We start from the raw sequence: 144,179 nt of genomic DNA, 5'->3' as shown, positions 1-144,179 counted from the left end.
AATGATCGAATGTTCAGCAAAAAAAAAAAATTGAATTTCTCGAATCATTCGAGTTTTTGGGCAAAACCTTCTGAAAAAAACTCAAACATCAAGCAGGTTGTTAACCTCTTCAAATAGTTTAAGGGACCTCTGTCATTGACTTCTACAGAACCTCAACAGGTTTTGGGTGGTGTATTTGGGATTCAAGCTATTTCCAGGGTCGGGGTATAATAATAATAATAATAACTCCATCGATTGAAGTTGGTTTTTTCTTAACCCCCCCAAAAAAAAATCAACTTGAGCCCTTTAATTTAGTTATATAGGGGATAATATATTACCTTATTGTAAAATATAAGAATATTAGAAGCTGCCAAAGGAGTTCCATAACCACATAAAAGCAGAAGTTCAGGCCCCAGTGCCAGTGGCATAACTACCTGGGGAGCAACCGGACCCGCACCCCTTTGGGGCCCACTGGAGTTGCAATAAGCATATCACGGATGGCAGGGTAGGGGAATTTTTCTGAGGCCTCGGGTTTGAAGGGCTGTGCAAGATGCCCGGGCCCCAACACAGCTTCTTACACCACTGCACAGTGTGTAACATTTCCTTTTCACAACAGTAAGGGAAAAAAGGTGCCCCAGAACATAATGTAAATAGCTCACCTAGTAGATGATATGGTCCAGACCCCCAGCTTTAGGGAGCGGCAAACCAGAATATACGACAAGAAAAACAGGGCTATCTGTGGAGGAATCCACAGGGCCAGTATTAGTTTAAAATTACGTTATTAATCAAAGTTAAAATATATTTGCATCTCCAGAAGCCCTACGCTTTTCGTACCCACAGGGGTACTCAATCATGGGCTGTCATTTTCTTTTGCCCATGTCTTGGAGCTGAGTTGGAGTTTATTAAATATTTATCCTGCCTGTGATTATCAAGTATTAGGCTGAGCATCTAATAGTATTTCATAAATATGTTAAGTGCAGAATGAGGCATATATGAGTGATAAGGGGCTGTATTTATTAAAAATAACAGCAGGTGGCAAGGTAGGTCATTTGTTTTTGTTTCAGGGCCCGTCTGCATAAACTTTCTACTAGTGCAGATGGTCTGGATGGAAATGCATAACTCTTTGCAGATGAGACAAAGATCAGCTACATGGCAAACATTCCAGGAGACATTTGTAAAATGGTCAGTGATTTTAACAAATAAAGGAAACTAGGTCTGGAGTATAGGAAATGTGAAACATAATCTACATGTATACAAATAGAAAGGAAAGAGGTATCAGTGTAATACTATATTATAAAAGAGTGTTCAACAATGCCTTAGATGGAACTAACAGACTAGATACACATCACCTCATTATTCAATATTAGAGGGAAGGGGCAGGGTGCAAAAAACAAATGCAAAGTTCCATTTATTTGCACTCCATACTTGCCCTGTCCATAAATTTTTATTTCTGTATGCCAGCTGCATAAAGATAGGACATGGGTGGCACATGGGTGTCCCCTGTAACGTCTCTAGCTTTTGTACCAATTAGAACACGCAAGCCAAAAGCCAAGATACAAGGTGCTAGCTGATAAGTGCACAGCACTATGATCTCTGAATTTTTAATTGATGCAGATTGCACTGATGGAAGGGCACCCTAATTAATGAGCCCCACTAAATTAAACAGCCTTTGAGGCATGTCAGTCATTTGAACAAACTACACAGGAACCCTGAGAAACTTCAAACTGTTAATGGAAACATATTAACTTACAGGAACAGATTAGATGTAAAAATAAAGAGAGGTATAGTTTACATGAAAGGATGGATTCAGTGGAAAAGAAGCTTATTGCACACACTGACAAACTTCCATTTACTCTTAAATTGTCTCAGGAGACATAATCAGAGAAAAAAAAGATGTGTGGATCTAAAGGATTAAGTACCAGATGTGTCCAAGGCTACCAAGTCTGTGGGACACAATCTGGCAAAGGTGTGATGAGTTGTCAATGTCCTCCTTAGTAAGGACTTTTTAACAGCTGTACTCTAGCTGTCATTGAGAACATCCAGAATACCAAGGAACTGTGCTGTCACATATCTAGCTGTGGGATATGTAAATTAACACTTCAGCTTGGGGTATGTTTATCTGAAGTAACTAAGAATACCATCTGCATTTTCCATACCATGAAAAAAATGGGAAAAACTTGATAGATATCTGGGTTATTAGTAAACCGTACCTATTTAAATATATTCCTTGAGTCTTGGGGGGCAGATGTATTCAACACTCTAATTTGACTTTTAGCGTGGTTTGACTTTCTTGTGAAACTCACATTTTAGAGATGAATACCCAAAAATACTTGAATATAAACAGGTGGCATCTAAAACCTGGTGAGTTTATGGAGATGTCAAATGGAGTTGACAACAAAATTCAAGCTTTTTTCAATTCTTTACAAATTATGCGATTTTTTCATGTTTTTACAGATTCAAGTTTTTTTATCGATATGCACGCATTTGCGATTTTCAGATTTTCAAGTTTTTTCAAATTTTAAATAAACCCTATATAACTCAAATTCAAAAATTCGATTTTTGATGTCTTGCCTATTTGTATTTTTTCAATAGTTCAGGATCTCAGTATTTATGGTAGAATTTTCTGTAATATGGCAGAGATGCTGTGTTTATAGTTGTCTGATGCTGATTTTCTGGTTGGTGGTGCAGCACATAATCAATATCTTACTGAGTCACCTTCAATAATACATTTTTTAAAAATACATTTTAAGGTAGCCAAATGGTGATGAATGAACAATGCTGGCTTGTAAGTAGGAGTACAGCAAAACCATAGCTTTTAGATTTGGGTGAAAAGGAAATTTTTCACAATAGTTTTTCTTGGGATCTGGAATTTTCCAAGCACCATGCTTCAAGGCTACCAAAATATTATTATCATTAATTTATGCATGTCAGTTACTATCATATACAAAGTATGGAATTATTATTACAGAGGAAAAGCAAGTCAGGACTAAATAGGGCTCAGTGGTAAATGGCATTGTCTTATTTTTGAAATTTCTGGATATTATATCCCATACTCATACATACTCCTTTATACTCATGGTCGTTGCCTTTTTGTAATGGATGAGATTGATGCATATGGATTGTGACAGAGCTTTATATATACTCTCTGTATGCTATGCACCAATTATTGCACCATAATTCTGGTATAAAATATTTTACACATACATCTAAAAAAAACTGTGAAGCTTCAATAATGTTTGATTTCATTTTCAATTCTTCTTCAATCTATACCAAAATGTAACATTGCAAAAGGAGAAAACTGCAGGTCATCAGTTTCCCTCTTCCTAACTAAAAGGATAACTATCATGGGAATTTCATTTTAATATGTTGTTGCAACTAATAAACAGAGAAGCTGTATAATGTAATGAAAAAATCTCAACCTAGCATAAGGGAAATGTAATTTGCTGCAGGTACTGCTTGGGTCTGCATTTCCATGTTGTGGGAGTTAGAGATAACCATATATCTCTGCAACATGTTATCTGTTTACATAATGTATGGGCATCCAACAATATACTTTCATAGATCAGAAAGCAACCAACAGAATAGCTCAAAGAAGAGCAGGCACAAACTGGTAGCTTTGAATCTGTTTCATGCAGGCTGCTCTAGAATTATGCTGAGATGAGTGAGAGTAATAAGCAAAACTGCGCTGACATTGTCATAGTTGTAGAATGTTTTATTAAATTACAAATAAATCTTTGTAACTTGTCTTGACAGCACTGCAGTTTGTGAAAGTAGCATTTTACACTTTATTTAATTACTTATTTGTCATGTATATTGGAATACTGTTATTAAAGTGATACTGACCATACGTTGCCCTTACTTATGTGACTAAGAACATATTTAGTCACTGGATTTAGCCAGTTTGGAAAATGCACATACATACATACTTACTTAATAGTATCTAAACATACTGGCAGGTGCCAGTAAAGGAGGTAAACTTGAAGGGAGACAATTAGTGATGGTCATTGTATTCTGTTTGCAACCTGCACCTATCTCATTAGCTTGTATTTCCAGGAACAACCAATTCACTTTTGCAAAGTATATATATTTAGAATATATCCCATGATAAATGGACTCGTAACCTGGGTTACATACATTTTTCAAATGAGAGCTTGATTTTTGGACAATTCTATATTTATTTTTAACAAAATTATATCGGTTAGCTGAGGCGACTACAATATGAAAAATGTTAAATTCTAAAAATAAACTTAGCACATGAAATGAAAGCATTTTAAATTCAGTTCTCAAAAATGCTGAATTTCTGTTCTTCGGTGGAGGAAACCTGGCAATAAGAATCATTAGGAAGCTTTTAATGGACAAGGGCACAAGCATTAATACTCAAAGCTAAGGGATCAAGTTCTGTATTTGGCTCATGAGACAAATCTATGATCATTGTGTCAGCGGATAACATTAAAGAACCTTATACTGTGTGACGTTTATTTAGATAGAACTGTTTCTATTCATAAGCCATAATGACGTTGAACAATTTAATCATCAACAGGAGAATACTGTTCATTTTCTACATTGATATTGTTTCTCCAAAAAAATGCCACCTTTAGAGCTATAAGCATTTCTAGTGTATATGATAGTATACAGGTTTTATTATAGAGTCTATATATATATATATATATATATATGTAGGGATGTGAAAATCTTAAACACCCTTACACTTTACAGACAGGCACATTCCTAGTAATATGGGGACCTTGTGCTTATGTAACCCCTGTACTTCACACAGTGTACACCAGATGGCACTGTGCCAGAGTATAAAAGGTTTAGGAACCATGTGTTCTGGGTCCATTGCTTTAGCCCAACCAAGCAGGCTGGAAGGGAATGGGTAGTGTCTACCCTAGGCGCCTTGGCCCTAGTAATTAGACAGCTATACTGAATTATAGATCACTCTAGGAGTGATAGAGAGGTTATTTAGTTGAGCAGCTCAAGGCTCCGCCGAGGAGATTAGAGGGATTAAGATCCCAGGGTATTACTAACCCGGAGTAAGGAACCAAGTGTTGAGATAGGGATGGTAGGAATTCCCCTAGTCTGCCACTGGAAGATATCCTGAAAACTGGGCAATACCCATCACATGCTGTCAACTTACTCTCTGCTGTATATTCCCTAGCCTGTGGGGATTCAGCCTATACATGCTGTGAGTATATGCTTCCATTATGCTGCTGTGTATATTCTATGCTCCATTGTGGATCAATGTGCTGAATGATCTATGTGCTATTGTTCAATAAATACAGTTCTATGTTCAAACGTTAAAGAACTACTGGCGTCCATCATTGTAATATCGCACCTGTTACAGTTACACTACACCCTGCCTCCACCGCGTTGCGAAGGCTTACCCCTGAGAAAGAGAGCTCATATGTGGTATCTGCCCACAAAGGAAAGTGCTACATATATATATATATATATGTATATATAGTATATGTGTGTACCCAAATACTAAACTAGAGACATTTTTTTATAAATAAACATTTACTATATGCTTATTTTCATTTATACACGAGTGAGCATTGTAATGTTGCTGTGACAACTGTGTAGCAGAAACCAAAGAGAAACTTTCCCTTCAATAAAGCTGGAACACCCTACAGGTACAGGTTTCTACCAGTGCCCTTGTTGTACTCTGGATTTTCAGCAGCGGCACCTGTAGGAGTCCACCCTCACTAAGCAGACCAGACAGTGAAAGCTAAGCACATGGACAGTGAGTGGAATGCAGCATTCAAGGGGTTTAGCAAAGTTGAAGTCAGGTCCAGGCAGAGGTCAGGACAGGTAGTAGTCAGCAGAGTAATAAACAAAACAGGTGTTTAGTGGCTGGTGATAGAAGTAGCGACAGAAATACTAACAAGGTTTCAGTGGGGTTGCACAAAAACATTCTGGCTTGGGTGCTATAAAAAGGAATTGGGGCTATTAACACATTTATTGACATCAAAGTGCAAAGGTGAAGCTCAGTTAAGAAAACGTCCTAAGAAAACTAGAAAGGTCAGATTTAAAAAAAATCTGCAGGTAAGTGATATAGCGTCACCTCAAAAAAAAAAAAGAGATGTCTTATTAACATTAGACAAGATGCAAACATCTAAATGTGTTCTTTTTCTCAAGGTGCTGTCAATGTCAGCATTATGTCCCTCCTAAATGTCTTCACCCACTGTTTAGCTCAAGTGTTATATAGACCTGTTGAATTAGGGTTTTTAAGCTGATGTCACATGGATGTTAATTTGCATGGCCTCCAATTTTATGCACCAGTGCAGCTTGCAAGGGCAACCCTGGTCCCTTGCACCCATAGCACTGATCACTACATTTTGCACCACAACAATAAAGGTATGATGGTGCACCTGTTATAACACTAGATGCTTGTATGGAAATTTAAGGCTGCAAATCAGGATTGTGTTGTTCTAGAGAGAGTATCTGTAACATGGGCACTAAATATGTTTAATATAATATGTTGATATCAACCTTATAATAACTGAAGAAGTAGATAAAACTCCCAAGCATGAAAACATCTTTACAGTAGCTGCAATTCTCCAGCTTACATCTACTAGTATAAAGTGAGTTGAGAAATTCACTTCATAAGTAATTTATATAGAATTTAAGAGCCTCCTCTCCATCACGCATTGAAGTGTAACCACTAGTATCTGCACAATGTTAAATGTACAGGCTAACCAAAACTGTTGCCTCGATAATGGCACTTTGTATAACTCATTTATCGGTTGGAATTACATTTTGCAGATGCTGATGGGTTCTGCGTAATGGAGTGGAGATACTTATATGAATGAACTTTCCTCTGGTGCGGAATCATCCAGCAGTTTGTCATTTCTCTTTCAATAATGTCAGTTTATCAAATGATAAAATGAAGAGCTCCAGGGATTAACAGCAATATGTGCACTTGTGTTTGATTAGCAAAAGAGGCAGGATGGAGCTAATGGTTTAGTGCAACTATACAAAAGCATGATTGGATGCAAGTACCTTTAATGAGTAACATTAATAACAATAACATCTACATCCACTTGGACATGACCACACTTACGGCTACATTTGTAAATTACCATGACATGCCAGTGGCTTTAACAAATCTCCATACTCAGTATACGTTAACTACTTTATTGACTAATGCAATTCTGAGTGAATTTTAACTTCATTTTCAAGAATACCCTTTTTACTTATAATAGAAGCTTAATGAGATCAAAGTACATTATGACTGAATATCAACTATCTGAGCAAGATTTTGTGGTCTTAATGGCAATCTTGGGAAGGATAAAATCTAAAAGGAAAACTAGATTGATAGATAGACAAATATACATATATATATTATACAATAAGAAACAACAAATCAGTGCTTTTACGTGGTAATTGAAGTACTTTTTAAGTTAAATAGTGTTTATAGCTTCCTTATTGTCCTCCCCTCTGGATGCGCCCCATATGACATAATTTCCTGGGGCCCCTGGGCTGCACCCACCGCAAGCCCCACCTACAGGTCCGCCCTCCCCACCCCCACAGGTCCGCCCCCCACCACACAGTAAAAAAACAAAAAATATATTGGTGGCTAGGGTTCCCACATATTAATAAAAAATAAAAAGATATTGGTGGTCAGGGACCCCCATAAAAAACATTTGTGGCCAGGGCTCCCCCATTAAAAAATATTGGTGGCTAGGACCCCACATGAGAAAAATAATTTTCATTATGAGAAAATTGGTGGCCAGGGCCCCTTAAACGTCCATGCCATCCCAAAGTCAGCAGCTCTCAGAAAAATGGGGGGCCCGGCTAATCAAGTAAGTGTGGCATGGTCGGGCCCCCCTTACCCTACAACTCTCCCCCCTGCCCCCCCCCCGATGGCTGCCCTGATCCCATGTGAAAGTGTTTGTATCTGATTAAATTGCCCATAGCTCAGTGCCAAAAGAGGATGTACCCAAAAAGCTCACTCAGTGAGTTAGCCTACTCACTAGACCTAGTTGAATGCATGAATCCATGTATTAGGATCTTCTGTTCATTAGATCAGTGGCCCTGGTGGGGACTGTGTGTTGAGCTTGCATACAACTAGGTCTAGTGAGTAGACTCACAATCGCATTTGGCACCCTATATCCAGAACCCAAGCTAAGCTCCCTGGTCTGGGCTCTCACTTCTGCCTCTAACCGCCACCTTTCACCTCGGGAGGAGCCCTCGGCTAATCGGATGCTGCCAGGTCTTATTTAAGAGAGGAGCAAAGCTAATGGTTCTGGACAAGAAAGGGGCACGATTGTTTCACCAGGATACTGGAAGGAAGAACACCACCAGGAACAGACAGGTCAGGCCAGCACAAGCAGAGAATCATCAGATAGGCCGGAATCAGAGATAGGAGAACGTAGAATAGTCAGTGGACAGGCTAGGATCAGGATTGGAGAGTTCATAATAGTCGAGTAGGCAAGCAAGGGTCAATACACAGAAGATCAAATAGGATTCACAAAGAATATACACCCAGGAACTTTACTAACAGAACCTAACAAACAGGCAATGTGCAGTAAACTGAATTCCCTTTAAATACTATTTGAATTTCGCGCCATTGCGCGTGACGTCATCACGTTGGCGCATAAACACGGAAGCGCACCATGGGAGAACCGGCACTGAAAAGGAAAGGCAGCATGCGGCAGCGTCCCCGCCGGAGACATGGTGGGGGACCCCGCCGCCCACTAGACCACCAGGGTGAGTCCTTACACTCACTCACTGAGTGACCTGTTTGGTTACATCCACTTTTGGCACAGAGTTCTGAGCACTATAATTGGAGACAAGCACTTTCACATGGGATCTTTTCCTTGAGTGGATATACTACATTCTATGCAATTTTATCTTCGTGAGCTTCCTTTCTAATGTTTACAATATAGAAATGTGTGTCTAAAATATTATTTAGTAGTCTGCAATTTTAAGGATGAGTGAAAATTTTTGCATTTCACCATAAAAAACACCCATAGACACTAATGTATAGTAAACAAAGAAAAATGTTGAAAATAAACCACCCATTAAATTCAATGTTTTTGGTGGATTTTCTGCCGTTTCGCAAATTTTTGGAGAAGCAGAACAGGTCAGATTTACTCATCACTCTGAATATGTAGATCTCTGTTTTCTTGGGCTTTAAATATGCAGGACAATTACTCTGTGGGCTTCCTTAGCAGGTACTTTATTTTCAGGATTGTGTTTTTTTGTTATGAGACTTAGCCTGAGGTCAGCAAAAAGATGTGCATTTGTTTAATTTTGCTTGCATGAACCTCTGGCATCCTCTATCTTTAGTATTATACAACAGCATGAGTGTGTAGCTACATAAGACCTTAACCTTCCTCTTCCACTTAGCGAAGGCCCATCTTGAGGATAGAGCCCACTGTGACCTATGTTCTACTGTTTGGGAAGGCCTGTTTTTATCCAAGATAGAGTTACACTCACACCTAGTTTCAATTAATTTCAAAGGTGTCAGTTGGGTTGAGGTCAAAGCTTAGGGTTGTTTTCCTGCTGAAACAGAAACTGACCTTACCCTAAGCATTACCATAAAGTAGGAAGCATGAAAATGTCATCATATGATGCAGCAGCACCTTGGTCAGCAAAGATAGATTGTACTTAAAAATCAGATTCCACGGATTAGAAGAGAAGGGTTGTCCACAGACTTTTGCCATATAGTGTACATACTATAGATAGAGACTATAATGATCATGCTCAAAATATTGGTGGGCAACAAAGCAGTTGATAGGGTGATCCAAACTGAGTGTGAGAATTAGGATGCAGTTACAGTATTCTAAATACTCTAGCAATGGCTGTTGGTGAGGATTATGATAATGCCTTATTTGATCACTAACACTTCTAAGAGATAATGAAGACCTAAACAAATTTTGTACTGTAAATGGGAAGTCAAAACGCTTCTTGTGGTTTATTAACCAGGGTAGCTGAGCTACGTATGCAACTGATTTGAAGTGGAAAACCCTGTCTTTTCGGATGTACAGTGTAAAGGTGCTTGACAAACCTTGGAAACAAAAAGAAGACAAATAAATCTCTAATTAGTCATATGTATGACTGTCTAATTGGAGTAATGAAGTAATAATTAATATAAATATTATATTAAATATTATACAATATTATTTATAAATAATAGAAATGTATTATGCCCTGAAGCTGCTAAAAGCCCAAATCGAAAAATACTCCTGTTGAGGTCATGTAGAAGTGAACGCAGAGATCACTTGAACCATTTGGAGATGTTTTTTGCCTTCATGATTTTCGGGGTCTTTTACAGTGGTTTTAGCTCAAAAAATCGATCAATTTGAGGTATTTAAGGTTTTTTAGCTGATAACTCGATGAAAACAAGGTATTCAAGTTTTTCCCCCGATTGCATTCAATTGAGTTTTTTACATTCTGATTTTTTAATAAATCTGCAACCTTTTGAGTTGTGAGTTTATTCGAGGTAGAAAAAACTTCACAAACCTCACAAATTAGACTTTTAATAAATAACCCACTAAGACAAGTGTCTGTGTGGTGTTATTAGCATCTGAATATGAACAAATGTAATAAACAGGTTGTAAACTATTCACTAAAATCATATTTCCTTAGAAATACATAGGGGAGTGCATTAAAATAGAATCAGCAAGTGTTCCTTAGGATTCAATTACTCACAAATATGCATTTGGAAAGGAAACAAATAGAAGTGTGGAGATATCAAAGAGAAAACTACTGAAATTATTACAAACTAATCCCTAGCTGTAGAAGTCAGGACACCCAGGGCTGTGGTCTCTAGTACATCTTCCCTCTGTCTCAACTAGGAAGGCTACATTACCTATAAAAAGAACTCCACAAACAAACTCTGGGTACTGATTGAATTTTTCAAGATTTGATAATATTCTTGGACGAGATTAGTCGTCCAGCAAGAAATCGGTTCTTCAGGCGACAAGGAAACTTTGGGTGACTTCAGAAAGCCAAAGCAATCCGAGTGCCATCACACCAATGATTTACATTCTACACAACGGGAAGGGAGTTCAGGGAGATTAGTCGCCCGAAGAAGAAACAATTTGTCGCTGGGCAACTAATCTCCCGAAATAGCAGCGTGTGTCTCTGCCCTTAAAGCAAAATAAACAATTTAAAAAGGTCTGGCTAAAGCTCAACCATATAAAAAGAGATTTTAACATTTTAGAAAATGTCTGACATGAGTTTCATCAGAGCTTTATTAAAGGCAAAAAAAAACCCTGATGTAAAAACTAGTAAATTAGGATATAGATTATAACACAATACAACTGGATATCTCCATTTCAACAAGATTGTTATTAATTCTGATAAAATGTCAATGATCATTCCCCAGACTAATGGCTTATTGGAGTCATAGATACATTAGGCAGAGACAGCTTTCTCCAGATGCCCATCAAGTGCTGTTCTAATACTTCTCAATAGCTCTAGGATTTCCAATCACTTTTTCTCCATTATATATTCACTACACAGCAGACGGGGCATTGTTAAAAGCCATTGATTTAGTTGCTGCTGTTTATTTCTATTTTAACATGCTGTCTTTCAGTCTGCAGGAGATATATACAGTGTGTATATATATATATATATATATATATATATATATATATATATATATATATATATATATATATATATATATATATATATAGATATATATGTTTATACATATGTGTTATTATACTAATCCATATAAGATATAGCTAGGAAATTATAATCTATTTACTTGATCAAAAAGAGTTTGTGGAATAAAATTGTTTTTATTCCTTTATAATGTCACAATGTCACAATAATGTCACAATGGTGTAGAACTTTTTCAGACACTGCAGACAAAACAGTTTGAGAGAATAGGCCTCTTCCATTATTCAATTTATGGCATCCAATAAAGTAATTATTCATTTGTAAAATCCTTCTTTTCACTTGTGAAGATCTTCACTGTGATCTTTCATGCATATCTCTTTTCTTGTGTATCCATATGACCCTGTACTGTCCTGGTGCAGGGAGCGAAACATTTGTAGTACCTTTTAACACAAAAAACTACTATGCTGTAGTATTTTATTTATGTATGTATTTAATTTATCTCATTTTAAGTAACTTATTTTATAAGTGTCCAGAGATGGGGGAAAAAAGTAATCTTTCTATACAATACTATAAAGATGTAATAGTAAAAAATAATTTTAATTATATACTTTATTTATATAGCTCTAACATGTTAAGCAGAGTTTTAAAAGGATTGGTAGTGATTCGCATCAGTCTCTTCCCCTACAAAGCAGGAGTCAATTATTCTTCCTGTGTGTTTTGAAGTGTATAAGAAACTGAAGTTCATGGAGGAAACCCACACAGACACAGAAAGCAGCTTCATCTAAGGACGATTTACGTTCCTTTTTTATTTTTAACAGTTTCTGAGATATTAGCAGTTTTTAGACAGCTTTATAGTGCTAGGCAGGCTTTAGGTTAACAGCTCTCATTGAAGGCCAAGAATGTAAGCAAATTTTCTGTGTATTTTCCATATTCAGTTAACCTCAGGGATGCTGATTCTCAGTTTTATACAAAAGCCTGGTATTATAATTGGGGGGGGGGGCTATTTAAGATCGCTTGTTTTTTTGAGTAACCTTTAAGGCAACTCTATGTAATGAAACTCACTCTGTACTTCCACAAACAGGCTTTTAGCTGCCAAAGTTTTTCTTTATTCCAAAAGCCTGTTTGGGGAAAATTACAGGAAAAATCACAAGTAATCTTAAATAGGCCCCTAAATGGAATATGTCTTTAAAACTTTTAAAAAATAAAAATGAATACAAATCCAATGAATTCAGTAAGTTTACATAAATGGTTTGATTTTAGATCCCCTTTAACTGCAAATATATTAGAAACTGCTACAAATAAAACTAATACAAATACATTTCTAAAAAAAAAACCTCTAGATATTCTAGATATCTAGCACTAAAATGTGCTTTTATTTTCTTTGTTATTTGATAGTAAAACCTCCTCATATGTCTTTCTTTCATTTTTGACTGCTTGATTTTATATATTAGATTTACAAAATACATTCTTATGGAATTTTAATTTACGTTATGCATGAATGCTTGCAATTAATATAACAAAAAACACTTTGTTACAGTTAAGGAAGGTAAAACTAGTATTTTTTTACTTCTTGAAATATTTCCTTAGAACATATAATTGTTTTTTCTATTTGAAGTTATTTAGCGGATAATGTATCCCCTACTGTAAATTATAAAGATATTAAAGGAGTTGCACAAGCATATAAAGACACAAGGCCGCGGGAGTCAAGGCTTGGACCGTGTTGGTATGGCCTTCAGTGGGCATATTGTGGGTTGTAGGGATGGGCTCCAGAGGGGCCACCTAAGCCACCAGTTCAATTCCCTTTTCCTGTCTTAATTCATGTGCTATCCACACAGATAGGAGCTTTACCTAGAGCTGAACCCAAACAAATCCCATTGGTTTATACAAAAGTGTTGATTTTATAAACATATGACTGCTATCATTTATGGCAATATAGTCCAATGGGGAAAGTCATCCTTGGTCCAGCCTATCCAAACAGTTAATATATATATACTGATGTAGTACAATTAGAATAATAAAAGCAAACCTCTCAGCTGGAGGGGCAAATATTGTTCATTATTATTATTACTATGACTCACACTCGAACAGTGGGCTTCAAGGAAACACTCAAATGTCGTTTTTTAAGGAGAACTAATGAAAAAAATGTATTTCTGAATGCTCCACTGTCCAGAGTGCTGGGAGCTGTGGTTCAACAATAAAAACAGGAAGGCCGCAGGTTACCCATGAGTAATGTTGAGAGAGAAAAAGAAAGACTTATGAACAGTATAGACATTCAATTCAAGCCAAAAGGCATTAAATGACAGCAAAATGAAACATGTTTGGTCTAATCACAAACCATCTGAAGATATGCTTGATATATTTCTTGTTATGTCTCCCTTCGCTAGAATATTTATTTTTAATCTATTCCTCCCAGAGATGCTTCTTTGTGTTATCTTTCTCTTCCAAAGCAGCTCCTGATTTTCTTGTAATTAAAACCCACATGCAGAGTAAGCAGGATTGATTTTCACATAATTTAGTTATTAGATTTTTTTTTCTCCTCAGTTGTTACATTTTTTGCCGGTTACTAAGGTTACATTATTGCTTTAATTTGACCTTAATGTTTTCTTTTGTGTAAGATATTTAATACCCTGGACAGCAGGCATGTTGGGTGATTAACAGCTACCACCGCAAGAAGATAGCTGAAGCTTATAAAACCTAAACATGGAGGAAAACCTAATTCCTCCTGCAGCAAATGGCCAGACCTGATGAATGGTGAAACTCACATAAAATGCGCAGCAGTTAAAATATTAATGCAAACAGAGCGCGCAAGGGAAATGACTACAACTCCCACATGTGTGAAAGAGATTAAGATCTAGTCAGAATATTAATGGCATTCATGCTTCACTTTCACTTTAAAAATGAGCAGGACAAGGGATAGATTGGGCCCTAGAAGTGAGGTTTTAGGGTTGGGCAGAAAGGCCATTTGCTCCAGCCTCTAGTATCTGCGTGACCCTTTGGAATGGATTAAAAAGTCATTAGGTAGTCTTTAGGGGCTGCAGCCCTCCAGCTATTTTGGAACTGCAACTATCAGAATCTCTCTAACCCCCAGCAACTGTGGCTCATTTAGGAATCCAACTCTTACAGATGAGCGATTTTAGCTGCGCTCCCCTGCGTTCTGGTTTCATGCATTGAGCCACAGGGGAGCACAGGAGTAGATACACTGAATTCTTTTGAATGTGGCTGTACTCACACAGACGCATGTAAATGCCAAACGCAAGTTGGGATGCAGTATGTTGCATTTTACCTGCGTTCGGCACTTACATGCATCTGTGTGAGAACAGCCACATTGAAAAGAATTCAGTGTGTCTACTCCTGCGCTCCTCTGCGGCTGAACGCATGAAACTGGAAAGCAGGGGAGCGTAGGAGTAGACGCTCGTCTGTAAGAGCCCTGAAAGAACAATGGTACTTGCAAAGTCATGCTGTAGCACACTATGGGGCAGATTTACTAAGGGTCGAAGTGAATTTGAGGGAATTTTCGAAATAAAAAAATTGGAAATTCGAAGTAATTTTTTGGATACTTCGACCATCAAATAGGATACTACGACTTCGAATTTACTTCGACTTCGATGCGAAGTAAAAATCGTTTGAATATTCAACCATTCGATAATCAAAGTACTGTCTCTTTAAAAAAAAACTTCGACTTCAATACTTCACCAAATTAAACCTGCCAAAGTGCTATGTTAGCCTACGGGGACCTTCTACAACCGTTTTCTAAGTCTTTAGAGGTCAAAGGAAAATCCTTCGATAGATCGATAAAATCGTTTGAATAGTTCAAACGATGCCACATTTGATCAAAAAACTCGAAGTTTTTTAATTCGATGGTCGAATTTCGAAGTTTTTTGTACTTCGAAATTCGACCCTTGATAAATCTGCCCCTATATGTGCAAAGTGAATTGTACACATATCCAAACAACTTGCTTTGAACACCAGTGTTCATCCATCCAACATTCTTCAATGAATTGCACACAACTGCACACATGGATACAAGGGGACCCTGCAATTTCTGGCAGCCTGATTTTTTTGGAGGAAACTCAAAGGTTAATTTAGCAGGTTGTGATCTATAGCTGCAACTGATTTGCTCCAAGTAAGCCAGAATTTCATGCGTTGCTTTCTGTTGGATAGAAGTGTATTTATCGAATGGCGAACTTTAACTTTCACCCATAGATAAATAAGCTTCTAAAAGTCCCATAGTAATGAATAGAAAGTTGATGAGTTTTTCTGTGGTGAGCTTTAATTTCACACTTTGAGAAATCTGCTCCATGTTTAGTATATTGCATACATTTAGAAGTAAAAGGATGCATTTATTCTTAGCAAACTCATCATCAGTGTTAATGGCAGATTTAGTGATGGGGAAAATACTGTAAGAAGGAGGAAGCATAAGAAGCATTTTCTTGCCAGCCTACCCCAACACATGGTGCTACAAAGGCATCAAGACCATATTAGAGGAAGACCATGCTTGTTCATATTTATCCTTTTAAAAAAGCCCAGCACACCAGCCCAAACTATTCGTAGCTATTTAACCTGGCTTTTTCTTTTTGGCTCCTCATCTAGTGGTACCCTGCTGGAAACTGCAAGGAGGACTGCCTAATCCAAAGGCCTTCTCAAGCCACCCAGCTCTCACAGGTTATTCAACCTGTCTTATTCTCTTTGGTTCTGTCCCTAGTGGTAGTTTGTTGGAAATAGATCAAGGAATGCTAGATTAAGAGATCATTTATATATGCGCACATATATAAATATAAAAAACTCCCATCCATGATTTTAACTTATTTATTCAACAAAATAACTCAAATAAGTAGGGTCAGGAAAAAACTAGACAAAATTGATTGAATTTGTCAGATTTCGCGCCGAAAGCACTTGATTTTTTTTGGTTATCCCATGAAAACCCCAGGGTCTAAATTATTGGATGGAACTCAGCGCAGATCACATTATCTTCATATCGTAAAAGGGACATCTCCAATTGACGTATACAGTTCTAAGATGGCGGTTTTTCAGATTCAGACTTTTTGCTGTTTTGGGGTTTAATAAATATTGAAAATTCAAGGTTTTTTTTCTTCTAAAAATTCCAGTTTTTGCCCAAAAAACCTAGACTGGAAATTAATGTCCTTAGAATATTAATATGGATGAGTGCATTTGCTCAGTAAGTTCCCTTTAAAGAATACACTAGTGTTTAAGAAAAGTACCAGCACGAACATTAAATTATTTCCAGCAATGTTATTAAAGTAGCTTGGAATGAACTAAGTATCTTTTCATAAACTTAATTTAATTTGACATAATAATCTTTAAAAAAAGAGGGAAGGAGACAATTTTCTGTCAGTATATAATTATAATTCACTAGGTATTCAAAGCAACTGAAGTAAAACATGACTCACCTCTTTATGTTTAGCACTGTGCCTCATCCTTTATAACATGATCCTACTGCTAAAAAACTGACTTGAGATTACTGTTATTGGGAGCATGGGATGACCTTTAGCTTTCATATTATATAATCTAGACTTTGACATGGGGCGTTCATATTATTGTAACCTAGTCTTTGATATGGGGTCATGTAAATCTGTTATGTTATAGAACATATGGCATACATGTAATAATATTTCACTTGAACTCTTTGTGAGTAGCATATTAAAAGTTACAAAGTGCTTTTAAGGAGCCGCAGCACCATACAATGCACAAAAGTGCAATATAAATAAGAGTACCATATATATAAAAGTACACACACGAGGACAAGTCAGATAAATACAATAAATACAGTTAGGTCCATAAATATTTTGGCAGAGACAACTTTTTTCTAATTATTGGTTCTGTACATTACCACAAGGAATTTTAAATGAAACAACTCAGATGCAGTTGAACTGCAGAGTTTCAGATTTAATTTAGTGGGTTGAACAAAAAGATTGGATAAAAATGTGAGGAACTAAAGCCTTTTTTTAACACAATCACTTCATGGGCTCAAAAGCAATTGGACCATTGACTCAAAGGCAGGTGTGGGCAATTCCTTTGATATGTCATTATCAATGAAGCAGATAAAAGCCCTGGAGTTGATTTGAGGAGGGGTGCTTGTATGTGGAAGATTTTGCTGTGCACAGACAACATGCGGTCAAAGGAGCTCTCCATGCAGGTGAAACAAGCCATCATTAAGCTGCAAAAACAGAAAAAACCCATCTGAGAAATTGCTACAATATTAGGAGTGGCAACATCTACAGTTTGGTACATCCTCAGAAAGAAAGAAAGCACTGGTGAACTCAGCAACGCAAAAAGACCTAGAAGAAGACAACAGTGGTGGATGATCGCAGATTAATGGTGAAGAGAAACCCCTTCACAACAGCCAAACAAGTGAACAACACTCTCCATGAGGTAGGCATATCGATATCCAAGTCTACCATAAAGAGAAGACTGCATGAAAGTAAATACAGATGGTGCATCAAAAATAGAAAGGCTGGATTGGACTTTGCTAAAACATCTAAAAAAGCCAGCACAGTTCTGGCAAAAAGTTATTTGGAAAGATGAAACCAAGATCAACGTCTACCAGAATGATGGCAAGAACAAAGTATGGAGAAGGCGTGGAACAACTCATAATCCAAGGCATACCACATCATCTATAAAACATGGCGGAGGCAGTGTGATTGCTTGGGCGCACATGGCTGCCAGTGGCACTGGGACACTAGCGTTTATCCATGATGTAACACAGGACAGAAGGAGCCGAAAATGTTGAGGTGTTCAGAGACATACGGTCTGCTCAAATCCAGCTAAATGCAGTCAAATTGATTGGGAAGCGTTCCATAATACAGATGGAAAATGACCCAAAACATACAGTCAAAGCAACCCAGGAGTTTATTAAAGCAAAGTAGTGGAATATTCTTGAATGGACAAGTCAGTCACCTGATCTGAACCCAATTGAGCATGCACTTCATTTGTTGAAGACTAAACTTCTAACAGAAAGGCCTGCAAACTAACAGCAACTGAAAACCACTGCAGTAAAGGCTTGGCAGAGAATTAAAAATGAGGAAACCCAGAATCTGGTGATGTCCATGAGTTCAAGACTTCAGGCTGTCATTGCCAGCAAAGGGTTTTCAACCAAGTATTAGAAATTAACATTTTATTTCAGTTTTTTTATTTGTCCAATTGCTTTTGAGCCCCTGAAATGATTGTGTTAAAAAAGGCTTTAATTCCTCACATTTTTATGCAATCTTTTTGTTCAACCCACTGAATTAAAGCTGAAAGTCTGCAGTTCAACTGCATCTGAGTTGTTTCATTTAAAATTCATTGTGGTAATGTACTTAACCAAAATTAGAAAAAAGTTGTCTCTGTCCAAAGATTTATGGACCTAACAGTATACACGGTACACAGAGCTTATATAAGGACACTAAGGAGCTTAGGCGCTCTTTTGTAAGAGACACAGTAAGAGGGAGGTCATTGCCCTGTAGAGCTTACAATCTAAGTGCTACCTGCTGGTTGGTTGTTATTAGTTACTATAACTGGTTTACAACATGTCTTATAAAATGTCTTACCACTTAAATGTAAATTAATCTATTTAAATATATTTTGTTGTCTGTCAGTTCTGATGCATTTGCATATTAAACCTTGATTTTTTTTCTGGTCAAGGTTTTTAGGGGGAAAACACGAATTTTTTGTGGAAAAAAAACCCCCAGAATTTTTTGAGATTTATCCCACAGCTGCAAAAAAAACCCAAAAATATGCAGTCTCAAATCTGGCAAAGTCATGTAGAAGTCAATGGCAGATGTCCCTCAAGTTGTTTCTTGACATGGTGATCTGTGCTGGATAATCTGAAAATTCTGGGTTTTTCGGCCTGTAATCCCAAAAAGTCAACTATTCAAGAAAAATTAATGATAAAAATCATGGCATGAGATAAAATCCTGGAATAGAGTTTAGTCGGAATTGTTTTCAGGAAAAAATTAGATGAATTCGAGTTTTAGTATATCAGCCCCTTATTTTGTTTCAAAAAATCCCTTGCATTAAATACTTATGTATTAATGTGAATTTATCACCTTTAGCTATGTGCTGAAGTTCTTCCCAAATCTAGAAGTTAATGTGGTCCCTAATCCATTTGACCTGTTTTAAAAGAGGAAATAAATAAAAGTTAGTTTCTCCCTCTACAGTCTAGCTCACCTTCCCAGTTCTGTCTTCATCTTCTAACTCCTACTTACCAATGTATGGCTCAAGGTTCCTTCAGTCTAATGGAACACATGTGGAGAAATGCCAGTGTTGTCTGATACTGCCTCTGCCTCCTGTGGTTCATTTTACTCACATCCACCTTTTACTGCACACACAGAGAGGATTTTGGCCTGCTAATGCCCAGGTGTGGATATTCAGGACAAATTTTCTCTGTGTGTACAGTGACAGAGGGGGTTCACAAAAAAACCCCAGCATCTCCAGTTTGAGGGGTGCCTTCACCAGAGAGGTGGTTATTCGCTGTAGGGGAAGAGTATACGTATGTGTAGGGACAATACAATAAGGGCATTTTGCCCTTTATTGTTCATTGAAGTCAAGTTACATAGTTACATAGTTAAATAGTTAAATCGGGGTGAAAAAAAACAAAGTCCATCACGTTCAACTCCTCCAAATGAAAACCCAGCATCCATACACACATCCCTCCCTACTTTCACATAAATTATATATACCCATAACTATACTTACTATAGAGTTTAGTATCACAATAGCCTTTGATATTATGTCTGTCCAAAAAAATCATCCAAGCCATTCTTAAAGGTATTAACTGAATCAGCCATCACAACATTACCCGGCAGTGCATTCCACAACCTCACTGTCCTGACTGTGAAGAACCACCTACGTTGCTTTAAATGAAAGTTGTTTTCTTTTTGTCTGAAGGGGTGGCCTCTGGTACGGTGATCCACTTTATGGGTAAAAAGGTCCCCTGCTATTTGTCGTTAATGTTCTCTAATGTACTTGTAAAGTGTAATCATGTCCCCTCGCAAGCGCCTTTTTTCCAGAGAAAAAAACCCCAACCATGACAGTCGACCATCATAATTTAAGTCTTCCGTCCCTCTAACCAGTTTAGTTGCACTTAGTCTCTGCACTCTCTCCAGCTCATTTATATCCCTCTTAAGGACTGGAGTCCAAAACTGCACTGCATACTCCAGAAGAGGCCTTACTAGGGAGCTATAAAGAGGCATAATTATGTTTTCATCCCTTGAGTTAATGCCCTTTTTTATGCAAGACAGAACTTTATTTGCTTTAGTAGACACAGAATGACACTGCCCAGAATTTGACAACTTGTTATCTACAAAAAACCCTAGATACTTCTAATTTAAGTGCCATTTAGTGTATAACTTGCATTTATTTTATTTGGGCTAATTCACAAAAATGCAAAGTTGTTTCCTGGATGGCAAACGCTGGCGATAGATTTTGCCTAGTGACACTTCGTTAGTCCTCTTATGCTTAGGTCAATTTGAATAGGGCAGGTACATTAAAGTTGTATGGACGTCTTTATTAGAGATGTTGGTGCAAATGCTTGAAGTGGCCACTTTTTACAAATGTCCAAGGAACCTGAATAAAGACAAAAAAGATCCTCTAATGCCCTACACATGAGCCCACATTAAAACGAATGTTCCATGTAAATGTGTTGGCAAAATGTTAACTCAAAAAAGTTTAATAGTTAGGACTTTTGCAGGCAATCTCGCTTAAAAAAGGACAAGTCGCCAGCGTTTTTACAACTTTAATGCATTTCAGGCAAACAGGATATGATGTAACTGATATAAGACTAAGGAAGATGTAGCCTCATTTGGTCTGAGGTGGCAAAGTCTACTCTTGTGAAAGAGGTAGTGTTCAGTAAAATTCATACTTTACTGAATTTGCTGAGTATTGACTGCTCGCCAAAGCGAAAAGTCGCCTGGCAATAGAGTGTGAATGAATGCTAACGACAGTCCCGCTCGCTAGCGAATTGTCTTCTGCACCTGTTAATATATTAGCGATGTCCCTGCGGATGGGATTTCTGGTGAAATGTCACTAGCATTAGCCACTTCGCCCTTTAGTAAATCTGCCCCTTTGTGCTTAATGCCCCATAAATAGTCCACCAAAATAAGTTTTGTGAAAATGCCCATAGTTTTTTTAGGCAATAAAATACTTTTCTTACTATGATAGGTAGGCACTCCTATTCATTAATAGTTTGCATCTTCTTTTTAAATACCAATTCTATTTTTACAGATTTTACCTTTGCAACACTAACTTTAACCACAAAGAACGTAAATAGAAAATTCAGAAAACATGAGCAAAGGTAAATAAGTCTGAAGAACAATATATAAATAAGCTGGATAAATGCATGACTTATTGTAAACAGCAGCAACATTTGTTGTCCATTGCTTCTCAAAGATGCATTCATTAAATCTGAACAGATGCTTAAAATGGTCAGTGCAAGCAAATGATTATGTTTGATGTTTAATGCTTACTAAAATAAATTGAACCTTTTAGTCTTTAAAGTTCCTATTATGAAGAAATAGTAAGGCTAATTATATACTACTTTTAAATATAGCATTATTAATTTGTTTTAGTAATTTTTGTAATTTGTTTAGAGTTACATTAAATATAAAATTCTGCATCAGAATTGATTAACAATCAGTCCAGTACAATTAAATTCTATGACAACTTGAGTTTCTTTTGATGATTTGTAATAATCCTTACACTTATTTCTCAAAGGAAGCCCAGAACACATTGCGCATGTGCAGTGTCACTGACACTCAAAAAATGACACAAATATATCCAAGATCGGGTGTTGTTGTGGACAAATTGATACAGATCAATCTTTTTGTGAAAGACCTGCTGAACCTCTGGCCAGGAACAGTAATTTCACTATAAAAAGGCTAGGGATGCACAGAATGCAGCCAAATCCTTTGTGAAAGATTCAGCTGAATAGCGAACCGTATCCAACCCCTAATTTACATATGTAAATTAGGAGAACGAGGAGGAATGCTACCTGTGTCCACAGAATTTGGTTAAACCATTTTTGATTTCCTTGTTTGTGTGATAAAAACTCACGTGATTTTTTTTGGATTCGGTTCAACAAGGTTCCAATTCGGCCGAATTCGAATTCTGCTGAAAAAGGCCAAATCTTGGCTGAAGCCTGAATTTGATGCATCCCTAAAAAAGGCAAGATTCTTTTTGAAGACTTGATTTTACTTAAATGGCCTGTCACCACTATAAAGAACTATTCAGATGGATTCAGTTTGACTACCTGTTTTGCCACTCTTGCACACCATCTGCCATAGGGAAGTCAGTTTGGGCAGTTCCCTTTGACCTTATATTGTAGTACATGACAGTATTTGGCTTTCTCTTGGTCACGTTAACTGTGGTTGGTAGACTGGTTGACTAGAATAGCAGCATATGGTTGCTCTTAATAGATCCCTTTCAGGGCTCATATTTTGTTGGGTAGGGCCTTTTAACTAACCAGAGTCTTTTTCATTCCTGAATTTGGCCATTTGGCACACAGCATACTACACATAGCAATATGTCACAGCATACGTTTTAATGGAAAAAGTTCTATACAAATATATCTACTAGGTAGGTAAACAATGCTGAACTTAGGAAAATTGTTCTGTTATTACAACCTACAGGAATGAGCAATATCATCAGTGTTAGTGATGTTAGATCTTGGAATGGAAAAGATCTGGAAAACACTGATAGGAAACATGTACCAATTATTTTTATGCAGTGAGGCACAGCATGTAAATAATAGATTAACACATGTTCTCCAGATTATCAGAAAGAAGGCAAAGAATCAGCTAATTCAGAAAATAAACAATTCTTTTGCCCTGAAGGATTCAGAAATGTATTCTTATAGTGACAAAAGACAAATGTAATTGTTTAAGAAAGTGGATTATGCCTTTGATTTTATTTAGGGACCTAAAAGTTCAGCATTAAAGGTCTGACATGTGGTTTGTGTTGGGGTCATGTCAATATCATTTGTTCCAGGCCTTATGTCTTTACTTGTATTCCTAATACCTGTGAGTTGCACAGTAGGGCAAAAGTTGAGGAGCTTTGTAACTCTTTGTAAAACGGGTCTTTATTCAATGTCTGATTTTATTAGGTACTCTGGATTACTTGTATAACACAGAAAACAAAGTACAATATCTGTTTCAATGTATGATTAAAGGGCAATTATTTTGAAAATAGAAATGATGATGATGAAAAGCTAATGGTCTTGCTTGAGGGTAGCAACCTATCATGTTTTTCAGCTTTAAATATGATTACATTATTTTAAAGATGAAACCAGTTTTCAGTACATGGGATGATTTGTCACCCTGACATTTTGTGCTTTACACTTTTTAAAATATTGGTTGTGTAGGAATTGTAATTACATTCCCAGTCCTTCCCTTGCTATGTTGTCCTTGACATTACCCCATTACATGACAACGCACTAGCAAATGCATTCACAACACTAGACAATCTAATAAACAACACTCACAAACAAATGCAACCTCCTTTAAAACCACCACATGGATATGGGCATTACTGGTCTCTATAAATGTAATTCACTTCTACACATGAACAGCTATTTGATGAAGACAATTTGCAATCAGTGTTCATTTGGTTTTTCAATTATTTTACTTCTGTCAGCAGCTCTGCCATTTTGGAATTTTAGCTGCGACCTGGTTGCTAGTACCCAATTTAACCAACAACGAGCAAGTGTTTCAATGAGAGACTGGAGGATTAATTGTAGTGTCGCCATAGAAAAATAATTAATAAAATGTAACAATAAAATTGTAGTCTCACAAAGGCATGTTGTGGGTTGGGGTCGGTGACCCCTATCTGAAAGCTGAAAAGAGGCAGAACAGAGGGAATAATTAACAACCTACCTGCACACCCTTCATATAAACGTGTGTACAAATATTAGAGTTCATAAAAACTTAAACTGAGAACATTTGAGTGCAGAGTTACCATACACCATGGAGTATAGTTCTCAGCATTGATACTCTCTTTCAAAAGGGTAGTTTTCAGTCAAAACTCAAATTTTCTGGTTAAAAAAGAAAAAAGGGTTTGTAAAAAAAAAACCTAAGATTTTTCAAGAAATAGCTGGAAATAGTTTGAATCCGAAAATACTCCAACTAAAACCTGTCGAGGTTATGTAGAAGTCAATGGCAGAGGTCCCTTGAACCATTTGAAGATGTTAATAGCCTTCATAATGTTCGAGTTTAATTTTTGTGGGTTTTGCTTGAAATTTAAGTTTTTCACGCATAAAACACAATTCATTTGAGTTTTCGGGTTGTTCACCTCAAATTCACTGATTCTAGCTTTGTTCCATTAAAGTTTTTTCTCAAATCGGACATTATTCACGTTGTGAGTTCCTATGAGTTATAATAAAAACCTCACAAACCTCTAAAACTCGTCCTTGATAAATAGCCCCCTAAGTTATGACAAACTGATTAAATGATAACACAAATGTTTTTTCATACACAATACCCTGTGTGTACTACAATTTGATGCATGCACATGTTGACTCAGGCTGAATAATAAGACTTAGTAGGAACATTGACTCCATTAGATTTCCATATGGTGAGCTAGGATGCTAAGCATGCCACAGTCTGATGTTGCTTGCTTCAGAGAGAAGCAAGAATGCTAGAGTAGGAATAGCCCACTTTTCATATACCTATAGTTGGGTATTGACAAGGGGCATGCGGGTAGGCCCAGGATATTACAGGCAACACACAGCCTGAACCCAAAGTATTATGGAACAAGCTATTGCACAGTCTAGGCAATTACACCTCCTGTCAGAGATAAGGGTTATCACCATGGCATTTCCTCAGTAACAAAATGAAAGCTTCTTGTGTAGCGTGCAGTCAGGCCGAACCCCTTTTGGAATTTTTATTTTTTACTGTGGCTTTAACTTCTGAACAAATGTAATCAATGTGGCCTTCAATTGCAGTTAGTGGTTGTCTAGATTGTAACACTAGCCACCCAACCGTTCTGCATATAGCAGAAATGGAGAGATATAAATTATTGTTTTGTATACAAACCCTGCATTATATCTGCCACATCCCCAAAATTCAAACATTAGTGCAACATTCTTTTGAATTTGGACAACATATACTGTAACTGATGTATTGCATGTCATCAGTTTAGATATTTTTAAAAACTATTTATTTTAAATTATATTTTCCTTAATTATCTCTCAATTATTTATTTATTCTGCTGCTCACATCATTAACAATTGTCAGGACATATAGATCTGCCAATAGTGATTACTGTTGGGAAATTGCATCCCTTTTCAGAGTTAAACTATAAAGACATGGGTAAACTTTAGGCCTAGCAGTCAATTCATGGATCTCTGTTTATGACACATCTGTTTCTTATGCTTTTTATGTTGTCTTGACCTGAGAAGATGTTGCAAATTTCCTGCTCTAATGATTGGTTTTAGAATTTTACTGAATGACCTAGTACTAGCCTATAAATTCCTATTTATTGTTATGTTGACAAAAACTATTCATAATTCTTCCAAAATAACTCAGTGACCAAATATATTTTACATTTCCATATCTGAATATGCACAACAAAAGAGAGTCTCTTAAAGGAAAACTTGCAATCATTTAGGGGTTATTTATCAAAGTCCGATTTTTTGCTACAAACTCCGAAAAAATCGGGTTTTTATGCTTATTTATTATTACATTTTCCCGAAAATTTGCTTTGCAGGTAAATATCTGATTTTCAAGATTTTTTCGGATTTTTCACCCGAAAACTCCAATTTCTTATGCTTTTTTTGCCCAAAAACTCTGAAAACTTCGGGGTATTGCACGAAACCCAGCATACATCAAAAAATCATTGGGACTTCTCCCATTGACTTATATGCAACCTTGACAAGTCTGAGATTTCTGATTCGGACTTTTCCATCCTCTGGGTTTAATAAATTCCGAAAAAAATTCATGATTTTTTTATAAGTCCGATTTTATACTAAAAAAAAAAAATCTAGATTTTTTCGTAAATTTTGCCTTTGGAGTATAGTAAATAACCCCCTTATTATATATATATATATATATATATATATATATATATATATATATATATATATATATATATATATATATATATATATATATAGAAAGGCTATATGGCTCATTTACCTTTAGTAGATGCATTTATAGAAGAAAAAATGAAGCCAAAAATGATATAAGCAGGCATTACACGGCACTTGCTACTACCTACCCTATAGTACTGTGGTCTTGTGCTTTTTCATGTGCAGCATGATTAGATGCAACAAAGACCTGTAATGACAGCCTGGCTTGAATCACTTGTTCCTATGAAATGGTGCGCTAGTAAGGGTAGCGTATAAATTGGCAACAATTTTCCACCCACGTACCACCCCTTAAATGCCAGGCACATCTTGCATGTGCTTGTGCGCTATTCATTACTAGGCACAATTCTTTATATTTTTAACGAATGATGGATCTTGGGACCAGTGTCGGACTGCGACAGGGGCCCACCAGAAAACCTTAGACCATGGGCCCACTTTCCAAATTATTATTCCTCCTCTCCTCTTTATTCTCCTAGTCTTTTATATCTACTTACTATACTCTATTCTTCCATTATAAAGCCTCTTTTTCTCAAAAAGAAATAGGGAATGACCATGAAATAGGTTAAATATTTAGAAGCAAGAGGCCCACTGACAGTCCAACACTGCTTGGGACATATATTTTGTTTAATTGTAAAATACTTTGAGCCTTTGGAATCAGCTACAGGGATCTCTTTTTGAAAACCCAATACACAGGAAGCTCCAAATTACAGAAAGGCCATTTGCCATTGAGTATATTTTAACCAAATAATTATATTTTTTTTCAATGTTATCCTTTTTCCATGCGGGCAGGCACCACTCCGGAATACCAAAAGTAAATCAGTCAGTAGAATCCAGGAGTCTAAATTATTTTTTTGAAGTAGTACAAAAAGTCTTTATTTACATTATGTTTAAAGGATTTTAAACTACTTTAAACATAATGTAAATAAAGACTTTTTGTACTACTTCGAAAAAAATTATTTAGACTCCTGGATTCTACTGACTGATTTAATTTTGGTGTTCCGGAGTGGTGCCTGCCCGCTAATAGAAGTTTCTGTGTGTTGCTCCCCTTTGCTGAAGGTCTGGGGCATGAGCACCCGGACCCACCGTGGAAAGCGTTAAGCTTGTCCTTTTACTCAGAATATTCATGCATCCAATGCTTTTCATTTCATTTTGTGTTATAAGGACTCTATGTAAATAGCAAAACAATCCTACTGGGTTCATTTCATGTTTAAATATTTTTCAGTAAGATTAAGGCATAAATTTGCATGTGGATACAAATTATGGTGAATAACCCCTTATCCGGAAACCCCAGTCTCCAAGAAATCTGGATAATGGATGCAATACATGTACAAAGAGATTCTAATAATATACTGTAATACAATGTAAGAAAATGGTGCATGTTGACATAAATACTGTGCTTTGCACCAGTTTTATGCACTTTGCTATAGTAGATATATAGAGTTTTATTGTAAAAATTAATTTTTCAGAGCTCCAGACAGACAAAAGTAAAAATAATATTTGCTGTGTTAGGTCAAGCATTAGCTAATATCTTTGGGATTTTCTGAGAGATCAGAGGTAATATCTCAGGGAAGATCTTTTAGATAATCTTTGCCTGCCAAAAGACTTAAGAGGTTTGTTACTAATTGCACCACAGTTGCTGGTCTGCAAAATTCCCCACAGTGAGTTGCAAGAAAAATGCCATTGATTAAGTCAACCTGCGCTCCTTGCAATTCTGTATAGTTATGCTCAACACCGCTACCTACCTCCTATTCTGAATCAAGTGCACCTATTGACTTAGGCAACTGTCCATTGAAAGGTACAGCACAGAGATGGCAAAATAATTTGGTACACATATCACTCTCACACCGAGTGCCAGACATTATGGCAAACTTTCCACAATTGTGTGTGATTAATGTCGAAGTGTAAATGTAACTGTGAATTTTAATACAATGTCTGCAACTGCATCAGCCATATATCCACCTTTACTGTACTGTTGCTTTTCCAGGAACAAACTAAATTCTGCCCATTGACTCTATGGCTAGGATAACGCATTTACTGATAGGATAATAAAATATAGGGCACTTTCAGGACCTTTCAAGAGCTTGTAAATAGCCTAAAATATGGCACCAAATAGCCCACAAGTTATTCACTTGAACAGCAATCACGTGTAGGGATTGGGGAATTTTTTCGCCTTGTTTCGCCAGCACTTGTGATAGTCAGGCATTACTGCAGTCAAATGAAGCAGTTTTCTTTATCAAGCAACTCTCTTTTAAATACATTTTGGTAATAAGGACATCAGGAAGTCCCTTGCTTCTGTATTATGGAGTTCAAGTATTCTTTGTTTATTCTTTTAAACAATCTTCCTTTTAAATAAACAGAATGTGATTTTTGTTGATATGAAACAAGAGGAAAATTGATTAAAAATAGAAGTTAATCCAATACAGATATAAAGACGGAGCAAAGTAAGCTGTGTTTCATTTAGAACGAATTATCCTACAGTATATGTCTAGTGTTCACTGCAATCCCTTGTCTCTCATCAGAAATATGTAACAGTAAACCACCCAGATCCAAATCATCTGGAGATTAATACAAGGATAATGTTTTCTTCGTGAAAGACATCGTTTTTAAAGACTTGAGAATGCTGAGGGGAAAAAAAGCAAAATGACATCATTGAAATACGAAATGGGGCCAAGGTTTTTAGGCTACAAAATGAAACAAGATAAAAGTATTTGTAAAAATACACACCAAAGAATGCAATCCAGACCATTCTGCTTGTGTTGGACACAAAATGCAATGCCCTTTACAATTACCTTGAAAGGCGGTAAGAATCAAAGTTTCAATCACAGCAAGCATCGTATATTCTCTGTACTTTGCTTTGTGCTCATTGTGATCTGATAATAATAATCTTTAACTTTGCAGTAAAGTGTTTGGGATAAATGCCCTATAAAAATCCTCCACTACTTTTTTATTATTTTGCCTTTAAAGGGATGTCAGGCCATGCAAGAAGATGGTTGTGATCTCCAGCTGCATTGAGTGAAGAAAGAGCCACAGTACAAGCAATATTTAGTTTAAAATAAATGGCTCAGGATTTTCTTTACAAAACTTTCTGAAATGATTGTGTGTGTCAAAAGAAGATATAATCAATACAAACACTTTTTTTGTGAAGTCTTGAGCACTTCTGAATAAGTTAGTTTGTGGTTTGGTCTTCTTATATTCCATGTCTTTCACGGTTCCAAGGGACCATTAAAACTCGTAGGAAAGAAAAAAATTTAGAGGCACATTTATCGAGGGTCGAATTTCGAATTCATGTGAGTTTTTTAACACTCCTATAAACTCCCATAAACTTGAAATTTGACCAATCGAAAATGATTAATAAAATCGAATTTTCTCAGATCGCACGAATTGAATCAACCTGAAAACTCAAATCGAAAAAAACTTGATTTAATTTTTTTTCTCCAAAAAAACACGAATGTTAGGAAGGCTGCAAACATCACCATAATGATCCCTGGACCTCACCCATTGACTTATACAGCAATTTGGCAGGTTGAAGGTGGTGAATAGGCGATTTCGAGTTCTTAAAGGAAAGTTCAACCTGTTCTGAAAAAAAACCCTTACCTCCGACCCCAGGTAGATCGCCGTTCCTCCTCCCCCCAGGATAACTACCCCCCCCGGGGAGATGCCCCATACTCCATACTTACCCCTCGCCGCAGATTCTTCGGGCGAAGTTCCACGCGTCCATCTTCTGTGTCCTTTGTAAGCTGACTGCGAGATCAGTATTTCTGCGTATGCACAGTTGGAGCAGTTTGCCGGTTTGCGCAACCGACTCGCAGTCATCTTACCGAGGACGCAGAAGATGGACGCATGGAACTTCGCTGGAAGAATCTGCAGAGGGTGAATAAAAGGGCCTAGCTTACAAGCAATTTTTAAAAACTCCATCATGGTCTTCCTTTACCTCATTCTTATTACTACAAGGAATGTGTTTGTGCAATCTATACAATAAATTAGGGGTATCATATTTATCCAGATTATAGAGACAAACACATCATTATGAATGCTATTTTAATATATTTAAAAAACTCTGTCCCTTTGCAAAGAGTCAGATATGTAGATCAGTTGATATCCCAGCAGTGCATAGAAGTGGCCATCAGCAAAGACATATGTTTTTTCAAAGCATTAGATGGGTCCTAAGTGCAAGTTTCTGGTAAGAGAATGCTGGAAATGTTCTAGCCCCAGGGCCTCTAAAGCTGAAACAAATTAGACTAGCAAACATATCAATAGCTAAAACCCAAAAGTCACTTAGAGGCTACTCATATTTAAACCAACAGTCACATGAAAAAAAAATCATGCCAATGGAGTTCATGATATAGGCTCCAGGATTTCATCAAACGTCTAATAGCAAGATCATAATTGATCTAAGGACTACTAAATTAAAATGTCTGTGTTAATCTACTAAGTAGGGTGTGTTATGTGGGCAACAACTCAAAATTATTTTGTTCAAATATAGTCTTGCCTACAAGCTCCAGTCCAAGGCCACACGCATCCTGAGATCAGCTGGAAGTAATGCTCCTGGAAAGGAAAGTTACATTATATAGGAAAGTGTCTATTATAGAGGACATCTTTGGTAAGCTGGTAACCAATAGAATACACAAATCAGAAGTTACTCCTCGTGACTTGAAAAAAACTGGATTTAATGCCACAAGACCTCAAATGTCTGAAGGCACCGATTGAATCTGGGGGGTAAGGACTGCATTTGGCTGTTTGGCACAAGCAGTGTAATGATGTTAGTATTAGGGATACACCGAATCCAGGATTCGGTTCGGGATTTGGCCTTTTTCAGAAGGATTCGGCCGAATCCTTCTGCCCGGCCAAACCGAATCCTAATTAGCATATGCAAAATAGGGACGGGGAGGGAAATCGGATGACTTTTTGTCACAAACCAAGGAAGTAAAAAATGTTTTCCCATTCCCACCCCTAATTTGCATATGCAAATTAGGATCTGGATACGGTCCAAAATAGTGGATTTGGTGCATCCTTAGTTGGTATGGTTTCGACTGTGTAGATGGTGCAGAAATAATATGTCATTGTGACTCAAAACAGCCCTAATGCTGCAGTAGAAGATCATCCATTAGAACATAAAAAATGGTTCATCATGTGGAACACCTTATAAAACTACAGTTTGTTCCATCTTTAGTTATTGTTAACCCGTTTATGTTACGTAAGTTTGGTAGCATACAGATGAAGCCACTTGGATTTGTGAGATAAATGCGTCATGACTCATGGTTAATTGAAGAAACTGCGTTATCTAAAGTCATCTTAACTCATTTAATGCATTTAACCTTTCCATTAGCATACCAAAGCACCATTGTGAACAATGGTGAATGCTTTAATTAGATGGGATGTTGTGACGCAGTTTTCTGTGTTAAATGAGATAAATGGGATATCTGTGTTTAGTTATTCTGTGTCAAACAGACAAACCAAAGTGGCTGCATCTGTATGGGTAAATTGAAGAAGTGCTTAGAGGAACACTCTTGGTATGTTTAAATTCATTTTATATTTGTGTTTAGCTCTTCAGACTTTTTGGATTCAATCCAACTTCTGCAGTTCATCATTTGCATAAGGCCCACTTTAGCTCATGCAAAGGTTACAGATAAATTAAATCATTATTATATACTAGTTAAGAAGGCATCCATAACAGGACATAGCCTTTAACCCCAAATTTAACCCTAATTGACATTCAGCCTGAGCGTCAGACCCAGTGCTTTGGGCCAAATAGGAGGATAACACCCACTTTACAGAGTAAATGTTACATGGTTCACTAAGGAGTTCTCAACTTTGTCTACATATTTAAAAAGAGCAATACGACTTAAGTACTAAAAGACCAGAAGGGACCTATTTATCATGATCATACCGCCCAACTGTTTTTCGCAGGACAGTCCTGATTTTGACAGCTCAACCAGCAGTCCTGGATTGTTACTGAAATATCCCAACTTTCTCTTTGATCTCTTGTACTGAACAGCTAGAAAAAGATACAAAGTTTCTAAATCAATTGGCTTTTGGCAGAGAGCCCAGATCAGATACTTAGATACTTTTGTAACACTGTAAGATAAGACAGGAGATTTTCAAGGTTCTCAGCTCCATTATAATGACTGAAATAATAGAGCTGGCTTTCCTCATTGTCCTACTTTGGAGGAAGAATTATTGTGTCACAACAACATGTACAGTATGAAGAGAAAAAAAACAGTCTTTTTTTTTTATTCCCATGAGTGGATGGAAGACTAAAAATAATATGTGCAACATGTTAAGCCAAGTCCTGTGTCTTGTGTTCAAAGACCAAAGCTGGTGACCCCCAGACCAGATGTATCTAACACATTTTCATAACCTCCCAGTCTGCTCACAGGCTCCATTGTTTGTGATCAGAATTTTAATACAACCTGACCCTCAAACGTGTTATATATCAGATTATTGCCCCACAAAATAAAATATTTGAACAGCTAAACTATAAGGGGCAGATATTTCCAACAAACCATTTGGCTGAGGTATTCTGGTTAGAAGAAATCATAGTGAATATTTCAAGTTTCATGATAATATAGAAACCTAGAAATGCATACATAATGTTGAAGCAATATATTTTTAGATTTAGAAGCAGCAGGTAAATAGCTTGGGGGCCTTAGTCATCCAACTAGCCATACTGCAGATGTTATCATAATGAGACTGTCTGTATCTGAAATGCACACTAAACAATCATTAACAATTATTGTAGAAATTTTAATTAACCCTGAAACCGCAGACAGTTTGTTTGGGCACCAATGTTGACACTGTGTGATATTTGTTTAAAAAGTTTCTGAAACAGTTAAGAACTAGTTTGCCAACTTAATTGACAAAGGAAATTAAGTTTAGGGCTATTTGACAGGAAAAAGGGGAAAGGTCAAAAGTAATGTTGGAAACAATTAGGATGGAACGGAATAGTAGAAGGTTTAGACTTAACTAATGTGGTAGAAACAACTATAAGAATTTAAACAAGCATTCCAAAACAGTATTATGTTGGATATATATGGAGAAACAATGTGGGGGTGGGCATTTTTTGTTGACCGACAACTACTCTAGTATGAATGTTACCATTATATTTATATATACTGAAATGTACTGCAATATGAAAAATACTAAATTCATCTTCATATTGCCAGAACTTATGGACCACAGATAGACCATGGAACTTCTTCCTCCATAGCATTTCTAAAAATGCACTTTTTTCATATCAACAATCAAACTTTTACTCTCACCTTTCGGTCCAGATATTTACTCTATAAGTGACTTGTGATACTCAAGAATGTCTCATCTGACTGCCCAGTAAATTTTATTTTCAAAATAAAATGACAATAAATTATTTCTTATATTATTCTTTCACTCCTCCCACATTTATTCTACCTGATTATTAGATGTTGTAGAAGACTTATATTTCTATCAAAATTATTTTTCTTTAACAGCACCCTACCTGGAACTGCCTGCTACTGTATTTATTCATCTTCATTATTCCACACATTCAGAATACTCAAGTGAACTATGCTGCCTGCTCTTCTTTTAAACTGAAACCTGCTGTCACAAATTAGCAAATCCCAAATGTTCAATCCTTCTTTTAGTACTGGGTAGTTTCTATTGCTAACTATACCCAGTTGCTAAAATTTGACAGACTTTTATTGGCCTTGCTATGGTTTGTTATCCAAAATGCTCTCATATTTAAGACCTCAAAATCTGCACTGATGAATTATTATTCTGAATATTATTTTATACAAAAGTTTAATTAGCATAAGGCTAATATCGTGGCCTGTATTCTCCACTTGTCAGCCTGTGTGCATGCACATGGAGTGGATTTCTGCTCGGAAAAGTATTTACGCAGTGAAATTCACTCTAGGGGGCAGATTCCCTAAAGGCGAAGTAACTAACGCTAGTGAAAATTCGCCAGCATGACGCAATTCAGTCTATACGCAAATTTACTAACAGAAGCAGGCGTAACTACGCTAGTGGAAGAGACAGACGCTAGCGATCATTCGCACTCTATCGCCAGACATATCTCTGCAGATTTACTAAGATGCGCATTTTACTGAACGTTACCTCTTTCGCCAGACTTTCGCCACCAGCGAAGTGCAATGGAGTGCATAGGACATTTTTCTAAGTTCCAAAAAACGCTGGTGTCCAGGCCTGGACTGAGAGTCAAAATAGGCCCAGTCATTCCAAGTACACAGAGGCCCAAACAGCTCCCTATCAGCCCAAACTGCCCCCTAACAGCCCACTACATGGTAACTTTCTATGGAACAATACAGCAGCCCATCAGGCATTTGCCAGAACCCACAGGTTGCCAGTCCGGGCCTGCTGGCGTCTTTTCCTTTTTTCTGATTTATAGCCTGCAAAGGTCCGTAAAATTATTTTGGGGTAACGGGTTCCCCCCTCCATTTTCTAATATATGGAACACTATACAGTGGGCTCATGTGTAGGGCATTATAACAACTCTACTTTATTTATTAAGGTTCCCTGGACATGTGTAATGTAATGTATTTGCTGCAACATATACGTCATGTAACTTAATCATTTCCCGCCGTATGCAAATTAGGCAACGCTAGCGCATCTTTGCTTTGATTGCTGAAGTAACGCTATAGAAAATTCGCCAGTGTTCGGCACCCTGGACGCAACCTTAGTGAATTAGCGTTGTCCTAGCAAATTTACGCCTGATGAAGTGTAGCGATGGCTGCAATGCCGTCGCTGGCAAATTTTCGCCGTTTAGGGATTTTGCCCCTTGCAGATACAGAAAGCAGTGATTGGTATCAGATTGGCTGTTTTAAAAACACAGGAGGAGAAACAACCATGTGTAGCATTAGCCTTAATATTGCTTTGCAATACTACAGCTGTTAGCATGGTTCAACATATAATCATGGGTTAAAGAATGCTGGAAACTATAGCCCAGTATATTTAGGGAAGAATACATTTACAGTACATACCTGAGTATGTAACTAACCATTTTTAGAAAAGAAAAAGAAACCCCACCAATTGTTATGATTCTAAAATTGGCCAGAAATACTGCAACGTGATTTATTACACTTGTTTACTGACAACAATTCATAGAGAATTGTAATAGAATTAATAAAGTGCTAGTGCTGCTATAAATTCATCCATAATTAGAAAAATTCATGGATTTAAGTAAAGTGCTGTGCAATAAATTAGAATATTAGACCCCAAAGAAAAAAATCAATTAAAAATATATATAGAAAAATGACCAACTTTAGGTAGTGGGTTAGCAATTGAAGTCACAATCCATAAATTTAGATTACAGAAAATAGAAACAATAGATGGTGGAGTTGTCCCATGAACTAACTGCCTGATTTTTTCTAAAGCCTGGGACACCACAAAGATAAGGCAGGACAGGGTAACCGGGGCTGTGGCCTTGGTATTTAACTTGCCCTAAGTGTTATTAAGAGGCTAGGTATCCCTAAAAAGCCACAAACCGTCGGTCCCTTAGAAAGGAAGGAAGATTGTAAGAGGTTGTATAGAATAAAGAAGGATTAGACCCCGAGCTCTCTTGCCCCCACTTCCGTTGAAAAACCCAGCCCAAATATTTCCTATAGATCGATTTGGCAAAAATTCAATTTGACCACAAGGGGATCACTAAAAACGCCGACGTACGTTTCGCTGAATAGCTTTGTCAAGGCGAGAATGTAACTAACCAATTCTATATATGGCTTCCAAGCAAAAACATCATAAAAAGAAGAAACTGTGAATTGCTTTTTTGCTTAAATATTAGCATCATTCGTTTATACTAATTGTATGATTACAAAACTGCTTTAATTTATCAAAGAAGCGCTATTTCATGCAACTTACATGAAATTAGCTCCCACTTTGTTAAATCATATGAAAGTTGGAGTGTAGCTTTTTCAGAGTCAATTTGTGGGCAAAGTATTTCACTTCAGTCTGCCAGTCTAGCATTTTAAGTGCTAATGATGATGCCTTGAGATAACATAGTTATAGAATTTAAAACTGAACTGAGTCAGTTGGAGTTAATAATTGTTTTTCATGTGCTTTGGTTACTTTATTTGCAGCATAAAAAACCAAATTCATCACACCCTTTATACATCTATTTATTGAGGTTCCTTTTACTGGGAGGATACGTATTTCACAGGATAATATGTAATCTATTCCATGGTCATATTTGGCTACTTTTAGTCAATGCTAATAGATATGAAGCTTAGTATTTTTATTTCAACATAACCTGCAGCACTTTGCAGAGATTGTCCATATAAGGACCTTACACTCAAAGGTCATGCATCATTTTTTACAGAAGAAACCCTCACAGATAAAGGGAGAACATTAAAACTTCATGCAGATGGTAGATTTTCTGAAAATCAAATAAGATATCCTACATTTTTTAAATGTTCGTTTTATTGGTAGATTTTAAATAATATAATATATACAGGTATTGGGTGCATTATCTGGAAACCCGTTATCCAGAGAGTTCAGAATTACAGAAAGGCCGTCTCCCATAGACTCCATTATAATGAAATAATTCAGATTTTTAAAAATGATTTCCTATTTCCTTGTTGTAATGCTTGATCCCAACTAAAATATAATCAATCCTTATTGAAGGCAATACAATCTTATTGGATTTAATTAATGTTTAATTGATGTTTTAGTAGACTTAAGGTATGACGATCCAAATTACAGAAACGTCACATATTCAGAAAACCCCAGGTCCCAAGCATTCTGGATAACAGGTCACATACCTGTATATCCTGTATTTATGTGAGAGAAGGGAATCCCGCAAGGCAGTCACAATAACCACTCTAACTAATAACTAAAACATGACTTTACATAGATTTTAAGAATCAAATCTGCTTGAAGCATGCTGACTAAGTACTTAAACTTAAAGTCTAGTATTAGTGAATCTGAGGAATCTCTAATACAAAAGAGCCATTTATAATTTCTTATATTGTGCTGGTACTACTAATAGTGTGAATTACAGTAGAGTATGCATTATACACATTCCCATGTGGAATGAAATCTTATATTATTCTTTCATCTGTAATGAAAATGAAACGTGTTATGACTTTTGAGAAATACACATTGATAAATAGAAAGGACTGACCATATTTGTGTTCCATGGACTTGAAAGAAGGATCAGGTTCCAAAATATACTTATTACTTTTAACCTCTTGGAGCACAGTGCTCTGGTATGCATGTTCATTTGTACCTTGGTGCTGACAATTTCTCTGCAGTAATTTTAGATTTGTTCATCACTCAAGTACACAGAGACTGGAACTGGAATTGCCTGTATCTGATTACACACACTCTATATTGCCAAAATGGACAATGGAAATCCACATATAATTATTTTCATGTTTCATGGTCTAAATTAAAGATACTGTACATAAACAAATTGCTCCATGAAAATGTTCCTGGAGCTGCCAGTATACTCCAATGCATTAATTCATCTGTGCAGATGCATAATCCTGTAGATGTGCAAAATGTCAAAATACTGACCCCTACATATTGATCTATAAATGCAACTTTACTGACGTCTGCTGTTTTTCCAGCTTCTGAGCAAACAAAAAGAGAAGGGTGAACAGAAGTATTAACCAGATTAGGTAAGTACAAACAGCTGCATGATATGATAAGAATATGTAATAATAAATTATATTTAGAAAGAACGCTTAGCCAATAGTTTACTACTGAACAATATTGCTTTGTCAATTCAAATGTTAATTTTTAGTTTTTCAGATTTTTTTTATTTCTATGTATGTTATATTTCCCTTTCAGTGAATCCTTGGGCAGTGGGAAAAAAGATGACTTTATTGTATGTGCCAGTGTGCTGTGCATACGACAAAATTCTTACTGGAGAAGTCACCCAGCAGGTCTTTAAAAAAGTGCTATGCACAATTAAAATGAAATGCAATTATTATCATATAATGGCCAACTGGTGTAGGATATTTCTTTGCAAGTAAGTTGGCCAGGGGGTTATGTAATCAGCCTTTGATGTAGGATGTCATGCTGGAGAATCTGGTCCATGTGACCCTAGAAAAGTAACTTGGGTTGCATGATGTACAGAGACAATCCATTTGAAAGACAGCAATAATTAGAAGAAAAAGGCAAATAATTAAAAAACTATAAAAAAAGACAAAATGAAGACCAATTGAAAACCAATTGCTCAGAATCGGTTTTTTTATAACATACTAAAAGTTAACTTAAAGGGGACCCGTCACCCAAAAAAAATTATTCAAAATCCTATTTTATCACATTAGTCAAGCAAAATGCAGTTTAATTACACAATATAAATTATTTGAATCTTGTTTCCTTTAGTCTGGGAATTCATAATTATAGCAAGCAGGCAGGAACCATTTTGTGAACACTGTTATAGACAAGCCTTGCATCATCTCACAAACTTGTTTGTGCACCAAAATGGGGGATCGATGTCCATCCCCATGCACGGGCTACACAATTAAAAGGTGAAGAGAAAGGGGGAATGTGTGGAGAGCAGTGACACCTAGGAAGTGCTGAATGGAAAGTGAAAGCAATTGCATAGCGGAGGGGCTGACAATATTTGATTGACAGCTGAGATTTAAATGAGCTTACAACAGCTATGAATGCTTTAATAAAAAAACAGAAATTGGATTTCATGTTTAATTTGAAAAGGACTTTTATTATACAGATTTTTCTGTCTGGGTGACAGATCCACTTTAAAGGTAAACCACCCGTTTAATATCCTGGCATACTCTCATGCATGCCTTGATTGCTGTAAAAAAACCTACAAAGGTGACTATACATGAGCAAATTTCATTGTTGAACAACCAATTTTAAGATAGTCTCATAAAATCGGCTACTTGTTGTTGCTTGATGGGGTGCAAACAATTGTAAAATTTATGACCGTTCAGACCATCAGTGGGTGGGACGATCAGATTATCATTGTTAAATGTTCACTGTGCGTGTTTTTTTTTTTTTTTTTAGGCTTCCTGTTTCTGCTTCCGGTCAGACAGCCATTGGTTACATAGTTAAGCTGAATTGAAAAAAAAACAAAGTCCATCAAGTTCAACCCCTACAAATGCATATAACTGCATTTATACACTCACATAAAATGGGCTGTTCACCATTAAATTGTAACTTTTAGTAAAGATGTAGGATCTGCTATCCAGAAACCTATTATCTAGAAAGTTTTTCCAAATTACAGAAAGGCAATCTCCCTTAGACTCCATTATAAAGAAATAATTAACATTTTAAAAAACAATTTCCTTTTTCTCTATAATAATAAAACAGTACCTTGTACTTGATTCTAACTAAGATATAATTAATCCTTACTGAAAGCAAAACAATCATATCGGGTTTATGTTAATGTTTAAATAATTTTTTCGGTAGACAAAGTATGGAGATTCAAATTGCGGAAAGTTCTGTTACCCGGAAAATCCCAGATGACGAGCATTCTGGATTACTATTATGTAGAGAGTGATAGTTTGATTAAAATTGCAATCAGTTTTCATTTATTATTATTTGTGGTTGTTGAATTATATAGCTTTTTTATTTAGCAGATCTCCAGTTTGCAATTTGAGAAATGTTGTTGCTAGGGCCCAAATTACTCTCACAACCACACACTAATTTAAATAAGAGACTGGAATATAATTAGGACAGGGCCTGAATAGAAAGATGAGTAATAAAAACTAACAATAACAACACATTTGTAGCCTTACAGAGCATTTGTTTTTAGATGGGGTCAGTGACCCCCCACTTGAAAGCTAGACCAAGCTAAAAGAAGGCAAATAATTAAAAAAACTATAAATTAGAAAAAAAGAAAAATTATTATACTAAGCATACTAAGAGTTATCCTGCAGGTGAACCACCCCTTCAATACTTATACTAATTGTAGATTATAGTCAGGGCCTTATTGATATATAGGCTCCCAAGGCACTTATAGGCACTTCCGCAAGCTGGGGTGGCACCGGACCTAAATACAGTGCTGAGCCTTTGCTCAAGAAATCATCCAAGTCACTCTTAAAGGCATTAACTGAACCAGCCATCACAACATCACCCGGCAGTGCATTCCACAACCTCACTGTCCTCACTGTGAAGAACCACCTACACTGCTTTAAATGAAAGTTCTGCTCCTAATCTAAATGGGTGGCCTCTGAATGATGATATGTATGATCTTGCAACCAACACAAGAGAGTAACAACAACATTCTCCTCACATATTGTTTATCATTGATGGATGAATTGCCAAGTAGAATGATCGATTACCCAAAAGATTTTGCGGGGTGGTGGAAAAATCTGCCCATGTATGGGCAGAGGGGTGGTTCACCTTTAAATTATTTTTTATTATATTATAGAATGGCTATTTATAGCAACTTTTTCAATTGGCCTTCTTTTGTTCTTTTTTATAGTTTTTCAAATCTTTCCAGTTTTCAAATGGGCGTCAATGACCCCATCTAAAAAATGAATGCTCTACAAGGCTACAAATGTATTGGTATTGCTACTTTTCATTACTCATCTTTGTATTCAGGCCTTTTCTATTCATTATATCATCCTATTCACGTTCCAGTCACTTATTCAAATCAGTGCATGGTTGCTAGGATAATATGGACCCTAGCAACCAGAATGCTGAAAATGCAGAGTGGAGAACTGCTGAATAAAAATTTAAATAACTCAAAAATCACAATACAAAAATTGAAGTTATGTTTTCGTGGAGTTCCCCTTTAACTGTCATCTACCTCAAAATTGTATGGGGAACTCACATTACCTAGATGCCACGATTGAAGCAGAGTATTTACTAGTACCGTTGGAGCTGACTGCATACTGAGTATTGGCTTTTAAGTACAGTTTAATTGCACAGTGATTATATATATATACTGTGTATATATATATATATATATATATATATATATACAAAATACATATAGACAAATACAAGATTCCTCTGCACTCAACCCATTATCAATATATTTAAGACAGAGACATTTTGTGCATACTGCTACTGAAAAATGCCTTACCCTTTAAACAAAACAGGGATTGTTTGTCCATATATTGCAATATATTTAAGCTGGCCAACTACGTCAAAGTCATCCCATATCTGGCCAGTCCTATGCTCAATTTTCATCTGATTCATTAAGAATTCTATGGTTTAATTATACATTTTATAAAAGGGACGAATACGTTTTACCTGCAACTTACTAGCTGCTTTCAAAGTAAAACTCCCAAACTTGGCTGCCCTTTTATTAGACACCAGTGGGATCACCTGACTATAGTTGGAGAGGGTGGGAGCTACAACATGGAGCTGGTCACTGCTCCTGTAGAACTATAACAAACAAGGGAAAGTTGTGCTCACCACTAGTTTTTAAAACCATTAGGCAGGGGTGCAATGAGGGTGTGACCACAAACTACATATAGACAAATACAAGATTCCTCTGCACTCAACCCATTATCAATATATTTAAGACAGAGACATTTTGTGCATACTGCTACTGAAAAATGCCTTACCCTTTAAACAAAACAGGGATTGTTTGTCCATATATTGCAATATATTTAAGCTGGCCAACTACGTCAAAGTCATCCCATATCTGGCCAGTCCTATGCTCAATTTTCATCTGATTCATTAAGAATTCTATGGTTTAATTATACATTTTATAAAAGGGACGAATACGTTTTACCTGCAACTTACTAGCTGCTTTCAAAGTAAAACTCCCAAACTTGGGATATAATTATCTATATCCAACCTACAACCTTTATAAAGAACTCAACCTTTCAGGGAATATTTTGCAACAACATATCCAGAACTAAAAGCCGCATGTGATGATAAACACTAACATCACTCAGCTCCAATTTTGTTGGGGTACCTTGGTTGCTGCCTTCCGCTAGTTTTGGCACATCTGAAGTGCAGATTCCCCATGAACCAGTGCAGGAAAGTATAGGGCAGGTGAGAGAGGCACTTGCCTTGCAGCAATGCAACATTGGTAAGTGTTAGGGTTGTTTTTTCCATATAGGTATGATTAATAAATGTATACTCCAATTTGATCGATTAGTATTTGTGGTAATCCATTTGGGTCAAGTTCTGGTGGGGTTTAGCCTCCTATATTGCTATGGTGTTACGGAATATCAATCTGTTTACCCCAAAATCACAGGCTTAACCATCAGACCATTGACAGTGACATATTTAATATTATTGTAGACCTGCTCAGCAGTACAAAGCATATACCTAGAAGTTGTCACAGGTTTTGAGCTTCAGTCCAAGATCTGTTTACCCCAAAGTCCCTAAGTTACTGAGGAATTCCATGACCATATAAAACCACGAGGTCAAAGGAACTCAGAGGTGACTTCTAATAACCTCATATTTTGTAAAAGGGGTACTATTTATTATAGTACACAAGTTTTAGTGAGTCATGTGACTCACATCACTAAGCTCTGATTATAACCAATGATATCACTAAGCACCGTTTATAAGGATATAATTTACAGGATATTCATGGCTCTTGTGTATTATATGGCTATAAATTACACCATAGCAACTTATTTTTGGTGAAAAGATTTATTGGTGGCCACCTGGCTGGCAAGAGGAATGCTAATGTTATTAAGATAGAAAGATAGGAAGAACAGGATTCTTCCAGAAAATGTGACAAATTAAAGATCACTAAATTTCTTTTGTGCAATTGGTCATTCTTTAAAACCACTGTGCAAAATGTCCATGGATAAAAACCCTGAGAGATAAAAGGGGTCCTAAGGACCATACAAAAGGAAAGGGACAGGACCATGACAGGGCTCGGAAGTGGGATCTGGAAGGCATAGGTTACAAGGGATTGTGGGGGTTTTAGTACAGAACAGGATTAGCTAGAGGGAGTTCAATGGGAGTTAAATGGGCAGAGCATGTGGAGCTAGCGTCATAGCCCTGCCCCTGACATCACGGCCATGTTCGGGGTGCATCACTGTCCTGCCCTGCCTCGTCATGGCCCGCCCCCTGCCCAGATTCCACAGGGCAAAAAGGTGGCAACCCTACCTCATTGGCCTGGTGCCCCTGGCTAGAGCACACAACAAATTGTGGTGCACACAAAGAATTTTGTGTGAAAACTCTAAATTTTGTATTAAAGGAAAATTATACCCCCAAAATGAATACTTAAACAACAGATAGCTTATATCATAATAAATGGCACATACAAATCTTATCAAACTGGTATATATATATTTAAGTAAATATTGCCCTTTTACATCTCTTGCCTTGAACCACCATTCCGTTATAGTCTGTGTGCTGCCTCAGAGATCACCTGACCAGAAATACTACAACTCTAACAGGAAGAAGTGTGGAAGCAAAAGACAAAACTCTGTCTGTTAATTGGCTCATGTGACCTAACAAGTATGGTTTGTTGGTATGTTTGTGTGCACAGTAAATCGTACGATCCCAGGGGGCGGCCCTTATTTTTTAAAATGGCAATTTTCTATTTAGGATTACCCAATGGCACATACTACTAGAAAAGTATATTATTATGAAAATGGTTTATTTACATGAATCAGGGTTCTACATATGAGCTGTTTTATGCAATGTCTTTTTATAGAGACCTACATTGTTTGGGGGGTATACTTTTCCTTTCATTCTGATCTGAGCACACAGGTTTTAAAAACTGGAAGGAATAAGTGGAAAAAGGGATTATAGTATTCACTAAAACTAGTAAACAAGATGGATTTCTTAATTACTTAAACAGCTCTTAATCATTTAAGAAATAAAGTAAAAAGCATTCAGTAAGTGAATAGTAGTAATAGTCTGCTTCTATAAACTCGTTTTAAATGCAGCCCCTTTTCATAACACTCAACGCTTGAAACCTTTTATTTTTACATTTAGTAAGCACTAGACCTCATTTGTCTTTGTTTGGAATGAGAAAACAGACACACACACACACACACACACACACACACACACACATGAACAAGATGCCCTGAGAGAAAGTCTCTCAGTAAAGGAAGCGACGACCCCTGCAAGCTGCATATATTTGGGAAGAGCCAAATTCACAGCCAATAGGAAGCCGATATCCCCCTTCCTATGGTGGAGCGGCCCGTGCAGGAGCCTTGGAGCGCAGAAATGGAGTTCTTAGTCCAATCAAGGAGCCGAAGCGAGTGACTGTTCCACTCGTGCCCTGCAATGACCTAAATGCCCTTCTACCCATCTACCCCCACGGTCCCGTCATTTCATGGTCCCAATGAAGCCAGTTGTAAGACATTAAAAAGCCATAAACATGCTGGGCATGTACGTGCCAGACAGATTTTCCCTGAAGTCTTCCAAAGTCCAAGACGGGATGGGGCTGTATACGAGCAGGCGAGTCAAAAAGGTTTGTCCGATTGAAATTAAGCCGGTCGGGTGTAAAAACTTGAATAGGGGGGTTGAGCAGAGTTATCCGCTGGCAGGAGGCGAGAGCGGCAGTCTGTATACAGGAGACTGGGGTAGAGAGACACGGAATGGAAGATGCCACGTCTACACACAGCACAGAGCGGGGAGGCGCAGCTAGTAGCAGGGTCTAAGGGTCCTGACTTCAAAACCTACACATATAGCTTTTACAGGGGCACCCCGCGACCCTTTGCAATGGTCAAGCCCCTGCTCTGAGCTCGTGCTATGGTATCTATGTGTTTTTAAAGACAGTGCCTGTGTTACCTATAACTTATCGCTTATTTATTACTTGAAAACACTTTTCTGTGTGGCTTAGACATATGCTTTTATTCAGTTCTGGCATTAAAGATTGGTATATCATTGTTATGCCAGCTCTAGTTATTATATTGTGGGTATATTTGTGTTTATCAATGTGTGGGAGCCGATATCCTCTACAGTAATAATACCCTGAAGCTTTATTATATTATCAGCTGTTGGTTAAAATGCATTCATAATCACATAGCTGCCTTTTCATTTTCAGAACAAAGGCGGGCCGCAAGCAAGAACATTTATTGGCAAAATAGGTTAACATAAATGCATCGGTTATGTAATAAAAGGTGCAAACTTTGCTATAGGTCTAGTCACCTATAGCAACCAATCGGAAGGAAGCATTTAGTGGTCCCTTGTTTAAAAGCAAAGGTGTTATTGGTTGCTTTGGGGTACTGCACCTTCTCGAAATGTGTGAGTTATCAGGGGCGATTCTAGCCCTTATGCCGCCTGAGACGGCCTTCTTTTGCCGCCCCCGAACCTCCCCACGGCACTCACGTTTACAGCGCCGGAGAGGGCAGGGGCAGTCCACTTCGCTAAGTGCAGAGAGCACAATTGCACTCTCTGCACTAGAAGAGCCAAATTTCTGGGTTGAAAACTGGAAATTTGGCTCTTCGTTACCAGGAGCAGCATTTTTGCCGCCCCTGGCAACCAGGGGGTCGCTGCCGCCTGAGGCCAGTAGCTCAACTCGCCTCACTGGTGGAGCGCCCCTGTGTGTTATTATATATGGGGATAGTCTACAAGTATTGTGTCTTGATAATTATCCAGATATAGAACAAGCTTTTTTTTTTTTGTTGACATCGCAAAGCATGTCACATTATTTATATGACATGGTGAGTTGAGTTCCACAGTATACATTAGGGAAAGGTAGGGAAATCACGTGACTTCGTAACAAAAGAAGTTTTTTTTGCCACTTTTTCCTTTCCTGCCCATATGCAAATTAGAATTCGGACTCGGTTCAGTATTCGGGCGAATCTTTCACCAAGTATTCGGGGATTCAGCCGAATCGCAAATAGTGGATTCAGTGCATCCCTATATATATATATATATATATATATATTATATCTATATATATATATATATATCTCTATCATGCAGGCAGAGCACACACCATTAGCCAAGAATAGAACCTGGGTGCCAGTCCAAATATAAATAGATACCAAGGTGAGTTGACAGCACTACAAGGAAGTTTTGAGGCAGAGGTTTCAGCAAACAAAATGTAGGTTTATTGGTTCCAACGTTTCAGCTCCACACTGGAACTTCCATCAGGGAAAGTGAAAGACTTTCCCTGATGCAAGTTCCAGTGTTGAACTGAAACATATACACACTAAAAGCTAGCATACAAACTATCCATAATCACTTACTATCTCATAGAACATTTCAGTGACCACTGGAAAGTGCAAAATTTGACCAATTTGACCACTGAAAAAAACATGTGTAACAATTATATCAATCAATGACACTGCAGAGCTGTGTGACAGGAAGGTGGGTAGTCACAGCTATGTAAAGGGATTGGTTTAAACTCCAACCTCCCCAAATTAATTAATGGAACTATGTATATGAACTACTTATAGAGTAAGATCAATTGTGTATATTGGGATCTATTACTGAATTATATAAGCATCTTCTACATGAATGACTAGTTATTGGGCCCACAGCAAAATCATTGGGCCCCTAAACGTTGGTAACAAGAAATTTTCCATGAATATATATCGCAGCTGCTTATCAGTCCCATAGGTCCCCCAATAGTTCCCCTGCCCCCCATCATTTGCAGGGCCTGTTTCCTCTATAGTTACACCCCTGCTTTTCAGTACAATAATTGGTGGGCTTGTATCATAGTAACTGGTGGAAAAAAATACATCCATCAAGATCAAACCTTTTGTCCTAGCAAAACCTGCCATTTTTGTAGTGGACAAAATAGGGGCATGGCCAAAAATGTTGGTACTGTGAACTTTTCTTCATGGGGTTCCTCATATAACCAGTACGGGCCACAAAATTTCTGGTGATGGCCTTGTTTATAATGGGAAGCAGATTGCTGGAGTGTAACTGTTGCTGGAGTGTAACTGTAGTATTATGTTTGCAACCATATCTGGAGATCCAAAAAGCATCAGTAGTTTGCATTAAAGCATTCAAATAGTAAAGCATTTAAATGTTTTAATGCAGATTCTGCGTTTGTACTGCAGGTAGATTCTGGCCAGAGTTTGGCTTTCAAAGTACAGACCCTGTGGTCTTCACATATAAAATATATTACATATGGGCCTAATTGGATACAGTATGCACCCTAAGGTCTCCAGATTTCAAGAGAATTATTAACAGACAGTAACAATAAGGCCTAGGAGCTTTAGATAGGCCTGAGGTGGAGAAAATGTATTTTTGTCTCATGCAGTTAGAAGGAGCTGGCATACCATAGGACATTGGCCAGTCATTCTTTTGGCACTGGGATTTCTGCAAACTCAGAAGTCCTCTGGCAGTTCGATTTAGCACTTTTTTACCCTTGAATGGCCCTGGGCCAGTGGATACGTAATGAAAAAGTCAGCTTTTTGCTAAAAATTTGGCTTTCACTCTGCACATTCACTTTCACACATGCACACCTGCCGGGAAGAAGCAGAAAAAGATTGCTTTGTGGTGTTTGCTCAGGTGCAGTTTTCTGCTAACAGGAGCACTAGCCTATGGTATCAGGTAAGTAACATTTGGCACCCCCATTGATTTCAACTGTAAAGTGATAATCTGTCCATAGTGCTTTTACTCAATTGCCTACTAATTAAGCCATTATTTTTTTTTCAGATGCATGCTTAACTATAGATTATGGTTTATTTCCAATGATGTTGGCATTCCAGTATATGCTGGTTTTGACCAAAATGGGTTTCATTTCTTTCTCTTCTAGGGGGAGAAGTTTGGTCCTTTTGCTGGAGAAAAGCGGATTCCCAATGAGGTGGATGAAGACATAGACAACAGATTAATGTGGGAGGTAAGAACAATATTATTACCTAGTATACTGTATTATTATATCAAGTTAGCATATATATTGCACATATATTAAAAAAAATTTTTAGAACATGGTAGAAAAAGGCCTCGATACAAGGCCAGTGAAGACCATGACCTGTGGTGTGTGGAATACATTCCACTTGGAGAAGACATCGGTCTTCTTATTATCTCCCACGTTATTGCTTTGTTGTACATGGAAAGGGTATGAAGGAGGTGTCAAATACTGCTTTTTCTTTGAGGATCTGGTTTAGCATAGTGCTAAATAGTACTTCCCATAATTTTGGAGCTTCTTCCATAGATTAGTGCGTATTTCATATAATTTCCTCTAGTAAGAAGGAAGCATACATGAACTCTTGTTCACATACTGTTAAAGTTGGAAAAAAATGAAAACATAGTCTGTGTCATTAGTCTCTCATTAGTGTCATTAGTTTCTCAATATGGGTGACTGATGGGGATAGTTTTCAGTGGCCTAACTGGTAGGAATGCACCAAATCCACTATTTTGGGATTCAGCTGAATCCAGAATCCTTTGTAAAAGATTTGGCCGAATACCGAACTGAATTAATTAATGTAAATTATCGGAGCAGGAAGGGCGAAAGAGAACTTTGCATGTTTTTTTGCTTCCTTTTTTAGTAACAAAAAGTCATGGGATGTTAAGGATTTGACTCTGAATCCTACTGAAAAAGGCAGAATCCTGACCAAGTACTGAACCGAATCCTGGATTTGGTGCATCTGTACTGGTTGTACTGGCAGTGAGTTGCCAGATATATGTTGAGCGTAATTGGGGTGTATAAAATCAGGTAGACCGTGTTCCCTTTTGTGTTATAACAATTTCTGGGGGGGGGGGGGTAATTATTGCAATTTTGTGGCAGTGTATGTGCAATGGACAAAAGTAATGAACTATGGTTGTGTCAATGGTTTTTTAATGGAGCGATTTCTTCATTATATGGATTCTTCCCCAAACTGTGATCTGCTTTGTAAATGGGAATTTTTGCAAATGAAAAAAAAAATCGTATTGTTGTTTAAAGGAGAAGGAAAGGCTGGAGACTTTTGGGGGTGCCAAACATTAGGCACCCCCAAGTGATTGTAGCGACTTACCAAAAACCCAGGGCCGGTGCTCCTATCAGGAGAAATCTGCACCGGCCCTGGGTTATAGGAGCGAGCACCACAGAGATATCTACTTCCGTCTTTGGGCAGCTGCGCATTTCCCCGGACTGACGCATGCGCTTTTGAACGAAAAAGCCGACTTTAAAGTTAAAGTTCGGCTTTTAGTTCTAATGCGCATGTGCAGCTGCGCGAAGACAGAAGTAGATCTCTCCATGGTGCTCGCTCCTATAACCCGGGGCCAGTGCAGATTTCTCCCGATGGGAGCACCGGCCCTGGGTTTTTGGTAAGTCGCTACAATCACTTGGGGGTGCCTAACGTTTGGCACCCCCAAGTGTCTCCAGCCTTTCCTTCTCCTTTAATGTTCCCTAATTATAATAAGTCTCTGGATCTTGAAATGCTACTTCCCTACGCAACTTTAATTAGGCACCAAAAGTAACCTCCACAATCCAATCCTCTGGTGCACCCCAGCTCATACAAGGCTGTAGCACATGTACCACATTGCACTGGCACCAAGAACAAGGTACACGGGTACCCTGCTTCTCTGAAGAAGAGGCTGGAGTGACTGAATGTCTAACATAATAGCCAGAACAGTACTTCCTGCTTTGCAGCTCTCTTGGTTTCCACTGATTGGTTACCAAGCAGTAACCAATCAGTGACTTGAGGGGGGGGCACATGGGTCATAATTGTTTGCTTCTGAATCTGAGCTGAATGCTGAGGATCAATTGCAAACTAACTGACAGTTATGTCCCATGTGGCCCCATGTGTCGCTGACTAACTCAGAGTACACTGTACTGTTCCTTTAAGAGGCGTAAGGTGGCAGGAGGCACAGTCTTGTTAGGGTTAGGACAAGGCTGAGCTGCACATATTGTCTCTGCTCTCTGCACCAGATTATAGATCCGATGCTCAGTGCAGAGAGCAGTAAGCCTGTAAGGGAGAAGGGCTCTCTAACTGATTGAGTTCATAAATGTAAAGTCTTGAAGGTGGGTCAAAATTGAGTGTTTATATATAAGGTGGCATAGGTCTAAAAAGTTCTGTGACTACTAGAATGAGACTTTACGACATTAGGGCACATGTTTTTTTTTATCCACAATACAGTGTATTTGCAGCCACCTATAATGTAATGTGTATCTCAAACTAAGTACAATTTCAAATGCTGATGCAAGTTGTTTTAATTGCATTAGTGTGAGTGAGAATTTCAATTGTGTTGAGGCAGTGTTTGTGCCACCAGTAATGGTGTTATCATGCAATTCATTAAGTGCAAGTCCGTTGTATACAGCTGATTCTGGATGATTTTTGAGTGTTGTGTTTAAAGGAGAACTGAACCCTAAAAATTAATATGGCCAACAATGCCATATTTTATATACAGTACTGCACTTATTGACACAGTCTAAAGTTTAGCATCTTAATAGCAGCAATGATCCAGGACTTCAAACTTGTCACAGGGGGTCAGTATGTTGGAGAATGTCTGTGACACTCACATGCTCAGTGGGCTCTGAGCAGCTCAAGCAGAAAATTAGGTTGGCCTGTAATATAAGTTGATTCTACCAGACTGATTATTAAATTCTGATGCTAGTTGCATTGGTGTCTCTGCTGCTTATTATATGTATTAATCACTAGCCCACCTTATATTTTGACATTTATATTCTATATATACCAGTGGTGTCCAAACTTTTTTGCAACGGGGGCCAGATTTGGTGAGGTGAAAATGTGTGGGGGCCGACCATACAGCATATGCACTTTAGATGCCTTATTGAAGAAGGTCAATTAATTGCACTAATAATTCATTGTGGATTATTGATTGACAATCATTTTGGCACAACACACTTTAGTATTAATGATTGAAGTCTAATGAATTATTTATTTATTTAAGCTCTGGCATTTTAGATACCTCAATTAATTGAAGGAGGTTTAATTAATTGCACTAATAATAACAACGACCAACACCTTATTAATCAATATTTTGACCACAAAATACATATAGACAAATACAAGAGTCCTCTGCACTCAACCCATTATCAATATATTTAAGACAGAGGCATTTTGTGCATACAGCTACCAAAAATGCGTTACCCTTTAAACAAAACAGGGATTGTTTGTCCATATATTGCAATATATTTAAACTGGCCAACTACGTCAAAGTCGTCTGATATCTTCTAGTCCTATGCTTAATTTTCATTTATAAAGATGGGGCAAATTTACACCTGGGCAGTTACCCATAGCAACCAATCAATCATTAGCTTGTTTTCATGTTGTTGCAGTGATTGGTTGCTGTGGGTTACTGCCCAGATGCAAATTTAAAAACAAATTGGAGGGCCATACCCATTCTGTGGTTGTCCATTTGCATAGCCATACCATAATCATAGCCTTAAAAATTGTCTGTAGACACTAATGATGTACCATACAAAATACTGTGTCTGTATGATTAAGTTTCTAGTTTGGATTCCCCATCTACCCTCAGTTCAATGTATGCACGACTAATACCATATTATGTATGTCACCAAAGTCAAACCTGCACATGATATCCATTCGTGGTTCCCTGTAGCCCCTGTTTCTATTCAGTCTTGGTTCCCTTCAGTCCCTGCTTCATCTCCAATGCAGAGATTATTCCATGTTGAAAATGCTTACTTTTTTTATGTGTTTTTTAACAGTGTTTTGGCACATGTATATATACGGTATTTAGGGGCCCATTTATTAAATCTCGAATTTATCTGGTCAAGGTTTTTAAGGGGAAAACTAAAATTTTTCGTATAAAAAAAAACTCAAATTTTTATTATACCCCAAAGCTGTTAAAAATCCAAATCCGAAAATACTCCTAGGTCATGTAGAAGTCAATGGCAGATGTCCCTGAAGTTGTTTCCTGACATTGTGATCTGCACTGGATAATCCGATGGTCAGGGGTTTTTGGCCGAAAAAGTTCGAGTTTTCTCAGTGAAAAATTTATAAAATTGAATTTTGAGAGTGTCAGTCGTACAATACAAATTGATGCTCGATTTTGTTGTCTAGTTTTGTCGCTCTGATTTTTTTCATAACATGTTTTCATTTAGTAATATGCAATGTTTAATCACAGCTATCTGAAAATCCTATCTTAATTTTCATTCTGATCTCCTTGCAAATTGATGTATGGCATTCGTAAAATAATTATAACCTTAAAGATTTACATACGTTTTTATGTGTACATTGTGCATTTAAAGAAAACAAGTTATAAATAATATAATATAAATAAGATACTTACAGTTCTAATTTAACTGCAAAAGTGTTGGACTTTGGTTTCAGCTGGAGTATATCATTAATCTGGCCTTGGGATTTGATAGAGACCACTAAGTAAAGTATACGGTCTTCAACCTGCCCAAGGGGTCCATAGACTGTTCTGTTTGTCCTTATGATTTTTATATTATCTATCTGGGCTGGAACATGTAGTATATGGACTTATTAAAGAAATTAAAATGTTATGCAAAAGTGCTATAGTTTATAAAAAAAAAAAAATTTACTTTTTTAATTTGTTTGGAGCAATATAAAATATTCTAAACCAAATTTGCTAAATTTATTTTTTGGTTGTTTCCCGGGATCTTTTTTTTTATTTTTTAATACAGAAAAGAAGGCTTACAATATATTAATAAGGTGACATGTATATGTTCCATTTCTTAAGCTTAGAATTGTAACCTGGTAAGAAAGAAAAACATTTCAAAAGAAAAAGAATGCTTTTCAGGTTATTATTATTACTTGGAAAGAAAGCATGCCCAACAAACTCTAGCCCACTAAATGTGGTTTGGGTTGTTCTTGCTGCTTGATACATTCAGGCTTTGAAGGTATTTCAATTTAGTTTATTGAAGCTAGATTATGGTCTTTTTTTATAATGATTGTAAAAGTTTCAATTACCACATTATCTAAACAAAATCTCAATAGTGACTTGCAGCTGTTCAACCAAAAACATTCTAGAAAAGGTAACATACACTTTTGCTTACAGAAAATTTGAGGCTGGAAAAATCTCAGGAGCCAGGTTGCTCTCAAATGTTTTTTATTGTGGTTGTGGTCAGCCTGTTAATAAATCTCTCCATCTCTGGCAATATCCACAATTTAAAAAATACTATACAATATGTTTCATCTAGTGCAGCCCTAAACTTTAGAAAGCAGGTTTTAAGGTAAATGAATGTTTTGCGTAATATATAATCTAGAGCCTGCGCAGATGAAGTCCTTAAACTGGCGTGTTTTTAAATGCTATAATGAGATGCCTTTATCCAGTTTTTAGTGATGACTAGGATATATACAAAAAGAATTTTAAAATCAAATTGGAAAAACGTTGTCACGGGAAGTTGTGGTAAAAACTTTCAGCAAAAAATTGTTGCATTCATTCTTACAAATTTCACTTTTTAAGAAAAAAAAACACAAGTTGAAAATTCTAGTTTAGAAAAAATATAATGTTGAATAAATACATTTGCCCTTAACTGTATAGGCAAAACAACTTTCTTTTTGCACAGGCTATTTAGCAAAAAATACTGTAAAATATCTGTAAAAATATCTTATCAGATACACCGGATACTGGAAGAATTATTTAATCCATAAATATAAAGTGTAGAAGAACACAAATCATTCTTTCAGTGCAGTGTTTGGCATAAGTGTAGGATTTCCAATTTATTTATGAAATTCAATTTTTAAAAGTTAAATATTTTGATATTTCAGGTCCGGGGAAACAAAGGAGAAGTGCTGTATGTTTTGGATGCAACAAATCCACGTCACTCCAATTGGTTACGATTTGTCCATGAAGCTCCTTCACAAGAGAAGAAGAACTTGGCAGCTATTCAGGTTACTTTACTGAATTTATTGATACTTTTTTTGAAAATGTTGTATAGTATTAATGTTTCCCTGGTGATATTTCATGGCAAAGACATTTGAGCACACAGATCTGATATCACATGCAGTTTGGTTGCACACAGAACATAGAGTGCAATTACAGTGTACAATTGACTCCTATACGGTAAGCTGTAGAAATGTTTACATGCAAAGATCTATTTAAGGACACCTGAACCTCATGTCTATTTCAGTAAGCCTAAACCACTTTTTTATTGCCTGCTGTATTATATTCAAGTTATATTACACAATTCCTGTGGTTTTAAGGGCCTACCAATGATGTCTTTGCCCTGGGCCCACTTGTATCTAAAAAAAAGGCCCTGATGTAAGGTTTTATTCTGGATATAAGTATTTATAAATATACAGATGCTAAATGCTTAAGGAGAAGGAAAGGCGCTCTCTATTTGGGGGTGCCAAAAGTTAGGCACCCCCCATTGATATTATATACTTACCTCATACCCTGAGCCGGTGCTCCTATCAGGAGCAAACTGCACCAGCCCGGGGTTCTTCCAGCGAGCAATCAGACTTCAGCTTCTTCTTTCTTCGCGTGGGTGCGCATGCGCAGTAGTGTGAAAAGCCGTACTTTAAAGAAGAGTTGGTTATTTCGTTCTACTGCGAATGCGTCTGCCCTGAGAAATTTGAAAAAAGAAGACGAAGAAAGCCGAGACCTCCTCACTGAAAGAAACGCCGGACTGGTGCAGTTTTCTCCTGATAGGAGCACCGGCCCTGGGTGTGAGGTAAGTATATATAATCACTCAAGGGTGCCTAACTTTTGGCATCCCCAATTGAATGTGCCATTCCTTGTCTTTTAAGTCTTTCATTGGACAATGAGAGATATGTAATTCTGGTCAACATTTAACTGTTCATTAATTAAAGCAGTATCTAGCTATCTTTCTTTCACTGGGAAGAAAGGCAGTTTTCTATATGTTTTTTTCTGTTTTGGCACTTTTCTAGCTGAGTTTGCACAATTATGCTGGTGATGTCAGGAGTTGCTGCTGAGAATAAATACTATAATCTACACTTGGTAACAAAGCTTGGAGGCAACATTGTACACATCTCTTTTAAAGGACTTCAGTAGCCTATTTCACTGGGGAGCTCCCAAAATGTTAGGCACCCCCTAGTTGAATAAAGATTTATCACAGGGCAGTGCTCCTTTTTGGATAAAACTGCACTAGCACATGTAAAAACTGTCAATGCACTGGCGTTTTCACCTTGGCTCCTAGTAGTCTTTAGCCCTGGTTATTGTTTGTGCATGTGCAGTAGAAAAGTATTACTCTACTTTTACTTTACTGAGCATGCATGATTGTAAACAGCCAGGCACTCCGTATTTAAAGATTAGATTGTTTTTCCACATGCCAGTGCAGTTTTCTCCAAACAGGAGTATGGGCACAGGAAAACATCAACTTTATTCACTAGGGGTAGGGATGCCTAATATTTTGGCAATCTTGTGTTTGTTCAGTAGTTGTTGGGGTGATAAACTGGTAGAAAGAATAAAAATCTGTCTCACAAGGATCTATTAATATGGCTTGTTATATCTAGGTAAAATGATGTGGACAGGCATGTTATCATTGCCATTGTACAATGAAATAAAAAAATTATTTTACACTATTAGCAAACACTTTTTACATATATCAGATATTAAACTCAAAACCTCAGGTCTGCTAGCAGGAATGTTAACCACTGCATTACTATGTCCCGGTCATGATTTTGTAAAATAAATCTACCTTTTCTTCAAAAGGTGAATCTACAGACTACTTTTATTTAAGTTATCACATTAGGGTCTGCAGCTGTCATGAAAATCCCACTTCATTGTATTATACATATTTTTCTATTTGAATGATTAAAACCCATTTCCCAAGCCAAATATGTACAAATTTGCCTAGTACACAGAAGAAGGAACTAATAGAATGACTAGTTAATATAAAACCATACATAATATAATATTATAGCACTGGAAACAGAGCCACTTGTGGTAACATTAAACCACTGATACTGTATTTGTCCATGATAAACCATTAATATTCTGTCTAAAAAATAATTCTGCAGAGATAAAGTATATGCTGTAAAGGTAAAGATTTTTATTTTTGTTGGATTTGTGTTCCTCTAACACTGAAAACCCAAGGGTATGAGGCAGCAATAAAATAAACTTGTAGAGAAAGTGGGACTCAGTGATAAGCTACTTATAGGAATTTATAACTGGTAGTATTGTTTGCTCAGTTCAGCAAATCTACTACAGACTTTCAAACTACAAAGGAAAGATTAACTCGTAATGGAATAATGTTTGTAAATCGTTATATTAATTTGTGTCAAGGTTACCCAGAGGACACAAATACACTCTCTACTTGGTACTGATATTTTTAAAGGATACCAACCGTGATTCAATAAAAACGCAAAACCTTGTTTTAGTACAATACATTTCAGAATCATTTTTTTTTTCATTTTTTTTTTAAATGAAAAAGTTTGCAGTTTTGCTGATCATTGACTAAGCTTTCAAAGTAGCAACTTCCTTTAAATATATAACATGCCTTATGGAACATGCCTTATGGAAACAGTAGTATTTCAGCAATGACATAAAGTTTATTGGATTAACAGAAAATAAATTAGACAGGTGCATAAATTTGGGCATCCCAACAGATATTACATCAATACGTAGTTGATCCTTCTTTTGCAAATGTAACAGCCTCTAGACGCCTCCTATAGCCTTTGATGAGTGTCTGGATTCTGGATGGCAGTATTATTGACCATTAAACATTTAGCATCACAAGTTCACATCACATTTGTACAAAAAGTGTCCATTCCCTTTGCTTTAAAAAAAAATGTTCTGCTTATTTTTTGGAATACTTTTAATTTTGGTGTAATTTTAGATTCTATTTTCTCTACACTGAGTTATAGCAAATTAGGCTAATGATGATGTAACTGTATCAGCACTGGAACTTAGACTAAAAATGTAAATAATAAATACAAGATAAAGAAATACATAAAATAATATAAATTATACAGTGAAATAAAAACTAAACATGTTAAGTCACAAGGTATACAATCTCTTCACAATGTTGAAATACAGTTATGGGATCTGTTATCTGGAAACTGGTTATCCAGAAAGCTCCAAATTATGGAATGGCAATCTCCCAAACATTTAGGCTTAGGAATTTAAGTTGATTTCCAATACCTTGTTATTAGCATTTTCACTGCACATATTAAATCTCAGATTTTAATGTCATGAAATTATTTGTGATGTCTGTAAATAGCTTCAAGTGGATGGTTTATTTTGTATAGTATATAATATTGTGTCTAAAATTGTATTCTGTCACTTCTAAAATATTTTCCTATTCACCTATGAATGCTTCTCTTAGTTCTGTTTTTCCGTTATCTCTAATCCTCGTTATTGCTGAACAAGTGTTGGTGCTGTGGAAGTGATAAGAACTAATTTATAACACCTTTTTAATTTTGAGCCATTTACACAGTGCTATCACAAAAGGAGTATAACAAATTAGAAAGAAATACTATACTATATTGTTAATCTGTAATTGTTCTCTCCTGGGCCTTTTGAGTGCTGGCTCTCAAACTAAACTACAGAAATCCTAGGCAAAACAATTTCCTTATTGTCTTCTGCTCTCCATATCCTGGGATGAATTAGTGACAGAAGAATCTCTGTAGTTTTTGGTGCCCATTGCTTTTTGATGGATGAGTTTAATGTTCTTCTGTGGAGCTTTGATATAACTCTGCTCTAATACAGAGTTAGCTGTGTTTGTCAGGTGAGGAAGTAGCTGGTTCACATACATGTTATAATATTATACCCATTGGTCGCAATGCTTTCCCTGCTTGTGTGCCCTTTAGTGCCAGCCCTAATTTTTCCACATTTAGTGGAATACCTATTTTTTGCGGTTTGTTTTAATATTTGCAATATCGAGTATGCTTTAATTATAGTTTACACTTGCTTCTGGGTTATTCACTTGTTCTCAGACTGCTTGAAGTCATATAATATGTAATGGTGAGTCCCTTTTTTTTTTTTTATTGCAATTACATAATTGCAATTTATGATTTTTTCCTTTTGTTTTTTAAGGCTGAAGCCAGAAGTTGTCCTTGTTCACAGTATAATTGGTTTCTTTAAATGCAAGTCATTCATTTGGGAGTATATAAGGCTCTCTGCTTGAGTGGCATTTAAATGTCAACATTTGTGTTGTGTTATTTCCAGTTTTTGGATCTGGTGTAGTAGTTTCTCTCGTTTGTTTCTTTCTATTTTTAAACATTTTAATTAACTCCCTTCTAACACTTTTGTGTACTTTTCACACTATGGAGGGGATGTTCCCTCAGTACATCTGTCTTGTGTTAACTTGCTTTGTTTATCATTCTGTATATTAACACAGTGTTATATGGGATTTGTTAGGCTGAGGGCATACAGAGCATTGGCTCTGCTGCTCTTAGCCTGTGTTTTTCTTGTAGGCTGAGGGGAGCGGATCCTTTGGTCCAAAAATGCCTGTTTTTCTCCACTCTGTGTGCCCTCTGCGTTTTCTGTTTTGAATCAATGTTTGTTTTATTATTATTAGAAAGAGACTTATACAGGGTAATTTACTTTAAGTAAGTCAGTGTGCAAAATGTTGCGATGCACCGATTCCAGGATTTGGTTCGGGATCCGCCCAAGATTCATCCTTTTTCATCAAGATCCAGATTTTCCCGAATCCATGTGCCTGGCTGGATCCAATCTGAATCCACATGACTTTTTGTCATACAAACAAGGAATTCAAAAATGTCTTAATCATGCGATGCGCATCATTTACATATGCAAATTAGGGTTCCGATTCGATTTGGTATTCTGCCAAATCTTTCACAAAGGATTCAGGATTTGGCCAAATCCCAAAACTGTGGAGTCTGTGCATCCCTAGCAACATGCACAAAAATGTCCTTTTTTGTACGCTTCCCTTCTTCTATGTTGGATTGGCACAGGTCTCTATGCTCTGTTATGGAGCACATATAGCTGCAGCTTCCCCCACAAATATAACACTGCTTGTATTTGGCAGCACTGTATTCATGAGAAGAGCAGACACATAGACATCCTAGCCCATAACTTGCACTTCATTCAGTAAGTGGCAGAGGCCACAGAACACTATGGGGACCTATGGCAGTAGGTGAAGACAAGGCTGGCCAGTGTCCATGATGCTGCAATTTCCCCAGGCATAAGTACTTCATGGATAAGCACTAAGGGGTTATCTCTTGCACACTTGGTGCTCTTACATTACTATCTGCCAGGGATATTGCTGTTCCTTTGACTTGATTTGTGGATGGCCAAGGAGTATTGATCAGTTGCCAGTGAACCAACCTATGTGCATTGTGCCTTTGATCACTTAAAGTCTGATTTAAAGTTCTGCCTTTTCATATGTATTTAGACTCTGGGTATTAATTTAGTACACTGTCAATGAAGGTTATGTTAAATAATAATCTCTACGATTCTGGCCTGGCGCCGCTTGCCCCTTCTTTTGGGCAGTGCAATTCTATAATTTTTGTAACCATTTGACTTTTATAAGTTTAAACAAATTCAGTAGATTACAGCCATTTCTGTGATCTGCAGAAATTAAAATAAAATAAACTCTAACTTGTAAAGAAAAAGAAAAAATTACACGCTCCTTCTTCAAGACCAGTATCTTCGAGAGGATGGTACTTGAGAAATGGTATTTGCAATTTATATTTCAGCGATCAGCGACACATTGGGGCACTCTTATCACACTGTATAATATTATGTGTTAGCCTTTCCTTGTTCTTTAAGTGGTTCAAAAACAAAAAGTTAAATGGCCTAAAATGGGCCAGTCGCAGTATTGTTCTCACAGATTTATCTCTGCCATAAAAAAATGGAAAATTTCAAATCAACTTCATATTTCAGTATCGAAAATTAAAGTATCACAGTGTCAATTCAATAACCCTATACATTAATAGCTAAAAAGTCTTTTTGTGCCCCTTGAGGTAAAATTGGCACACACTCCCAACAGAATTGGATACCCAAAATGTATGCTCCATAATAGGGAGGTTACATGACTCTTATTCTCATGGTAACACGTCTTCTCATTAGTTATGCATGAGGTAGTAGTGTCCATTTCGATTATTAACATTTTTGTGAACTAGTTGAGTTTCAGGCCCAGTTTTTGGGATATGATATTGATATTCCCCAGTGTCACATATGATCATTATAATATGGACATTCTGTGTTTTAAAGGTGTATGATCAAAATGATATCAAAGATAAGTGGCATCTGATAATCCAGTCCCCCAGATACTAAACCTCCAGACTAATGAATGTAGCATGGCCTTGTTTGTAAGCATAGGAACTCCTCGTAACCAGTATTTTATTTTTGAGATTGTAAACGCCCAAGAGGGTATATGGGTCTATTTCTGCGATCCATGTATTGTCCCATAACTCAACCCCTGCTTTTCTTGGTGCACCAGCCCTTTCTTCAATCATTAGTTCAAAGATAAACAAACTGTTAGCTTCCTATACAAACAATCTGCTCCTAGACCAGTCTTGTAGCAAGACAAATGTACCTACAGCTTTCGTACACAGCTCCCTGCTTGAATTTCTAATTCTGTGCACAGGTTAGCCTTTACAATACTAGAACTCTACAGATCTGGCATGACAATAGGGTATTTGTATATAATAATAAAGCACAAAATATAGACGTCTTTGAAAGATCTGTTAAACTTTCTTTAATGGCATTTTCTCCCTTTCACATTTGGTGCTTTCAGGAGGGGGAGAACATATTCTATCTAGCAGTTGATGACATAGAAACAGATACTGAATTACTAATTGGTTACTTGGATAGTGACATGGAAGAAGCTGAAGAAGAAAATACAGAGATTATTAATGTAGTCAGCAAAGAAGAGGATGACAACATAAAAGAAAGTCAGCAGCCATCTGAAAAAGGTGAGAATGCCAATGCTAATCCACGACAGTGCTACCTTTCCTGATTGTCTTTTGAATGAACGGAAATGTGAAATAGTATAACTGAAGAGCAAGTTGTAAGAGATTTAAGTTGTAGTCATACACCTGAAATGCAACTGTTTTATCTATCTCTGTGAAAATGTCCCTATAATCGGCTCACTGGTATGTGCGCCCTAGATTTATATTTACAGTAAACTCATTCAGAGCTTATCTGCTTTACCTTTTCTATCAAACCAATGCACAGATTTCACAGTTGAGGAGCATGTTTTACACCAAGTTAATGTGGTCTGTAGATGCTAATGTCAGTGTATACTGTTTTCTACCTCTACCAAACATGTCCCCACAGTTAGCACATTCTCACAGTTACTCATGAATAGACAAAGTCCCTAAAATACTGGCATACTGGACCTGATAAACATTTGTCTACAGCATATGACCCTAGTGGAAAGTTAATTTTGTCCCTTTCTGTAAACCTGATCCATTCCTGTTTAAACAATATTTATAATGCAAGAGAAAGTCTGACGAATACTGGGATTGTGTGCTAGTTGTGTAAAGTTATCCTTTTTTTTTTTGCATGCATGCATGCATGTCCATTAATATAACATGCTTTTAATTTATTTCTATTATTCCACCATTTAATCCTTTGGCTGTATTTTTGTCTCTTCTTACCTGTTTTGAAAATACATTCCTACAGAGTTTTTTTTTTTTTTTTTTTTAAATTATCAATTAACATTCTTTTACTCTTTACAGAATACGTAACATGTAAGGAGGACCATCGATGTCCTCATTGTGAATCAAGTTTTCCAAGTCAAGAGATTCTGGCAGAACATCTTCAGGCTCTGCATCAGAAGCCTGTTGAAGAGAAAGAATTTAAATGCAGAAACTGTGGCAAGAAATTCCCTGTGAAACAGGCTTTGCAGAGACAGTGTGTATCCAAAATGATGTCCATCATTTAAAATTTCATCTTTTTTTGTGATATTCCATGTACTTGATAGATGATAATCTTAATCCACATATTCTGTACAGGACAAGGCTGTAATAATACAAGTTACTTTGCCTATCTGTAGATTTAAAGATCCGCTGCAGTATAAACCTGCTGATGTGACTGATTTTTAGCTAGATATTGATCGGACAAGTTGTCGGAATACATGTATACAAAAGTTTATTTTACTCAAAGAATGTGAAGCAAACTACAATACATATTTTTTTATAATCCATAGTACATCTAGAAATAATAATGACAAGGTGGACTAGTAATACCATGAATGATACAGTACATTTGCATATTTCTGTATTATTTTAGCAGCCACTAATGCTTTTTGTTTCTGTTCCTTCAGTGTACTCCAGTGTACTGAGAACATTATCCACGGGGACTCTTCAAGCAGTTATCAGTGTTCGGTTTGCAATAGCTCCTTCAGCTCTTCGTTGAGGTTTTGTGTTTGAATTACTGAACAGCTGTCTTATTTCTGGCTATTTTTCTGCATGCCTGCTTCCACGTTTCATAGCCTTCTCTTTTGACACCTAACCAAGAAAAAGAAGCACTTTCTTCCCTTCTGTATAGGTAATTAATAAGCTAAATCCTTACTATGTTGCATGCTTCTGACTTATGTATTCTTTTAATTATTTCAGTAAAGTAACAAATTTATATACGTTTTGGAATGGTTCACATTGCATGAGCTTGCTACTTGTTTCTCATAAAATTGTGTTTTTAAGTAATTCCTCTATGTGTCTAGAGAGAGAGAGAGAGAGAGAGAGAGAGAGAGAGAGAGAGAATATCTCAGTTTTAGCAGGTCAGACTCACTAAATAATACTCTTATTTATTGAGTTTACCTCAAATGCAAAGTCTCAATTTAGTAGTGCTTGTACCCACATGATTGTTTCACTGTATCTAGTAAAATACACAAGAAATATTTGTGCATACTAAGCTCCGAGCATAGCATTGGCATTGGATAATGTATCTGCATCCTTTGTAACCCTATATTCAAGCTGGTCTAATGTTTACATGCATAATTTATTTCAAGATGAATTAACCTCCCCACCCTATGATTTGAAGTCTTAGCATCCCTTAAGAGGGTCCCCTGTCACCTCATCAACTGCACCACTGGTACTTGAATAATAAACACAGGGGTCCCTGGTGCCTTGTCTGTACATGCAAAGTTGCACAGCCAGGTTGACATACGGCATCTTTGCTGTATCTCATCTGATTTTAAGCTTCCTGGTAGCAATTAACACCCAGAAACCCAGAAGCATGCACTCTGCCAAGGAGTCTAAAACCACATATAGCACAGCTAAAGATGGCTGACACCAGCCTATGCATGTAGGGAAAAGGCACCAGGTAATACTTCAATTTTTCAAAGTCTTATTGGTTGGGGAATGGGGTTACTATGCAGGGTTCTAAGAATTGACCGTCACAGAAGTTTCTTATTTTAAATCGTAAACCACAAATAATTACTTGTTGAATTGCTTTTTTTACTGTTTTTCTAAAAATTAAAAACATTTTGAAAAAAAAATAAAAATGAAAAAAGACATTATGGCAGATTTATAAGATATCAAAATGGGAAATCAAACATCTCAGCAGTTTGTCATTTTTCCCCATTTATCAACACGTCAAGAAACTAATATCTTTGTGAATTCAGTAGAAGCATTCCACTGTTCTGAGCACTCAAACACCATTACGTTCTGTGAAGTGATGGTGCCTAGAAGCAGTGTTGAATAGTAACCAAATAATTAATCCCTGATGCAAATCACATGCAGGGAGTAGGAATTTCAGCAGTTAATTTTTTTGCACTGGAACAAATCGTTAGAACATTGATAAAATGGGCCCTATGATTTTGGAACTTTTGTGAAGGTGAAATGCCTCATTAGTTATCTTACAACAGTGCAACACGATTGGGCTGTATAGCGAACCTTGCAGGTGAACTTCCATAAATGACTAGAGCTCATACTAATGTAGGTATACTGTGATGTTTTTAGCAGGGAAGAATTATATTTTATTGTACTTTGTAACAAGGAAACAAAAGAATAGAATATATAAACAACACTTCTGAATACTAATCTGTATTAGGAGTAATGAATGCATGCCCTTTTTTACTACACCCCCGGTGCCACAGCATCCAAACAAACATTTATCACATTGTTTTCTTGTAGTATTCTGTTTCTTAATGCAGTTTTGTTTTGTTTAATATAGTCTGGAGCAGCACAAAGAGGCCTGCAAAGGAGATGCAAGGTTCATTTGCAAGGCTGATAGCTGTGGAAAGAGATTCAGAAGCAAAGATACACTGAAAAAACACAAAGAAAATGTCCATACAGGTGTGCAACATATATATTATCATCGGAAATGCACCAAAATAGCACCGTCAATTATTTATAGTATACTCTTGCTTAGTATCAAATTGTAGTTGACTAATAATTTCAGTTTTTAAACCCACAGTAGTCTCACAGTATGCAGTTTGGCCTGATTAAAATATATTCAAAAGCATGCCCAATATGTTGTTTTGAAATACAAGCTTATACTACACAGTATGTAAACTACAATTGCAGTGTGATTGCAGAAGATGCAGAGATTGTGTTAGAGGTATTTCAAGCCTCCCTGCCCATTGGCCCTTTAAGCATATTATAAAGGTGCACTGACAGATAAGACTTGCTGTAGAGGGCAACCAAAAACTTGCAGTCAAGAGATTCTTCAAGAAGAAATTAAATTCAGGTATCTTTCAGGCACGTTACAACCAACACAGCATTTAAACCATGCATGTTATATGGCTACTAGTCTTAAACATGTATCGTTATTCATCTTTTTCATAAATACAGCTGCATTACAAACTCTACACATAATCAATATTATCTCTCTATATCTATACATAGATTTTTTTTAGTTACCTAGTGGTTGCATGTAGAAAGCAGTTAGTAGAAAAGATGTGTAACAAAAATGGACATATCATATGTTTGGTAATTTCACTGTTCCTATTTAATAATAACATCTTAAAAAAAATTGCTCTACTCTACAAAACAGTATGCTAGATTGCTTATGTCAAACACAGTTTATTCGGTATTACAGCTTTTGAAGGCTTCAAATGTCACTAAGAATGCAAATATTGCAACTGAAAATGCAATATTGTATTTTAATTATGTTTAGATCCACTCCCGTTGGTATTTTCTTAACATTTCTTGTGATAACGGGTGTTGTTTAAAAGAGGGGAGTAGTCAACACTATCTTCCATTATTGGCCCTCCACATGTAGGCCAGAAAAAAATCCTTTCCTTGGTACAACAGAGGTTGGACAACACTGCATTAATTTATACGTTTCTTATCTTTGGTCATGCTGAGCAGAATCCCAGAGTTTGAGTAAAGTCAGCTGGTATAATTGATACAGTATTTTCTAATATTACACAGATGCTGCTGAAGAGATGTATCAACTAATGTAGCAAATTCTAACAGTTCAGAATCTGCACCTGGATTATTGAGCTCAGTGAGTTGCCAGACTGTAACACGAGAGACACAGGCTTTGCCTTTAAAACATTTTATTCCAGCGGAATTCACACACAAGCTTTCGGGGGAAAACCCCTTCCTCAGGTGCACCTGAGGAAGGGGTTTTCCCCCGAAAGCTTGTGTGTGAATTCCGCTGGAATAAAATGTTTTAAAGGCAAAGCCTGAGGATGGTGTGCTTCATATCCTATTATTCAAGATAAGGAATTTGGCTGACTTGGAGGCAGCTTGGGAGTGGATGCAACCTGAAACAGTAAGTGGTGTGCTGAAGAAAACATTGTTTTTTGGACACCAGAGACACAAACATTAAACTTTGAATTTCAATTTTGGAAAAATGGTAAAAAAATGGAAAGCAGTTGAAAAAACTTCTTTATTTATGGTAAACAATCTGAAAACCCCTGAACAAAGGGTTAGGAAGGCGAACAACCCCTTTAAATACAAAATTCAGAGTTTTCTAATTATACAGTTAACTCTACATTCTGAGCTATCATCATTACATTTGCCTTACCAATACTAGGACACAGTCATTGAAAAACTACCAAGGTATGATTAGAAGGTGGATCTATAGTGCTTCAGCTGTTATTGAACTTCACCCTTCCTTTGTCAGAAGGTTAGGTTAGGTTGGTTTTTTGCAATAATAGAAGGTCCACATGTTAGTCAACACTTACTTATGCCATCTTGTTCTAAATTGACCATCTTACTGTTCCTGTACCATACTTCAATCTTCTTGCCTACAACTGGGTAGTGCTCTATTTGGTGTGGGACCCTTGGCAGTTGCTGCCTGAAGAAAGCTCTGTACGGTATTTGTTTTTGGGACCGATGCTACATTAGGTTCGGCCCCAAATCACTACCATTTTGTCTAAACAGATGCATAATAATGATTAGTCTGATTTTTGTTTTCTTTCCTTACACGCAATGTACAGTAGAAAGTCCTCTGATCACTGCTCCTCGTTTCTCTTCATGTAGATTGCTACCTTTTTAAATGTGTCACAAAGGATTATTTGGCAAATACTTTAATAGCATTAGAAATCCTTAAAATGCTTGTGAAATGGCTTCATTAACTAAACATATGTTTTTTTGAAATCAAGTACTGACATCGTTTTTTTTAGCTAACTGTAAGCAAATGCAAATAATTAGAAGCAGCTGATCTTTGGCAGCTTTCCTTTCTGCACAAAATCATCAAGTGATTCACTGCAGCATTCCCTGGATCTAGGATTACTAAAATTCCCTTAAAAACATCCCTATGAAACATACATGTGAGGCATTCCATAGGGTACAACTAAATGCAATAAAACAAACCTTGGACTTGCAAAGGGTTCGTGCTTCAATCTGCCATTCATTTACCTCAAAATCACAAACCTGACCATATGACTAATAAGATTGCTCCTCTGAATGCATAGAATGACATAGTAAAGATATGGGAATGTCACTTTAAGGTTAGGTGGAATTGTGAAGCCTTTCACATTGTATTTCTAGAGTGATGTATGGTTTATTAAGGTTTGTGTTTTTGTTTTAGGAAACGCTAAGAAAAAGCTTATGTGCTCCGTGTGCAATAAGAAATGTTCCTCGTCACTCAATCTACAAGAGCATCGAAAGGTCAGTTAATGACAAGATGTTATGTACTTTCATTAATGTTTATATATAAGGGGCACATTTATTAAGGTTTGAGTTTTTTCCACGAAAATTTGAGTATTCGAGTTTTTCATCAAAACTCACATTTTCGGGTTAAAAAAACCAACTTGATCGATCGAGTTTTTAAAAAAACTAAAAAAAAAAACGTGAATGTTTGAGATTTATTATACCTCGACTCTAGAAATAGCTGGAATCCGCAAATACAGCACCTAAAACCTGAATAAGTCAATGGCAGAGGTCCCTGGAACCATTTAAAATGGTTTACAGCCTGCTTGATGAAAGATTGTTTTAGAGGGTTCGACCGATTCGAGTTTTTTTCCGCCGAAAACACGATCAGTTCTAGTTTTCAGGTTGCGTAACTCGAACTTGTGATTCTAGTTTTTTCTTAAGTAAGATACCATTCGAGTTTCAAGGACTTTTGAGTTTATTCGAGGTAAAAAAACCTCTTAACACTCAACCTTGATAAATAACCCCCTTAATATTGTATGTTTTTTATTTTGCTTAACTCAAGTTTTGCTGGACTAAAAATCACAGTGTACACCAACCTTTTATCAAAGCTTTAGGGTAAGTGGCACATGTTGCCTATTGTCAATTGATGGGAAAATTCAGATTTGGCATTTTCCCCCAATTCTCAAGCTCTTTTTTTACTTTAAAATGCAGGGAAATCTCAAATTAGAATGTCAGGACCAGTAAAATCAAAAAGGGATAATATTTTATTTAAATGTAAAGTTTGTTTCTGTTGATCAAGCGCACACAATTAAACTTAAATTCTTTTTATATGAGAGGAGGTTTCATTCTATAGTCATGTAGACAGCCATGAATGGTGTTTGAACTGTGTTTATCTTTCCATGGGCCAGATTCAATTTGATGAGAAAAGGTTATCTCCTAATTCAATTCCAGATTTCACTAGAGCCAGATGCAATTCAGTGAGAAAAGCCTCTCTCACGGTTTATCACATGAAAATTCAATTTCTCTCCTCAAATTGAATCTCGTCATTGAATCTGGCCCTATGTGAGAATTGTATTCAACACGACTCATATACTATGTAAACATGTGCATTTTGCCATATCCAATGTATATGGTTACCCCTGTTGCAACTATGAAACTATAGTCGTTTTTCTGAAGCAAAAATGCAATTTTTACTAGCTATGGGTAACAACACATTAACCAAAAAATTTCTCCCAGATGCTCCCACACATAATTTTTATTATCTCAATGAGTGTTTTTATTATTGAATTGCATCCGGCTCTATAGAGAAATCTGAAATTATAAGTTTTTCTTATCAAATTGAATCTGGTTCTATATGTTGTATTTCAGTGCACTTGTGTTTTTGTGTTACTGGTCCTTGTAACATAGTTTTCCCATCACAGAACAACAACTCAGCACCATGTCCTCCCTCCTGGTGTTTGATTACAATGCAGTATCATGAAGGCAATATGACACAATAATCTCCATATGTAAGATAACAGTGAGATCTTTGACCTCTTCATTTCCTTGTGTTCTTGCTTTCCTTGATATCCAAAATATGTGTTAGCAACAGCCTAAAATGCACACAGGACTTGTCATTAATGTACAAATCGTGCATTAGGAATACAAATATCCTTTAGGGATTGCTGTCATTTAAACAGAACCATAAGTACATCCCATTGTTGTCCATCAATTGGAACCCATAGCATAAAAAACCTAATGAGATTACCACCGGTGTGGTTTTGTGATGTTAAAGTCTTATGTGTACGATATTCATTATAAGTCAAAAAAAAATGTTCTCCTATTTCAGTTCCATTTTTTCCCCAAGATTTCAGATTTTTATGTGATTAACAGGCAGATACGTTTTTCTCATTGGATCGTTTCAAAGTGCTGCTTTCTTTTCATATTTGCCAGTATTGACTTCTCCCAAATGACCCACAAAAATCTTTATGCCATTTCACTTCTCCTCGGGCCTCAGATTCACACACTCATGAGACTAAAGTCCACGTCCATTTATATAACAGAGTTGACACATTTTACCATAGTGCTTTTATCAGCATTCATTGGCTTCTTCTAGGTTATTAAAGTTACCCCTATTTTTCATTCTTAATATCATTTATAACAGTACATTAATGTACAGTTCTATGTGTATTTTGGCCTGCTTTGATGACATGTCTGTATGTCTATAGTGCCCTCGTAATATTATGACGCCACAAAATAATCTCTAGCACTTGACTTTATCTCCTCAGTGGAACTACAAAAAAGCATTTGCTTCCTGTACTGTTTACTGTAATACTTTTCTAGTTGACCTTTCATTGACCAAACCATAAATTCTACTCTATTTTCCTCCACAATTCAAATAAAAATGTTTATATTCATCTTCAAAGCCCTCAATTACTCTGCATCTTCCTGTATCCCTCTTCTAGTCTCCAGTAAGCTACCCAATCCTACTCTTCAATTTGCCAGACACACCACTATCCTTCTGTATTACCACCTTATATATTTGATCATAATCCATCCCCTGCAGTTGCATGTATTTTGAGAAATATTATATTTTTAAATATATAATTAAAAAAAAAAGTGGTGGCATGCAAGGTTAGTTTTATGATAAGGCAATGAGTGTAGTTGCCCTGGGTGCCAACATCGGAGGGACCACTTGGTGGGGGGAATTACAGACCAGGAAATTATAGATTTGTGAAGTGTTTGTATGTAAACTTTTTTACTTAATTAATCTATATTATGTGTATCTACACATAATCTAGGGAAGCTGGAACTTGTTCAATAATAGTAAATTTGCAAATAGTAGGTGTACAAGCAAGCATTAATCCAGGCTGCTGATAACACCATAATTTTGGGGTCTTTTAATGTTGAAATTTTCAGTCCTTTTTGAGACTTACATAAGCATAATCAAAAGAGATACCCAAGAAAATAATGGTTAAAGTATGTTTGTGAATTGCATGCATTCTTTAGTGGCATGTCTATGAATGATGTGGCACACAAATATGCAGACAAGTATATAACAATTCTGACTACAAGAAAATGCAAACATTGTTTACTTCTAGAGTAAAATCTTAATTGCTGCATTAATAATATCATTATTCTTACTTGTTAAGATGGCTCTAAACCTTTTCTTGGTCCTAGCCGCCTTGAAATATTAAATATATTCCCTCAGACTTTATATATAACAGGGCTGTGGAGTCGGTACATACATCTTTTGACTCAACTCCTCATTTTAAGGTACCTCAAACTTAAATGAACATTTTCACCAAAAATTTAAAGTGTATCAAAGTAAAGTAAAACTGGTGTTTTCTTCAGAAAGACTACTATAGTTTAAAAACTGCTGTGTAGCCATGAGGGCAGCGATTCAAGCTGGAAAAAAGACACAGGTTACATAGCAGATAACAGATAAAACTCTGTTGTATTGGACAGGGCTTATGTAACCTGTGCATTTTCACCTTTTTTTTCCAGCTTTGGAATGGCTGCCCCCATGGCTACACAGCAGCTTATTTATATAAACTATAGTACTCTTTCTGAAGCAAACACATGGCTTTTACCAGTGCATGCTAACAGTGTATTATATGTTAATTATTATAACATATATTATAATATATTATTATAACATATATATTAACATTATTATATGTTAATTATTTTTTGGTTTTACTGATCCTTTAATATACAAAAGTATTTTCCATGTTGATTGAAAGAAGTTAAGTACACAACATACTAGGCATTTTATCACTGGCAAAGCTGAAAAAAATACAGTATAAACCACATCCTTTGGTAATTTGAAATCAATATCAAAGTTAAACTGCATAAACCAAAAACAATTGGAAAACCTAAAAGCACATATATTTGAACCTGACATATAGCTGTAGAACAACTGTTAAATGCAATCCAAAATTAACTAAAATATTGTTCATAGAAACAGAATTGCTTTTTGCGATATACTCCTTCATAGAAGCTCTTAAATCTGATTTGATTATTTTCAGCACTTGTATTTAAAGTTATTAGGAGTCAGAGTCGGTACATTTTTGGCGACTCCGACTCCAGATACCCAAAATTGTTATTCCACGGGACAGATTTACCAAAGGGCGAAGTGGCTAACGCTAGCGTCAATTCGCTAGAGTTACCGCCCGCAGGGACATCTCCAATTTAACGAACGCAGGTGCCAATTCGCTAGCAAAAGAGACAGGCGCTAGTGATCGTTTGCACTCTATCGCCAGGCGAATGGACGTTACTCAGCAAATTCACTAAAATGCCGATTTTACTGAACATTACCTCATTCACCAGATTTGCCTTCGCCAGCTCAGACCAGGCAAAATGGAATGGAGTACATTGATCTTCTTCAATCTTCTGTCACTTAAATCATATTCTGTATGTGGAAAATGCATCAAATGCATTTTTATGAAAGCAGCTCTTGCATTTTGCATTTATTCTTCATGAAGTAAAATCCTAGCAGTAGGATCGTTCCATAGATTAATTACTGTCCTGCCTTTCTTTAAGTCTAACTATAATATCGAAGGATTTTTTTTGTAAAATCGTACGATCCGAAGTACGATCTGAAAAGTCCTTCGACTTCGAATGTTGGACTAGCCTATTCAACGGTCGAATTTCGAAGTTTTTTTCACTTCGACTTTCGACCCTTGATAAATCTGCCCCCTAAAGTGCAAAAAAATTGTTGCAATCTGACTTTTCTTGGCACTTTGTGCAATACCTTTCACGCTTTTTAAATTGCCTGCAACTGCCACCATAAAAACATCAATGTTAGTTATTCACACTAAATGCATTTTTTATCCACAAAAGGTGCAGAGCCCAGCCAGATGGAGAGGCAGAAATGCTATCTGTATGATCAACATGCAAGCAGCACATGCTGCTATTGCTTTTCTGCCTGGCGACATAGTAAATGACTCCTATAATTTAGCGTTGTGTTTTTATTAGTGCTTTGCCTGCCCAAACTAGAATATAAAATGGACAACACACATGGAGGACCATTTATCAACATTTTAGAGGCTTTTGAAACCACTAATTAACTCATTTTATCTAAAACCACAAATGCCATGATAAAATTGTAAAAAAATAGGAATTTGAATGTTAGTTACTATGTTAGTTACTAGGCCCTTATGTGTAACTTCTATGTTCTAACTTTCTGAGATCTTATAGTCCAAAACCATGCTGGCTGTTTAATTTGCTTCGTATTACATTGAACCTGATATAATTGCATTAATGTAAATCCATATAATTGTATTAATGAAATCCCTTTGTAAGATCTAGTTGGCCAGGAACGAATGAGTAAAGCTTTCTTTGAAAGTATTTAAGTACTAATCACATAAATTATAAAAATTATTACCGGTATATTTTTGCTTTTTCAATTAAAGCTTTTGCAATTAAATTTCTTATAATATACACCACTGTCACTAGTTTTAATACAGTGTACGTAGTACTTTTTTCTTTGTTGTTCTGCCATTGTTGATATATTCTACATTAAATAAAAAACAAATACTACAAATGCTTTTAGGAAGGAACTAGCTGCATTACTAGAATGACGAAGTTTGTAAATTCGGCAGGGCCGTTTCTCCGCATCTCCTTTTTTCCCACCTCCAGCCCCTCAACAGACACAGTGTCGGATTTTTTCTTTTCAAAGCAGGTAGGACTTTGCGCATTGTTTGAAGATGCACCCAATCCTATTGGCTTCGGCAAAACAGCGCTAATGGAAATGGAGAGGAGGGGGCTTCTAATTATTTTGTTTCCCCTGATGGCTTACTTTTTTGCCCACCAAACACTTTTTTTCTGGGGAGAACACTGGGCGGGCTTACTTCCAAATTATATAAGGATGAGTTTTCACAGTGGAAGCCCGATTGCCTAAGCACAAATTGATCTTCAATATGGTTTCTGTGTTGGTGTGCTACCTAAAAGCAGCACCTTTGAACAAGAACTCCCCTCTATGCGTGCATATCCTAGTATGCATATTTTATTATTAAGTATACCAGCTGTTCAGAAATAGGTCTTCGATAAGCACTCTTTTCTCAAGGGTTTCAGGCAGTGAAAAACATCTATCGTCATGAGTGGATTATGTTGCACTCACTCTTAACATCGATCACAAGAGCTTGAAGGAGAAGATTTTTTTCTTTTAGTGAGGGTGATGGCAGTTTTCTCCCCCTAAATGAATACTATGGTAAATCAATTTGTTGATAGCTCTAATTAATAATATTTTCATCAAGTTTTAAAGTGTAATAAATTAGTATTTATGCTTTATATTTTAATGGGTGTTTGTCTTTTTGGCAACTGTTTTGTTTCTAACAAATGGACTAATCAAATGTTATACACTTGCTTAAAAGGGGGTTTTCACCATTGAGTTAACTTTTAGTATGATGTAGAGAGTAATGTTCTGCGACAATTTGCAATTGATTTTGATTTTTTATTAGTTGTAGTGTAGTAATTTGCAATTGATCTTCGTTTTTTATTATTTGTAGTTTTTTTTTAATGAGTTCACTTTTTGTTCATCTGCTCTCCAGTTTGTAGTTTCAGCAACTATCTGACTGATATATGAATAGGACCTTAATATAAACACAAGTTTTCACAATAAAAGTGTAGCCTCACAGAGCAATACTGTTTTGACTGAGAAACAATTTTAATTTTTTATTATTTGTGGTTTTATTTTGAGTTATTTAGCTTTTTATTTAGCAGCTCTCCAGTTTGCAGTTTCAGCAATGTGGTTGCTATGGGCCAAATTACCCTAGCAAGCATGCATTGACTGGAATACGAACAGGAGAGGGCGTGGATAGAAAGATGAGTAATAAAAAGTAGTAATAACAATACATTTGTAGCCTCCGGGTAAGGCACACACTGCTATTTTGGGAGATTAGTCACCCGGCGACAAATCGCTTCTTCTTTGGACGACTAATCTCCCCAAAATGCCTTCCCGCCTGCTAGAATGTAAATCGCCAGGGCGGGGTGGCAGTTGGATCGCTTTGGCTTTCCGAAGTCACCAGAAGTTTCCTCGTGAGGCAACTTCAGGTGACTTCGGAAAACAAATCGATTCGAGTGCTATCCAGCCGTCGATATAGATTCTAGCCGGCGGGAAGGCTTTTCGGGAGATTAGTCGCTTGAAGAAGAGGCGATTAGTAGCCAGGCGACTAAATGTACCAAAATCTTCGTGTCTGTCTCTGCCCTTACAGAGCATTTGGTCAGTCACCCCCATTTGAAAGTTGGAAAGAGTCAGAAGAAGAAAGCAATATCTTTACGGTAAGACTTTAAAAAGTTGCTTATAATCACCATTCTATAACATACTAAAAGTTAAGTTAAAGGTGGGACCTCCCCTTTAATTGTGACAATGTAAATTCACCATGTAAATCCACTAGACATTCCCTTCTGTTTATAACTGCTATATATTACAAATATTATGTTATGTGTGTACATGAAAATTTATGATGACATCTATTAAAAAGCAGACAAAACTCATCTATTAATACTGAGAAAATTAGGGCAGCAAAATAAGTCACATATTTAATTACTGTTAAAAACACTCATTTTACAGGTTCATGAGATCTATGAGTGTCAGGATTGTGACAAGAAATTTATCTCAGCTAACCAGCTTAGACGGCATATGATTACCCACTCAGGTAACAGTGTGACATGTACCTGCATGCCCAGTTTCATAGATTAGTTACAAGACTAACTCTGGAGACTTTGTTGCATGGAATAAATGATAGAAGCTAAGATAGTTTACACAATGTAATTCTTTTTTATTAATGCCTTTTTTTTTTTTTTTTTTTTTTTAAAAAAATCAGTTAGAACTTTGTTACATTTGTTACAAAGATTATTTGGCTAATTTTTGAACATAGTTGATACATTTCAAGTGCAGTTGCATGTAGCAACTAATCAGATATTTGCTTTCATTTTCTAACTACTTGTTAACTATTGCAATTGACTAGAGTTCTGGATGCCACTTTAGATTATGAGCATGCTAATTAGGCAATCCAATAGCGCGGATTCTGTTTTTTATCAGGTGTTCATCTGCCATTCATTCCAATGGAAATGTGCTACCTTAAAACTTCTTTGTACATATTGCAATTGCTTTGTTTTGCCATTTTGCTTAAGACCAGGACAAGGCATTCTTGACTGAATATAATGAAAATCATAAAAACAATATATAGTTTACAGATGCAGCCAATTAAAAATGTCAGTCTCTTAGATAATTTCTTGCCGACCCCTTCACAGTCTCTCAACTGTATGTAAGTCCAAAATCAAGCATATATATATTCCCAAGGGGATATGTATAAGAAGAGATCAGCGCCTGTGGCAACAGAAATTAAAAACAAGCATAGCGTAATACGTTCAAAATATGTAATGTCACCCCGTGCATACACTGGATATTAAACACGTGTTTTCTCCCCTTTTCCCTTCAGATGACTGTTAATGGGGGGGGGTGGTGAGGTAGCAATAAAGGTGATAGGAAGGTGATGACTTTCCTGCGAATCAAAAAAATATATTCCAGGAGTGAAGCGCCTCCACCTTCTATAGAAATGCCTACTTACAAACCACTGCCGTGGTGTTATGCATATAACGAAAAGCTCTTTCTGGTCCCTCCTTCGGGTTACGACGTTCCTTCCAGGTCTCAGGCCAGAGATAAAACCAGTGATAGTGTAATACCGTTTTTTATTAAAAACAAATTAAAATCAATTAAAAAATTTACACTCACATTTACCCTAGCGGGTTTTTGTGCATTCAGTCCAATAAAAAGTCCATATGGGGTCGCGAGGGGTAGTTCTGTTTACTCACTCCAGACTCCCTCGTGGTGCCTTGCTTCTGGGCCTTGGTGTCCCCCAAACTGTACACCAAGGCCCAGAAGCAAGGCACCACGAGGGAGTCTGGAGTGAGTAAACAGAACTACCCCTCGCGACCCCATATGGACTTTTTATTGGACTGAATGCGCAAAAACCCGCTAGGGTAAATATGAGTGTAAATTTTTTAATAAAAAACGGTATTACACTATCACTGGTTTTATCTCTGGCCTGAGACCTGGAAGGAACGTCGTAACCCGAAGGAGGGACCAGAAAGAGCTTTTCGTTATATGCATAACACCACGGCAGTGGTTTGTAAGTAGGCATTTCTATAGAAGGTGGAGGCGCTTCACTCCTGGAATATATTTTTTTGATTCGCAGGAAAGTCATCACCTTCCTATCACCTTTATTGCTACCTCACCACTCATTAACAGTCATCTGAAGGGAAAAGGGGAGAAAACACGTGTTTAATATCCAGTGTATGCACGGGGTGACATTACATATTTTGAACGTATTACGCTATGCTTGTTTTTAATTTCTGTTGCCACAGGCGCTGATCTCTTCTTATACATATCCCCTTGGGAATATATATATGCTTGATAATGAAAATCATGTATGAACAGCCTCATCTTTGTTATTACATAACATTTAAATTCCATACAGTACATTTTAAGATTTGCTTGAAGGTGGCATTTTTGGATTTTTGCTGGCAAATACAAAAGTTATTCACATTGCACTTAATATTTATATAGTTTTAGGAACAAACAAATTAAATATGCACATTTCTTTTTTATCTAAACAATAAGTATGTATAGATATACATATACATATCCAAACAGAATTATCTAAACAGAATAAGTATGTATAGATATACACTTAAGCTATGCTTTTTAGGAGCATCTTAGATCTCTCTTTTCAAAGCAGCAAGATTTTTAGTGCCAATTTATTTGTTGTTGTTTTTAAAAACAACTTAGTTCTGTTTACTGAATATAACTTAATAACCTCAAACTGTTTGATCTTGCAGCAAACCTTCTGCAGTAATTCTAGTTCTTCTAGTAATTCTAGTAATTCAACTAGTTAATAAAGCATAATTTGGAAACATTTTTGTGAAGAATGTGGCAATGTCTTCATACACAAATACACTTTTATAAAGTGAAGGGCAACAGACATTTTTGTAATTGGCTGAATCTTACTTGGACTGACATAAATGCAACATTCTCTACGGAGATGACTGTTTGCCTTTCATCTTCTACCTCACAAAAAATGAACAGCAGATTAAATGTCCCCAATCATTTTCTGCAGAAAAGCGCCCCTACACATGTGAGGTTTGCTGTAAGTCCTTCAAACGACTTGATCAAGTGACCGCACATAAAATTATTCACAGCGAAGACAAACCTTATCAGTGCAAGCTCTGTGGAAAAGGATTTGCCCACAGAAATGTTTACAAGAATCACAAGAAGGTAAAGAACAATTGTCGTTATTTACTGAACTTTTATAATATTGTGATTTTCTTTTTATTGTTTTTTTACTCCAAAAAACTATAGTTTTTTATTGAGATTTTATAGTTCTATACAGCAATATCATTTAACAAAGGGCATTGTCATATTGGCAATCTCTATGGATATAGGGGATATTCTGCAAGTTCTAGCAAAAAAAATATGCATTCATATTTGCATGGGAAGATGTTTCTCATTTGCTACCCAAGTTCCTGACAGTCAGTACCAAAACGTATTAATGTGTCAAATCATCAGTAGGTATTGCATATGTATTTACTTAATTTTCTGTTCAGTGGGCAGTTAGAGCTCAGAGTTTAAGGATTTGGGCAAGACTTTTCTAGCAGGTTAAAGGAGAGCTAAAGCGTAACTAAAGAAGTTGTTACAAATGTTATACATTATGTTTTGTGCTTCTGTACCATCCCAAGGCAACCACGATCCTTTAGCAGTAAAGATCGGTGTCTCCAAAGATGCCCCAGTAGCTCCCCATCTTCTTTTCTGCTGATTCACTACTACATGGCAGCACAGAAACCAGTGCAATTAGCATCAGCATTTAAAAATCAGCCTTGTAGCATCAGCTTATATTACAGATAAACCTCATTTTCTGCTGGATAATTTGTGACAACCCCTAAGTTTAGCTTTTCAACAGCTGCTCAGAGCCCACTGAGCATGTGAGTGTCACAGACACTTTCCAAGATGGTGACCCCCTGTGATAAGTTTGAAGTCCTGGATCAATGCTGCTATTGACAAGCTGAAATAAGTCTGATGCAATAAGGTTATTATATAAAATATGCCATTTTTACCCTTATTAATTTTTAGGGTTTAGTTCTCCTTTAAAGATCTTAGTCAATCTGAAGTCATCTTCTTAACAAATTCATTTTTCTTAAAAGTTTTGCTCTCAGGGAACCCACTTTAACATCATTTTAATGACCGTGTTCTGAAGAAATTTAACTCTATTAATGGTGATCATGGACCCGCTGTTTTTGGGCCCCCAGCCATAGATAAAGAATCCTTGCACTAGGTAAATTACCGATGCTTAGTAAATTGATCCATATAGAGATTTGGTATTTTCCCCAGGTGAAATAAATACATTTTGTTAAGTAACTGGTAGTGAAAATTACTCCTGGGTCTTAGATTGCATATCTGGTGTTTGCCAGGACAACACTATTATTACATCAGAATTAATAGCAGGTATGTATTCAATTCACAGAAACAGTTGCATTTGGGTATCAAGGATTCAGAGGAGTATTAGAACTCAGGACAACAAATGCTCAAAGCACATGCTGGTGAATTGACACACATATATGTACTAATAAATGTGCCAATTCATAAAATGTGTTCCTGCTGCCAGGAAGTTTTTCAGAATGTTTATTTGCAACACCATATGGCAATATTGTAAACATCTGGTTTTAGGGTCTTTGACAACTATGTTGAGAATGCTCTGGAAGAGATAATGGAATCACTGCCATGAAGCAAGGCAGAGCTGCTGTCTTGTGAGATAAAGAAAGGAGACAGTACTTTGATTACACTTCCCTATGCAAGCACAAAAGTGTGAAACTTTAATTTCCCTCAGAACTGTTCTACCTTAATCCACATTTTTTACAAGAACAAACTTTATTTTTTGTGTGTCCCTTTTACTCCTTGTATTATTTTGTAGACTGAAATAATCTGAGCAATCTGCATTTGGTCTTCAATAAGAGCAAAAAGTGTTTTTAAAAAATAGTGAAAGAAGATGAACTGTATATTATCTTGGAATACCAATATCTGAGAATTCAAACTTATCCTTAAACGTATTTTTAAAGTAAACGCTCACATTAATATCATGTGATATATTTGATTATAAACTGGCCCTGCAACTTATTCTTCTTAATAATAGAAGTGGTCGTAATTAGTAACATGATGAAATTCGGGTTGTTCTACCTAATATTAAAAATAACAAAATTATATTGTAAGACCTACAGGGCAGGGACCTATTTTCCTCCTTAGTCTCATTTGTAATGTTTCTCTACCCTGTATGTAAAATTATATAGCTTTGCATACAATATTGTGCTATAAATATATGTACATACATTTATTCAGTAACTAAGTATAAAATGTAGGGATTTTTAGCATATGCACAAGGATATTGTGGTGCTGTAACCAATTTCAATTGCAGTCACGGTTCTTTGATCAACTCCCTATTGTGTAATGGTGCATCTCTGCAATCAGGATTAGCAAAGTAAAATATATACTGTATATACTGAATATGAACCAAAATAGTTGGGATTCTTTTTTGGAAGGCAGGATATTAAAAGTTTATAGTCAGGAATATCCAGCTTCTGTCTAGAAAGTCAGAAAGGAATTGCTTCCATTTGAGGTACTTTATTTATTTCCCTAAATTCTTCTGGGTGCACCAAAGTATTTGATCTGAATAACCCATAGCAACCAATCAGCACATAGCATTTAATGATCACCTGTTTAAATGCAAACATCTTATTGGTTGCTATGGGTTACTGCTCCTGGGCAAACTTACGGGCAAATTCACTAAGATGCGAAGTTGCGCCAGGCGCAACTTCGCCGCACTTCTCCAGGCGTAGTTTCGCCAGCGCTCCGCAAATTCTCTAAAATCCAAAGTTGCGCTCAGGGGTAGCGTAAGGTTGCGAAGTTGCGCTAGCGTTGATTCGCTATGTAAAGCGAAGTTACACTAGCGAAGGCTAATTTGCATACGGCGCGAAATTCAAATTTCAATGGAGGAATACGTATCAGCACTACAAATGCCTAGAAAACCTTCAAACCAGCAAATAAAAATTTTATTTTGCCCTACACATGTGCCCACTGTCTAGGTAAGTTGCCATGAGTCAGGAAATGTAGGGGGGAAGGAAGGGAGCCCCAAAAAAAATTTCAATCTTTTTCAGCCTATCACCCATCATGTATATAACACGCCAGCGTTTTTTGGGACTAAGAAAAAATTTTGACTTTTTTTTAAACAATCCCTATCTACTCTATTGCGCTTCGCCAGGTCTGAGGTGGCGAAGGAAGTCTAGCGTTAAAGGTAGCGTTCAGTACACTGCACAAGTTAGTGAATTAGCGTAGTTACGTCGCTAGCGAAAATTCGCCTGGCGTAAGGGTGCGAAGTAACACTAGCGAAACTACGCCAGCATTCGTGCAGTAACGAAAATGCCAAACGCTAGCGAATTAACGCTAGCGTTCGGCGCTTAGTGAATTTGCCCCTTAGTGTCTTATATTACATATGGGGGTTTGTCTTTTACTACAGATAAGTAACGTTAAAGGTAAGTTAAAGTTAAACGTTCTGCATACAGAATTTATATAAATTATAGAATATAGTGATTTCCTTCTCTATCTGCTCGCTCTTTATCTCACGCTATTTTAACAGCCTGAGATATGTACCTGGACAAACATACTGTAGACCTATTTTTTTTTTTGTGGTAAACTAAATTATTATGCTTTCAGTTTAAATTAAGTTTAATTTGTACAGATTTTTAAACTATGTACAGACAATATGTATACATGCTACATTGGAAGTGATGCATCCTGTTCAACATCCAATAAAGAAGCCTATGTAAATTTGGAAGCTCAATTCAGTGTCATTATAGGTATGGCCATCTATGGACAAATCTACGGATTTGACTAATAAAATAAAGTATGCATATTTATTTTATTTAGGGTACAAAGCAATTTAACAAGTTTGATTACTTTCATTTGCAGGTAGAAATCCCTAATCTTTCACATAACCTGTACAGAGACAGATGCCAAATAAGAGATATCTTAAATGTATGTAAAAGTATACATTAAAAAATCAGTACATAATGCTTCTTTATCTATGTGATCATAAACCTTAAGATTTCTTTTAAGGTTTTCAGATTTAGTGAAAAAAAAATTAAAAACAAAAAACTGGTGGTAATATAGTCAAATAATTTAACACAGAATATCTCATTGTATTTACATTAAGACATTTGCAGTTGTGATGCCTAATATTTTAATGGCACAATCTAAATCCTTTTATTCATTCCCATAAACGTTTCTTTGATCCAAACATCTCTTTGTCTTTGTTCCCACACACATTATACCTTTTTCACTCCCCCTTTCCCACCCTTTATAATCCATAACTTCCCATGCTGTATGTTAAGTGGACCGTTTAATGGGGTCAGTGCAGCCAAGTGCTTATGGCTGATGATAATTGTTTTCTTGTGTAGCCTTTACGTCTCTATCTGTCTACTGGCTTGTGCACAGTCTGCTTGTTCTACATCCAACAGCTGTGCAAATGGACAGCAAAAATGATGTGGGTAGTTTCCCTCCTTGGTATGTGAAACATTGCCTGTATGCCTTTCATTTTGGATCATTCTGTATTCCATATGGGAAACAAATATAGGATTGTTGCTTCATTTCTTATAGTTAGTCATTAATCATTTGCCTGTAAGCATTATTTGTAAGGCAGAAAACATGTGTCAGCTAGCTGAATATCTATACATATATGCACTATAGGCAAAGTAACAAAAATCTCTTTAGAAAGGTTAGGTCTGGATATATTTGCATCAATAAGATTGGACTACATCCAAGAATAGGCCATTCTTTCAAAGGAAATTATAGTTTATATTCATTTGTGGAAAGTACAATGACTGCATTGAGCGAAGAAGGATTCACAATGTGTTGTGATTATTTTGGAAACAGTAATCATTTAATTATCAGCAGGTTTGGTTTATTCATAGTTTATTTTTTAAAACTTGACAAAAATGAAGAGGAAGGGTCTGTCACAGATGGATATTTAATCTTGATTTATTTAAATATAAACAGCAGTCTGCAGTATGAATATGCAAAGAACAAAACTACTTCCCCAAGAAAAAGCATACTGTAAAACATTCCTGTCAGGATTTCTTGCAGTCTATTGGTTCTGAGATGCCAGACTCAACTGGCACAGCAGTGAGGCGCTTTTTTTCTTTCTAAACCCCGTAACACATCATGTGTTAAAGATATCCTGCAATCTCTGGTTGTCTAGTTCAATCGTTTCCTCTAATTTGTTTAGACAAACAACACAAGGTTCCAGTGCCTATTAATGCATTATATTATTCAGATTGAACACTGTTTTGGGCATTTCCGGTATAATCATTCACACTGGTGTGTTTTAGTATCGAAATATACACGCTGTTGCTCGTGACACTTGCTGTACTTATTGCTCTGAGTTTTCAATTTGAACTCCCCAGAGCTCCTGCTATCCAAAGAAACTCATACAGCTGTAGAGACCACATATATAGTTATTTTTTTAAATTCTAGTGCAAAAATCTGGCTCTTGTTTTCCTGTTATTCTGCAAAGTGATCCATCTGATCTGTACTGTGGCATTTCAGCTGTATTTGTGCAATTTAGCCATCAACATGTGCTTTACTATTGCATGTATATTTGTTACAGTATATGCCTCACTAGACCCATGTATAGCCATCTTAAAGGAACAGTTCAGTGTAAAAATAAAAATTGGGTAAATAGTCTATGCAAAATAAAAAATGTTTCTAATATAGTTAGTTAGCCAAAAATGTAAACTATGAAGGCTGGAGAGAGCGGATGTCTAACATAATAGCCAGAACACTACTTCCTGCTTTTCAGCTCTCTAACTCTGAGTAAGTCAGCAACTTTAAGGGGGGCCACATGAGACAACTTTTCAGCGAGTTTGCAATTGATCCTTAGCATTCAGCTCAGATTCAAAAGCAACAGTTATGACCCATGTGCCGCCCCACCCTCGAGTCACTGATGGACGGTTACTGCCTGGAAACCAAGATAGCTGCAAAGCAGGAAGTAATGTTCTGGCTATTATTTTTAGACATCCAGTCACTCCAGCCTTTATACATTACATTTTTGGCTAACTATTTTTGAAACTTTTTTTTTTTTTGCACGGCCTATCTATTTACCCACTTTTTATTTTTATACTGAACTGTTCATCTAGTCTTGCTGTACCATGATGGCCAAGGATCCAGCAATGAAGATATAATATGGCATGGTATAGGTCCATAAAAGCAATTTATTAGTTTTCCTCTGCAGAATGAAGAATGCATACTACAGTATTTAACTATATTTAGAGAAAAAGTTTAAAATGATTAACTAAAGTATTAATTATGTTGTTATAAAAACCTTATTACATTATTTTGTTTAAATCTCCAGTTCTGTAACCTATTCTAGTTGCACTTGTTTCTAAGATTTGTATGATTTCTGTTTGTCAGTTAATGCAACCTGTTCCTTTGTGGAATACCTCTTTTCTGACATGTATCCCACTGGATCCTACTCATTTATTTTTTCCAAAGCTGTTGTATTGGCCATTTATATTTTTATATAGAAAGACAGGCTTTAGCTCATTGGATGAAAATTGTTTTTTTTTCCCAATTTGTGTTTTGTTTTAAAAGGGAAATAAAGAACTACAAGTCCTGTTCTATACACCCCTACATTTTATAATAAACTGATAACTAATTTTTTGTCTGGTGTTAACATGTTGAAATTTTTGTCTGGTGTTAACATGTTGAACTTCTTAGAATTAAATCTTTGGACTTATTTATCAAGAGGAAAGTTGCAACTCGTAGCAACTATTCATTGATTAGCTTTTTCACCCAGCTGCAAGAAGAACAATGAAAGGAAGTTATTGATTGGTTGCCATATATTACTGGCATCCCATATGTTCTGTTTAATTTTCTGTTCGTTGTTTTATATACACTTTTTCTAATGCCGGCACTAAATATATCTGGTTTTCACAAAATCGAGCTGTATCATTAGTAGTACGATACAAGCATTTGTTACCTTAAAATATGCCAGTACTTGCTTTCAGGCAATACATTTTAATTTGTGGCAAATTTCAGTGCATCACATCGATGTTTTATGGAAGGCATGTGCAGAGGCATTTTAATCATTAACCCTCAAAATCTTGCAGTGTAAGTCAGTAAAAATGGGCTAAATGAGATCTCAAAAGGTTTGTTATAATGATAAAAATTCAGTCCTAGAGCATGATGGAAATGCTGCTTTTTGAGAGAAAGAAGGAGCCTTCCCCAGCTTTGTGCCTTTATTAGCCCCCTTTTATGTAAATGAGGCTTCAGCTGTCTGCACTGACAAACACTGGGTTTTGTTAAAAAAAAAAAAATTCAAATACCCACCCAAATATTTACAATGACAGCAAAACTCTGTTTTTGCTATGTATGCGTGATACAATGTGTAGAAGTGTACTAATACTTATATAATACTAGAAGTATTTCTAGTAAATACTGTTTCCCAGAATAATAATTGATTTCAGAGGTCTTGTTGTTTTATTAGTATAGGGAAATTACCGTATAACCGTTCTTCCTTTACTTTTATATATATAGATAAAGGGCAATCAGTAAGCAAAGCTTCTTAGTAAACAATGAGGCACTAAACACATCAAAGTCTTTCTGCCTTTTTTAAATAAATAAAATAAAGCACAGGAAATGTTGGACATGTATGCATCCTAATTGCTGCAATTAGAGTGGTCTGTTTTAATTCTCCTTAGCTATTGTATTTTTTTCCTTGGAGTAGTGATCTGCATTTAAACTACTGCCAGTACAGCCTTTTTTTCCCTCACGTTTTTAACAGTGGATGAGGACAAGAGTCTTAGAATTTCTGTAACATCAAGAGAGCATGTTTGACTGCACTAGATGAAGCAGAATGCATACGTCTTCTCTCAGTAAATCACAATATAATTTTCTTTAGCTCAGTTAAAGTCTCAATATAAGCTAAAGTATAATTACTGTAAATCCTTTTAACCCGACAGTCCTTTGCCCTGATGTTTTTTGCCCTGCACAGACTCATTCTGAAGAAAGACCATTCCAGTGTGAGGAATGTAAGGCTTTGTTCCGCACACCATTCTCACTGCAGAGACACCTGCTAATACATAACAGTAAGTGCTAATTTGAGGACCAAAGGATCCATTTGCATGCGTAAATTTCCTATTCATTCAGGAATTGCTTTAGTGACTTGCACAAATTGATTGATTGCAGTACTGAATAAAATACAATGCTAGCAATTTTAAGATTGTGACAATTACGTTTTACTCAATTTAATTACTAGAAAGTTTGTTTGAATACAGAAGTGGGGCGTTTGAATTCCATTAATACTCGACATGTTTATATGAGATATATGACTATGAAAACAGCATAAATTTACCTGGGCGCAACTTAAGTGATCTTTCATGAAAATAAATCCAGATTTTTTATCTCGTGTTATATATTGCATTGTTTTTCATGTGTCTTTTCATTGGAAGTGCTCTGAAGTTATATTCAAAAAAAATATATATAAAATATATAAATAAAATATAATCATCCCCTGGCATTTTACAATCTTAAAATGTGTTGCTATCCATAGGCTACATCTAGCCTATCAGAAAAAAAAAACAGCAACTGAATTAGGCATCACCTGAAATCGCTGTGTACAAAATTGCATATTTATCAAGTTGTATATTTAGTTACACCCTGTAAAAATACAGTGTAAAAGAAAGCAGCAGCTTGAAAATGCTATGGGGATATATGGGGTTCATCCATCACGCTTTTTCTAGTGACTTCTGCTGGAACTCGCTTACACTTGATTTTTTCCTATTGAAACCGCATGGTCTGAATTGGTGTAAAATAATGGCATTAAATGTGGCTTTGGGTGAAGTCAAATAAAACTCACACCTTGATAAATTCAACATTTATTTTACACAGCTTTTTACAATTTTTTTGGCATTAATCGTTTTAAACAGTATGATAAATAGGTATCTTACCATTTGTGACAACTAATGCTACAAGGGATTTGAGGAAAAAGTTTTGACAGAACTGTTTCTGCCCTTTGACTAGCAAGGGACAATAGGGGTTTTAAAAGCTTTTCTAATGTTTTTTCTTCTGATTTGGCAGAACAGCATATGAAACCGTGTGCAGCATTTACCTTATACTGTCACGTTCCTATGATTTTTATAGGAACGTGTAAGTATCGCTTTAGAGAGTTAGTTCAACTCTAAATTTACGTATTATGTAGACATTGGTTTTCTGAGACATTTGGAAATTGGTCTCCATTTTTATTTCTTTTTGTTTTTGTTTTTTAATTGCTTAGCCTTTTGTTCAGCAACCATTTGGGATTTCCAAAGTTATCTGGTTGCTAGGGTCCAATTTACACTAACAGCTAGGCAGGGATAAGGATGAGGGACTGTGAGATGAATAGGAGAGGGCCTGAACAGAAAGATCAGAAATAAGAGTAACAATAATAAAAGAATTGTAGTGGTTTGTGCTTTATAGAAACATATCATTTTAATAAAATCGTATGTCACATTCCACAAATGTCCATCCTAACCATTAACTTTGGCTAAACATTCCCTGCTGCTGATATCAAGTAGAATGAAGAATAATTGGCTTTGTGGAACGGGGCCCTCTAAGTTTACTGCACCTGTCCTTGGCCCACGTGTGATGTGTTTCTGTGAATGATTTAGTAAAAAATAGAAATCTCAAAGGTACATTCCTCTATTTACATACATTAATATGGTATGCTGCTATGAAACCACAGCAGATAACGTTAAACTTTTTTTTGCATTTTTTTCTGCATAACATATGTAAGAATCTCTCTGGATGTATCTTATTAGAAATTATGTTAGGAAAACTACAAAAACAAATGTATTAGTGTCAAGTATAGTATTGCAGCTCTAGTAAGGTCAAAGTCATGGTTTTGTTAAAATATGGCGTTCTGCCAGTAATGCCGCTTATTAATGGCAAACTATCAATAGAAAGTAAAACTTGTGAAACAACAGGGTATTATTCCTATTCCGCACAACTCTTAATATTTTCTAACCAGGTTCTAAATATATTTGTTAATAAACGTATATGTTAGCTTTACACTAAGTGCACTTTTATTTCGGAAAAGGAGCTCCAGGTAAAAACTGAATTCACTGGCGAATGGCACACCCAGTGAATTTGGCTTTTCTCATCCTTTAAAGTTGGTCATAAAGAGGCTGCTATTGCTTGCAAAATTGGCCACTCGGTTGAATCAGCAGTGTATCTATTGGGCTGGTATAAAATCCCTTTGCAAAATGCATCAAGATGGTATGTGACCCTTTTCTAATAGATAGGCACAGGTCCACTATGTGATTTCACTGTTGGCCTAGGTGCCCAACCACCAGAGTAACCTGTTTTGGCCTATCCTCTGGGTGGAAAATCTGAACAAATATTTTCTAGTGTATGGCCATCTTAAAGGAGAAGGAAAGCTAAAAAGGCAGTTTATTTATAATAGATTAGCCACAACAGTGCAAGCTATAACAGTGCAAGATATACCACCATTTTTATTCTTTTCATTATGCTTTTCCATACCTGTGTAAACCACTCTAGACACTGTCTGTTTGTTTAGGATAGTAGCTGCCATATTTGCTTGCTGTGACATCACTTTCTGCCTGAGTCTCTCCCTGCTCACTCATAGCTCTGAGCTCAGATTACAGGAGAGGTGCAAACTGAGCTTGCTCAAACCCAAGCCCTGGAGGTTTAAGCTGAAAAGAGGAAGTCTGATACAGAAGCCCATGTGTACACAATAAAAGGAAAGGACTCTGAGCAGCATTACTTTGAGGGTTTACTAGTGTGTTTATATAGACCTTTCTGATAAAGCTTACTTAGTTTTAACCCTTTCTTCTCATTTAAGTCTCACAGGGGAAGAGCCTCTGTTTTCCTTTTATATTTTAAGCAACATATCCTTCTTGGAACTAATGAATCCATGTTTAAAACTACTTGCGGAAATTTGCGGCCAGACTCAATTCAATGAGAAAAACCTCATTGAAAAATTCAATTGAAATCTATGGGAAAATCTGGAATTCAATTAGGAGAAAAGTTTTTGTCTTTGAATTGAGCCTGCTCATAGTCTGAAATGAGTTATGTATATGCTGCACATGAGTGAAGTTACAGCAATGTTATCTTATATATACTATGCTGTAAAGGCCTGAGAATTGTATATTTTTTTTATGAATTTATCTTCAGCAATAGTATTATCTTTAGGAGTCATTTACAATATGCAGAGCAGGGTGCAAAGTGCACAAAATGCGAGGAATCTGACAAGATTTTTGTACTTCATGCCTTAACCTGCAGAGATCTCTATTCACCCCATAAATACTATCCTGCTTTATGATACTATTTGTATTGTCTGAAAATGTTTTTCTTTTAGGTTTTAAACTCTGTGTGAGGTATTCTAAAGCTCCTTTAAAAATATTAAACTTACTCCATTTATTTTTATTTTTTTAAGGTGAGCGTACCTTTAAATGTGATCACTGTGATGCCACATTTAAAAGGAAAGATACATTAAATGTACATATTCAGGTGGTACATGATGGTCACAAGAAGTACAAATGTGATTTATGTGACAAAGCCTTTGTTACTCCTTCCGTACTTAAGAGTCATAAAAAAGTAAGTATGTGTCGGTTACTAAGATCCCATAAAAAGTTCATAATTTGTTTTGTAGTGCTTTGAACATACATTTGCAATATGAATGAACCCATGAGCCTCTAAAATCAACTGACAATTATTGGGTTCAGAAGCTACATAGGCATCATAATTCACACTTCTGCAGGCAGTGTAATGTAATACCATGATGTCAGTGGGGGCTTAGCCCATACAAAAAGAGCTGACTGTTCCTATTGTAATACTAAGGACCTACTCTACTTCTGGTATCTATGTTGTCATATCAATGGGCTCCTATCTTTTCTACTTACCATTATATACATTATTTCTGACTATATTCTTTTTATACTAATTGTCAAAACGGATTTGCTTGGGATGCGACTGATCAGCCTTCTGTTCACCCATTATATACTGTTATAATTTGCTTGCACACCCGTATGTACCACTACACTGACCTATGCATTTCAAGGTTGGCTGATGACCCCACATAGGAAGTTTATCATCAGTATGTATGTAACTTTATTTGTAAAGCGCTGTAGGGACCTGCAGCACTGTACACTATATATAAAAGTACAATTTATAATATGTAAAAGTACAATTTATAATATGTACACACAGGGAGGACAGGTAGCAGTCCAGCCCAGTTTTGCTTTCTAACCGATTATAGTTTCATGAACATGATCACTAAATCATTCACACATCGACTAATAATCATACATTTTTACCATGAAATACATTGCATGAAATAGTTTTGTTTGATGTTAAGTTTAGTGGTCCTTTCTGCTAATTGTTAATGCTGGAGCATAGATCGATCTTAAAGGAAAACCCATGTAAATTTGCTAACTACTGCTGGGTTTCTGGCCTAAAAACCTCAGCATTATTTTCCACAAATGGAATTTTGTAAGGAATATGAACTGATACTGGGTCTCCTTTAAGATTGCTCTAGCTGAAATGCTCCAGCAATCTTAAATAGGCCCCATAGTATTACATAATAGTAGCCTGAAAATCTTACCACAGTGTAGTGTCGCATAACTGATGCTGATTATTATTATTACATAATGCTTAACATCATTGAAATGTCAGTGGAGCTTACAATCTAAAGTCCCTACTATGCTTACACAGACCAAATTTGGTCAATTGCATCAGGAGTCATGCAGTCAGGACCGCCATCAGAAATCGCAGGGCCCCATACGACAAAATTTCCTGGGCCCCCTGAGCTGCACCCACCGCAAGCCCCACCTACAGGTCCGCCCTCCCCACCCCACAGGTCCGCCCCCCACCACACAGCAAAAAAACAAAAAAAAAATTGGTGGCTAGGGTTCCCACATGTTAATAAAAAATAAAAAGATATTGGTGGTCAAGGTCCCCCATAAAAAAAACATTTGTGGCCAGGGCCCTCCCATTAAAAAATATTGGTGGCTAAGACCCCACATGAGAAAGACCCCCACATTATGAGAAAATTGGTGGCCAGGGCCCCTTAAACGTCCATGCCTTCCGAAGTCAGCAGCTCTCAGAAAGATGGGGGGCCGGCTTATCAAGTAAGAGTGGCGTGGCCGGGCCCCCCTTACCCTCGGGCCCCCTACAACTCTCCCCCCTGTCCCCCCCTGATGGCTGCCCTACATGCAGTCATACAACGTCTGTGCAGAAAGTGCCATGTTGAGGTCTGTAAAGCATGGTCTCCTACTCTGTGGGGCTTACTCTTCTAGTTGGGTTTAGTCTGAAGGCTTCTTCATAAGATACCCTTAAATAATCAATTGCAGTGATGTTTTTGGGGTGAATACTTATTTGTAGTCTTGGAGATACTCAGAACTATAGAAGTAGGCCTTATGCAACATTGTTTTCATATCTCTTTAGCCTTGTATATTTAGTAATACTGTGTTTAGTATTTCCTCTATGGAGCCCACATATGGGGCTCCATAGTGGAACTTGAAATCAAGACGTTTTTAATAACACTGGTCTAATTTTCAATAGATAAACATTGTTGCAGGAAGACTTGGACAGATGAGTTCTTTTGGCTTTACATTTGCAAGTGTTAATGTTTAAAATGCGTATACACTGTATATTATGTGGGAAATGTCTCCTAATGATAGAAACATAGTTCCAGAAAATCTAAAAGGGAAATACAGTATATACAATACCGTATTCCTGTGATTAAATGCTTATTTTTGTTAAATTTCAACACACGTTCGCCTGCATCTCTGTTCTTCAGTGTACCAGGGACAGGGCTTTCTCAACTACAATGTTTCAGGGGCAGGAGAAGTTGTATTTGTTTGGATTGGCACGGTTAAACAGGGGACATCAACTCATGTTCTGGAGTTCTTTTGCTGATCATGAGAAGCAAGGGAAGGCTCCTAAAACTGATAAATACATAAAGCATGCCAAACATATCAAAGGGGCAAAATGGATGTTTGTATTATTTATCCACTCTGGTGAGAAAATCCTAATATAATATTACAAGCTGCTATGTTTGGTTCTATAGAATCAAAGCAAAAAAACTGCTTATTGTCCTACAAAGGACCTTCCCTCAACAGCCCTTCCTGGAACCGAGCTCCATTTTTTGTTTCTTGCTCTGGAAAAATGTACTACTCTAGCACTTTACACACTTGCCCCATTGCAGTCTGGTCTTTGTCCAGAATTAAAAACCTAGATAATGTATTAAAAAATCCAATTTTATCTTTCTGCTTATACAGCCATTGAATATTCATGTTTGCATGGGTTTAGTTGTTTATACTGAGTGCCTGTTGCAGGCTAACATGTGCTTACATTATATAAATGATGTCATTGTTATAAGCCATGCTGGTGTGATCCACCACACTTTAAATGGTCCTTTCTGATTAGTTTCAGCAGAAGAACCACATGCGTCTACCTGAGAATGCATTAAATTTACAAATAACTTTAAAAACATTAACATTTTTTATTTAATGTTTATGGGAAAATTTAGAAGAAATAACAGTTTTTTCTCATGCAATAAAAAGCTTTGGGTGGTGATCCAAAAAATAGAATATTATGATATAATTTTATAATATTGCCAGTTTTGTCATTTCAGACGCACACGGGGGAAAAAGAGAAAATATGCCCTTACTGCGGCCAGAAGTTTGCAAGCAATGGTACACTTAGAGTTCATATTCGAAGCCACACAGGTATGTTAATTACATTCTGTTTAAAGTTGCTAAATTAGACATAACTTCAGCCTGACCTTGTTTTCTGAACATGGGCTTCTAGTGCTTTGCATATAATGAGCCAGATTCAAATTGATGAGAAAAAACACATCTCCTAATTAAAATCAAGATTTTCCCTTTAAAGACAGATGCAATTTGCAAATTTATATCACTGTTTATCATATGAAAACTCTATTAAAGTCTATGGGAAAAAACTAGAACTGAATAAGGAGAAACGTTTTCTATCCTCAAATTGAAACGTTTTCTTGTTTAATTTAATGTAGCCCAATACAACATAACTGAAGTACAGTTATGTTTGCTCTGCTAAAAGAAAACTACAGCTTACAGAGAGATATATATATATATATATATAATTATGTATACTATTAGTTAGATAAAAAACGCACCAAACAGGGCTTAGTATAAAGTCAAAATATCTAAATTTATTTTCAACGTTTCACTCTGTCGCTCGAGCCATCTTCAGGAACAGCTCAAGCTACAGAGCCAAAACGTTGAAAATAAATTTTGATATTTTGACTTTATACTAAGCCCTGCTTGGTGCGGTTTTTTTTTTTTCTAACTAATAGTATTATTGTTTTGAACCAGCACACAGGCATTGGATTTTTTACCGTGTGCATCAGTCATAAATTGTTTTATATATATATATATATATATATAATATATATATATATATTAGGTATGTGGTCTCTTATCCGGAAACCCACTATCCAAAAAGCTTTAAATTACAGAGAGGCCATATCCTAAATAAATCCAATTTTTTTTTAAATGATTTCCTTTTTCTCTGTAATAATAAAAGTTTGCCTTGTATCTGAATGTAACTAAGCTGCTGCATAAAGCCAATTAATGAAAGGTACAAGTTAGCCCTGGTGCAATAAACCATAGCAACCAATAACATGTTTGCTTATAAACAGATGATTAGTAAATGCTACCTGAATGCTATAGATAACCTGTAGCAAACTTTGCACCATTTATTATATAACCCCGTGAGTTCCCTATCACATCACTACAGTCAACTTCATCATGCACTAACCTGAAGGAAACCCATAAATAGGCATAACAAAAACATACTACATACAACTCCTTGCAGGACCCAGGTTAGAATCAGAAGGCAGCACTATCCACTGAAACAAAGCTGTTCAGTGCTTCATGCCGACTCTTAGGCATGAAGTCATGCCGACTCAATAGTGATTTGTTTTGTGTGATAAATACAAACCAGAATTCCATTTACAATTTAGCCAAATTCCATTTGGCCAGATGCTTTGTATTCAGCTGAACTTAATCTGTACCTGTGTAAGTGTTACACCGCATCCCAACTGTTGGGAAAACCAGCTAAGTTGTTGAATGAAACAGGTGTAATCTTGTTTCATTCAACATAGTCTACAGCGTTATGTATTGTAACACTTTATAAATAAAGTTATACATACATACATACATCCCAAGGTTTCAGGTAAGCAACTAGAATCATTGGGGGCTTATTTTAGCTAACCAATTCACAATTTTGTTTTGAAACAGCCTGATAGCAAAGCTACTTTAGTATGACAAATTGTATCATTAATTACATATATGTTATCACTTGGTAGCATGTTTGGTTTAATGATTGTTGAATCACTTAAAATTGACATGACATTTTATAGTATTTCTTCCCTAAGGCCACAGGCTTCTTTTGAGCTCTCTCAGTCTGCTACATATACTGTACAGTAACTTTTTTGAAACAATAGCGAAACATAAGATTTATGGCATTGTAGTTTGTCTATTCAACAGCAACACCATTTTCTGACTAGTATTTCAAGGAATCGTTCTTTGCCTTCTGGAAGTTTACATGGAATTCTTTTGCAGTTTAATCAGGACTATGTAAGGACAAGCTTGCCTAATGTCATTAATCACCAACTATTAATGCAAGCCATCACAAACCTACAAGTCTCTTATGAATATCTTCTAGACTCAATCAGTGTTCAGTAGAGTCTAATGTACACAGATGTGGTTTAAGATTGAAGTGAAAACTTGAATGATTGTTTCCTTGTGTTTTTCATTCAGATGCAAAATGTTGGGGGTATCTGCCATAGTTTTGTGCTTTAATTATTTGTTCTTATATTGAAGTCTTAAATACTCTGAAGAATAAAAATTAAAATGTATTAAATGCCACTGTTAAACCTTTTCATAAAACAGTAAAACATAAGTATATATAGATGCATGCACTGGAAATTTGTGTCATTTGTGTTTTCTAATATTTAAATACTCTTTATATAGGTATAGGATCCCATATCCAAAAAAGTTATCCAGAAAGCTCAGAATTACAGTAAAGTAAGGCCGTCTATAGTGTCCATTTTAAAGGGGACTTGCCAGACGTAATAAGCTATATGACAAAAAACATTTATAAAGTAAACATGAAACCCATATTATTTTTTTATTAAACCATCCATGCCTATTATTAAGGTTTTTAACAATCGTAGCTGTCATACATTTTTCTGCCTTAGGCACAGATGCGGTTAGGCAATTACTTTAAAGGGATACTGTCATGGGAAAACATGTTTTTTTAAAAACACATCCGTTAATAGTTTTGCTTCCAATAATGATTAATTATATCTTAGATTAAATCAAGTATAAATTACTGTTACTACAGAGAAAAAGGAAATAATTTTTTAATATGTGGATTATTTGGATAAAATGGAGTCAACGGGAGACGGCCTTTCCATAATTCGGAGCTTTCTGGATAACTGGTTTCCTGATAATGGATCCCTTACCTCTAATAAAACCGTAGCTTGTACTACATCCTAAACTAACAGCCTGGGGAATAAATGCCCCCTGTAATATTTATTAGGCAGTGCAGTTTTCTTGCAGGACAGCACTAATGGGAGCAATCTCTTATATTTTTGGTACACAGTCTGACAAATTGAAGATATCTTTCAACTTCAAATTACCAAAGTAAAAATTTGCTTATAAAATGTCTGAAAATTAGCCCAAGTCTTGCAGTTTATCTAATACATGGCCTTAGGTTAGTTATATGAATTTTAGAGGGTCATCTGTACAATTTTGATGCCCAAAGATGAAGAAAATAAATAAAATATGTAACATGTAGAGACCCCAAAAATACATGGACTTACAAAACATGGCATAAGAGCCATAATAATAAGTTTATCCCATAAGAAAATATATATTCGAAGAGTACACATTCTGACAAAATCAAGACGTTGATCATTTCCAAACTACAAACTGCTAATGTAAGCTAAAAGCTGTGGTTTTTATGACATGTTCTAAGAAATGTATTGCTTGACTGCAATTCCCATATTCTTTCTTCTTAGCATGATGCTGTCTTGAGAGGGCTAAAATGAAGAAAGATAAAGAGAGGGAGTCACCCTGGGAGATGTCTCTTTTAATGGCTCTTTGCCTTGTTGTGATGTTCCTTTCATTTAAAAGAGGTGCTTCGTTCTCAAGTAGAGCTATATAAATAAAAATATACATACATACAGTACAGTGCTTCGTTCTCATGTAGAGCTATATAAATAAAAATATACATACATAAAACAGTGTTCTTCATCCTCACATTAAAACTTCCACAAACTGCTTTACCATAAGACACACAGTATAAGTCCATTATCAAGTATACTTATTTTGCTTTGACTGCTAATTAACTTGATATGTGCAATATAGCCCTTTACATTTATAAACTGGTCATATATAATGGCAAATCTGTTGGCTTTTTTGGTTATAGGGAGGGCGGAGCAGTGCAAGTTACTTCAGAAACATACATTTGGTTGACGAGAGGCTGCAAGACATGGACCATTAAAGAGTTAGAGAAAAAACTGTAAGATTTTGTAAGAATAGACTAGTTGATCAAAAGGAGAATGATTTGTAGGAGTGTAGGAATTTTTCAGGGTCTTGTGATATTGAATAGATTTAGAATCGGAATAGGTAGGAAGGGACTGCTTGGCTTTCCTACCAACAGACCTCCAATAACACTGGCTACCCAGTCAATTTTCTTTAAAGGAGAACTAAATGTATACACACTGGGGTCGCCATAATGTTAGGCACCCGCCAGTGATTATAATCGCATACCTGTTACCCCAGGACTGTGCTTCTGTACTCAAAAAACTTCACTGCACTGGGGTATCTCTGTAGGAGTTCACACCTTCTTCTTCTTCTTCTGCTTCATCCATCTTCTCTTTGTTCTGGTCCGGGTGTGTATAATATTTTATTGGATGTTTTGGCAATGACATGTATCTATATGACCATTTATTGAAATCTAGTAAGATATTGTATAATATAAAGGTTCACATTGTATATGTGCGTGTGAGTGAGTATCATCGTAGTTAACTAAATCACTTATAGTAATAGAAATATTTCACTGACAATCAGTAGTGGAGACCATGGATTTCCATAAATTGATCAAAGCAGAGTCTTATCATTTATAGCACATAAATATTAAGTTACGATTTCTTACTTCACAGACATCTGATGAAAGATGTAACGATGTAGTCATTATGAGGCATTACTCTAGTAATTCCTATCAGAAAGACAGCTATAATAGTTTTCAGAAGGAGAGATTCCTCAAGCCCTTATTTTCTTTTCCCTTAACCTACTATTAAGAAAACATTTTTCAGCTGTCTGTAGGGGTCTAATTTGCTTTCATAAGTTTGTTTTGATCTAGATGCTCATGATAAAGCCAAAATAATTTCACTTGGCATTGGAAAACCAATGATCACTCTGGCATCTCGGATTTTCAACACTTAAATGCCCTTTTAATGATATGTAAAGCATTACATACCTTCTTGTGTTATGGCTCATTTTGGGGAAATATTTAACATAACTTTTGTCTTTGTGATTAATGGATTTTTGAACAGGTAAAGGTTGCATGTTTTAAAAAAACATTTTTCATGTAAACTGTACTTTAGGCTTATTAGCCTTCAAAGTCTTTTCAGGTCAGCTGTGGTGAGACACCACATTTATTATATTTATCCTTCATTCTCTCAGCACTTCACCCTGTTGTTCCCAGCATGAGAACTTTCCACTTCTTTAGCTGTGTTAGCTACAGAAGAAACACGTTTGCCTCGCTTGGCACTGCATATTGATGTATCACCGTCTTTTCCAACTAAACAGCGTAATGATGACATCCTCTGATGTTTTGTCAACATTTTTGTTAACAAATTATTCTCACACACTATCTGATTCTCAGCAGTCCTACAGGGGAACATGTCTCTTCAGTGCCAAAAATGTATAGGATTCAAGCTTGGGTCACCATGCTGCAGCCCTCCAGCTGGTTTTGAACATAAGGAAACTCATTGTTAGACTGAGATTTTGTGAAAATTTAAATTCAACAATAGCTGAAAAAGTGTTTTTCAGTAGAAAATAGTTTTAAAAAGAGGTTTTTAAATCTCTGCAGATGTAAAATAATTTTTTAAATATAAATGGGGAAATTGATAATAAAATTTGTAAAGGAATATAAATTGGCATTTTATGTGCAATATTGTTAATTAATCATTCTGACTTTGCAATTTTTAACTGAACCTAGCACTTTTTTACTGAGCCTAGCACTTTTTTTTAAAGACGTGCTTGACGGTGGTGTGGATTTGTTACAAATTAACAGCTTTTATAGGAGGGCGTTTTATCACATACTCTATGCACTGGAGCATGCTTTAAAATGTGTAACCATTTTTTCTGGTGGCAAATAAGGCAAGAAATACAGTTGGGGGGTTACAGTATACATAACATAGAGACTGATTTATAAATGGTCAATATTGGAATGTTTCCTACTTTATTACAGCAACAAGCATCAAAAGTGGCATAAATAGAATTTGAAAAGGTTATAGCTATGGCATCTATACAGAGATCTTCAACAATATCTCATTACTGTATACTAGCTTGATAAACTTGCTGTGTCTGCCATGTGGCAGAGAAGTGTCACTACAGGTATGGGACCTGTTATCTAGAATGCTCTGGACCTGGGGTTTTCTGGATAATGGATCTTTCCGTCATTTGCATCTTCATACTTTAGGTCTTCTAGAAAATCATGTAAACATTAAATAAACCCAATAGGCTGTTTTTGCTTCCATTAAGGATTAATTGTATCTTAGTTTGGATTAAGTACAAGGTATTGTTTCATTATTACAAAGAAAAAGGAAATCATTTTTAAAAATGGTTATTATTTGGATAAAATGGAGTTTATGGGAGATGGCATTTCCGTATTTTGGAGTTATCTGGATCCCATACCTGTACTTAATAAACGTATTATGCCATAGAAATAATTTTTCCTACGACAGGTCACTTGGGTCTAAATGGTTTATGCTATTCTAAAAGGATCCACATTGGTTGAAATAGAAATAGATTTAAAATGGATTGGAAATTAAAGATATTCATCAGAATAGTAGTTAAGTAAATAATTAGAAAAATATAATGTAATAAAATGGCCCAGTTTTATGATTAGCATTTACATTAGCTGTGTTTTAAAATACTGTGAGCACCCATTAAAAGGATTTTCTACAAAAATAGGCTGAAAGTGTCTACTTTCCTAAAATACCTGCTGTTTTGTCACCTACTGGAGATCACTGTGTTTTTGTCTCATTATAAATGTACCCTTGTGTATATGTTTATGTGTATGTGTGTGTGTGTGTAAGTGGACAGAGTAATTAGAACAGGTCTTGCCAACAGAAATGTGTTTGAACTGGTGCCATTATATAGTACACAGTTTTGTGTATTGATACACTCTGGGAAAGTGGCTGGAATGGTGACCATGAATAAGTGCATGAAATGTAATGTGTCTAGCAACCAAGACCACCAGTTTTCTTCTTGTATACACAGTTTGTATTAATTAAAACAGACAATCTCCTATGGCCATAATCAATGCGTATCCCACTGCATTCTTTGTTCTTAGGTTTTCAGGCACATGATCCCTTTGCAATGGTTTTGAATTGATGACAAACACATAGTAGCGTGGGAGAGAAAGAACTTTACTCAATAGACGAGGATCTGAATTCCCATTTGTAGTCAGGAATAAGTATGTGAAAACATCACAACAAAAAACAAAGCCAAATATAAGGTTTGCAGTGGCTGGCATTGTTCTGTTATTTCCCATTTACATTTTGACAACTTCTGTTAATATGTCTAATAAAATTCAATGAAAGCTTTATTTAGGTGTGTGTATATTAAGTTTCATATAGTGGTTAGCCTTCTGAGATCTGTGTGTATCCAGAGAAAACTAGTGCTAAGCTTTATTTCCCAAGCGATTCATTTGGATGTTTTTTGGGCATTTGGCTGGCATTGCTTTTTGTTTTATATTTGTAATTACAGTCTGATTTTTCTTCTATTTGATATATATTAAAGACAATGGGGTGCTGACTAGATTATTTTGGGATTCATTTTATAACATCCAACTCAAAAAAAGTTATAGGATTGGTAGTGGGTTGAATTAACCTCAACATAATTGGTTTCCCTCCAATAAGTATTATTTATTTATTTATTAGTTGGTCAAGTACAATGTACTGTTTTATTAATACAGAGAAAATACTTTTTTTTATAATTATTTCATTACATAGAGTCTATGGGCAATGGCCTTCCTGTAATCCTGAGCTTTCCGGATGCCAGGTTTCCAGATAACTGATCTGTATTAGCACCAATGTTAATTTTAAGATATACATTTGCATTTAAACCTATAATTTATGGTGTAGACATCCACAGTTGCAGGCATAGAGATAACCTTTAAGCCTGTACCTATGAACAATTTCATTGAACAAAGTATTCAGTTTATCCATAATCACTGGCACCTATTCATAATTTTTATAAAATGTGGCTTATTGTACTACAGTCCTACACCTTTATGTGACTGGCCTCAATTGAAGCGTGAACTTCACTACAGATATAAACTCTTCCCTTACTAGAAGTGTATCTGCCACATAATTTTTACAAGTTAGAAATGTAAACCTCAACTCAGATGCAAAACAGCACTGTCACAGCAGGAAGGAGGAAAAGTCAGCTTGTAATGAATGTGGAGCGATGAGGGAGGTGGAATATTAACCTGTAGATTAGGCAGTGAAGACAATCCTAGAAAATTAAAAACATGCTGCATAAGATATATACACAGAAAGATGAGAAGGATAATGGGAAAATCGTGACACAAAAAAGAAGGTGAGAGGTGAAGCTGATATTTTAGTAGGAAATGGTAAACAGATTGGAGAAAGGGTGGAAATGGGGGAAAGAGAAAATGTCCAAACTGGAAGAAAAAGACAGGATTCCGGACAAATTTTAATTTAAATTAAAAAAAATAAATGTGGGGAGATGAAAAAAGTTGAAAGTTAAGAAAGGAAGAGCAATATATGAAAAATAAATAAACAGTGTGTTTGAGAAGAAAGAATTGTATGATTTTAGAAAAGTGAATTTAGAGGGGTATAAAAATTTTCTTGAAATACTGGCTGCAAGATCACCTGGCATCAGGCTGCAAGGGCTTTCTAATCTTGAGCCCCTATTTGTACTGTAATAATAATAAAGGGATGTGTAACTTTCTGAGACTGTATGACTTAATGATAATGAAGTGATTCAAATTGGGGATAGGGGAGCAATTACCCTTCTTTGCTATGGAGCTACCCTTTGCAGTGCACTAACATATACAAAGCTGTAGGTCTGTTTAAGGAAATTGTTTTCTTTCTGTTCTTTCATTTTGCATTTACTGAATATTTTTAACAGAGGTTTACAAGCTCCTGCTTCCACCCAGTGACCTGCTTGCTTTCGGTGTAACCCATAGGGTATCCCACTAGTGGAGCAGGAACTCTGAAAATATTTATCTTCATCCAATTTAAACACAAAGTTTTTTACTTACCTGTTATGAATAATCAGTTATGACAGACTATAAATCATCTTCATAGCTAAATTCGGTTATTCTCACGGGACCTCTATGCTCTAAAAATTCTTAACCCTAAACTGATCCCAGCTTAGATTAAGCTTTTATAACGTTTCTAGTTTTTTATTATTTGTTTCTATGATCTAGTGAACAGTTTCATTTAAAAAGAAAAAAAGTCGAAGTACTTTGGCAAAAAGGTTTACATTTCTTTAGTTTAAATACAGACTCAAATAATACTTTTGATATCTGCAAGTATGATTTTACATCTGTAAAATGTCGGTCTGTAATTGAAAAACTATTTTTCATTGCTGATGTTGACAAAAAGATGAAGTGTTTCTGACTTTTCTGGATTCAAGACCTATTATTTTCATTAAAAGATTACAAAATATGTAAAAACATCAAAACTGTTACTCTATTTTATATATAGGGAAAAAGGTTCAAAATCGGATTCAAAATAAGCCCTGTCATTACAAGTACACAGAGGCCCAAACAGCCCCCCATAGGCCCAATAAATAGTGACTGTCTATAGTATCTTACAGCAACCCCATGGCATTTGCCAGAATCCATATACTGGCAGTCTTGGCCTGATGGGAATGTATATTAACACAAACTACCTTCAATACTAAAACAGTCACCCACTGCAAGTTTTCCTGTATTGGTCAGCCCCATTGCAGCCAGGGGTTATAGAGTGATGGAAGAAATGTGCCCAGGCCATTAGCAACCAATCAGGTGCTGCTATTATTATTCTAAATGTTTGAGAGCGCTGTTATTAGATAGCCCATCTGTTTATAGCCCTACAATTTTCCAACTATATGGTTTATTGTAACTTAGCCTAGGCTCCAGTTAGGCATTTCTGTTGCATCTACTGCTGTCTGAGGTCAACCTTACTTCAGATGTCCAGAGCAAATTATTTTGCTTGGATTACAGTGGTTCCTCTTAGAGCATAATTATGGTGATGATATCACTGCACTATGCAGCCACCTGTGGCTACAATAAACACAATTTGAAAACATGGATATTGAAAGGAGTTAGCTGAAAGAGTCAGCGGCTTAAGCTCAAACTTGATGTAAGTTGCTAGCTGTTGCGCTCTATATATGTATATATATATATATATATATATATATATATATATATATATATATAAATAGCATTTACATTAAGAGAGTGAAAATACTGCAGAGTGAGAACTTTCTGTATAGTTTAAAAACATTTATTTACAGGGCAGCTTTCTTTCCCATTATAGCATAGTCAATGTAATTTGAATTTTCTTGTGCTTGTAGGGCAACATTGTTCTCAATACATTCATGCTCTTAGTTAAATATAGTGCAAAAGGGGAATTAGATTATAGTAATTAAATGGGAAGGTTGAAATCCAGATGGCAGAAATGCCGAACAGATGTGTAGTGATGTTAGCACTCTTTAAGAAAGTGTGTATCAAAGCAGCTCACTGAAAATATACCAGCCACAACAAAACTGGCTCATAATTCACTTGCTAACAGGACTGTCAATTTTTGCTTTACATATCTCTCCATGCAGTCAGACACTGCTAGAAAACATCAGGCAACTAAAAAGGGGCCCTTTGATCCAAGTCAGTGTGTTGCCAGTGCATTCTTTTGTTCTTCATGTGAAGATTTGGAAAGTTCAGATCTCTGTTCTCTCCTTTTCATTTTTTGGTCTATCCATTAATGAACATGAACTTCAGAGTACAAAAATGTGCCTCCTATTGTAGCTGCCCTGCTGCGCTTGCTTGAATTGCTAGAGCAGGGGTTTTTCTTCCTTAACTCACTGTACTAAATGTAATGCTAATCTTATTTGCAGGTGAGCGCCCTTACCAGTGTCCCTACTGTGACAAAGCATTCAGTAAGAATGACGGGTTAAAGATGCACATCAGGACACACACAAGGGTAAGTAAGGCTCAGCTCATGCAAAGCTATTACACTGCAGACTACTCCATAAATAGAATTTTTGTATTTACTTAACTTATATCCTTGAGTCAGTCAAGAATAAAAGAGACACTATCCTAATGTGAATAATGTGTAATTTTTTAAATGTCTACCTTGTGCTATCCTTCTTTCTTTACAATAAACACTCTTGTCTCTTCTAGCCCAATATATATTTCCATTTGCTTCCCAGAATTCCGAATCTCTTTTCCTTTGGCTTCTGCAGTGATGGAATCAGGTTTAAAGTGGGGCAAATCACACATACATAGCACCAGAAAAGGTTTTTAAAGGGGTACTGGCATGTTCCTGTGTAAATTTGGAATGTGTCATTAAAATTAAACAATATATTTTCGAATTTAAATAAAATGGGCTAAAGGGCTTACAACAGATTTTTTACACATAGTCCCCCTTTACATCTAAAAAGTTAGTTTGGTCAAAAAACGACTGATTGAGTTCCTCTACTAAATACACTTTGGTCATTAGTGACTGCTAGGCACACAGCACACTCATGGAACATAACATCAGGCCAGCCCTAAAGTGTTTATTTCATACATACACATAAACATGCACTTTTCACCCTTCAAGGAGAATTTTTGATCTAACAGAAGTGTGTGAAGTTCTTATAATGATGATAGATGGAGCATATGCATGAAAGCATGATTACTGCATACAACTTTCATTATGGGCAAAGAAAGGTGAAAGAAAATTCTCTACAAAATTCTTCAAATTTCTTTCTCACCCTTTGTCATGTGCCCTTAAAACACTAATAGAGAGTATGATAGCAATCAGACCCAACTGTGCATAATCTACAAATAGATAAATATATATAAATACAGGTATAGAATATAGTATGCAGAATGTTTGAGACCTGGGGCTTTCCATAATTTGTATATCCATAACTTAAGGGGGTTATTTATCAAAGTTCTAATGTTTGAGGTTTTTTTTTACCTCGAATAAATTCACTACTCGAATGGTTTCTTATTTAAGAAAAACTAGATTCAGTGAGTTGCTAAACCTGAAAATTCAAATTGATCGACTTTTACTCTAATTGATCAAGTTTTCGGGCAAGACCCTCTGAAAAAAACTCCTACATGACCTCAACAGGTTTTAGATGATGTATTTTCGGATTCAAGCTACTTCCATGGTTGGGTATAATAAATCCCGAATAATTCAAATTTTATTTTTATTTTTTTTAACCTGAAAACTCGAATTTTGTGGAAAACAACTGGAACCTTAACAAATAACCCACTAAGTCTGCTAAAAAAAAATTAAACATTTAATAAACCCAGTAGGATTGTTTTGCCATAAATATGGATTCATGCAGCATAGCTAGGATCAAGTACAAGTACTGTTATTTATTACGGAGAAAAAGGAAAACGTTTTAAAAAAAAAAAAATTTGAATTATTTGCTTAAAATGGACTCTATTGAAGCTGGCCTTCCTGTAATTTGGAGATTTCTAAATAGTGGGTTTCCAAATAAGGCATCCTATAATAACAACTGGTTTAATAGTTCTTGTCTTTAATACATTACTTTTTTTATATATATACAGAGAAAACAGAAATCATTTTAAAAATTCTAAGTCTATAGGAGATAATATGGAGCTTTCTGGATAACAGATCCCATACCGGTACTTAAATGACTGTTCCATACAAATGTAAATCTCATAGGTTAGTTGAAAACCAAAAAAAATCTTGGTTGAATCCAGTCAAATGACTTAGCAAAAGTTTAACTAATCTCTGCATGCCACCTTTTACTCTGTTAACTAGGTTTTTGTGTTGCTAAAGTAAAAAGAGCAGTTACTTTATGATCATCATGAAACCATTCAGCCCTTTATGTATTGGCTCAAGCAGATTAGAAAATGGGGTAAAGGTGTGCTCAAAGTATAAATACACCTTATTTTAATGGTGAGGGTTTCCTTGTGCGCCATAATTACTTTTAATGGGTCTTTGAAGATTTACCATCTTAGATAAACACAACCTTTCCCACAAAAGTGATGATAATCGCTTGTGAATATCATGAGAGGTATAATGAATTACAAGATTTTGCACCCGATTTTATTTCTGTGTAAGGTCTTTGTAAGGGTCTGGTAAAAATTATTTGGCAACCAAGCTGCTAAAACCCCAGTGTAACGTAATTAAATTATCAAAGAACTGGAGAAATTTAAACTTAACTGCACTGAATGAATGAGATGGTATAATGTGCCAACCATGCTTTGTTTGCTTTCAGGAAAAAATGAAATTTAAATTAAACAAAGCTACTGTAAATGTTCTGAGTTGTTAATGCATTTAAAATAAACCTAGCCTTTAAAGGACAACGAAAGGTTAAAAAAAATGTTCTCATTTAAAAGACATAGTTTGCAAGCACTCACAGCCCATAGTAATTCCTGTGTTCCTGGTGTCATTTGAGAGGAATGACGCTCTAAGCGGAAAGCAAGAACAGGACTCCATCTACGTCACAGAAATCTGATTGCGTTTCCTGATGGAGATATTTCTCGTCTCTGTGCATGCTTGAAATATGAACCTTTCCTTGGTGCAGTCTCTGCTATATGTTCATGCGCATAATTTTTATTGGGGCATGCGCACTATCGAACAGTGAGGGAACGGAAGTGGGCATACCTTACACAGGATGGAAGCGGCGTTAAGCAAAACAGGCTGTAAATCAGATATATGAATAACTACTTAAATGTACGCATTGGTGAGCTAAAAATATAGCGATCAAACACTACCATAGTAGGACTATTCAGGGGTGTAGTGTGTTATATTTGCCTTTCATTCTCCTTTAAAGTAATTTTGTCATCTCTGTTACTGATGCTTCAGTCTGAAAGTTAAATAGAGATGAGCAAAGGGTTGTATTTTCAATTGTGGTGTACTTTAAGAGCCCAGTTTAATTCTTGAGCCACCGTGCTCGAGCATTCGGGTCCAAAAACCATGAGAGAGTTCCTAAACTCTCGTGTGGTTTCTTCCTTCAAATAAAAAGCTCAGCTGCCAAGGTACAGGTAAAGGATCCCTTATCCGGAAATCCGATATCCAGAAAGCTCTTAAATCAGGCCCCCAGTTGCCGAGTCAGAAATTGACACTTGTGTTCTATTTGCTTTAGATATAAAGTCTTGCGAGTAGGACCCTCTAATCCTATTCTTACTTCATAAACCCTTGTTTGTTAAACTATTTCATGATCCCTGTTTGTTAAAAATATATGTAAAGCACTGTGTAATTTGCCAGCGCTATATTAGAAAAGATAATGATGATCTATTTGTAGAACAGCACAAGCAGTTTTAAATTTTAAGTGGTCACTTTAAAGCTGACGTTTTCACATAAGTATTTGTCCTACAGGGAAGTCAGTGAGTGTCTAGAACACAAAAAGGTGACCACTAATCCTTATTATTGAACTGTAGTGGTAAATTATACCTTGTAAGTTTGCGCTCCTGACACCACATCATCCGTATTCAGATTTGTTGTTTTGTTGTTACTGCAAAGGATCTGCTTAAATACTGTATCTATATATATATATATATATATATATATATATATATATATATATATATATATATATATATATATATATATATATATACACTATTGTTATGTATGTTTTACAATAGCAAAGGGAGTGTATGGTGACTATATTTTAATTTTCAGGTCATTTATGGATTATATTGCCCAAGGACAATGGTTTAACATTGGGGTTCATACATAATTATGGTCTGCCTTGTAAAGCACTTGATGTTCTGTGTTCTTGCATGTACTTCAACAATTAAGTACATCATTTTGCAGACGTAATTATTTATAAATGGAACTCTTAAGAGTTAAGATACGACTTTGTTTTATAATGTCAATTTCCTAAGGAAGCATTTGTTTATCAGTTGCTTTCCTTGGGTTCTAACTACTAACAGTTGTGATGCAAGCAGTCTGTCATACATTGATGTTCTGATTAAAAAAAAAAACTCGACTCCTTAGATCACTTTAAAAACAAATGATTTCATTAGCAATTACCAAAGTTATATACTGTAGCTCTTTACTCTTAACAATATCTGTCAAATCAAATAGTGGCAGCTTTTCAGTGGCATCATAGGGAGCATGTTTCATAGCAACTTTAAAAGGTTGACTTAATTTCTATTCTTTTGATAGCATGGGCTTTAAGGAAAATCCAGTTGCTCTTTATTCAGGGATAATTATGTTACTTCAGGGTAGCTATTCTAATTGTTTGTATTTATACTGGCTGAGACACTTAGGGGGAGATTTATTATGTGGTGTAAAAAACGGTGGAATAATTCACCACTCATCACCAAGTATCTCAGTGAAAAAAAACGGGATAAAAATGGAGTAATTTTTTATACGCTTTTTTTTTAGCAGCTTCCACTGGAACTTAGTTACACAATACTAATGGTGGAAAATCTGGCGTTCACATGGTGTAAAATATCTCCAATTATTTTACACAGCTCATTACACCGTTTTTCAGGCAAATCACATTTTACACAGCATAATAAATAGGCCCCTTAGTGTGCCATAGTCCTTACTCTATGTAATAGTTTGTATCTGCCAGAATCTCCAGTAATTTTCATTATTCATAAGTTTTTTTCTTTTTTTTTGTTCTACTTTTTTTAGTTTAGTTTTCATTAAATGCATGGATATTGGGACATGTCTCAGTATAACTTACTACGAAGGGGTGTTTGGAGGGGTGGCCTATACTGTCCCTCTCGGAACTTGGGGGATATGTCATTTATGTGTGAAAAACTGTGTGACTGTAAAGTGACTAACGATGTAGAAGAAAACGTATGGCTTATTAGAATGTGCATTTCCGTTTTCTTTTTTGTTAAATCGATTTTGAAATCTTATCTCAGTTGACAACTGATTGTTATTTCATTGAGCTTTGTCATTAGTAATATTACTTGGCTTGACAATCACTTTCACTTTCTTCCATTTCTCAGGTGTCCTTTGACTGCTGTTCTAATCTATTTGTGGTCTCTGACAACCCCAGTATAATGAACCAAACATTTTTTATTTTGTGTAATGGACTCTGTTACATCACTGCCAATACATTTGCCTCAGGGGGAAAGCAGCTGGCCCCATAAATTGTAGCAAATGGTAATAAATACTACTTAAATAGTACTAAATACTACTTAAAGTTGAACATCACTGAGTGTAGAATCCATGTGTTGCTTTATTTTTTTTGTCTTTGTATTTTCAAGCTAAATATATCGGGCATTGAATAGACCACAATTGCTTGCCCTAAAAATTGATTTCTGGAACTTGTGAAAATCACTGCATATTTATTGTGCTTCCAAAATTACTCAAGGCTTGGAGTACCACATTTCACTTTTGCCAGTTAGTCAACGCTTATTAATTAGCTGCACTTGTTACATGTAATAACTTCAACAAAGAACATAGTTTAATTTAATCAGAAAGCATTCCGTCTTATTTCAGAAAAATAAGTTGGACGATTCCTGGGAATGGAGGTTTGTATGTGTGTTAAACAAAGACACAGGCAAAAATTGTACAAATAAATGTATAAATAATGGGCCAGATTCAACTAAATGAAAAAAAAATATATCTCATGAAAACTCAATAGAAGTCTAAAGGAAAATTTGGAATTGAATTAGGAGATATGTGTTTCTCATGGAATTGAATCTGGCCCAGTAGTAGAAATTATTACAGGTATGAGATGTATTTTCCAGAATACTGGGGGCCCAAAGTATTCAAGATAAAGGTACACCATGCCCTAAAAGCTACTGTGAAACATTTAAATTAAAAACAAGAACTAATAGCATTATAAAATAAAAATACATTTAAAGTACTATTTGCAGTCTTGTGTACCACTTTCCCCAGCCCTGACTCCCACCATATGCTTCAACGTATTGAGAAGTTTCCCTATCTTCTACAGTTAATTTAAAAAGTGTAAGGGGGTTATTTTAGTGCTTTGTGAGGTTTATTTATACCTTGAATTACCGTAACTCACAACTCAATTTTTTTTGATTTTAGAAAAATTAGTAAGAGAAAGACAAAACTGTAAGCATGCCTGCCACAAATGACATATAAGTTACTCTTGCAAATAGCAGTTGGTATTTGACAATGAATGTATTATACAGAATGAAATATATCCGTTAACTGCTACAATTTGTCAATCCTTAAATATCTTTCTTCATATTTAACCTCATGGGTGCCATGAAAATCTCTAATGTATTGCCCTTGGTGGATAACCTGCAATCTGGTTGCTCCTTCTGAGGTCTAAAGTTCCTGGCTAGAACTGGAATGGAGTTACTGATGAACTCCTTAGATTAAAGATTTCCTTTTCTGTTGCCCTACAAATACAAAGGCATATCTTGTTTTAGACAGGACTATGTGCGCTTTATATCCTGGGAAATAGATGATTAAATCTAATTATCTACTGTGGCAGCATGTCTTCTGTTTGCATGATCAGAAACACATTCTAAAACCGCTTCCCAAAGAAATGTTGATGGGACAGTATATGGCATTTGGCATGTCCAATGTAATGATGCCTTTAAAATAGCATATTGTACCTCCTGTTTGGTTTGATCGTTATCTTTAAAGAATGAACATTTGGGAACTGAAACCACTTAATAAAATAGTTATGTTTCCTGGCAAATTGATATGCTACTTGATGGTAACTTTTTTTTTAGAAACTTTTCTAAATGAGAAAAGACGATTTTATTCTGTGTCATGGAAAATTGTTTTTTTTTTAACATTTTATTATAATGCAAATTATAATTAGAATTGTTAGCTTGTATTTACTTCTAAAAAAGATCGAAAGCATCATTATCATATTGAAATATAGTCGTCTTTGCTAATTTGGTAACATTTCAGACTTTTTTGCTTAATTTTGTGCGATTTGATACAGAATGGGACTCTTCTTTCCCATGGTGTTAAACAGATTACATGGTACATTGCAAGGGGCATATTTTAATTTAACCAAAGTCCTTTCTTGTAATTCTCTTTCAAAGTGTACATTACTGCTGTAGCATGCAGGGAGATAAATCTCATTTACCATTATTTGAGTCAGTAGGAAGGAAAAATACCTCCACGTTGTTATCTCTAAACTTGTATAACTGTTTTATTGTTAACAATTCATTTGCAGTAGGGATGTAGACCTTGCTTGTCTTGTTCATCAAACTCTGGATCATATTCTAAGACACCAATCGGAAGAGCACGCAAGTCACCTTGCATGATTATTGGTGAATATTCTCTATGGGGTTCAAGGTCACCCTAGGTACTTTCAGTTGGCTAGTGATCCACTGCAATTTGTTTGATCGCCAATGTTAGCAGTGATCACATATATATATATATAGATATAGATATAGATATATATATAGATATATATATATAGATATATATAGATATATATATAGATATATATATATATATATAGATATATAAATAGATATATATATTTATATATAATCAACATCAACAGAAGACTGGTTTAGAGTGCATACTTTTGATCTCGAAGGGGATTTGGATTGTCACTGATGCTCTCCCTTGTTGTGTATTACTGGCCATAACTGGCCAGACTCACCTCCCTCTGTGTGTTTCAAGCATAGATCTGATTAGAGATATCAATGATATCATTGATAATTAATTACAAGAATTGAGCATTTTTTCTAGGATCAACATAATGACTGACAAAAAAAAGTTTACAGGCCTCATGTACAGGGATTCTCAGTATTCATCTGAACACACAAATGAAGAAGCCTATTTAGACACAAGCAAGTTTAATGAATGGCAACAAATTGCACAATTAATACGGCTCTTTTTGCCCTTCATAAATAAGCCTTTTTATCTCTGGGCAGATGGTCCAATTATAGATGGTTAGATTAACAACATATTGCACAAGAAATTGAATTCAGTTTCATAAATTGCACCCACTATCTTCAAGAAAATAATATTTCTCTTTTGTTTTGTTAGAAATGCATACTTTCCTAATTTCCAAATCTCAATGATAGCATGCTTTATATTATCATAGCTATGCATTTAAATATGGTGTCCACATTATATCTCAATGTGTCAATTTTATCCTTATGCTTTTCCTTCAAAATAAATTTGTTTTCGCTAAATACTGCTGATATGGGATTTCAGGGCTTGATATAGATCTAGCAGTTGCCTAGAGTACATACAGAAGGGATCCTGCTTCACATTTGGTGGCTTAGCTCTCAAAGTGTTGCGTGAAGACCAGTATTATAAAACAAAGTAGAATATTGCTAATTATTTCACTATAGGTATTACATAGTTCCCAGTCCCAGTCCATGGTGGTAACATTAAAAGGCTTTTATTTTTTTAGATATTTTGTCTGTGATTTCATGAAAGGGATATGCACTGCCATGACCTTTTTTGGAATTCGCTCAGCACGAAGTTGCCATTGCTTGACCTTCACAAATGAAGGAAATGTTTATGTACCTAGGACACCTCACACTATCTTTGTCATTGTTTCATTTGGTCTGCAGACTTCATTTTTATACACATAGATTAGAACAATTAGTAATGCTTATAGACGTTTATATAATTTTTGTCAGCTATAAGAGGAAGTTTGTTTTAACTTTTGCTTGGGTAGTAGTACTTTTTTTTATTTTTTTAATCAAAATTCATATTTTGAATTTTAGCCTTAGAGCACAGTGTCCTTTATGAAGTAGTAAACCCCCTACCTATGTTCATTTTAAAATTCCAATATGATAATGCAACATTTAGGGGCCAATTCATTAACTTCGAGTGAAGGAATAGAAGAAAAAAAACTTCGAATTTCAAAGTATTTTTTTGGCTACTTCGACCATCGAATGGGCTACTTCGACCTTCGACTACGACTTTGAATCGAATGATTCGAACTAAAAATCGTTCGACCATTCGATAGTCAAAGTACTGTCTCTTTAAGAAAAAACTTTGACCCCCTAGTTCGCCACCTAAAAGCTACCAAACCCAATGTTAGCCTATGGGGAAGGTCCCCATAGGCTTGCCTAACTTTTTTTGGTCAAAGGATAATCCTTCGATCGTTGGATTAAAATCCTTCGAATCGTTCGTTTCGAAGGATTTAATCTTTCGATCGAACGATTATTCCTTTGATCGTTCGATCGCAATATTTGCGCAAAATCCTTTGACTCCGATATTCAAAGTTGAAGGATTTTCATTCCCAGTCGAATATCGAGGGTTAATTAACCCTCGATATTCGACCCTTGATGAATTTGCCCCTTAGGGTCATGTAATTGGCGTTTTCTTGATCATCTCTTATACAGTATGTTGCTTCTGAGTTATTGACAATTAAACCATATGGGTTTGAAATCCACCCATTTAAGTTTGACCATTACATCAGTAATGTTTTCGATTTTTAACATTAAAAGAATCCAGAGATTTATATATTTGGCTTAACAGTAACAATGTAAGCAGAATTTCATAAACCTTTTTTTCCTACAAGCTTCCCATAGCCACTTTGTGCTCTATTCCATTTCCCTTTTAAATCAGAGGATCCTAAAGTGTGGGAATGGCCACCCTAGAGAAGACCAAGGCAATTAGAGTACTTGGATGTGGTTAATCATTAATAGTATAGAATACTAACAGTACAGTATGCTAAAGCAAGTTCGCTGAACATCTGATTGTTGGTACCCATTTGTATTTTTGTATTCTTTTTCCATTATAGTAGTGCACATTCAGACTTTATCCGCATCTGCCTAGATTGGTTCCATGTGCCTATATAGGATTTCCTAGGCACCATTGTTTTTACAGACAGTTCCCTACAGAGAGTGAGGGTCTTAAATGTTGTTAAATGTTATATGGGATGTATTTGTGCAAGTAGTTTCTTAGATTTTTTTTGTATTTGCAATCAAGGCTGATGACGTATCATTTACAACTGTATCATTGTTACATAAGGAATAATGTTTTAAAAATGTTGTTTGATATATATTAAAACTTTTCAAATAATCCTTACATTATAGAACTTACTTGGATCTATATCTATTGTGCTGTCCTGCACAATACATTTAGAAGCCCATTTATCAACATTCTCGTTTTAGTGGTTTTAATGGCTTTTGAAATCACAAAAAAAAACACATTTTCTGTAAAACCACTAATGGCATGTAATGTATTGAAAGATATCAATATAAAAAGTAAGAATGAAAAAAAAAAATGCTGAATGACCCGAAATCAAAATACAAAACCTATAAAAACTCTAAAAATTCAATTTGTTTTTAGAATTACTAGTGAAAAAAAAGTTGGGAAAACCTCTTGATAAATCTCGAATTCTTAGTTTTAGAGGAATAAATAAGATTTTTAGCTAAAAATTAGATTCTTGAAAAAAATAGAAGTTGGCATGTTAGTAAATAGGCCACTGAATGTTAATGCATGTTATTTTAAGATATATTTACCACTTAATACCGTTTTTATTATTATTCTTGTCACCCAACCTTCCTTTTGACTGCATCTTACAAATTTTGGGCATGTAAAGTGATATAAGAACAAAGGTGTAGGATTGCTTGACTTCCTAAATATTATGGGTCAGTAAATCTTTGACATGAGTCATTTGCATGTGCATCATTTTCGGGAGGGTTGAATGACATGCATGTTATCATTCTCCCACGTCATATTAAGGAATTGTCATGTTCCTTCCTGAATGCTTCCTTGTTGTTTTACAGATTGTATTGTGCTTTGATTGATGTTAAACTTGCATGGCACTCTGTGTTGTACTATATGCATCTGAAATGTTATTGGGCTCTTTGGCTAAGTATCCATGAAAGACACTAACCCATTTGTTTTTTTTCATGTATTTGTAGTTTAAATTTAAGTGAACTAAAGGGCCTTTTAGTTTCTTTTATCACCTCTCTGCAGAAGATACTGTAAATTGTTTCAAAACCAAAATTTGTACACACATTTATGGTTGTGTTTTAGTTTTTGTTGTATAAAATAAATTATGGTCATTTTCTGGACTTTAAAATTTTAAAATTATGTTTACAGTATTGTTTTTTGTTGGTCATGTACTGCTGATACCTGCAACAATATGTATAGCATTTTAATCCATGAGATGCAGTTGACGTTAACACTCCCTCCTCCCAGTTTATAATGTTGCCCTTTTATGAAGTTGGCTGTTTCAAGTGAAACCTGGAGCTAGCACTCAAACGACTAATTCAGAATTAAGATGGTGAATTAATTTAAGTAGAATTTGGACTGAACACTCACTACCTAATATTGATTGATCTTGTACTGTTTGATCACAAAGGTGGAAGGCTCGGTTGCCGGGATCTAACTTATGGGTTTATTAGTTTCTATATGGAAGCGTGGTCTATGCAATGTGTATAACATTCTACTGCTACTATCTATAACGCAATTTTACAAGGGATACTGATTCAGTTATTTCTCCTTTGAATCCATTTTTATAATTCTTGCAGTGACATTGACAAAGATCCTTTTGGGCAGTAATCAAAAACTTCACTATACCCATCAGAGAACCATTGATTGACATTAATAAGAAATGTTTTGTGTTGCTCCAAACAAAACTGTCACTCAAATGTACTTGTACGATATTACCCTTAATTGTTACACATAGGCCGCTGTTAATTTTCATATTTAAAAATGATTTCCTTTTCCTCTGTAATAATAATAATAAAACAGTGCTTGTACTTGATGGTAACTAAGCTGCATGAATCAATATAGGTGGCAAAACAATCCAATTGGATTTAGTTCATGTTTAAATGTTTTAGAAGACTTTTGGGTCTATTTATCAACAGTCTCGTTGTCATGGTTTTAGTGTTTTTTGAAATCACAACCACAACTAAACTCACAAACTCTAAAACATACGAATGTCATGAGATTTATTAAAAAATCTGAATAAAAAAGTATGAATGGAAAATTACACTGAACTCTGTGCTTAAAAATATGAATACTTAGAAAACCGCTAATAATATGAGTTTTTCGGACAATTCCTAGCAAAAAAACAATGAAAACCTCTAAAAGTCTGAATTGATATACAGCAGTCCAATAGGATCAGTGCAGCGCCCATTGACTTCTATAGAAACGCAACAACTTTTAGCTGGCAAAGTTTTGTATTAGAGGTTTTTGTGGTTTTTACACTTCATAAATCTCAAAAAAACAAACAAGAAAACTACACATTTTTAGAGATTCATGAAAAAAAATCAATATCCCATTGTTCGTAAATGGGCCCCTTAAAGTGATAGCAACAGTAAAAATTTTACTTCGAAATATTAATCTACATGAAAAGTTACCTATAGGTCTTGTTGATCGTTTTTCACTGAGAGCTCTGCTACTGTTACTTAAAAGTTTCAAAACCTGACTGTTTTGGCAACCTGACTGTCCCTTCTCAACTTGTCAGTTAGAGCTTCTAATGCTGACTACTGCTGCACAGATATCGCAGCCCCCTCATAGGGAAAAAAAGGGGGCAAGAAAGGTAATGAAAAAGCATCAGGCAGAGACTTTTATGGCAAAATTATAAATAACATTCAAAGATAATGATAGATCTTAAAAAAGTTTATTTTCTGGTGTCAGTATCTCTTTAAGGTAATGTGATCCAAAGCATGAAAAAAACCCAGAAAACCCCAGCTCCCTAGCATTTCAGATAATAGATCCCATACCTGTATTGTGGTATTCATAAGTGATCAGAACTATTTACAATGTTGGCTAAATAAGATGGGTTACCATTGTACCAGAGACTCTGAGCTGATTAACATGTAAACAGTGATCAAATATCTTCAGCTGAAATTCAGATGTGGGTTGCTTTGTTGTTGATTGTGGTAAGATCAGATGCTGGGTTATATACTTTAAATTGAAATTGTTTGTGTTCCCATATGCATCCAAGAAAAAACATCTTATTTCCACAGCTGCATAATTATATATTCTGTAGGGGAGATAGGAATAGTTTAATTTTTTTTCAGTGAGTCAGAAGTTTTATAAAAAAAATAAAATTTAGCAGGCTCTGATGCTTTCATTTTGGTATCTTTGACACACAGTCATGAAATGTGACACCCATTGACTTTTGGCAGCTATGATCTCAGTGATTTAGCTCTGAGCACCAGCAGGGGATGTTGCACCTACTGTGAAGGCTTAATAGAAAGCAGGGATACAACTTTGTGTATGACAAAAGGATATGTTTTCTTACATAAATATTTTATGGATGGGGTTTGGAGTTTTATTACAAATTACAAAACTTCCTAAATAACTTTATACTGACTTGAGTTTAAACTGGGTTGCAAATGAAGCCCACACACTTTCTTTATTAGAACGACTTGGCCCAATACTGAAACATGAGGCCATTACAAAGTGATTGGCAGTGTATTTGAAGGCTTTGCCTGGTCTGCAGAAGCCAACCATTACAATAGTATATTTTATTTATACATAATTTGTTAACTGACAGCATAAAGAGATGGGGCAAAAACAAGAAGATTTGAAGACTCTGCGGGATTTTAATTCTGTTTTCATTTCTAACATGCTTGTCGCTGCAGTTGTTTGATTTTACCCATACTGGGAAGAAAGGATGTACAGTATTAAATGCACGGTTTCATGCTGATGCTACTACAGCAACACCACATGTGTTAAGAGATAATATGTGCATATATTTTTCTTCCTGCCATCTGTGTACACTTTACCCCCTGTGTTGAAATTAGTTCAGAAATATTCTTGAAAGCATTAGCTTGCAGTGTGCGGAAACACAGATATTTTTTATCGCCTCTGAAAAGTTAGTATATTAGGTTACTATATTAAGAAAAATATAGAAAGCATGTCTTTTTAGACATGTGTAGCTTGTAGATAAAGCTTTCAGGAGTCAGTACCTGCAGTAAAGGAGATTGTACATGCTACAGATAAATGCATTGCAGATGTTTTTAAGTTTATTTTTATTTATACTGAGATCCACTGTAAATCCAGGGATGTATTCTAGACAATGCAAAAAAAGTGCTGGAAAAAGTAACATTTTTTGCTTAATGTTGGTTTTAAATAAAACAAAAAAAACATATATAGTTTTGATGATTTATATTTGCAACTGTTGAGTTCAACTGTATGTTGTAAAGCTTTAAATATTGTCATTTTGTAAACATTTTAGATGGAAATATTTAAATCTATCATCTTGAAAAAAAATAGACATATTATTGACAGCACCGAGGCTGCTGCAATTCAATTAACTTTATATTGTGATAAAGAATTCAAGACTATGCAACCCTAAAAAGCAAAGCTCTGATGTATTTTGTATATGTGTTTCTTGATACAATGCTGCTGTCATGGAATATTGGGTTAAGCACGCAAAATATTTGCATATCTTTGCTGCTGCATAACTTGTTGTAGGGCATCTAGAGTAGTTTAATATGGATGTAGATAGAATTGACAAAAATTGAAATTTGAAAAAAGGACAAGCAGAACAGTTCAAATACCACATATGTGAGGAGTGTGAGAGTGAGTTATTCAGTTGAGGATGGTTGGTCTTATTCTTTCTTAGCAGTGTTATAGTAAAGAAGGCTGTCAAATAATGGAGCGTCAGATTCTGAAACCATGCAGAACAAATGCCTTTGTAATCTAGAAGGGAGGAACAAACCATTCACAAATTCATAGATAGAGGATGGGCCTGGCTCTCCATTATCATACACACCCTTGTCTGTGTTAGTTTCTTCTGATGCTTTGGTTTCCTCCAGTTTATTTCAACGTACAGTAATTATTATACACTTTATCATTGCAGGAAAAGCCATACCAGTGTTCTGAGTGCAACAAGGCTTTCAGCCAAAAAAGAGGTCTAGATGAACACATGAGGACCCACACAGGAGAAAAACCATTCCAATGTGATGTACGTATAACTTTATTTTCTTTGTATTATAGGTTAAAATATTATATAAAAGAAGGGTTCTTATGTTAACATAACATATTTAACAATTCCTTTGCCATGCTGGAACAATAGAGCTGCAAGTGCAGTTGCGCTACAATGAACTGAAATGTTGTACTTAATGACGCCGTTCAGTAAAGGAACTTGCCTCCAATCACACTCCTTCCACTTCTTTGTAGTTGTGATAAGCACCATTGCGTTTATCTTACCTCTTCTGCTGAATTGTGTACAAATAGAAGCTTAGGAACTCTCAGACTGCATTTTTTCTGCAGCCTGAGAGAAGCAGATCCGCTCCCTTCTGTATCTCCCTTTAACTGTATTAACAATCACAGCATCACACTAAGCAGGCTGAGAACAGCAAATCCAATGCTTTATGTGCCAAGGCCTAAACATGGCAACAATGTCAGGGTTTCCACGGCAGGTTACATCATGTGGTACAACACCTGCTCCAAAATAATTGCATACTAATGCTGTTTCAATGAGATGTGCCAGAAGTAATGCAGACTCCACTGTGGAAATGTTAGCTGTAACTTATTTGTGGACACACATTTGAATTTGTTTAGATGCGTCAGGCACGCTTCTTCACATGGATGCAATTACACTGGAATATCGGGATAAAAACACATTGTGAGTCTGCTTCTGAAAACTGCATGTTGTATTGTTTTCATTAACAACTTTTATGTGTAACCAGTTTTTTTAAGAAAAGAACAGAAAATTCCCAAATGCACCCTTCGTGCTCTTGCAATTCTGATGGGGGTATTGTAAATGTGCCTGTTATATAATATTTACCTCTGCGTTGTGATTGGACAACTGACAAAGGAAATAGGGAACAAAGCGGTTTAACAAAATAGCCAGGTTCAATAAACTCAGATTGTATCTTCTCTTGAACAGTGAAAACAAAGTAGCACAAAGCATGGTGGCATTAACTATATATATTTTTGTAGTTTTTAGTTAAGGCAGGTTTGAGCATCTACAAAATATTGTTATAATATATTTAAAAAAATCCAGTGTTGAGCACAGGTTTAGAAATTAATTAATGACTCTATCCCATGAGCCTACTTTTCTCTTTACTTGTCATTCTTGTTAAAAGTCTGTCCATATGTTTTCATTTTAGAACCCAATGGAAATAATAGTATATTTACCATGTTCCTTTTCTTTCTTTTTTTTTTTGCTAGGTTTGTGATCTGTCGTTTAGTCTTAAAAAAATGTTAATCCGACACAAGCTGACTCACAACCCTAATCGTCCAATGGCAGAATGCCAGCTCTGTCACAAGAAGTTTACAAGAAATGACTACCTCAAAGTACACATGGAAAACGTTCATGGTGAAACAGATAGCTAATTCTCAATGGCCAGTACTTATGTGTGAAGCTTAATCCTGCCCACTTCTGAAATACCAGGTTTGAAGAATAGGAATTATCTGACTGTAACGTTATTATTTATGTAGCATCAATATATATATATCACAGTGCCATACACAATAACTATAGGGATAAAATGTAGTTGATGTTGGAAAAACTGATGTTGATCGTATCCCAACATCTCATGTGAAACAGTAGCTTGAAACCCAAAACCTTATTGTGGGGTAGGGATGCTGTGAGTTCAGCCACATCTAAAAACAAAACTTCATATAGTTCTATGATATCTGTAAATGTTATATTAACAACAAAGCACATTTTAGCCTGCCTGTTCCATCATAATGCCTTGAACGCTTACATATTGTAAGTCATACATCTGATAGCTATTTACTATATTAATCAGGGGCAGAACAATGATTGGTTTATTAGGAATTGCATCCCAAGCAATTTTAGAAACCTATTAAATATTACCATTATAAAATGATGGTAACTATCCTGGGTCCATATATTCTGCAGTGCAAAGTCAGTAATGCAGAGTTTCTTGTCCTCTACATTTTTCTTGTACCAATGGTAATAACTGAAACTTGGGTTCCTAGTGGTTTTAGAACCAAATTAGTGAAACAAACTTTGGACAAGCCTGATGTACCTTAACATTGTTCTCATGAAAACTGATAACTTTCAGGTGTCAAAATGTGATGTTTCACTTCAATTGTTTCTCACATTTAAATGTAATTGTATTGTATTCTTGTAACTATCCATTCATCAACCAGCTCTCTTCAATTTTCTAAAACATTTTAGTGTTGACAATAAACACATAAAAAGCAGTTGTTGCGTTTTCCTCTTGCGTTTATGATGGACTTCTCTATGACCCAATATTCAGCACTGAAACATTATGGCGGTTATTTATTAAAGTCTGAATGCCAGAAATTTTCTAAAAAAAAAAAATGAACTTTTTATACTATAACATCCAAATATTTAGTGGGGAAAAAACTCGGAAATTCAGAATTTATTAAATCCCGATGGTGTTAATAGTCCAAATAAAAAAGTACTTCAACTCAGACCTGCCGAGTTCATGTAGAAGTCAATGGGAGAAGTCCCGAAGATATCCAGATCTGCGCTGGGTTTGTGCAATAATCCAAAGATTTTGTGATTTTTGGCCGTAAAAAACGGGAAATTTTCAGAAAAATGTATTGATCAATAAGGGGAAAAAAACCTGTGTGGATTTGGTTGGGGTAGTTTTCAGAAAATATTCCAATATTTTCTGATTTTTGTAAAATAACCCCCTATATGTAGAATTTAATATATCTTTTTGTTTTTCCTAAACTATCCAGTCAAAACGTGTACAAAGTCAAGCTACGTAGACATTTACAAAGAACTTTACTTAATAAAATATTTTTAGTAAAGTAGAATCTATAATATAGCACATTTTCTTCCTGGGACCGAAATACTTTCTTGCACAAATGATCAGTAAATCTTTTCAAACCCAGCTATTCAGTTAATAATGGATGGAGGGCACACCAAAACTTTCAAAAATTGGCAAGAGGTGCAAAAACAAATGTTACCCCTACCAAAGGTAACCAATGTCAATACTAAATCTACATGTTTGCACACTCAAAACAAGAACAATTGAACATAAGGGTGGTTTGAAAAAAATTTTTTTACTATTGTTCAAAAAACATTTTACATAGATAATGCCATACAACACATGGCGCAATTTATACAATGTTAAAAAAGTAGCATAGAAAATTAACCACCCATTAGTTATATGCAGCAAGCAAGAAATCAGCAAGGGAGCGGATACACCTACCAGAAAAATGAGAATGGCCCCAGCTATTCACATGAAACAGGATTACTTTCAGGGAACTGTAGGCTGTTTAGCCACACAGTAGATAAACATCTTAACGTAGGGTAAAATATGTGTATAAAAAAGGAAAAATATTGTTGCCTTTTGTGTTTATTTTTGTTAGACCCTCGTTTTAAATGTCAGTTGAAAAAAAAAAAGATACTGAAATTCACTTCAAAATGTTTGTAGGTGTACAAATAAATAGAGGTAATTAGTGGGGTCTAAGGTTTGATTCCTTTAGAAAGTAGTACATGTTATCATAGAAGTGCCAGAATTACTGTATTAGAAACCATTTATGCTTGTGGGGTGCTCCACACAAATACTCTCCCAATCTCCTATTTTGATGGTAACAGTATGCCTTGCTGTCCTTTATTGCCTATAGAAAGTTATTTTTGTTACATGCTGGAACTAATTTATCATTTACCTGGTCGAGTGTTATGCTTGCTAATGCAAACTTGAATTCACCCAATACACAAGGTGCTTAAGTATAGAGCAGCTGCCCTTTGTACTCTTATGCCAGCTGTGTATTTAATTGGAAACCCTGTATTTAATACCTGCCTTAGACATACATTGACATACAGTAAGGGCTCCTTTAGCTTGGGCCTCACTCAGAAAGGACCTATTGTCTGATAATGTGCTGGTCTGGACATGGCAGTAATTCCAGTGTTCCCTTTGCAGGTGGCGCCAACTCACCTTCACCAAATGAATTAGCCACCGGTTTTAGTGACAGTGACACCATTTAGTCACAAATACAGTAGAAATTGGGTGCACCTTACCTTGATTTACCAAAAATGGGTGCTGCACCAAACTTCAGATTGCAGTGATGCAACTTGGTGATTACCTTAAATTATGCTGAAATTCTGGAGAAAATTCTGCTTTTCAGATGAAAAAAGCATTGCTATATGCATTCAAAAATTGCAATTTACAGTGTGGTGCACTCGTATGTGAAGATGCTGCAGTAAATATTTATACGTTTTAATATTGTTTCCTTTTTAACAAGTGACGTGAACTTTTTATCACCTCCATGGAATCTCTGTTTTCAGCACCTCATTCATTTTACAGCCATCTGCTGTCAGTGTCTTACAGCAGCTGAAGCTCCCAGTATTCTGTAATGTAATAAAATGGGGTGTGATTGATGAGACAGTTTTATTTGACCATTAGAGTTTGTACTTAATCCATTTGTCAACATTACATCGAAATCTTCTATGGAAAATGCAATGTTTTGAAAGATACACTTGATGAGCTATGTCTGTTTCACTCCTTTTATCTGTTTTAAAAAGGAATATAATTATTATAACATTATTAATGTTTGCAGCTGGTGGGTTTTTGCCCTGAAAACAAAATTTTGCGGAAACACTATGCAAAATGAGGTAGGCATTGCATTGCTGTCATCCAAAGTTTCTTTAATAAAGGTATCAGTATTTATTTAGATCTTATTAATAGGGACACAACAGACTGGGCTACTGCTGGGGGCCCTAGAAGCATAAACAGCAATGTGGTTTATCTTCCCAAATGATTTTGAAATATTCACATTTAAGTAGCATGGCTTATTTTTGTATATATTTTTTGTAGCATACTAATACAGGTATAGCACCTGTTATACGGAAACCAGTTATCCAGAAAGCTACGAATTACGAAAATAATACAAATTTAAAAAAATAATTCCTTTTTCTCTGTAATAATAGAACAGTACCTTGTACTTGATCCAAACTAAGATATAATTAATCTTTATTGGAGGCAAAACCCAGCTTATTTGATTTATTTTATCTTTAATTGATTTTCTAGTAGGCTTAAGGTATAAAGATACAAATTATCCATTATCTGGAAAGCTTCTGGTCTCGAGCATTCTGGATAACAGGTCCCATACCTGTAAATGAATGTAATGCAGTTATTCACATCAAGAGTAAAAATCAAAATATTGTAACCTTTTAGTTTCTCGATGCTGCAACAGGGTCGGTACTGCATTTCCAGAATTCCTCACGCTCTAATGGGATCTAGTAAGACATGCAGCAAATGGCCACTAAAATTTGGATTGATAAATACTGCAGAAAGGTAATTTATGCCGTGTAATTGTATTGTGTATACTTACAGAACGTATTTTTTTTTACACTGTATTTTTTTTTTTTTACACCGTCACTCTTTGGAGCCAAAGATGCACCAAAGCCAGAAGACCCCAACACAATAACTTGAGTGAGAGCAATGCCATTCCTGTTTCTTGATGCAGTTAAAATGAAACACTTTATACATAATAAATACAAAAACACACACTCATTCCTTTTGTTTTCTATCATAAGGATGTGTTTTGTGTGTGTGTGTGTGTTAAAAAGTTAATAGTTTTAACAAAATAACAAGATGTGTTAAATCAACACTCTGTTTCAAAATGGGTAAAGAATGTTATACACCGACAATGGCCAGGGATGCTATTGATAGGGCTTAACTCTTCCATTCATGACCCGTGCTGTGTCTGACCAGCACATTTTTTTGACCTGTTAGTGAAAAGGGAAGACCTGCTTGACACTCAATCTGTCATCACTTAACAAAGAACAAAGGCAACACAAAGAAATAACTTGGAAGTTAATGGCAGCAGAATCCCAGCAGGCAGAGAACAGATGCTGTTGTGTAGATCAGATCCTGTAGGTGGTCTTGAGATAAAGCTATGTTTGGCCACATCTCTAACCTAGCACGGAAATGAATACATACACAAAAAAGCTAACTTTATATATGTATATTTTAAAAAAAAAAATGTTTTCCTCTCACCATTAAGGTCATCTGCCTTTGTGTTTATAGCCTTAAAATGAGTGCAGCTGGCATGGGCACTAAGCCAAGACTGTGGAGGATCCTTATTTTAACAAGAGATGCTCTGGTGTATACTAAATAAACTCTTCTGCAGATAGAGCCTGTTTCTTCAAGTACTAAGAGAGCAAAGTATAGACCATAGGCTGTATGTTGCTTGAAGGACTATATCTTGGTTCATCATAAACCCTTGTACAAAATGTCCTCAATTGCTTTAATCAGGGAATTAAATACTTTTGCAATTGTTTTTAAACTCTCATCAGGATGAAGAGCTTAATAAAAGGTTTAGAAAGACACATTATTAGTAAGCTGCTAAAAACCATATACAAAGCCCTATCTACTTCAAACCTGTTTAAAAAAAAAAAGAAATAGATTTATAGTGACTGGACTTGGGCAGGATTACTGATTCCATATGAAAGCTCACAGTGACTGGATGCAGTTATTACTAGTGCAGTTATTACTGAAGTATTCAGGCTCATTTGGGACAGTTGTACTTGGATGCCACCAGAGCCAGTTTAAACAATGGAAAATTGAATAACAATACATTAGTCTCTCCGTCTTTCTGTATTGTACAAATACATACATAGCTGCTAGTACACGTAACACTCAAGTAAGCTCTTTGAAATATGATATACTCATTACTTCTCAGATATTAATATTCAGTACATAATCTGTACCATTGTGAACTTAAAGGTGTTCTTAACCTTCCTTCCTTCTGAGGATGTGACTTTGTGTATTCACAAAATGCAGAAAGCCTTTCTGTCTCCCTGCTCTTCTTTAGTTTGTGCACTCTTTGGATTACAGGCTATGATGTGATCTGATGCCATTTTGGAGTTTGCTTGAGTTTTGGTTTTTTTTGCGGCCAATGTGGATCAGCAGAGGTTATCGTGGGTAAGCTGGTCTTCAACACCTCCCCTTATATTTGGGATGTAGCGTTCACCTATTTTAGATTATATTAATTTCAACTGCCTTCATCCTCTTTTATGCCAATACTAGGGTCAATTATTTAGCAACTGGTGAATTCCTTTGAAACAATAGTGAAGCAGAAAAGGCAGGGAGACAAATATAATCACCAATTAATGGGGGTTATTTATCAAGGTCCGAATTTATCTCAGTATTTCTAATATCAAACTTTTTGAGTTTTCATCTGATATCGGTACGGACATTAGCGCAGGCACTGGGACCTTCCCCATTGACTTATACAGGACGTCGAGAGCTTTGAGATGCCGGGGTTTCAGATTCAGAGTTTTTAGACCATTGGACTATAATAAATCTCAAAAAATGTATAGGTTTTTTTTTTTTGCTCCGAAAACTACGAATTATTCGAAGTTTGGATATTTGAAGCTTGATAAATAACCCCCTTAATGTCATATTTTTTATCAGATTTATTATATAATCTGTTCGAAAACAATTTCCCAAGGAATACATTAATAACATCCTCTCTTTTGTATGATTCTTACCCCTTGCCTACCAGTTGGCTAATTAATAACATTTAGGTACCCCCATCCCATAACAATATTTAGAAAGTGGTTAGTGTCCCTTTATCAACTGTAGCACCCACAATATCAAACATAAGGCATTGTGCTAAGCACAGGTTTTTGTGAATCATTTGAGGATGTCCTTGACTGAGGCTCAAGCTGTTCTTGCTGTTAACTACTAAATTCCTAGCCATGGTATAGGCTTTGAATATAAAGTCTGCTAAGACTATATGATTTTTTTTTAAATGGATAAATATTCTGAATTTGTTTTTAGAAGGGTCTTGAGTTATATTGTAATGTAGTCGAACCTCCTAACTTTGGGACATTCTTTGCAGACATTTTGTGACATGGTTCTTAAACAAAAACAGTTACTATCAGGTTTCCATGTATTCGCCTGCATAACTGCAGCAAATATAACATTAATATATATTTAAGCAAAATGTGCCCTTTTAAAGGAGGACATTTGTACTTATTTGTAAGTGTAATGCGCTATTTTTCATTGTTTGAATTCATGGGCTGGTATCAAAACAACAACAATTCCAAATATTTTGTTAAAATAGTTCTCTATTTTTGATTCTTTTTGTGGGTTTTTCACTTAAATGTTTTAGTAATATTTAAAAATGTTATTGTTCACAAATACATTTTATGTTAAGAAAAACTGCAATTACTAAATATTTCTGGAAATACTACATTTGCCCCGAGGGACATTTATCAAAGGTCGAATTCATGTATATTTTTTCAAATACGTATATAATCGCAAATGGCCTAGGGAGGTTATTTAAGAAAATTTTTTAATGGCTAATATTCAATTGAATAGTTCCAACCTGAAAATTTCAATCGTATTTAATTTGCATTCAATTCGTATGCATCAAATTTTTCTCCTGAAAAAAAAACATGAATGTTAGGAAGGCTTTTAACATCTCCAAATGGCACAACAGACCTCTGCCATTGACTTGTACATGAACTCGGCAGGTTTTAGGTGGCGAAAATTCAAATTAGGGCTTTTTCCAAGGTTTGATAAATCTCACATTCAAATTGACATTCAAATAGGGGGATTAAAATTCAAATGTGTGAATTTTGAAACTCAAAAAATGTAATTCAAATTTCTATTTGACCCTTGATAAATCTGCCCCATAAAGTTTTAAAAACTCGGATGCTTATTACATATGACTTACTGTTTTGTGCCAGAAGTGACAGCTTTCTGTATTACAGTATATATTATAAGATTACAATGGTTTTACTGTAAATTATTTCTTCCAAAACAATGTGACAATGAATATGGAAATCACAAAACACAATTACATCATTTAAAAATGTACTCTTCGATATTACTTTGTGTAACATGCCAATATTTTACAATGCCTTCATTGATTTAACTATTAGAATCAAATTAGGCGTTAGAGGGAATACTATACATGTTTTTTAACTACTGATGTGAATAAAATATATATTTTTTACTTAATAGCATGCTTTGGAGAAATTATTGGGTTCATTAATTTAAAGCAACTTTCATTTTACTTGGGGAGACCCATTTATCAAAAGTTGAATTTCAAATTCAGATTTTTTTTTAATTTGAATATGCTCACAATTCGACTGGGAGGTTATTTAAGAAAAAAATTTAATGGCATATATTGATCGAATGGTTCCAGTATTCGTATTTGATTCGTACGAATCAAGTTTTTCTTAAAAAAATAAATAAATATAGGAAGGCTCAAAGGGCTCTACGGACCTCTACCGTTGACTTGTACATGAACTTTACAGGTTTTAGGTGGCAAATATTCAAATTAGGACTGTTTCCTTGCTCGAGGTGTGATATATTGAATTTACATTCGAATAGTGGGATTACAATTTTAATGTTTGAATTTTTACACTCAAATTTACTATTCAACCCTTGATAAATTTGCCCCTTCATGTTACTACAAAAAACTTTTCTGTGTTTGTATTTTTAGGGTTCAGCAATTTTTATGTTGAATAATCTTTTTTTTCGGCCACATATTGAGTACTCTACTCGTTTACAGAATAGAGATGATAATGAAAAATAGAAACACAGTTAATTCAGAGTGGTATGGCTCTGCAAAGTGGAACATACTACTGGAACATTTTTGAGTTATGAGTATTTGTATATATGAACAAAGGCTCAAGGACAGAACCTTGGAGTACTCTTCAACTACTATCATTAATGGTTTAACTAGCCATCCATCTACCACCACTTTTTGCAATTTATCAATATGCTTTATTTTAGTTCGTAATCTGGTGTCTGGTACTATAACGAATGATTCAGCAAAATCTATGTAGATGACTTCAGATGAAACCCTAATGTCTAGGTTTCTACTGACCTCCTTATAGAAGACAATCCAATCAGTACCATACCAGGCAGCATAGAATTATGGAGGATTAATTAATGTGGTTCGGAAACCACAGATCTTAGCTCATTTAATATACTAAATACCATCAAGTCCAAGGTCTTTGTTTAATTTCAGCCATTGATGTATACATTTATTGGGCTGTGTCTGTTAAAACCCCTTTATTAAATGGTTTCTCATAAAACAATTTACCCGCCTCAAATAGCAAGGGACCCCCAGGTCAATAGCAAGGGACCCCCAGGTCACTGTTAATTTTTTTTTTTTTTAATTTGGGGTGATTTGCTTTATTCTCAGCAATGCTGTTTTTAATTTTCCAATTTTACTTGCCTGATTTTTTTTCAAAGCTTGATTGGCCTTGTACATAATAAAAGTTATAGCTGAAGCTTGAATTTGTTTTGGCTTAAATAATCATTTGACATGAACTAGCAAAGCCCAATATTTTAGTGATGAAAGTTGTGCCAATACTTGATGAATATGACGTTTTGCCCTTCTTAAGGACAGAGGCTTAGCATCATACTTCTACATCGCACCAAAGGCATCATGAAAACAGAAACATGTTAGATACTGGGAATGTAGTGAATGTCATGGTGGTTGGTGTGTTGTAGAATCTGCTTTGGTAATAGACTGCACATGTTTTAAGCAACACAGCACAAAAAAACCTTCACTCTATCACTAATCCTGATGCATCAGATTCTCAAGTCATTAGAACCACAGTTTTTTTGCAGCTACCATTCAGAGTTTTACACCTCTAAACTCTTATATTTACCTTACTGGTAGCAAGAACATGTAAGAAAGTCATCCTTTTTATGTACCATAAAAACTGTAAGCAACAAAACTCACTAGATTAAGCTATATATAAATAGAAAAAAAATGACTACCAAATTCTAGCTTCCTAGTTTTCATCACATTCCACCAATTGGTAGTGGCCAGTTTGGCATCTGCCCAGTCAAATAATGATCAATATAAATAAGTATATCAGGCGATCTTCATTTATTCAAATAGTTTGTTTTTAAGTGTGTATTAGACATTTATAATGAGATTGAAACCACTTCCAATCCTCATCAACTGACCCAGTAATAGTAGTGTTTTTAATGGTAATGTCTGATCATTTTTCATTGATTATAAGAAGAGATTATAATAATTGTGCAAGCCTGTGAATAACTGGCTCATTGTAAGTGCCCCTCATTTAGATCAAATACAATATTGACCTCTGGATGGAGTATTGAGAAGGAATTTGTCTAAACTCTCTATTACTACTAATTGGGGTATATTCTCTCAGCATTTGTCAAGCTCATTATCTGAAATAATTATTGGGGAATCTGGCTGTGGTTGTGAACTAGTTATGGTTGTGAAATGTAATGTCACAAAGCAATGTTGTAGGTGAGAACCTGTCATGTTAATGTGCTAATTGAAGACAGATGACATGCCACTTCAACAGTGCTGTCTGCAAATGTCAAAAATACAAAGGGATTATTATTTAGTCACTACTGCAAGCCATTTGGCATATGTGTAAATATTCCCCTATAACTGCTGATCTGCTTTGATGAGTGCATCTCACATCCATTGTGAGGCTATTGGAGAATTGGAGCACTTCCTAATATAAATAAGAGCTGTAGAAAGATCATGTCTTGTTTTCTTGAGCGCTAGTAGTATTGTCAGTTCCCTTTTGTGCTTTTGTGATGCCTTAATTGCTTTGTGCAATTAATACTATCTGTGCAGATCACCGGAATAAGTAGTAGTGAATAAATAGTAATAAGTTGTGCACATCTGGTTCACAGCTTTCTCTGCCTGTGAGTCCACATATTTTCTCAGCAGCTGTTTTGCAGCACATTTAAAGGAAATGTACGTTACTGTGGCTTGACATTGGACGGAAAGCAGAAAACTCCTGTGGAGAGAGAATGGCAGCTATGTGGCTTTAGCACATGTAGATGGATACATATGAGACAGCTGAACAAAGTTGGGCGCTAGTTGGAATGGAAGAGTATAAAGAACAAAAAAAAAATGAATGATTCTGTCATAGTAAGAGTTCTAGTGATATTGATGACAGATCTGGCAGATTCATAAAGTTGGTGCCTGTCACAATAATTTAACAATGCATTGGTTGCCATTTTGAAGGTACATCTTTTAAGTATTTCAAAATAAAATTGATACCCACCATCCATTTAAAAGATAGCTGAAGAGTCTTTGATTCATAGGAGTGGTAACTTCACAGATGTTAACAAACTTTTTCTCTATTTTGCCATAAATATCACCCAATATTTTGAGCATCTATCCCACTATGCATCTAAGCTCAAAATAGTATGTTGGCATCAGCGGGTGGATTCTGTGGTAATGACAGGTGTGTTCTGTGGGAGTGAATGAGTATTTAGTGATGGGCTAATTTATTTGAAAGACGCAAATTTGCGTCAATGTTTTTTGACGCCGGCGACAATTCCGACACTGGCGACAATTCTGTCGACAAGTAAATGAACGCCCATTGACTTTAATGCGCGGCAAATGTCACCAGTATTGGAATTGTCACCGACGGCAATTTTGACTCCCCCAAAAAGACGCTGGCATCTAAAATCTTGTTTTGCAAATTTTTGCCCGGTTCGCAAATTTGGCAGGAAATTCACAAATTGGAGGCGAAGTGAAACAGGACAAATTCGCCCATCACTAATTGTATTGTATTTCGGCTAAGTTGGGCAAACAAGTAAACAGTAATTTTATGCAGAGAAATACATCAGAACCTGCTTTTGCATAAGAATTGTGAGCTCACACAAAGCCCTATCCAAGTAAAAAAAATAAATAAATATCTGCATAGCAAGCATTTACGATGTATGTTAAATGAGAACTAAATCCTAACTAAAAAAAGTAGGCTAGAAATGTACATGATGTTTTGGGCTTCTGTACCAGCCCAAGGCAACCGCAGGCCTTTAGCAGTAAAGATCTGTGTCTCCAAAGATGCCCCAGTAGCTCCCCATCTTCTTTTCTGCTGTCACTTACTGAGCTTAGGGACCAACTCACAATATACTGTATATACAGAATAGATATGTTATTATATAAGGCTGATTAGTACTTAAAGAGGACCTGTCACCCAGAAAAATTATTCAAAGCCCTATTTTATCACATTAGTCAAGCAAAATGAACTTTAATTACACTATATAAATTATTTGAATTTTGCTTCCTTCAGTCTGGGATTTCAAAATTATAGCAAGCAGGCAGGAGCCATATTGTGGACACTGTTATTAAGGCAAGACTTGCATCATATCAGAATCTTGTTTGTGCACCAGAATGGGGGACCCGATGTCCATCCCCATGCCCTGACTACACAATTAAATGGTAAAGAGAACGGGGGAATGTGTGGAGAGCAGTGCTGAATGGAAAGTGAAAGTAATTGTCTGCCCCGCTTCTTATGCTTAAGGCATAGAGGGGGGGGGGGCAGACAATATTTGATTGACAGCTGAGATTTTTAAATGAGCTTACAGTAACAGCTATGAATGCTTTCATAAAAAATAGAAATTGGATGTCATGTTTAGTTTGAAAATTACTTTTATTATACAGATTTTTGTGTCTGGGTGACAGGTCCACTTTAAGACAGATAATTACTGCATGTCCGCTCAGAAACCAGTGCAACTAGCATCAGAATTTAATAATCTGCCCTGTAGCATCAGTTTATATTCCAGACATAATAACATGCATAATTTTTATGCATGTAAAATTACAGCAAACCCGAAGCTCAGCTTGTCAGCAGCTGCTCAGAACCCACTGAGCACGTGAGTGTTGCAGATACTTTCCAAGATTGTGACCCCCTGTGACAAGTTTAAGTTCTGGATCATTGCTGCTATTTAGATGCTGGAACTGTAGACTAGTGTATATAAAATATGGCATTTAACCATATTGGTTTTTAAGGTTTAGTTCTCCATTGAGTCCTCAGCCCACTACTACTACTACTACTACTACTGCATAATGCGGTTGCTAGTCAAAGAGTAATTGGCTATAGTAAAGGAATATATTTATGTGACTCAAAAAAATAATTGAATGATTTGTTCATTTTGTTAATTCCTGTTTGGAATGGCTCTTGCCCTTTAACAATTAACTCAGTATTAATTCAAGAAAACTATTCTTTGAGACTTATCTTTTGTTTTTGTTTCAAAATGTTTGAATGCCTTTTAACAAGACAAGAACTTATAGAAAGCAACATTAAAAAGACCACAAAAAGATAAGAGCTGCGCTGAACCCCCTACGGAAGGTACTTAGTTAATAGACTTTAAAGCTTGGTGCTAGGTTTGCTGTAGGATTTATAAACAAATTCATATGACTTTCTAAACAGGGGAAAACATGACATTCATCATGAGAAATTTATCTTAAATGTATATTAATTAGAATGATCAGTGGAGAACAGAATTTAAACACAAAGATAAGAATGTGAGTGGGAAATGGTGTTTGTTAACGATTACCTTGATGTCAAGGTCATAAACACACACTCCTTTTCTTGGGGGTATTTAATCAAAACTGCTCACAAAGTGTATGACCTGGTTTAGCTCTGCTGTCAAGTTAACCCTTATTAGCTATAATGAGTTTTCTTACAATTATTGTACTAGCTTGTTTTTGTTTACTTATCATTATTTGACCAATTTGATATAGTTGTATGCAGTAAGTCCTCAATTAAGAAATTGATTAAATAGGACAGTGCCCATTTAGCCTATAATATGATAAAGCACACCATCAGAGATGAATCCCCACTTACAGGGAAGGTACATATCTCCCAGAAAGCTCTATGAGACCCAAAATATGAGCAGAATAACAGATGCTGTAAGCACAGGCAATGTAAATAAAGAGTCATATCCAGGGAGAGGGGAGCTCTGCCTCAGGAAGTAGGAAGTCTGAGTGTGACTGACAAGTGTGGTAATGGCTTTCTAAAGGAACATTCTGCCGTCTAAGTCTAAGGTATAGATTAACCATCTAAGTGGGACTAATACTTTGTTGTAAAGAGCAGGAACTTGTGCTACTCTGTTCAACAGGCTGACTATTGGACAAGAATTGTAGGTTACTGTACTTCTATTCTCTGGAAAACTCCACATATAGATTTCTGTTAAAATTACCGGGATGTCATCTCCAGTATGGCCAGTCCTATACTCAACTTGCATCTGTTTCATTGAGATTCGTATTGCTCAATTATACATTTCACAAAGGGACTACGTTTTACCTGCAACTTACTTGCTGCTTTCAAAGTAAAACTCCCAAACTTGGCTGCCCTTTTATTAGACACCAGTGGGATCACCTGACTATAGCTGGGAAGGGTTCCGCAGTATGTGTATATATATATATATATATATATATATATATTTGTTTATGTGAATGTACAGTCATATGAAAGAGTTTGGGAACCCCTCTTAATTCTTTGGAGTTTTGTTCATCATTGGCTGAGCTTTCAAGCAACTTCCTTTTAATAAATAACATGCCTTATGGTAACAGTAGTATTTCAGCAGGAACATAAAGTTTATTGGATCAACACAAACTATGCATGATAACAAAATTAGACAGGTGCATAAATTTGGGCACCCCAACAGAGATATTACATCAATACTTAGTTGAGTCTCCTTTTGCAAATGTAACAGCCTGTAGACGCCTCCTATAGCCTTTGATGAGTGTCTGGATTCTGGATGGCGGTATTTTTGACCATTCGTCCATACAAAATCTCTCCAGTTCAGTTAAATTTGATGGATAGCCTGCTTCAAATCTTCCCATAGATTTTCCATGATATTCAAGTAGGGGGACTGTGACGGCCATTCCAGAATATTGTACTACTCCCTCTGCATAAATGCCTTTTTAGATTTTGAAGTGTGTTTAGTGTCATTGTCTTGTTGGAATATCCAACCCCTGTGTAACTTCAACTTTGTGACTGATGCTTGAACATTATCCTGAAGAATTTGTTGATATTGGGTTGAATTCATCCGACCCTCGACTTTAACAAGGGCCCCAGTCCCTGAACTAGCCACACAGCCACACAGCATGATGGAACCTCCACCAAATTTGACATTAGGTAGCAGGTGTTTTTCTTGGAATGCAGTGTTTTGTTATAATCAAATAACTAAATTTTTGTCTCATCAGTCCAAAGCACTTACACCAAAATTCCTGTGGTTTGTCTAAATGAGCTTTTGCATACAACAACCGACTCCATTTCCTGATTCCCCTAAACCATGCTACTGAATAATCTTTGTTGTCAGACCTTTTGAGTTTCTTTGAGTATCCCATGCTGTCACTCTTCAGAGGAGAGTCAAACAGAAGCACAACTTGCAATTGGTCACCTTATAAACACCTTTTATCATAATTGGACACACCTGCCTATGGAGTTCAAGGCTTAACCAGCTAATCCAACCAATTTGGTGTTGCCAGTAATCAGTATTGAGCAGTTACATGCATTCAAATTAGCAGAAATACAAGGGTATCCAAATTTTTGCACAGCCAGTTTTTCACATTTGTTCTAATTTCATACAACTGAATACTGCTTCACTGAAAATCTTTGTTCAGAAAACACCCCAGTGCTCAGATGTGTTTTGGGAAATGAAAGACATACCACTGTTATCTTTTTTGTTGAAAGTGGATTAAATTATTGTGCAGGCTGAGAGGGGTTCCCACATATTTTGATGTGACTGTATATGTGTATATATACAGTATATATATATATATATATATATATATATATATATATATATATATTACACCCTATGGTGTGCTCTTTTAGAGTGAAGCACTGTCTGCTATTTTCCATCCATAGAAGAGTCTGCACTCTCGATACTTAGTTCAAATGTGCCTGGGTGCAGTGTCCAAAATTTAGAATATCTATCAAACAGAGAAGGACCGCACTCTCAAGACTTAAAAAAAAATGTTTTATTGAATGACTAACGTTTCGGCCTCTCCGATGCCTTTCTCAAAGTGAGAAATACCTATATACATATATATATATATATATATATATATATATATATATATACAGTATATATATATATATATATATATATATATATATATATATAAATATCCAGCAAGTAAGATCCCCACTCAGGACTTAGGCAAAAAGTAAAAAGTTTTATTGTAACATACGAGCCTAAAGTTTCGGCCTCCTAGGCCTTTCTCTAAGTGTCTAATTGTTTTTAAGAAAGCCATATATACAGTTGGCGGGGAAGATTGGAAGTGACGTATTAACATCATTGCCAAAACGTAACAACAATTTACATAACACTCATTAAAAACATGTAGGTATAAAATTACATAACACGACAACGATGGAAGCAACTTCAGAGCAGACCTGTTACCTTAACTCAAATTTGTGATATCTTTGCAACATTGTTCATCGCTGAGATAAGGAAGTAGGAAATGACAGCAAGATTAACTCTTGTGTATATATGCTTTCTTACAAACAATTAGACCTCGGAGGAGGCCGAAACGTTAGGCTCATATGTTGCAATAAAACTTTTTATTTTTTGCCTAAGTCCTGAGAGTGCGCATCTTACTTGCTGGATATAAATTGAAATATTTTTGATACTGCACCCAGGCAATTTAAACATTTTTTTGAGAGTGCTGGCTACCTTGTGGACTATATATATATATATATATATATATATATATATATATATATATATATATATATATATATATATATATATAGTGAATAAAGTACACCCTCTTGTAAATTACAAGGATATTATAAGTTACCAAGGAGTTTCATGACCATAAAAAAGATTTATTAGGATCGACGTTTACGACCCTCAATGGGGTCTTTGCCTTTGACTCTAATTAGATGACCTGTTGCTATCCCCAAGAAAACCATACTGTCAGCATTAGGCAGAGATGTATTTATGACGGACGAAAGGGTGGAGGCATGTAGGTGTCCCTCCCCCAACTTCATTCAGACATGCAAATTAGGGGCCAGAGGCTGTAATCAGGCCCTGAGCAAATCCCCCATCGTATACTCTTGCATTTCTACCCAGGGTCATTGTAAAACACCTCTGTTGTCTCATAACTGACCATGTTTTGATCAGTTATTGTACCATTTTACACAATATGTAATAAATTCCTTGTAATATATGTTTTTGTTTTTTTTAACATTTGGGCTTTACTGCAGTGCTCTCTATGCTGCCACACTTAACCAACAATTAGTACTGAAAGATTGATTTCTGTTGAATTTAGTTTCTTTATGTCTGTATTTTTTGTCTGTATTTTTCTGAACTTGTTATTTCATTAATTGATTTAAGTAGATGACATGACCTGGAAGTGTTGATTATGGCTGTTATTTACATACAGTATAGTTTGTGGTGTCAGTATCACCTTTTCTGTTATCTGACACAAAAATACCATGTGCTACATTAAAAGACATGTTTGGTTGCAGCTCAGATAACAGTATTTCCTCCATAAGAAGCGTGTGGCTGTCCTAGAATGAAAGCAGCACTGGTTAAAGTCACCTTTTTAAAGACACCTCACTATATCTGTTGGAATAGTGTCAATATTATTAGAGGTCTGCAGTGCTCTCTCTTTTCTTAATCTAACACGTCATTTCATTTGGGTCTTCATGTAGTCATTCCGATTTATAACATGAAGCATTGCTCGTGATACACAGTTATTTTCCCTGTCATTAAGGTAAAGCCTGCATTTGTGTCTTTTAACAATGTGCAAAGCTTCATAGTAAAGTATGTAGTGTAATATAGATTTAAAAAGTTATGTAGGGGACCCAAAGGGTTAATCTCCCCAACTGCTCAAGAAAGAAGTCCGTAACCAAATACACTCTGGAAGGAAGGTTTTCCAACTGGCCCAGGAGTAGTGTGACTAATAATTGTCCATTGTTTATATAAGGGGAGGGAATGCAAAGGTGTTTCTCTTTGGTCTATTAGCAGGAGTTGATTAGCTGGGAGCATGGAGCATAAGGCCCCAGTATCATGCTTTGACTCTGAGCCCTTTGGTGACCAACAACCTAAGGCCAGTCGCTGAGAAGAGACCCTACGATTGAGTCAAAAGGTAGTGCTAGTCAGCTGTTATATCACACTCATATGATAATGGGAGATAGACAGGCCAGTTTAGAACAAGCAATATTTTGCTCCACCGAGAAGAAATGGAAGTCATAAATGGATTTTTATGTTTGACAAATAAACAGTTAAATGAAATTATTGGGCTTTGGTTGGGGAGAGAATAAAGAATAAAACTGGGTTTTAAAATAAGGTTCGTTGTAGAGTCTATTGAACGTAGGTCCCCGAAACCTGGAAATTTCATTTTCAAATAGCGAAAAGGCAAAAATTTGAGTTTCTAGAAAATATTTTCTTCTGACTGCTATATTTTTCACTGATTCACTGACTTGAGTGCCACAAACAAGAAACTTTAAAATTCAACCTCATTTTTTCATCTTCCACTGGTCTTTTTAGCAACCACCACCTTTTGCTTTCTTTTGAGAAGATACTACATGGTGGGTAACTGGGGGAGGAGAATGATAAATTATTAATATTTTGCTACTAAAACAAATAGGCAGATTTATCAAAGGTCACATTTTCTTTCTGGTAAAAGTTTGCATTTTTCTGCCAAAACTGTTTTTACATCAATGATAGCTTTTTTTTTTTTGACATTCTGAAATTTGTTTATTGACATTCAAATCTTTTCCAGACATTCTGAAAAAAATTAGCATTTCAACACTTCTCCATAACCTTTTATGCAGAGAATACTATCCTATAGACCAAAATATGTCCGTGTCTGCTCTAAACCAGTCAACTGAAATGTTGTGTTGGAGTTTTTTCCCAATATTTCATTAATCCTCCTGCAAAATTTCCATTACTACATTGAAAACTTTTTGAAGCATTATATACAGGCATCTCCAAAACTGACTGAAGTCATCAAAGTACACACTGTATAAGTAGTAAACAATACTAATGTTTGACTTCATAAATTGGATCCTGTTCTTAAACTGGATCAGCCAAACGGAGAATAAAAAAAAACGTAATTTGGGTATTACATGCACACCATGAACTGGTTCAGCCTTGCTTATGATTCCGACTGGACATAACTTCTGAATTAAGCAAGAACTCCGTTTTATAGGAATAATGTGTTTCATATGATACTCCTTTATATTAGGCTGCTATAATCAAAGTAGTGGATTTAAATAATTACTTCAAGGGTGCATTATTCTTTAAGGCAATGGCACACAAGGTGATTTTGGCATCCGTATGCCGTATCTCTTCCCCATATGGACGATGAAAATGTTTGCATATTTCTCCTGTATACATAAAACTCAGTGGACCCTATTAAATTGTCTCTGTTATTTTAATGTATTGCGCTCCTCAAAGGCAAAAAAATCATATGTTTTAAATACCTTCGATTCTGTTATCTGTTCCTTGATTGCAACCAGTTGTGGAATCTTTTTTCACTATTTATGTCTGAAGTTATTATATGATTTTGTATGAAAAGCAGACGGCCTGGAAGCTTTACTGTTGAACAAAGTAAATCAGTACATTGTAGATGATCTTTATGTGATGTTTTTTTTTCATTCATTATGTTTCTTAGCATGTAAAAAAATATTACTGACACGATTTTTGAGAAACAAGACACTATAAAGTTTTGCCAGAAACCCCCTAAGGATATGCACAGTTACAATATGAGTTTAGGAAAAAAGAAAAAAAACATTTTTCGCATTTACTCACCAGGTGCAATGTGTATTATTAGGATGCACATTTGTGGCACACATCAAGTCGTAATTTGTACAACTTGTAGTAGCTCCAGGGTTCCACAGTGTCAATAGGCACACATGCACACAATTCATCAGAAGAGGCAGAAGAAACACAATGGTGCTCAGCCCAAAATTATAGAAGTGCAAGGAGTGTGTTTGGTTGCAAGTCCTTTTAAAGGAATAGCATTTTACAATTGGGGTGCCAAAAGTTAGGCACCCCCAAGTGATTATTTGTACTTATATGACACCCCGGGCTGGTGCTCTGATCAGCAGAAAACCGCGCCAGCCCAAAAAATAAAAAAAGGGAGGGTAATGGAAAAAAAGGGACCAAAAGAAAAATCAACACAAATAAATATGTAAATAAAAATAATACATTAATATAAAAGGGGGTGGGGTACAAAACATAAAGGGGAGCATCGATATGGAAAGCCGGGTACACATCTGTATGACCTTCCTGAGAGTCCTTCTTATTCTGGTTACAATTAAGATATTTTATTCCGTATTCTCTTGTATCATTAAGCAATTTCTAAATTTTCCCTAGTTGTCTTTTTGACTCCAAGTACCCCATGTTTTATTGTATGTCTCCCATGCGCCGTTTCGCAGGGCTCCAATTTCTTCAAATTTCCTTATATCCTCAACATACCTATACCACTCTAATTTTGAAGGTGGTTCCATAGATCGCCAATGTCTAGGGATCAACGCTTTAGCCGCTTGTATTAAAAATAATAATAATTTGTTTTGAATTACCCTCTGATTCCACGTGTCGTAATGGAGGGTTACCAATACAGGTAAGTTTACTTGTGGGTGTATCAGATCCAACTTCTGCAATTGTTCTCTTATATCCTTCCAATAGGTTTCTATTTTCAAACACGTAAACCACACATGTTTATGTGAACCCTCTCCCTGTTGACATCGCCAACATATATTGCTAGTTTCCTTAAACATTTGATTTAGTTTTAGAGGGGTATAGTGCCATTGCATTAACAATTTGTAATTTGCTTCTTGCGACCTTGATGCCACAGAACTTTTATGCATAGAAATATTTTTTTTTTCCAATCACTTTCATCCAAAACAATTTTATAATCTTTCTGCCAATTCTCTTCTATCCTTTTATCTTTTCCCAAAGATTTTTTTATCAGGAACTTATAAATTACTGAAATAGATTTATGGATATCTAAAGATTTTTCAATAAGTTCTTCTTCCCTATTCCAGTTATTATTATTTAGGACGTTTACATAATGCGAGAGTTGAATATAATTCCACCCATCCCTTGGATGGCTACCCCATCTTTCCTGTATATCCGGAAGAGACAATAATTTATTCTCTACTATAAAATCAGATATTTGAGTCGGTCTGTCTTTACTTAAAGAAGCCTGCCTCTTCTGTGTCCACTTTTACGATACAGTTTCAATAGAATATGTAGTGGCGTAACCAGCCACAGGCAGGACCGGGGATATGCTTTATCACTGCTCCATCAGGCCCCATCGGGGTGCACATCAGGTAGGTGTTATCATTTTAAGGCCTTTACAGGCATTAGAGCTATAAGGTCTTCTTGACAGAAACCCTTGTTTTGTGTCACAACCATTCCCTAGCATTACTTAGGGAAAGTTAAACCTGAAAACCAAGGCACGTGGAAAAGATAAGTGGTTGAGTGCTATGTATGGGTGGCACTGCAAAGAATTGCATGTCCAATAAGATCCAAGTAAAGAAGAATGCCAATACCTGTGCTTGCAGACAACGGGGTGATCCCAAATTTATTCAATGGTGCTTCATAACACTTAACAAACGATCAAACGTTTTGGGACCGCATGGCCCTTCCTCAGTGCGGTCCCGAAACGTTTGATCGTTTGTTAAGTGTTATGAAGCACCATTGAATAAATTTGGGATCACCCCTTTTTCTGCAAGCACAGGTATTGGCATTCTTCTTTACTTGGATTTACTACTGGCGAGTGGCTAGGCCAGTGCCATATATACCTGTATCCCCTGCATTGACTTTGTATGTCCAATAAGATTACATTGTTCTGTCACTGCCCCACTCACAACCACACTTCTCTAATGCATTGATGTGAGCAAATGCAGTCAGTAGCAGAAAGTTCTATTCTGTGCAAATTCTTGCTCATTCATTATGGCAGTCAAGTTGCCTACATTTTCACTAAACAATCTGGGATTAATATCAATAAGCAAAAAGGCGTTCTTTGCAACGAAACATCTGTCATAACACACAAGATTTCAATATGGTTTGGTATGCAATGCAAAGACCAAGCCAGACTCTCTACATTTTATCCCATATCTAGACTGATCCACCTGAATTGTATTGGACATAGATCTAGCAGGTAAAAGGCAAAAAAAAAAAAAAAAAATGTGCAGATGCTGTTTCACAACTGTAACTCAGAATTTTCATGTTAAATCGTGCACTGTCTGGAAATGCTGCTTCGATAAATGATTGTGAAAATACTTTCTTGTTTTGAAGGTCTTTTCACTCTATAAATTACAGTGAGCATCTTTTATTCCTCCATCTCCCACACACACAGCACAGTTTGCTACCCCCTATTTACTTGCTCCTTGTGTCTATTGTACAATACATTTCAAGGATGCAATACATTTAGCTTAAGATGTAAAACACAAAGGGGGTTATTTAGCAAGCTCCGAATTTATCTCAGTATTTCTAATATTCAACTCCAAGCAACTCTGAATTCCCGAATGGACCTTATATATGAAGAAAAAAGCCTGAAAAAATAGGGTCGGGCAAACTTCGGAGCTTTCCCTGAAAACTCCAAATTGTTCGGAGTTTTCCGCAATAACTGATTTTTTCAGAGTTTTCTGAGTTTTTTGCGCCAAAACACTGGATATCGGTACGGACATCAGAGCAGACACTGGGACCGTCCACATTGACATATACAGGACCTCGAGAGCTTTTAGATGCCGGGGTTTCGGATTCAGAGTTTTTAGACCATCGGACTTTAATAAATCTCGAAAAATTAGAGGTTCGGATATTCAGAGCTTGATAAATAACCTCCAAACTATTGAAATTCACAGAGAAGCATACACAACAAATTCATTAAAGAATATAATTGTTTTCTTTTCATGTCAAAAATGGAACTAATGTGACCCTGTATGTTTTAATTTAAATGGAAAATATACCCAGCCAGCACTTCACTATGGAAATGCTTTCAGATAAGGTATTGTTTCACCTATTTGATGTAACTTAAGGAGTCGGGTTTGGGTGTTTTACTATTGAGTGTTATTCTCATCTCTACCACTCGGTGGGGAGATCCTTTTAGCAATTAAGGTGTCAGGGAGCTGTTATCTTGTTACCTGACAATTGTTCTGCTATGGGAAGGGAGGGGGTGATAGCACTCTAACTTGCAGCGCAGAAGTAAAGAGTTATTGAAGTTTATCAGAGCACAAGTTACATGGCTGAGGCACCTGGGAAACTAAGGACATGTCTAGCCCCGTGTCAAATTTCAAAATTAAATATAAAAAAAAGTCTGTTTGCTCTTTTTAAAAACAGATTTCAATGCAGTATTCTGCTGGAGGAGTGCTATTAACTGATGCATTTTGTAAGGGTAGTAGAGTGACATTAATCAGTGCTAATTCTTTATAGTAACCTGTCCTGATTTTCCTAAAATGATTCTGACAGGTTTCCAGGGGCAGTTACATTGTATATGACATAAAAATCAGTTCCACTATGGAACAATAACAAACTTATATGCAGCACTGCAACTCCTAAAGATCAATACCAAAATCAATTCCATTGATTAAAAAAAAGTATGCCAATTTATTCTCAGTCTCATTAGTTAAAGGGGTTGTTCACCAATCAACACTATTTTTTTTTTTCAGCTGGTTTCAGACAGCTCACCAGAAATAAAGACTTTTTCCAATTACTTTCTATTTTCTATGTGTGACCGTTCTTCTGATATTGAAGTGTAAATCAAGTTTTCACCTTATAAAACAGCTCTGGGAGGGGACTTGCCGACCCTGTGTAAACTGTTCTTAATTGATACATTTAGTTGATACATTTCTTATCTTTGTCCCTGTTGAGCAGAATCTCTGGGTTTCATTACAGGCAGCTGTTAGACTTGATACAATAGTTACTAATACTGCTGAGAAATGTATCAACTCAATGAGTCCACACCTGAATTACAATGACTTGTACTTAACCATACAGCTTGTGGGATCATCGGAAAGTAGCGCTTAAGTCAGACCATGTATGGGGCAGATCTCAGGTTGTAGTTCATTTTTAGACAAAAATCCACCCTGTGTGCTCAGACAGGTGAATTACAACTTTTGCCAATGGTTATAGTATGGGACTGAATCAACATTTCGGAGGCTCTACCCCCTTTCACGTGAAATGCACTTGAGAAATGGGGTACAGCCTCCGAAATGTTGTGTGGAGATCTGAATAAAGCACAAATTGTAAACACAGTTTGCTGAGTGAGTGCCATCTGATTGCCTTCTTGTTATTGTGATGTCTTCAGTGAATACATAACTATTATCAGATGAAAATCCAGACTTTATCAGATTATACAGCATAGATAAAGATGTCAAGAAACAACTTCAGTAACATCTGCCATTGACTTCTACATACCTTGACAGGTTTGCAATAAAGTATATTTGGATTTTTTTTGGGATATAATTAATTTCTAGAAATTTGAATTTTTATTTTTCCCATAAAAAAATTCTAGTTTTCCACCTCAAAAACTTGACCAGGAATAATAAATGGGCCCCCTAAACTGACCCACTGGTGCATTAATGTACTTTACAAAGATAAACTGACAAGTTTCTAATAAATAACTATTGTATGTGATGATGTACCAGCTGTCCACTTTAAAAATCTTAATTCAGTTACAATGTACTGCTTGCAAATTTGCCCAGACTTTTATTTGCTAAATACATAACATAAATATATTAACATGATTAAATCTAAGGCCAAAAAGCCTTTTGCACTGATATCCAGTTGTGTCAAGATGCGCTATGCTGCCCCAGTTGAATAAAATACCTTTAAATACTAAAAAACCACAGGACTGTTTTGCAATGAGCAAAGATTGCTGCTAACTCAGTGAATGTCAGGTACAAGCCAACACTGCGTTCCCTATACTCATATACATTATATATAATAATGGGGCAGTCTTTGTAATATATTAATTGTACCATTTCTTATACAAATAATACACAAAAATATACATGTTATGATGGCATCATTCCCTATATTGAGAATGGCTACTGAATAGGGATTGGCGAATCTGTGGCATTTCGCGTCGCCGAATAATTCACAAATTTACGGCAAAATTCACGAAACAGCAAAAAATTAACAAAACGCATTGAAGTTAACGGGCGACAAAATAATTGTGACACGTGTCAATTTTGACACGAGCGACAATTTTTATACACGCAACTATTTGGTCCAAATGCATTGAAGTCAATTGGCATCTAAATAATTTTGATGCACGACAATTTTTATGCGTGCATTCATGTCTGGCGAATTTATTCATCCATCACTACTACTGAATAAACACACACTTATCATGGTAATAAAACCCACTGCACTTAATTCTTCAATTTATTTGAATTCAACTGAACTGAGCAACCATGATGTAACTTGCAACTATAACTGTCCTGCCTTGGGCTGCATGGGTGATGTCATAATGCTCTGAATCTCACAGCTGTTGGAAAAAACATTTGTCATTGTGATGTCATAATGGACAAAGTCAAGGTGTACAGCTACAGCCCTGAGATTTCTCATTCTTGATCAGGAGACTGAGGTGAGTAGATCTTCATTTATTTGGGAGAATACTTTATTAAAAATAATCGTTTTATACTGATACAGTGTGCAATTTCAGACTGCTAGTGGTAACCTGAATATGTTAGAATTTTAATTAATTGATTAAAATTGATTCTGTGGGTGATAGCCTTCCTGTAATATGGAGCTTTCTCGATAACAGGTTTTCGGTAATGGATCCCATAGCTGTATATGTATATATAAGCACACACTCACACGCACACAT

At 35.9% G+C, this 144,179-nt stretch overlaps 1 protein-coding gene across 2 annotated transcripts; it reads left to right on the top strand.

The window, feature by feature from the left end:
* The first annotated feature begins 44,510 nt into the window (after positions 1 to 44,510).
* On the top strand, positions 44,511 to 119,831 carry prdm5.L (PR domain 5 L homeolog). 2 transcript variants are annotated; one of them, XM_018251694.2, is made up of 16 exons: positions 44,513 to 44,942; positions 48,189 to 48,272; positions 54,073 to 54,195; positions 60,972 to 61,149; positions 61,918 to 62,092; positions 62,505 to 62,597; positions 64,355 to 64,476; positions 67,166 to 67,245; positions 74,786 to 74,870; positions 77,334 to 77,491; positions 85,311 to 85,404; positions 88,752 to 88,912; positions 91,953 to 92,046; positions 102,727 to 102,812; positions 117,514 to 117,618; positions 118,830 to 119,831. In XM_018251694.2, the coding sequence occupies exons 1-16, from the start codon at positions 44,850 to 44,852 to the stop codon at positions 118,992 to 118,994; spliced, it is 1,896 nt and encodes a 631-aa protein (XP_018107183.1). In that variant the 5' UTR covers positions 44,513 to 44,849; the 3' UTR covers positions 118,995 to 119,831. The 2 variants fall into 2 exon arrangements, with proteins under 2 accessions (XP_018107187.1, XP_018107183.1); XM_018251698.2 differs by lacking the exons at positions 74,786 to 74,870; positions 77,334 to 77,491 and having other exon boundaries at positions 44,511 to 44,942.
* Positions 119,832 to 144,179: the final 24,348 nt, after the last annotated feature.

This window comes from Xenopus laevis, chromosome 1L, assembly GCF_017654675.1.
Source record: "Xenopus laevis strain J_2021 chromosome 1L, Xenopus_laevis_v10.1, whole genome shotgun sequence".
NCBI lineage: Eukaryota > Metazoa > Chordata > Amphibia > Anura > Pipidae > Xenopus > Xenopus laevis.
The sequence above is the reverse complement of the archived record's forward strand: the minus strand, read 5'-3'. Positions and strand labels throughout refer to the sequence as shown.

Bases quoted from the DNA above. Each gene is read 5' to 3' on its own strand.
- prdm5.L (XM_018251694.2), top strand. From the start codon at position 44,850: ATGCTGGGCATGTACGTGCCAGACAGATTTTCCCTGAAGTCTTCCAAA. The intron at 54,196-60,971 runs GTTACTTTACTG...TGGTGCTTTCAG, and splicing joins AGAACTTGGCAGCTATTCAG to GAGGGGGAGAACATATTCTA. The intron at 61,150-61,917 runs GTGAGAATGCCA...TACTCTTTACAG, and splicing joins TCAGCAGCCATCTGAAAAAG to AATACGTAACATGTAAGGAG.